We start from the raw sequence: 144,179 nt of genomic DNA, 5'->3' as shown, positions 1-144,179 counted from the left end.
CCTGTGCCTATGATTAGATTTTCAGTTTATGAGACCTGGAAGCGCTTCAGAAAATAGCCTCCCCAGACTTCATTCAGAGGAAGAATGTGAGTAAAAGTTTAGATAAGACAGAAAACAAAAGACAAGTTCAGATGCAACCTGCGAAAAAACAACCGCTAGATGGCAATCCTGTAATGCTCAAACATCAATAAGAGGTAATACACGTGAAATGTTCAAATCGTGAACTGAAAGTAAGAGAGGAATGCAGGACTTGATCCTTGATCCAGGAATGGTCTTATCTTCAGGTGGGTCCCAAGTGTCTGAGGAAGCAGGGTAGCACAAAGGGTCTGTGTAGGCACCAAACTTCGGTTCTTCAATTTCTTGGGCTCTGCCAGGTGAGATGCCTCTGAATCCTGCAGTATGACTATGCTCATCTCTGCAAGTACCCCCTCATAGGTGAGAAGAGGAGATAGGAGAGAGATTTCCAGTTCGAGTGCCTTCCTTTGGATTCATTCATCCGTTCCACAAATATTTAAGTACCTAAAACATAGTATACTAGGTAGTGCTCTATGCAATGGAGATGCATCAGTCCATAAGGCACACAAAAATTCCTGTCCTCACAAAGCTTATACTTCACTAGGGAGGCAGTAGATAGTGAATGTAATAAACTAGGAAAATGTATAATATGTTAAGGTGGTAAGTGCTAGTAATAAAATAGGACAGGGTTAGGAAGTATGCGAGTTTGAGTGGAAGGGAAGAGTTTGCTGGGTGCATTTTAAATGAGTACTCAGGTTAACCCTTAATGAGGAATCAGCTTTTGAGCAGTAAATTTTAAAAGGTGAGCTAGTTAGTCATGTCAAATTCCAAGATCCTGGGGGCTGGGAGTGGTACTGGAAAGGGCCAGGGCAGGGGAAGAGCTGGGAGCTCATCTCATGGAACCCTCTCAATATGGCCATGTTGTGCCACTTTGAAACAGGCTATATGATTTCAGGGCTGGCCCCAGGGAGATGGACAGGCAGTCAGCCCACTTGCGCATCACATGGGTTTTCCCTTTGATTTTCTCCTCTTGGACAGCAGACACCTGTTTTGAGAAGCTGGATTAAGGGAAATGCTCTCCCATGTCCATCTTCAGCCACTTAGTGAAGGTCACTTGGCGTTTTCATTTAGCCAGAAGCAGGGCCAAGTTGTTCTGGGCAGGTCTGGTCAAAGGCACATGGGATGGCGAGTCGGCCCCAGTGGTGGTCCAGGCTGAGCCTCTTTTCTCAGTCAGGGACCTGGCCCTGGATTGCTCCCTGTGTAGGAAGGACTATTGTGTTGTGCTCTCTGTATCTGCGATTACTTCTGAGGAGGAGCCTCTCTTATAGGCCATTATGGGTCTCTCTTCTCCAATTTGCCTTCCAGTTTCCCTTCTCCAATTCATTTTTGCCCTTTTTCTGCATTGGGAGAGATGTTAATATATTCTTGTCTTAGTTATCTGGTGCTGCTATAACAGAATGGCTTTACAAACAGACATGTATTTTCTCACAGTTTAGAAGGCCAGAAGTTCAAATTCAGGGTGTGGGTGCGAGGGGAAGGCTTTCTCTGTCAGCTCTAGAGGAAGGTCCTTGTCTCTTTAGCTTCTGCTTCCTGGTTCCTTAGAGATCTCCATGTGTCTTGGCATCTCTCTTCCCCCAACTCTGCTTCTGAGCTTGCTCATTTAATCTTTTTTTTAATCTCAAAAGAGACTGACTCAAGATAAAAAAAAAAAATAGCCCTACACTAATCCTGCCTCATTAACATAACAAAGACAACCATTCACAGATGGCATTATAACCAAGGCACAGAGGTTAGTATTCAACACATAATTTGGGGGACACAATTCAATCCATAACAATTTTGAATCCTATCCTAGGCAGTCGTATTTATTGCAAATGTCTCTCCTCTGTTTCTGGCTTTTTTTTTTTTTTTTCTCCTTTTTACTTTTCAGTACAAACTTTATTGGTTTAAAAAAATACTGAATTTAAAAAGTACCTTCCTTGCAGCATTTCCTAAGAAGTCACATATTTCTTCTTACACACAGAAGGGGCTTTGCAAATGAGAAACTGGTCAAGATCATTTTGAACCTCGAATAAGCAGGATTGACTAGGTGGGGTTGGGCAGAGACTCCTTGACTATCATTTTCTCCATGAGGCTTTGAAGGCTCGATCATGTCATAAGTCAAAGGCCTTTACAATCTAGTTGGGTAAGAGCAGGGAAAGGCTTTCTCCTTTGGAAACAGAAATGGGCCTAGGTGTGAGGCCTTTTCTCTTAGGTCAGATTTGTGACTTCAGGTCGTGCTGGCCCATCTGCTGCTACAACCAGGCCTTTCTAGCTTCTGCACCTCTTTCCCTCCCAGATTCCCCCAGTACCATGGGCTGTGGTTTCTGTCATTTTCGTTAGTGTTTTTCAGTAGCTTCTTGCCCCACACAAAGGAGTTAAATTTTCAGGGGAAAAAAGAAATTTTTTTTCAGGGTGCACGGCATAAATTCATAGCGCTTTTAGGTGTCCTTCAACAGAAATGCTGCTGAGGAAACACAGTGGAGTAACTGATCCTAAGACCCAGATGCAGAGATACTCTGGCAGTGCGGGGGCACTGGCTTCAGGAAGTCTCAGCAGCTTTGGGGTCAGGTCTCTGGGGTCATGTCCAATTGCTGGAAAAGTGAAGTGGCTCCAAACCACAGTGTGCTCAATGTCTAATACACAGGCTAAGGCAGCCCCTGTGGGATTCTCAGACTTTAGTATAACCAGCATTGGGGAAACTCCTCAAGGGATGAAAGCAGTGATATTCCTGGAAACTTTATTCCTAGAATCTCAAAGCACTTCATACAGTCTTGAGAGGTAGGAGATGAGAAAGCTTGGGGCCTGTAGGGTGGCAAAGGAAGAGGCTCATTTCATTTCTTTTGGGGTTATGTTTACAACTTTTTAAAGCAGTCAATTACTGCTAATATTGAATTGCCGTTTGTTAACTGAAGACTATAAAATCAAATCTAGAGTCTGTATCAAGCTCATTCTGGTAATTTCTCTTCAGTCTGAGCAGAGAACAGTTAGCTCACTGCTAGTCATGAGAGTAAAAAAAAGTCATGAGAGTGGAGGAAACAAATTCCCTAAACTCAATCAGGACAGGCTCAAAACCCTTGCAACTGCCTTCTGTCATGGTTGTTTTCTCTGCCTTTCCCTAGACCAAGCAAAGCAGAGAGACCATGGGAAACCTTTCACAGCCATGCTCAGGAAGGGGGCCTGCTCACAGCTGCCCTCTAAAATAAAGTCTTCCACTTCATCGGCACCAGAATTACCTGAACGGTTTCTTAGATGCATAGATCCCTACACCACCCCTCCCCCTCAAGCTCCTGAGCAGTTGGGAGGCCTGTCGACCACTCTCTAGCACCTTCCATGGGGCTCTTACAGGGGTGGAGTCTAGAGCAGCATAGTCACCGGGAGGGTGGGGGCAAAAGAACTGATAAATGACACAGGAGACAATAAAATGGAGGTGGGAGCAAAAGCAGTGGCGTTGCTAGGAGTGCATGGGAGGCGTGGATCATACCAGGTGACACCGTCAGAGGAGATGACACTAAAAGGACTGTCTATACAATTTTTGTGCAATGTTTCAGTAGAAATTCATTATTTCCTATAAAAATATCCATGTAGTTAAAACAACAAAAACCTTTTTCATAAGCTCAACTCATATGTATCAATGCACCTACAAGGCTAAACCTCTGTGTTAATTTACTTTTTGAACCTTCTAATGCCCTCCAGTCGGAGCTGCCATTATTATCCAATTTCAGTGACCCATGGAATCATGCGGGTTCCTCCGCCTGCACTACAAGCAATCGCTCTTGTTTTTGCTACTGCCCATGATTTTATATTCGCTGATTTTGTCAAATTTTCTGGTATTTTAGCTACAATATTGTCGTAATTAGTATTTGTGAACTTACATCAACAACTTTTTGAGAACAAAGTAGTAATTAAAGGAAAAGGAGTGATACATGAGAATTACCGTTTATGAGTGACATTAGTACAAAAAAACACTAGTAAGGATTTTGCATGATCCCCTACAGGAGGAGGTCCATGGGGGGGGCACCATGAGTTATCGCGCTGGTTGGCACCAACCCTAGTGACGCCACTGAGGAAAAGAATGAAGAAAAAGAGCTAAAAAGAAAACCTAGGAAAACATGTCATTGGAAAAAAACCACCCAATTAAAATCATGGCTCCTGGTGCTGGGCGGAGCTGCAGTGCACACAAGACCCAGGCAGGACCTCCGTGCAAAGCAGCTTATTGGTCCAGGGCTTCATGAGCCAGCTCTCCCTGCGGCGTCTGTTCCAGAATGCTAGGCTGGATTAAAAACTGTCCCCAGAATTCCAGGTTGGCAAATGGATCACACGCAGGAGGAACTGCTGCCAAGGAGGTGGCGATGCCCAGCCCTCCTGTGCGCACAGCTGCTCTAGGAATCTGGAGATCAGCATGGTGTAGTCGTGGCCCCCAAACTAGGGGTGATGCCCCTGGGAGGGCTCTTCTGAGTCAGTGCAGGTGGTGAGCCAGCCTGGAGAGAGTGGGTCCCCCAGCCAGTGTGCCCTTTGTGGCTTTGCCCTCTTCTCCAGGAAGTGCACCCCGGGGGCCTTCCAAGGTCGGACTTAGAAGCCCACGTAAGATTGCAATTCACCCACCCTAGCTGGGTCATCGTGGGGATACTGGGCAGCAGGCCGACCCCTCCACTGTCTCTTATCGCAGCAGAAGCGCTGCCAGCCAGACGGTGCATATGGAGCTCCTGAAGTCTGGATCCCTGGCGGCCATTAACCTTCCCTGCATTCAGGTTGCCCCCAGGAGGGTCTGAGCTGGGGGCGGTCAGGCCAGGAGGTACCGCGAGATCTGGTCCTCTCGCAGGAGTCTGGCGATAACTGGCTCAGGTCCTTCTGCCCGCAAGGCTTGCGATAGGGCAGGCAGAGGCCTCTGCCACCAGGTTAGGGAGGGTAAGGCTGGGCGTCCCTGCTGGCAGTTCTAGCTGTTGTCCCACAACCACGCCAGCCATTGCCTTCCCCCTTTTGCATTAGAAAAGTCTGTTCTCTTCTGACCTTCAAATGCAACTGGACAACCACACCACACACAAAAATAAATTCCAGCTAGATTAAAGACCTGAATGTGAAAATAAAAACTTCAAAACTATTAGATAGGGGAAAATATGAATAAATAAATAAATGTAAAGTGAAAGAACTGAAAGAATGTACCCTGTCGATATTCTGGACCCGAAGAGGGTGTGGACACAAAAATGTTTCCATAACCTACGTTAATTTCTTTGCAACAAATATTGAGTCAGACCAGAGACATGGTTCTAGGACTGGTTGTAAGGACTGGCCACCGTGGTGATTCTGGGGTTGATTAATTGGTCTGAACAAGGCTGAAAACAGTGAAAACCCACATCACATTTGGAGATGGGATTCCAGCAGCCTGGAGCTTACAGTGGCAACTTAATTATTACCAGAAGAGTGCTTTAATCATTCAACAAAATAAATCAGTAGTTAAAATCCTCCTAGCAAGAATATAACAGGCCAAGATTGCTTTCAGGCGGGTTTCACAAATCTGATCATTTCAGCTGAGTACAAAGTCCATAGAAGGATAGAAAAAGAGAAAACACATCCCCAGCTGCCTCTATACATATGGCTAGTTTAGAAAAGTTGCCAGTTTGGAAAAAGATGATAGAAGGAAAATGTTACAGAATAAGCATGCTAAAAAATTTAGGAGGGAGTCATTGTTTAGAGGAGGATGAGCTTGTGTTAAGGATGAACAAAAAAATTGGAAATGGGTAGTGGTGAGGGTTGCACAACAGTGAATTGTACATGCAAAAAATGTTGAAAGGAAAAATGTTTATATATATTTACCACAATAAAAAAGGAAATAGATGGAAAAACCAGCATAAAATCCTGCCAGACTGAATACAGCAAAATATAAAACATTTAATAATACATGATCAAATTTGTTTATGGTAGGTATATAAGTTCGAGTTGACATTAAAAAAGACACATAAGGTATAACTGTCATTATTCATACATGATAAGATTATCACCATTGAAACTTCTAAGAACCACAGAAAACAGAATAATAAATAGGACATTAGCATAAATATAAAACACAAAAATATATTTCATTTCTACATATCAGCACAAAACAGGCCCTGTCATAGCTCTTCGGTGGAAACAGAGGACACTGGTAGGGGAAGTGCAGGACTCAGGTGTGCTAGACCAAGGCGGGAAAGACGTTATTTTAGACTGGGCTGAATTTATCAGTATAGCTGCCCAAACGAGCTACTTTGGAACGAGTATACTACAATGAACAGCCAAGGGTGGTTCTAATCTTTTGCTTGGTTAGTGGGTCGAACGTGACTCAAGAGCTACCCATAGAAAATGTTGGAGCAATTTATAATTTTCAACCAGGTCAACCTTCCTTAACCATGTCCACTGTGTGGAAAGAGACATAGTTCCATCACTAAAGTCTTGAGAAATGCATTGATAAGGGGGAAATGGGGATTAGAACCAAGAATTGTTCCATGGCCTTGATAAAATAGCATAACTATTAGACATTCATGTGGAGATGAATACTAACAGCAAACACTTACCGAGTACATGCACTGATGCCAGGCACTCTTATAAGTGCTTCTCCTTTCTTAAGATACATGCTCTGCATGATAGTAATATAACGAACGTATTATTATTATTTTTTTTATTATTATAATGTATACTTTCCAAATGCAGACACCCAGAGAGTTAGGCCAATATTTGAAATACATGAGTCTGGACCCAGGAGGAGCTGAAATGGGTGGAGGTGGAACCTTGACTTAAATAATAAATAAGTGAATAGAAATGGAAGGATTCAATCTGTGGAGAGGCTGCCCATGAGCTCAAGATGACAGTACACTGGTATGGAAAACAGAACTGTGAAGTCTTGAAGCCTGTAGCCATATACAGCCCTCAAGGTCTTAGTAGAGCAATAAGGAAAAGACAGAGAGGCAGAGGGGAGAACACAGGAATGAGTGCCATAGGAGGCTGGGCCCTCTGCTATGTTCACATGTCATTCCTCATTTAACTCTTAGCTTGATACAGTGTGTGAGATAGATATTATTATCCACTTTTAACCTTGAAAAAGTTTTGTTTTCTCTGATTTAACAGTAATGAGTGTTTATTGAAACAAATAAGAAACTGGAGAAAAGTATACATAAAGGGGAAATCTCATCAATTGACTGCTATTATTTAGTCAGACCACTGAGGAAGCTGTTGTTGTTAGGTGCCATCCAGTCATTTGTGACTCACAGTGACCTGATACAACAGAATAGAACTGCTCCATAGGTTTTTCTAGGCTGTAATCTTTATGGAAGCAGATCGCCAGGTCTTTCTCCTGTGGAGCCACCTTGTAGGTTTGAATTACCAACCTTTCAGTTAGCAGGGAGCACTTAACCTTTGTGCCACCAGGGCTTGGGAGATATGTATGGGAAAAGAAGATAGAGGACCATTAAAAGAGTCAAGCAGAATGGTGGTGGGAGTATTTCTAATACAGGGCTTAGCTGCTACCGGTTAGGAAAGCAGACAGAAGTACACGATCTGCAAGGAAAAATAGCAGGTTACTTCTGACTCCTACCTCAGCCCTCACCCTCACCTCCCAGTGTGGCCCGCCTAGCGGGAGAGTTGGCTCATAGAATGCAATCATCCTCTACAGAGTCCTAACAGAGTAGTCCTGCTTCCACCATTGTGATCTCCAATTTGGTTGTAGAATTATGGATTCCTCATCTCCCAACAAATGTTTTCTTACAACAAGCACTTTTTCTGAAATCCCATAAGGAATTATGGAGTAAAGCCCCCTCCAGCATAAGAGACAAGTGTTTCTTAAAGTGGAGGTAGTGCTGGGATTACTAAGACAGGGTTGTGTGTATTGGTAGGAGTGTAAACCTGAGGTAAGGAATGCATAGTAACCAAGAATGAATACCCTCCTTATGAAGGCCTAACTATCGAATTTTTTAAATTAAGGACTTCTGTTGATCAAAAGACTCCAGTAAGAGAGTGAAAATGTGTTCGCCAGAGTAGGGGAAGTTATTTTTCATACACATATTTTACTAACGACTTAGTTATGGGATATAAAAAAATTCTGGAAAATCAATAAGAAAAAAAAGCAGACAACTCAGAAGAAAAACGAGGAAATACTTAAACAGACATTCTATAAAAGCGAGTATATACAAGATCAATAAACGTAAGAAAAGGGGCTAGACATCTGCAGTCATCAGGCAAATGCAAATACAAAGTGACAATACGGTACCACCCCATACCAACCAGGACTGGTAAAATGAAAAAGATACTAAATACCAAATACTGGGTAGGACATGGAGCAACTGGAACTCTAATCTACCGCCAGGGAGAGTGCAAACTGCTACAACCACTTTAAGCAATTATTTGAGACTTTTTATCTGCTAAAGCTACAAACACACATATCCTATGACCCAGCAGTTTCACTTCTAGAGAAATACTCAGAAAAAAATGAAAACATGTGTTCACCAAAATAGCTATTCTTTTTAAATATCCTCTGAGGCAATGAATACGTTCCTTATGAATGACTGCTGCTTAGGGGGTTATTCCCTGTGTATAGTAAAGTTGATATATACATTTATCTTTCTATGGAAAAGTCTAGAGCCCTTTGTAGAACAAAATGGCAAATTCCAGGGAATCATGTTCTCGTAGTTTAAGCCATCCCTGAGGCTTCTATTTACACCTCTCCTTCTTTAAGGCTGGAACATACGGGCCCAGCTATGAAATCATCCCTCACTATTAGTTTCACAAAAATCCTGCTCACCTCAAAGTTTTCATGAGCTTAGTAGAGAAAAGATCACAGACAGCTAAATATGAAAGATAATAGATTTATACTGTGACAAAGCAATATATTTAAAATGAAATGGTAAGAATGGTGGGCTTCCTCTTTCTGAAAATGATTTTCAATTTGTTTGACAATGGGGAACAGGGGAACAAGATGGTTTATTCAAGAGCTAGTTTGGTGGCAATTTGGTAACTATCCAAACAATAATCTCCAAAAATAAATATTTTGGTCTATCGACTTACAGCTTACACCTAGGTACTTCAAATGGATGGTATATTTAAATTTAAAATATGAAAAAATAAAAATTCAAGAAACTTTGGGAGTGTTGTTTAATTTCTTTACTGATAATGAGGAAATGCATTCTAAAATATGCAAAGCCATAAGATAGAAAGGTGACAAGTTATATGTAAAAAAAAATAACCATTGCCATATCAAAAGCTAAATGAGAAAAAAAAAAGAGTAAACTGAAAAAATACCTGCAGGCAAAGACTTGAATTGCAATTTCTGCAAAGAAGGTATACAGATGGCCAACAGACACATGAAAAGATACTCAACATCACTTGTCATTGTTGTTGTTAGGTGCTGTCAAGTCAGTTCTGACTCATAACGACACTATGCACAACAGAACGAAACACTGCCCAGTCCTGCACCATCCTCACAATTGTTGCTATTCTTGAGCCCATTGTTGCAGCCACTCTGTCAGTCCATCTTGTTGAGGGTCTTCCTCTGTTTCGCTGACCCTCTACTTTACCAAGCATGATGTCCTTCTCCAGGGATTGATCCCTCCCGACAGCATGTCCAAAGTATGTGAGACACATTCTGGTTGTACTTCTTCATTTGTCATTAGAGAAATAAAAATAAAACCACGAAGAGATTCTACATCTTACCCATTAAGATGGTTACAATCAAAGGGATGGACAATAAAATGTGTTGGGAACTCTGTGGAGTAATTGCAACCCTCATTCATCATTGGTGGGAATGTAAAATGGTACAGCCCATTGGGAAACAGACTGGCACTTCCTGAAAATGTTACGTGTAAAGTTGGCATCCAAACCAAACCAAACCCATTGCCATCGAGTTGATTCCGCTAACCCAGCAATTGTATTGCTAGGTATATATTCTTGAGAATTAGAAACATATGCTCATGCAAAAACTTGTACAAAATGTTCATAATAGCATATCCATAGTAGCCAAAAGGTAGAAACAATATACATATCAACTGATGAGTGGATAATCAAAATGTGGTATATCTATACAATAAATACTATTCAGCAACAAAAAGGGATAAAGTGATAGATGCCACCAGATGGATGAATCCCCAAAACATTAGTGTAACTAAAAGAAGCTAGAAAATACACTTAACTGCAGGATTCAATTCATACAAAATACCCAGATGAGGTAAACACTCAGGGGCAGAATATAGATCAGTGGTTGCTACGCACTAGGAGAAGGGGAAATAAGGAGTGACTGCTAAGGGGTATGGGACTTTTGTTTATCAAAAGATGAATGAATGTTCTGCATCCCAATTTGTAAGTGTGGTGTCTTGGGTATTAAACTCTAGCAAGCAGCCATCTAAGATGCATCAATGAGTCTCAACCCACCTGGATCAAAGGAGAATGAAGAACACCAAGGTCACAAGGTAATTATGAGCCCAAGAGACAAAAAGGGCTACATGAACTACAGACTACATCATCCTGAGACCAGAAGAACTAGATGGTGCCCAGCCACAACCAATGACTACCCTGACAGGGAGCACAACAGAGAACCCCTGAGGGAGCAGGAGAACAGTGAGATGCAGACCCCAAATTCTCATAAAAACACCAGACTTACTGGTCTGACTAAGACTAGAAGAATCCTGGTGGTCATGGTCCCCAAACCTTCTGTTGGCCCAGGACAGGAACCATTCCCAAGGCCTACTCATCAGACATGGATTGGACTGGACAATGAGTTGGAGAGAGATGCTGATGAGGAGTGAGTTACTTGCATCAGGTGGACACTTGAGACTATGTTGGCATCTCCTGTCTGGAGGGGAGATGGGAGGGTAGAGGGGGTTAGAAACTGGCAAAACAGTCACAAAAGGAGAGACTGGAAGGAAGGAGTGGGCTGACTCAGGAGGGGGAGAGTAAGTGGAAGTATGTAGTAAGGAGTACATGGGTTTTTGTGTGAGAGACTGACTTGATTTGTAAACTTCACTTAAAGCACAACTAAAATTATTTAAAAAAAAAGATGAATGGATGAACAAAATATGGTACATACATGCAATGGAATACTATTCAGCCAATAGGATAAATGAGGTCTTGATACATGCTACAACATGGATGGAACTAGAAGACGTTATGCTGAGTTAAATAAGTCAATCGCAAAAGGACAAATCTTGTATGGCCTCACTTACATAAAAAGAATAGAAAAGGCAAATACACAGAGGAACAATGTTTTATTCGTGGTTACCAGAGGTGGGAGGGAGAGGTAAAGGGGTGGGGAGGTTAATGGTAATGGAAATATTACATTGATTAAGGATAAGGTTGCACAGACAATTATTGTAATTGCTGTCAATAAGTTGTACATTTGTCAAAAGTTGAATTGGCAAAAGTGTGATAGACATATTTGCTGCTACAACAACAATAACAAAAATAGTAGCTGCTGAGGCTGTTTATGTACAACCAAAAACCTCATGGGGTTTGCTTTCTTGGTTTGGATGTTTAGGGTCATAGTTTCATGAGACATCCCAGTTAATTGGCCTAATAACATGTTTAGTGCTTCCATTTTACCTCCTAGTTCGATGCATAGTGCCTGGGGTCTTAAAAGCTTGCAAATGGTCATTCAAGCCACAACAATTGATCTCTATCAACCTGGAACCACAGAGGAAGAAGGAGAGTCAGGAATAGAAGGAAGATATGGAATATGTGGCTAAATGCCTAATAAACAACTGCTTCCTTTGCCACAAAACCAGAAGAACTGGATGGTGCCAGAGGAAAATTTTGATCAAAGATTCCATAGAAGAATCCTGACTAAAAGGGGGGAAATGCAGAACAGAATTTCAAATTCTCATGGTCTTCAGACTTCCTGGAGGCATGAAGGTTGGATGAACCTCTGAAACTACTGCCCTAAGATAATCTTTAAACCTTAAACAAAAAATCCTGTACTATCTTCTTAAAACCAAACAACAGTTTAGTTTAACTAGTAAAAAATGTTTGCCTTGAGCATTATGCTGTTTTAAGAACTATCTATATGGGACCAGATTGATAAGGGCAACATGAAAGATTAGATAGAAACCTTAGAGGCAGCGAATTTATGTTATTGGGGGAGGAACAACTCAGAAAAGGAAGATGAAAATGATTACAGAACTCAAAGAATGTAATAAATATCATTAAATGGTATATGTAGAAACTTGGTGTGCGTCTTGCTGCGTGTATTCTCAACAAAAAAATAAGTAAAAGTATATGATTTTAAAAAAGTGAATTTTACCATGTGTGGATTACATCATAAAATATTTATAACTCAGAAAAGGTTTACACACAGAAAAAACAATCTTCGATGGTTACGATGGAGGAGACAGGTGTGGAGGGGAAACCACTAACTAGATAGTAGACAAGGTTAACTTCGGTGAAGTGGAAGACAACACAATATTGGGGAATTCAGCACAATTTGACCAAGGCAAAGTCATAAAATTTCCCTAGACACATCCAAACACCTTGAGGGACCGAGTCACTGGGGCTCAGGCCTGGGGACCATGGTCTTGGGGGACATTTGGGTCAAGTGGCATAATATTGTTCGTAAAGAAAATGTTCTACATCGTACTTTGGTGAGTAGTGTCTGGGGTCTTAAAAACTTGAGAGTGGCCATCTGAGATACATCTATTGGTTTCATGATGTTCGGAGCAAAGGAGAATGAAGGAAACCAAAGAGACAAGGAAAATATTAGTCTAAAGGACTAATGGATTATGTAAACCATAGCCTCAACCAGCCTGAGCCTAGAAAAATTAGGTGGTGCCTGGCTACCGCCACCGATGGCTCGGACAGGGATCATAATAGAAGATCCAGACAGAGCAGGAGAAAATGTAGAACAAAATTCAAATTCACAAAGTGAGACCAGACTTACTGGTCTGACAGATACTGGAGGAACCCCCAAGACTATGGCCCACAGACACTCAGAACTGAAGACACTCTCAAAGTCAACTTTTCAGTCAAAAATTAGGCAGGCCTATAAAACAAAAAATAATACACATGAGGAACATGCTTCTTAGTTGAATCAAGTATATAGAACCAAATGGGCATCATCTGACTAAAGGCAAAGACGAGAAGTCAGGAAGGGACAGAATAACTGGAGAAATGGATACGGGAAACCTGAGGTGTAAAAGGAAAGTGGGAGCATGCTGCCACATAGTGGAGATTGCAACCAAAGTCAACAAAACAATTCGTGTATAAATTTTTGAATAAGAAATTAATTTGTACTGCAAACTTTTATCTAAAGCACACAAAATAAAAAACATTTATAATTCATAAAGGGCAAACTTAGAGTTAAATAAACAGAAGCTATAAATCAATAGGGGTAAAAATAAAATCCCCAATTAATAAATGGGCAAGGTAAATGATTCCACTTTAAGACAGAAGACTGAATATACATACTTACTTCATCTAATTCCTTAAAGTCCACTAAAATAGCTGTAGAAAGATTATTTTAAAAAGGAATTAATATGCAAGGATAAGAGTGGGAGAGGCAACCAAGAGCACTGATTCCTGAGCTATCAGTAGGGCACAAGACCTGATTTGTAGCATAAATATCCAAAGAAGCTCAGCAAATGGTTTCACCTCCTCCTGCTTGAAGTCAGAGTGAATGTGATGCTAAAAACTGAATACAGTTGAAAAAAACTTAATGTCATAGAAAATGGTAGAGTAGAAAGCTCTGAGTATTGGTCTCTCCAGCAAAGCAGCACAAAGCTCAGAGGAAAAAAAAAAAAAATGTCAGAACCATCTATTTCAGTGCTCTGGAGCCTAATCAGATACTTGAGGCAACCAGAGGACTGCTTGATGAAGGGAGAGGCTGCTGAACTTTAGTAAGACAGCAACATGAGGGAACCAGCTATCAACCCCCATTCCTCGACATGACCACAGACACAGGGACAGTAGCTTTTATTCCTAGAGTGGGTAACTGGTGCCAGGATGGACAGTAAGAACCTTGTCTTCCAAAAATTTGGAGTTGTGCATTCTGGTGAGTCACATGGTTACTTGAGTGACCACTGAAGGTATTTGCCCTGTTTTAGACCATTCAGGATTCAGTGTCTACCCCAGTAGCATCTATGGGAAGACTTAAAGAGATATAGCCAAAAAATCAAACCTGTTGCTATAGGGTCAGTTTTGACTCATAGTGACTGTATAGGGCAGAGTAGAACTGCGACATAGGGTTTCCAAGGAGCTGCTGGTAGATTCGAACTGCTGACCTTTTGGTTAACCACTGTTCCATCAAGGTCCCTAAAGAGATATACACACCTTAAAAAAAAACTCCATGTTTAAGGAAATACCTGTAAGGTCACAAAATGACTGCAGAGATAACGGAAAAGATACTTGAGTGACCATTCAGAGGTGAAATGCGGACTTTGCACATATAATTTGAAAAAGTCACTATGTAAATGGGAGGCTGAAGCCTTCAACAAGCAACAGCAGTGACCCCTGAAAAGGTGGAGGATGTGATTTCCAGAGTTACTGCATTTTAATAGTAAAAATTTACATTTCTCATCAAAACATTCCAAAGCATACAAACAAACAAACAAACAAACAAACAAACAAAAAAAAACCAAGAAAATATGGCTGATACACAGGAAAGAAAAATATTTGACAGAAACGATCTCTGAGGAAGTCTAGACATTGGAATCACTAGCCAAAAACATTAAATCAAAAATGTTAAATATGCTCAATGAAATAAAGAAAATCAAAGAGGTAAATCAGGAGAACAATGCATGAACAAATAGAAAATGTGAAATAAAGGTATAGAAACTACAAAAATTAACCAAATGGAACTTATGAAGTTGAAAAGCACAATAGCTGAAATAAAAACTTCACTAGAGTAGCTCAATGACAGGTTTTAGCTGACAGAACAAAGAATCAGCAAATTTGAAGACAAGGCGGTTGAAATTATGAAGCCCGAGGAGGGGGCAGGGAAGAACAAGTAAGATAAAAAGAACCTGAGGGCTCCACGAGACAACACCAAATATGCCAATAAACACATCATGGACATCCCAAAAGGAGAGGAGAGAGAGAAAGATGTAAAAAAAAAATTGGCAGGACACTTTCCAAATTTGATAAACAGCATAAATCATGTCACAGACTGGCCGTGGCTCAAACCCATGAGTTTTCAGGGTTTGAAGAACAGCCATAGGGCAAGCCCCAAAGGCCAAGTCCTCTCAGTTCTCTGCTTGTATCAGGTTTGGTATTGCCCAATGGCCAAAGCAGTCATAAGTTCGGTTGCAATTCAAGAGGTGAATAAAGGCTTCTCTATTGATGAAAGGAGCTGCCAGGTCATTTCACAAGGGATGATAAGGATCCCTGGTGGCACAATGGCTAAGAGCTTTGCTGCTTACCAAAAAGTTGGCAGTTGAAATCCACCAGCTGCTCTTTGGAAACCCTATGGGGCAATTCTACTCTGTCCTATAGGGTCGCTATGAGTCGGAATCGCCCGACGGCAATGGGTTTGGTTTTTTGGTTTGGTAAAGAAATAGGAAGACTATGTGGCCATACTGTGATCAATAACAATAAGTAAAAGCATTCAACTGTATTCTGAACTATGGCAAAGCATTTCCTGAGTACAGGAATTTCCCAGAGTAGGGAGTACGATATTCTACTAGGAATGTGTAAAGGAAGGCTTCGACCAAGAAGTGATGCTTGAAGCAAATGTGGAATACGGGTGCATGATGAGGGGGTGAAAAATGGCTCAGGTATTCAGGAAACATTAAAAGTCCACAGATACACAGACAGCAAGAATGAATGGCCATTTTTACAATCAATCACAAGAAGTAAATGCAATCAAGTGTGTTCCCAGCTATGGCAAATTGTTTCCAGAGTACAATGGACTACATAGCAGGGGATGAGAAACTCTGCCAGCAGTAGGGTCAGAGAAGAGTTTACCAGGAGGTGATGCTGAACCAAACGTGGAAATACCAGTAGGTGGTTAAGAAGTAGGAAATGGCCCAATACGTTCAGGAAACCCCAAGTATTCTCCTGAGGCCACAGTGCAAGTGATGGGTGTCATGAGTGTAAAAATTCTGAGGACGTGGGGTGAAGCCACTGGAGCATTTTTACTACATTTCCAACATGGAAGATCTTCTTTTGTCCTTTTGTGTTTAGAGATGCTTGTCCTGGTTCTACCCTCTGCAGTCACACAAAACAAGCTCCCTCTCCTTCTCATTGGAGAGTTTTCATTTTCCTCCAAGCTATCAGGTTTCCCTCTGGCCAACAACAATTTTCTAAAATCCCTTTTCAAACAGTTTCAACAATTTTACCAGTTGCTTTTCTAAATAGCCTCTGGAACAAAATCCAAGGCGCAGCGCAGCAGAGAACAGTGGGCTTTTTCCTGAAGGCTCTGCTAGGCCTCTCAGATAGGTTGACCATGAAGTTCCTGAGCCTCATTGCTTTTCTGTGAGAGCAGAAGGCCGAAGAAAAAGCATGCAAAGTGGGTAAGTATAACATATCCTGGGGCTCAGGGCCAGGAAAGTCAATGAATTGGGGTCAACAGCCTCCCCAGGAGTAATGGTGCCTTCAGGGTCCACATCAAAGAGTTCTATTCTGCACTGATTGTCTGTAAAGGATGGGTATTTTGAAGAGTCATCATTCATTCATTCATTGATCCAACTAATATATTTCGAGTACCTACAATGTGTCAGGCACTGTCCTACTTTCTGGGGCTACAAATATAAAGCAGACTTTGTGTTTACCCGCAAGATGTTTACAATCCTTTTAAAGGTGACAGATTTTTAAGTGATCATCTCCCTGGAACAGGGCAGCATGAGCGTTGCCATGTGGGGACTATAGGGCGATCTGATACATAAAACAGGGCTATAAATAAAGTAGTTTAGGTACCCTCAACAAGCTCTGACCTGAAATATAACTACGTTGTTGTTGCTATGTGCTATCGACTCAATTCTGACTCCTACTGATCCCATGTGACAGAATAAAACAGTCCCATTGAGTTTTCAAGGCTGTAATTTTTACAGGAGCAAATCACCAGGTATTTCTCCCCCAGAGCCACTAAGGTGGATTTAAACATTTTGGTTAGCACCAGCACTTAACCATTGCACCACCTGGGCTCCTCTAAAAGTGAGCATTCACACCATCTGAGTCTGTAGCAGTCACTGTTCTCAGTGGTTGCATCCTCTCAACGACCTTATGAGAAGGATAGAGTTCTCTTAATCTGACAGATGATGGAAGTGAGGCATGGAGAGGTTAAATGTATCATCCAAGGTCACACTGCCAGTATGTGGAGAAGGTGGGGCTCAGACCCAGGAATTTGGCTGGGGTCTGCTCTCTTCACAAACATGCTTCACCAGGGAGGGTGGACCAGCAGGGGGGAGGGGACAGAACACCTTCCAGTCAAAGGGAACAGCCTGTGTGAAGCCTCAGAAGCAAAGGAGACCTGAGAGTGGTTCAGGGTGGACATTGTATTTCCAGGACTACAGAGACATGGCTCAAAAAATGCCAGAGGAGAGGTTTGGGGGAAACAACTGCCATCACACTGGTATCATTTCTTGGACTCTCAAGTCACCACGATGGATGGTAACCTGTTTGAGGGCAGGGGAAAGGCTCATTTTTTCTATATTATTTCCCTTGTAACAACTTCCTAACTCCCACCACAAGAGTTGTCACATTGTTCTTGTTGCTGCATTTAGATTCAAACTGGGCCCTCAGAACTGAGTGATGTCAGTGATGAGGTCACACAAGGGTTACTGAAAGCCTTGGTGCTCACTCAGATTCCAACTGCTTTTTGTAGAGGTTGTCGATCTGAGGTCTCCTGTGAGAGAGCAACATAAGCTACCGAATCACAGAGAGTGATTCCTAAATCAGAGTCCCCAGATTGTGAGAGTTTGGGACACCATCTCTAACTGGGAGGAGGGAGAAACTTCCTGCAGAAGAACACCCTTTTTGGCTCATCTTCACCCAGCCAGGATGGAACAACAATACAGGAGAAAGAGGACTTTCTCTAAGACTCAAGGTAATGGTGGGAGGAAAATTCTCCCTTATCAATGGGAGCTGGCAATGAGGGGATGTGTTTCCTTGGAAAACTGGGCCACAAGGAGAGAAGATGAAGGCTCTGATATGTGGTGATGGGGCTCACTAAGGCTTTCTCTGGGAAAAGTACTTCCTGCCATTTAGTAGACAATTTCCCGAAGTGTGTGATGTGAATGAATAAATGAAGGCATAAATGGGTTAATCATGACATTCTACTGTGATCTGAGGGCTTTCCAGAGTAGGGAGGAGAACTCACTCAGTGGTTTAGGCCTACAATATTCTTGCCTATGTCTCTGGCACTGAAGGAGGCAAGCAGTCAGCTGGGGCTATGCGTGTAGGAAGAGGGCAAAGACTGGCTAGCTATGGAGACTTGTGCTTATTTTTAATGTGTTCTAATGAGATTGAGGAGCCTGGTGTTGAAGTGGGTAGGAGCTATTGTGAGCTACAGCTGCTAACCAAAAAGGTCAGCAGTTGGAATGTAGCACTTACTCCTTGGGAACCCTATGGGGCAGTTCTACTCTGTCCTTCAGGGTCGCTATGAGTCAGAACCAACTGAAAGGCACCTAACAGCAACTACAACAATGACATTGAATTGATAAGTCATGTGATGAATTAAAAGAAATGTATCAAGGGGGTTTAGAGTGGGTAGTGTGAGAGAACACAGTACCCCATGCTGACCCAGAGTTCCTGGTCACTGTAAGCCCCAACAATCCCCAGCCTGGACTCAGGCAGCAGAAGGTCTGGGAACGACTTGCCCCCTGAGCTCCAGGGACTTCCCTTTTCTTCCAAGTCCTAAAGTTCTCTTTAGAACTGAAGTTTTAAAATCTCACCACACTGAAGCCAAGCTTTTGCTGTAATTCCTAGTGGTGCGCCCTCACCCTATGCAGCGTCCTCTTCCACCACCCGCCCTTTTTTCTTCTCTGCTGCTCTCCTGTGTTGCCCTGCAGTGGCTGAGCCCTGCTTTCTGCTCCCTCCTTGGTCTCTCTATCTCTCTAACATACTCCTGGGAGGTTCCTCCTCTCTGTACTGTGTCTCACCTTGGAGTTTTCTGTCCATTCATCTCAACACAACCTACCTCCATCTCTTTCTTCACTCTGAACTCTCCAGTCCTTCCCTCATATTCAGAAACACCTACAGACCTTTAGGCTGACATGGACAACCCACCCAGACACACCCAGGTGGGTGGTTGTATTTGACCACTGACGTCTGTGGAATCAAGTCTCTCAGATACATGTGGTCATCTGTCTTCTGCCTAAGGACCTTGAAGGAGTTCATCTAACATGGACCCGTAGAGGGGACTTCTGTTTACAGAAAGGCAACTTAAACCTTCTACTGTTGCTTGTTTAGGAAGGGTACAAGGAAGAGGTAAACCTGTAAGACTTTTAACAAAGTATACAAATTTTTCTTTCTCTTTAAGTACCAAAACCCAAAAACAAAACCCACTGCCATTGAGTCCATTCCAACTCATAGCGACCCTATAGGACAGAGTAGAATTACCCCATAGAGTTTCCAAGGAGCTCCTGGCAGATTCGAACCACTGACCCCTTGGTTAGCAGCCATAGCACTTAACCACTACACCACCAGGGTTTCCTCCTTAAGTACAGTGCCTCTATAAAAAGTTTTCCCTTCAAAGAGAGTTAACAGAGATGAGCATTTCTTCCGTCTGAGTGTTTACTTGCTAAATATTCTAAGAAAATCACCCTTGCAGAAGAAATCTTTTGGAGAAGTCTTAGGCTACTATGCAGGTTCAGGGAAATGCGGACATTTACATGTTCCAAAAGAGCAAAATCATTTGGCATTTAATATATGAATAAAGGTCATGAAAAAACCTAACTCGAAGATTCTATATTTATACATATGAAACCCCCTAATATTGTCTTCGAAGGGCATAAGCTTTTAATATAAGTTACTGCAATCACTAGTAGGGACCTCCAGTTGCACAAACTCTTTGCGCTCTGCTAAAAAACGAAAGGTTAGTGGTTCAAACTCACACAGCTGTGACCTGAGAGGCCTTGCTTCTGCTTCCAGAATGATTGTAGCCAAGAACACCCTATGGAGCACAGCTGTACTCTGTAACACATGGGGTAGCCATGAGTCAGAATCCACTGCTTAGAAATGGCTACTGTCATTAGTAACATTTTGCAGAGATTTTATTGCTCACAGCAATGCCCCCAAAAGGATGGTAGGTTCTGTGGAAAAGAGAGAAGGGATGAGGTCTGCAGAGGTGGAGGATGGTGGTGCTGGAGAGGCCTCCAGGGATCCCTGAGACCAGAGCCTTGAGCTCATAGATAAGAACCAGGGCCCTCAATCTCATGTAAATGAACTCTATTCTCAGAGGTCTCTATCTAAGAGCAAAATGCCCAAGAGTTAACAACATCCCAAGCAAAAAGCCCAAACTCCAGACCCAGGAAGATTCCATGAGCATCAGAGAGGTCTTTTCCCTCAGCTTCCACTGAGCAGACCTCTCACTCATCCAGCTACCAGGCTGCTCCAGAGAAACGATGGGTCAGGTGTGCATATTTCACCCAGGCACACAAGGTTAAGGGGTTGGCCGTGGCCTGGCAGACGAAAACTTCCATTATCCCCATGGGCAAGATGCCCCAAGTCTTTGAGGCCGAGCTTTCAAAGCAGAGCACCATTGGCTTTACGCCCAGTCTGGCTAACACTGAGTCCCTGGTCAGTACCCTGGAGCCCTGGCAGGAGTTGCCCCAGGCCTGTACCTCAGAGCCCAGAGTCTGAGGGGAGGAGCACGGGGAGAGCCACCGCACAGCCACCCTGGAGTGGCTGGTGACCTGTGAGCATGCCTTTCTCTGCTTGGCCTGCTGCTGCATGTTCAAGTCCCTGTAGGCCCTGGTGGTCCACGCGGAGCATAGCGTGAGACAGGGCTTCAGCTGCTGAGTCTTTTCTGAAGAGCTGCTGGAGAGGTGGCTGCCACCCTCAGTCCAGCGCAGGCCCTGACATTGCCACCAGCTGGTCAGACGCTGCCTGACGGCTGCCAAGAAGAGGGAGGTGAGGGAGGAAAGAGCGGTGTGCAGGCGCCTGGAGGAGCAGCTGGAGAAGCAGAGAGAAGAGCTGAAGAGGCTGAGGCACCAGCTGGAAAGGCTGCAGAGGGTGCAAGCGGAGCACCAAGGCCAGATGGGGAAACGCCTTGAAGACCCGCTAGCACCCTCAGAGTGGGAAGAGTAGTACATTTTGCACTAGGAAATGTGGGTCCTGTCATCAGTTACTACCCACAAGATTTGTGGTTTAAACCCACCCAGTGGCCCATGGAAGAAAGGCCTGGCAATCACTGAAAACCCTATTGAGTGCAGTTCTACTGTGAAACAAGTGGTGTCTCCATAAGTTGCAATCAATCCCACACCATTCAGGTTCCTTTAACTCACCTCCCCTCTAAGAAGCCCCAGGACAGCTGACTGCAGATACCAGGTCCACTTAGAGGCTCCCCTGGCCCAGGAGAGGAGAGGAAAGGCCTCATCTGGATGGTGAGGTCTTGGAACCTGATCATGAGCACAGTGTAAGTAGGGCAAGAGAAATGGGATTTCAGTGGGACTTGGGAGGCTGAGAGGGGGCCCTGCAAAGATAGCTGTAAGGGAGGTGTGATGGTGATGGAGTGTCACTGAGTTCTTTGTAGTAGAAGGAACCAGCGAGACAGCAGGCTGTGGGGAAACCTGCCTGCAGGTGAGCAGTGGACATAAAGCCCTAAATCAAGGACTGCAGTTTCCCTTCCCAGCAGCCTCCAGGCAGAGGAGAAGGAGGGCCTTTCAGGAGGAGAGAAGGACTGGTAAAGTGAGCTCACCCATTCACTACTGGCCTCACAGGGGAATTTGGGGTTATGATTAGGATGCATTGTTGTGGCCTCTTTGGGGGAGTATAGTGGGAGACGGTTTAGAAAATTCCACTGGGTGGTCTCCTTTTCTGGATAACAGGAGATCCAGTAATTACGAGGTAATTCCTGCACAGCATCTCCCAGGAGATTAGGGGGTAGAGCTTTGGCACTCCTTCTTTTCTTTAAAACAGGTTTTACCATCTGGCTGTGAACATGTCAATGACATTTGTTTGGTTTTTCTTTTTTCTGTGGTATAACCTGACTTGTCCTAAGATCAGAGGACCAAAAGAAAAAGCCCGACTGAGACGAAAATACCAAAAGGGAGGGTGAGGCCTCCTACCCCTGGGAGAATAGCAAGAAACAGATGATCAGAGGTGAGGGTGAGAAGGGGCAGATTCAGGCCCAGACTCAATATTGAGCAGAAAAGCCCAAGTTTCAGCCACACCAGCAAGAACTAGGACCTGGGAAACCCTGGAGGTGCCAGGGGCACATCCATCCTCCTGGGTGATGAGACCTCAAGTGGCACAGGGAAGCCCTCAGAGGCAAGGAAAGGAGGGCAAGGCCTCCAGGATGGGCATCTCCATCCACAGGCTGCCCTGTTTGTATTTCTCAGAGTGACGGACTCTCCTGCAAGGGACAGGGTCAGAGACAGAAGAAGTGAGGGCTTTCAGGCGAGGTGAATTCTGTAGTATCCTGATGATCAAAACAGAAAGCCTTGGGTGCTCAGAGGTACAAGAAAGTGAGGGGACTGACATTCCCACAGTGGGATAGGCTGGCTGAGGAGGTCCTACTGTCCCTAGAGCTATTGGTCAAAATCTTTTTCCTTAAAAGCTGCATCTTCCCAGTTAACTTCCTGTATGTTCAGTCCAGGGAAAGGTCTAGCATGCAAAAGCGTAGCTTTTCCAGCAGAGCAACAAGTGGAAGACAGTGGTAATGGCATATCAGGGAAAGAGAATCTTCTAGTGGGTTACCTAGTGAACTGCACATGGTGTCCAGCCTTCTTCTTTACCTGTGGACGTGTGCTCGCAAGACAGGTTTGACGAGAAGCTTCATGGACCCTTACAAAATTCTTGTTGGCCATTTCCAGGTGTAGAGACCAGAAGAGCTCATCGTCTCCAAGAACGAGCAAGAAATCCGCTGGGTCTGACTTTTGAGCAGCGTGTGGTGTGCTCTTCTTGCAGTGATTAAAATCTTCGTGTCTGCTGTTAAAGATACTTTCCCCCTGTTTAAAAAAAATCGAACAAAAGTTTTTAAAATATGTATCTAGATGTCTATTAACTCTCAAAGCTCTAAAAGTCTTTTTTGTAACAGCTCTAAGAGGGCAGATATGTATAATTAAAAAGTTACAATCATGGTCCCACCCTCATATGTAATTTGTTCCTGCTCCCCCCAGGTGTCCAGTGTTAACAGACACATGTGTATCTTTCCCTACACTTCTCTGCTGGGACACATACACACAGTCACAGGTTCACATGTAGATCCCTTGGTTTGTTTGCTTTAATGGAAATTGGGTCATACTCTACCCACATGGCTCTGTAAATTGCTGATTCCCTGAAGGTCATCAGGTATGGCACTAACATTACCTTTTTGGGTCTTCTAAGTTTGAACACATAAAGCATTTAAATAGATGAGAACAATTACAGTACACATTATCTAGGCTCATACATAACACTGCTAAAGTGGAAATGCATTATCATCCATGCTTTTTAAGTCCACTCTTCCTGCATGTTCTAACTCTCCTCCCCCAGTCCTTTTCCACAAGTGAATCCAAGGTAATTCAGGTTAACAGTCTGGTAAGTAGTCTATCTTACCCTTGCTTAAACAAGCGCACACAGACGTACATGTATCTTCATCTGCTCATTTATACACACACATAAACACAAACAGGTATTGAAGCATATTCAAACAATTGCTATTGTTTAGACCAGATGTGCTCATTTTATATAGACCTCTCTGCACCTTGATTTCCTCCTTCAATAATACTTCACAGATATTTCTCCTATTTAACTAGTATAGTTCTTTTTCATTCTAATGGCTCCTTAATTTTATTGATGTAGCTCAACCATAATTTATCTATCATTCCACTATCCATAAGCAGTCAATTTTTTTTGCCATTATTAACAATAACCATCCTTTGTATACTACGGGACTTGTTTCCGTGGATAGATTCCAAAGGGTGAGATTTCCAGTTCAAAGAATGTACAGAGCCATGTCCATGTCTTTCCCCTAGAGGCAGTCATAATGCACCTTTCCAGCCATGGCTGAGGGCACCTTTCTCGCCACAGTCCAGCCAGCCAAAGATGGTTGTTGATTTTTAAATTGTGCCAGTTTCCCTGGGACTTTGATATTTTCTTAACTACCGGTGTTTTTGAACAGCTTTGATTATGTTTATTGGCCATTCGTATTTGCTCTGAATGGTTATTTTGAATTCATTGCTTATTTTGCAAGTCCTTAATTTTTGTCTTCCTTGTATAAAACGGAAATAGTTGTTAATCCTTATCATCTACATTTCTAATTATTTCCCAAATCCATTACTTATGTGTCACATTCTTAGAAGTTTTTTTTTTTTTTTCTGCCCAGAGTGATCAGTTGAGTCAGCACCATTTATAAGATAAACCATAATTTTCCTGAGTTGAAATACCACCTTTGTATTAACGGTTATTATGATAATCTCTGTGGATTCGCTGCTTTGTCTCACTGGTCTAGTCTTCAGCTCCTATGCTATGTAATATTTGTTCTGTTACTTGGTGAAGCAGCCTCCTTCTTTTTCGTGTTTTTTTGTCTGTTCTTTGTTATCTATTATACTCTTTGCATCTTAAGATTAAAAAACCCATGATTACTGTATACAATTCAACAAACAACTATGTAAATATTCTCATGGGAATTGCAATACATTTGTATATTGATTTTTGGGGGCTGTCATAGATTAAACAAGACTTCCCATTTGAGAAAATGTCATATTTTTTGCATTTATTAAGGTTTTACTTTATTTCCTCTTCTACATGAATTTCTTCAAATAGGTTCTTTCCTGTTCCTGTCAGAACAACGTTTTCCTAAGTATTTATGGTTCTGGACACAATTTGGTGCAATCATGCAGTAAAGAGGATGGTCTTTATTCCTCCTACCCTGAAACTTCCAATTTTGGGCACTGTGTCTAGATTGGAGAGAAGTCATTGATTTTGGTATATTTGGCTTGTCGATTTACCAAAATTTTTATCCTCATTTTCTAGGTATGCAATTATATTATCATTAAAAAAAGAAAATCTGTTTTAATATTTAATCCATTACTTAACTTTTCTAGCTGATTAATTCACCTAGAAAACTATGTTGGGTCATAAAAGTAATAACAGTATCTTTGTCTACTTCCAAATTTTATTAGCATGAATGGAGTATTTTTCCATTTATCTAACAGCTACTATGTTTTGTGATAATTTTTTATGCCCCAATAGATAACTAATACATTGACCTGCTGACCATTATGGTAATTACACATGCCTTGTTTCTGATAGTTAAGTGCTTCCGCCTGGCTTCTGCTGCTCTGGGACCCCATTATTCCCATTGCTACTAGGTAGCTGTCTCCTACCCACAACCTAAGCCTCCAGAGGACAGACATCACTAAGCTCCATGTACTGTGCATTCCTTATTATTTTGATGAGAGGAGTGTCCTTCAGAACTTCTCAAAAATGGTCTTAAGAAAACCCACTCTGGGATGTCCATATATTGGAGACCTTCCCCCCATCTTTTAACATCTGACGCAGCAGTTCTGGCATTTCCATTTCATAGAATGTGGGTCATTGCCTTTTCAAGCTTCCAAGAGCAATCCCACAGCACATTAAACCCATTTCCATAGCCCTGGATATGGGAATAAATGCTTGTTAGGAGAGAGTTCCCCCATGTCAACAAACTCCGCTTGACCCAACTTTACATTAAACTCCCCTTGACTCAGCACCTTCAGCATTCAGTCCTTAGCACAGCCCCGTCCTGCTCACACAAAGCAGCGAGATCTTGCAGCTCCTTCAGTGTACAGTCCCTCCCCCCGTTACCACAAGCAGCACTTCCCTGGATGGGCTATGCTGGTATCTGACAACTAAGTATCTGGACAAATGCATGGGATACTATCTCAGGACTCTGCAAAGGAAATTGTTGAAGGTGGCAGGGGGAGGAGGAAACCAGAACATAAAGTATGAACAATCTAGAGGCTGAAATTAAATGGGTCCCAATCCCATAACTGTACTCAAGTTGTGGACAGAAATAGTTCTAAGACAATCCTTCTCTCTTTCTCTCATCGTGGGGGGAAGATGGTCTGTAAAGGAGAGAGGTGGACAAGCAGGCAGAGGGGGCAGACACCTAATACCGTAAGTCCAAAGAGGGTAGAGCAATGTCTGTTATGTTTTCTCTATCATACCATACCATTATTTGGCCCCATAGGCAGACCCAGTCACTTAACCGCATGGCAGAATGAAGAGATTAAAGCCCCAATGTTCTTGCCAGTGGACCAGGAAGGTAGCCCCTCAGAAATCAGAGCCTCAGAGAGACAGACAGGAGGCAGCTCAGGAAAGGGACTCCATAAAGTCGTGTATGAACTCCTGGTTCACCTCCAAGTTGCGCATGCATAGATCTGATCCTAGGAAGCACTGCGAATCTCTGAGCACTGTACTATGGGTTAGAACACCATCTAGGTCCCAGACTGAGTGGCACTCACATAGATTAGAACTGAATAGTCCTCAAAGTCTCCAAAAACCCAAGTGACATTTGAGCCACAGCATACAGGAGATGGGACAGAACCTGCAGCCTGAACATAACTGGCTCTATTTCTTGCTAAAAGAAACAAACAAAAATGACATTTTCCATAAGATTAAAGCAAGACTCATAGTCTTGGAATCATAAGAGAAAAAGTGTAAAAAGCTATTGTAACCATAGCTCGAAGAAGTAACAGGAACAGTTCTTTTTAACAAATGGCAAAGTAAATATTATCACCAAAGAAACAGAAGCTATTTGCAAATGATAATTTTTGATGTGAGAAAAATTTAGGTATGAATACACCAATAGAAATTAAAAATTCACTTGTTGGGCTCAATAGCAGCATGTAGATGACATTCTGTGTAGGTGCAGAAAGAAGTATTTGAAAAAAATTGGGCTGAACACTTCCCAATTTTGGTGAAAGACATAAACTTATGGATTTAAGAAGCTCAGGACATGCCAAGAAGTTAAATTCAAAGAACTTTATGCCCAAATAAGTCATAATCAACTGCAGAATAGCAAAGACAATGAAAATGACTTGGAAGAAGTTGGAGAGAAAACAACGTATTTCACAAAGGGGAAAACATTTTGGATTACTCTATAGTTATCATCAGAAATCATGGAGGTCAAAAGACTGCAACAACATTTTTTCAATGCTGAAAGAAAAGAATCATTAACTCAGAATTCTATATCCAGTGAAAATATTCATCAGGAATAAAGGAAAAATAATGACATTCTCAGCTGAAGGAACTCTAAAGAGAATTCATAACCACCAGACTTAGTCTAAGCACTAAAGGAAGTTCTTCAGGAGGTGGACTTGGAAATTCAGGAATTATGGAAAGTAAAAAGTGGTAAGTATCTGGGTAAATATACTATGCCAACCCTGCTGTCACTGCACAACATGGTGCCAGGACTCCCCTCTTTAGAAAGTCTTTCCAGTCTATTGGAAACACTTTGGAATACACTCTTCATGGCAAATCAGTATTAGAGAATGAAATTAACTTTGAAAATACATGAGAGATGTCTGTAGTCACATCTGGTGAAAAACTGGATAATAACATTTTGGACACCAATTGAAAGATAGTAGCAAACAAACAAAGAAATGAATCTGAATTCCCATGTGCCCACTAGCCAGCTCTGAAGGCCTTCCCCAGGGAGGCATTTCAAATATATCTGAAGCAATGGCAGCACTAGGGAATGTAGGATATAAACCCCTCCTCGGGCCTTCTCTGAGGTGTAACCACTCGCTTAACTACCAAGCTTAGTTGTTAACAAGTAGTCATTCTGTAGACCGTCTAGCTAAGAATTAGAATGCTTCCTTGAGAGGAAAACATTTTATATGTATGATATAAACAAGTGCCTCAAAGACAAAGTTTAATAGTAAACCAAGACATTTCCCAACAGTCTTTACCTGAGAGGGTCTTTGTAAGGATTTCCTGCGGCTCAGAAAAAAGAACAGAGTAAACTCTATCTTCTTTTACCTTTTTCCTCCTCAGGAAACAGGAACCGGTGCTAAGATGTCAGGCGTCAAGCCCCAAACTCCTCTCCTGGTCCTGTATCTAAGTCGTGTAATAAAACCAGACAATCAGCTGTGAGAAGATGAGCCCAAAAAGTATTTCCAGTTTGTGACATGTTTGTGTTCCAATGAAATCCTGTTACAAATCGCTAGACCAGCGGAGGAGCTCAGGTCCTCTGACCTGAGGGAAGGACAGGGTGGGGTTGGCAAAGCCTCCTTAACCATCATTTGCCCCAAAAGGCTTTGGAGGCTCATTCATGTCATAACTCAAAGGCCATTACTGCCCATTTTCATAAGGGCAGAAAAAGACTTTCTCCTTTGAAGGAGAAAAGGGCCTAGGAGTGGCAGGTGTGAGGCTTTTCCCCTTAGGTCAGCTTTGTGGCTTCAGGACACTGGCCCCCGGCCACCTTCACAACCAGCCTTTCAAACTCATCCTCCTCTCTCCCTCCCAATTCCCCCAGCACCCTGGGCTGTGGCTTCTGCCGGTTTCAATGGCGTCCTTTCAGTAGCTCCTTGCTCCCTGCTGAAGGAGCAAACCCACAGCGCCCTTAAGTGTCCTTGGGTAGGAACATTGCTGAGGGTACACAATGGTCTGACTGATCCTTAGACCCAGATGGGCAGAACTTTGTTAGGGGGAGTCATTGTCCAGAAGTCCTTCCTCTAAGTGGCTCCAAACCTCAGTGTGTTGACTGTCTGATACACAGGTGGGGGAAGCCTATGGAAGATTCTCAGTCCTTAGTCTAACCCAGCACTGGGGGAACCCTCAGGGGTGAGAGCAGTGATATTCCTGGGGATCTTTATTCTACAATTCTCAAAGCAGTTGATACAGTCTTGGGACGTGGGAGATGAGAAAGCTTGGGACCATGGGAGGGTGGCAAAAGAAGGAGCCTCCTATAACTCCCTCTGCGGTCTTCAGTAGTCGTCCTTCCTTCCTTCCTTCCTTCCTTCCTTCCTTCCTTCCTTCCTTCCTTCCTTCCTTCCTTCCTTCCTTCCTTCCTTCCTTCCCTCCCTCCCTCCCTCCCTCCTTCCCTCCCTCCCTCCCTCCCTCCTTCCCTCCTTCCCTCCTTCCCTCCCTCCCTTCTGTCCTTTCTTCCTCCCTTCTGTCCTTCCTTCCTCCCTTCCTCCCTCCCCTCCCCTCCCTCCTCTCCTCCCCCCTACCTCCCTCCTTCCTCCTGCCCTTCTCCCTTCCTCCCTCCCTTCTTCCCTCCCTCCCTCCATCCCTTCCTTCCTTCCATCCCTCCATGCCTCCCTTTCTCCCCCCTTCTCCTTCTTTTTTTTTTTCTTAATGCATCTTGGGCTCCAAGCAGGCGTTTATTGCTAAAATCGTATTCCTTTGCGCTAATTTATGATCCTTAACTCAAATCTGGAGTACGAAGCTCATTTTGATAATTCCTTTTCTGTCTGTGCAGAGAAGAGTCTGCTCACAGCCAATGATGAGGGGGAGGAAACAAATTCCCTAGCCCTGACCAGGGCGAGCTCTGCTGCTCCCCATACTACGGGTGACGCCCCTGGGGAGCCTTGCCGGGGGCAGCGGCACAGACAAGTGAGTCCAGCCTGGGGCAGCGGCCAAGCAGTGTCGCCTCTGTGGCTTTGCTTTCTCCTCCTGGAAGGGCGCCCTGTGGGCTTCCCATGGGCTGACCCTGAGTCTGTCGGTGACCGCAACTCACCCACCCTTCCTGTCCTCCCCTGGACCCACGTCCTGATGGGCCTCCTGCCCTCCTTCCCAGCATATGCGTTGTGATCAAGCATGGCAGAAAAGTCCTCAGAGCCGGACCCTGGGCCTTGCCCTCCGTGGCCTTAGGCTTCCCCTAGTTCTGGTGGGACCTGCAGCCTGGCAGGAGTCTGGGGCCTTGAAATGCTGGACCGGCTGGGACCTCACGCCAGCCTCGCGCCCCTCTCTGCGCAGCCCCGCCCCGCCAACTGCCCAACCGCCGCCCTCCCCACCTTCTGGTTCCAGAAGTACATTCTCCTGCTGCATAGATGCAACTGGGCACCGCACTGCACACAGAGTCAGTCCCACCTGGGTTAAAGACCTGAACATAAAACCTACAACTTTAAAACTACCAGATGGGGGAGGAGGGAAAGGAAGAAAAAAGGAAAGTAAAGAAAAAAAAATTAGAAAAAGAACAATTAGAAGATTGTATCCTCACATTATGGACTTACGGAGCCTACCTTTCTTTGGAAATAAGACTTAGATAAGGGGATTGGTGTCAGGAATAGTTGCAGAGACTGACTTTGGGAAAAAGGGGAAAAATCTGGCATTGATTTGTTGGCCTGAATGAGGCTGAAAACCATGAAAACCAAGATAATATTTAAAGATGGAATTCTAGCAGCCTACAACATGCAGCAGAAATTTTTCTAAGTAAATTAGTACCAGAAGAGCCTTTAACCACTAAACAACATGGATCAGTAGTTTCAGATCTCTGTTCAAAGAAAATAATAGGCTTAGATAATTTTCAGTCAGGTTATCATCAAACATGCAAGGAACAGGTAATTTTAAACTTGTACATAGGCAACAAAGAGTAGAAAACCATGAGACCCTCACCAACTGGATCTTAAGGCTAGTTTAATAATGATAACCAATTAGAGAAGGATGGAAGAAGAAGAGTTACAGGACAAGCACGCTAAGTAACCGAGATGCAAAAACCTATGTAAAATGCTGGCAAAGGAAACCCAGCAAAGAATAAAACATATAATATGTGATGATCAAGATGGTTTATTGAAGGCATGCACGTTTGAGAGAACATTGAAGATTTAATGATTTAGTTCACCACATGTATAGGTGAACTATAAAGAAAAGACATAGGCTCACCTGAAGAGATGGGACAAAGCACTTGATAAGGTCCAGTCGCTGTGAGAGATAAGAACTCTGAGCAAACATGGGACAGAAGAAGAGTTGCCTGACCTGGAAAACTACAATTAATATGGTATTTATGGGAAATGTTGGACATTTCCTTTAAAATTAGCAGCAAAATAAGAATGCTTTGTGTTATTTCTATTAAACATTTAAAATGGAGATCTAAATTCATACAGTAAGACACAAAAAAGAAAGAAAAGGCATAACATTTATCAGGCATAGATTACAGAGCAGTCTCAGTCATAGATACGAGGAGCCCTAGTAGCACAGTAGCTAAGTGTTCGGCTGCTAAGCAAAAGATGGGCGGTTCAAACCCACCAGCCGCTCCTCAGGAGAAAGATGTGGCAGTTGGCTTCCGTAAAAATTTACAGCCTTGGAAACCATATGGGGCAGTTCTACTCTGTCCTACTGGGTCATTATGAGTTGAATTGACTGGAAAGCAATAGGTAATCATAAAATAAGAAAATGTATTTTCACCACAATTAAAAAACAACCAATAAAATTTCTATCCGTCAGCATGAAGCTGACCCTGTCATAGCTCTTGGGTGAAAGCAGTGGACACTGATGAGGAAAGAGCAGGACTCTGGTGGGCCATACCAAGGAGGAAGAGGGCAGTGGTGGTTCAGTGGTCTAATTCTTGCCTTCCATGAAGGAGACGACAGTCAATTCCAGGCCAATTCACCTCAAGCACAGTTACCACCCACCTGTCAGTGGAGGCTTGCTTGTTGCTGTGATGCTGAACAGGTTTCAGCAGAGCTTCCAGACTAAGATGGATGAGGAAGAAAGGGCTGGCCATCTATTTCTGAAAATCAGGCAGTGAACACCCTATGGATCACAACGGTCCCATCCCATTATGTATAGGGTCACCATGAGTCAGGGTGTGACTAAACAGCAGCTAACACCAACAACGAATATCAAGCAGGAAAGAACGTTATTTTACATTGGGCTGAATTTATCATCTCGGTACATGTACGAGTTACCATAACAAACAACACGACACTTGGGTGGCTTTAAAAGAGAAATGTATTTGCTCACAGTTCAGGAGGCTAGAAGTCTGAGTTCAGAGTATAGCTCCAAGAGGAGGTCCTTCCCCCTCTATTTCAGCTTCTAGAAACTGCCAGCAATCCTTAGAGTTCCTGCACTGTAGATGCATTTGTGTCCACCGTCTGTCTGCCTTCCTTTCCCCTGTGTGTGTCTCTGCATCTATTCTACATATTTTAATAACTCAGAAGTGACTAGGTTTAATATCAACCATTCAGTGGTATGGCCTCATTAACATAAAAAAGGGAGCCCCCTATTTCCGAACAGGGTCATATTTACAATTGCAGGAGTTAGAATTTCAACACATATTTTTGTGGGACACTATTCAATCCACAACACTACTCTTACCAGATATTCTGGATTGAGGGTCCTAGCATGAACAGCCAAGGATGATTCTTATTCTTTGCTACATTAGTTGGCTAAAATTTGTAGCAAAGTTTGCCCACTCAAATGTCTGAGCAATTCATTAGGTAGGACCCAGTCAAACTTTCCTAAACATATCCATTGTGTGCAAGAAAACACATACTGCCATCATGGAAGTCTTGAGAAATGCATTAATAGGAGTGGAATAAGGGTTGGGACTAAGAATTGTTTCATGGCCTTGATAACATGGCATAGCTGTTAGACATCCACCTGGAGATGTCAGGTAATAATACTAATAGCTAACACTTACTGAGTATATGCACTGGTGACAGGGCTCTTGTAAGTGCTTCTCCTTCCTTAAGATATATGCTCTGCATGATAGTAATAAGAGGAACATACTGTTATAATGCACACTTTCCAAATGCAGACACCCAGAGAGTTAGGCCAATATTTTTGAAATACATGAGTCTGGACCCAAGAAATGAGTGGAGGTGGAACCTTGACTTAAATAATAAGTGAATAGAAATGGAAGGATTAAATCTATAGAGAGGCTGCCCATGAGCTCAAGATTACAGTACACTGGTATGGAAAACAGAACTGTGAAGTCTTGAAGCCTGTAGCCATATACAGCCCTCAAGGTCTTAGTAGAGCAATAAGGGAAAGACAGAGAGGCAGAGGGGAGAACACGTTTCCTGAGTGCCATAGGAGGCTGGGCCCTCTGCTATGCTCACATGTCATTCCTCATTTAACCCTTAGCTTGATACAGTGTGTGAGATAGATATTATTATCCACTTTTTACCTTGAAAAAGTTTTGTTTTCTCTGATTTAACAGTAATGAGTGTTTATTGAAAGAAACGAGAAACTGGAGAAAAGTATACTTAAAGGGGAAATCTCATCAATTGACTGCTATTATTTAGTCACACCACTGAGGAAGCTGTTGTTGTTAGGTGTCATCCAGTCATTTTTGGCTCACAGTGACCTGATACGACAGAATAGAACTGCCCCACAGGTTTTTCTAGGCTGTAATCTTTATGGAAGCAGATCGCGAGGTCTTTCTCCTGTGGAGCCACCTTGTAGGTTTGAATTACCAACCTTTCAGTTAGCAGGGAGCACTTAACCTTTGTGTCACCAGGGCTTGGGAGATATGTATGGGAAAAGAAGATAGAGCACCATTAAAAGAGTCAAGCAGAATGGTGGTGGGAGTATTTCTAATACAGGGCTTAGCCACTACCTAATCAGATACTTAGGACAACCAGGGGACTATTTGATGAAGAGAGTGGCTGCTGAGTTTTAGTAAGAGAAAAACATGGGGGAACCAGCTACCAACACCCATTCCTCAGCCTAACCGCACACATATGGGCAGTAGCTTTTGTTCTGAGAGAGGCTAACTGGTACCAGCATGGACTATAAGAACCTTGTCCTCTAAAAATTTGGAGTTGTACATTTTGGCAGGTCAGGTGTTTACTTGAGGGACCACTGAGGATGTTTGCCCTGTTTTAGCCCCTTCAGGATCCAGTGGCTAAAAGAGATATAACCAAAAAACCCAAACCCATTGCTATAGAGTCATTTCCAACCAACAGCAACCCTATAGGACAGAGTAGAACTGCCTCATAGGATTTCTGAGGAGCAGCTGTTGGATTTGAACTGCTGACCTTTTGGTTAGCAGCCAAGCTCTTAACCACTGTGCTAACAGGGCTTCTAGAAAGATATACACACCTTAAAAAATTTCCATATTTAAGGAAATATCTGTAAGGCCACAAACTGACCATGGAGATAATGGAACAGATGCTTGAGTGACCACTCACAGGTGAAATACAGACTTTACATATATAATTTTAAGAAGTCACTATGTAAATGGATGGCTGAACCCCTCAACAAGCAACAGCAGTAACCATGAAGAAGGTGGGAATATAATTTCCAGAACTGCCACTTTTTTTTTGTTGCCACATTTTAATAGTCAAAATTTTCATTTCTCAACAAAAAATTCCAGAGCATACAAAAAAACAGAAAAATATGGCTCATATACAGTAAAGAAAAAAAAAAAACTGACAGAAACAATCCCTGAGGAAGTCTAGACATTGGAATTACTAGTCAACGACATTAAATCAAATATCTTAAATATGCTCAATGAAATAAAGAAAACCATTAATAAAGAGGTAAATCATGAGAACAACGTATGAACAAATAGAAAATGTCCACAACGGTAAAAATCAAACCTGTTGCCATTCAGTTGAATCTGACTTATTGTGACCCTATAGGACAGAGTAGAACTGCCCCATACAGTGTCCCAGGAGAAGCTGGTGGATTCTAGCTGCCAACCTTTTAGTTGGCAGCCAAACTCTTAACCACTGCACCACCAGGGCTCTAATAAAGTTATAGAAACTATTTTTTTCCAGCTATTATGCTTTTCTTCTTCATAATTTCCATTTGGTTCATTTTTATAGTTTCTATAATAAAGGTATTTAAAAAAAACTATAAAAATGAACCAAATGGAAATTATGAAGCTGAAAAGCACAACAGCTGAGATAAAAAATTCACTAGAGTGGCTCAATGACAGATTTGAGCAGGCAGAACAGAGTCAGCAAATTTGAAGACAAGGCATTTGGAATTTTCCAGTCTGAAAGAGGAAAAAAAGAATAAGAAAAATTAACAGAACCTGAGGTTCCCGTGGGACATCAAACACGCCAATAAACATATCACACCAAAACCAAACCCATTGCTTTTGAGTCGATCCCAACTCCTAGCAATCTTGTAGGACAAAGTAGAACCACCCTCATAGGGTTTCCAAGGCAGTAAATCTTTATGGGAACAGACTGCCGCATTTTTCTCCTGCAAACACGTCACTGACATCCCAAAAAGAGAGGAGAGAAAGGTGCAGAAGAAAGAATAACAGCAGAACACTTTCCAAATTTGATGAGAGACATAAATCATGTAGCACACTGGCCTTGGCTCAAACCCATGAGTTTTCAGGGTTTGCAGAGCAGCTATAGGGCAAGCCCCAAAGCCCAAGTCCTCTCAGTTCTCTGCTTCTATCAGGTTTGGTACTGCCCGATGGCCAAAGCAGTCATAAATTCAGTTGCAGTTCAAGAGGTGAATAAAGACTTCCGCTCCTGATGAAAACAGCTTCCAGGTCATTTTCCAAAGGCGTGGAAAAGAAACAGGAAAAATACGTGGCCATACTGTATTCAGGTTCAATAAATAAAAGCACTCGAGTGTTTCCTGAACTATGGCAAGGCTTTCTTGAGCCCAAGATTCTTACAGATTAGGAAGTAGTTCCGTTGTACATAGGGTCTCTATGAGTCGGAATTGACTCAATGGCACCTAAAGACAACGGCAAAAGGGAGTAGGATATTCCACCAGGAATAATGTCAAGGAACGCTTCAACCAAGAAGTGATGCTTGAAACATTAAAAGGGCATGGGTACAGAGACAGCAAGAACAGGTCACCAATTTTACACTCAATCACAAGAAATAAATACAATCAAGCGTGTTCTGAGCTGTGGCAAATTGTTTCTAGAGTACAATGGACTACCCAGCAGGGAGTGAGAAATTCTACACAGTAGGGTCAGAGAAGAGTTTACCAGGAAATGATACTGAACCAAATGTGGAAATATCAGCAGGTGGTAAAGAAGTAGGAAACGCCCCAACATATTCAGGAAACCCCAAGTATTCTCCTGAGGCCACAGTGCAAGGTGATAGGTATCATGAGTGTAGAAAATGGGGCATTTTTACTACATTTCTGAACAAGGAAGATCTTCTTTTGTCCTTTTGTGTTTAGAGATGCTTGTCCCTGTTCTACCCTCTGCAGTCACACAAAACAAGCCCCCTCTCCTCCTCATCTGAGAGCTTTCGTTTTCCTCCAAGTTATCAGATTCCCCTCTGTCCACCAACAAAACTTTCTAAAACCCATTCTCAAATGGTTTTAACAATTTTCCTGGTTACTTTTCTAAAAAGCCCCCTAGAACAAAATCAAAGGTGCAGCCCAGCAGAGAACAGTGGGCTTTTCCTGAGGGCTCTGCTGGGCCTCCCATGTAGGCTGACCATGGGGGTCCTTAACCTCATGGCTTTTCTGTGAGGCCACAATCCTAACTCTTTTCCAGAAGGTACAAGAGAAAGCATAGGAAGGGGGTAATTGTACCATATTCTGGGGCTCAGAGCCAGGAAGGTCAATGAATTTGGGTCAACAGTCTACCCATGAGTGATGGCACCTTTAGGCATCACTTCAAAGGGTTCTATTCTTCACTGATTGTCTATAAAGGATGGGTCTTTCGGGGGACTCATCATTCATCATTCATTGATCCAACTAATATATGTCAAGTATCTACTATGTGTCAGGTACTATCCTACTTTCTAGGACTACAGATATAAGGCAGACCTTGTGTTTGCCCCCAAATTGCTTATAATCCTTTTAAAGGAGACAGATTTTTAAATGAGGATCTTGCATGAACAGTTGGTTTGTGGGGAGTGTTATCATGTAGGGATTATAGAGTGATCTGATACTTAGAGCAGGAATATCAAGTAGTTTAGGCACGATCAGCAAGCTGTGATATGAAGTATACAATGTTGTTGTTGTTGCTATATGCTATTAACTCAGTTTCAACTCCTACTGACCCCATGTGACAGAGTAGAACAGCCCCATAGAATTTCCAAGGCTGTAATCTAAAAAAAAAAAAAAAAATTTTTTTCTTTTAATCTTTAAGGGAGCGGATAGCCAGCTCTTTCTCTCCCGAAGCTACTAGGTGGGTTTGAACTGACACCCTTTTGGTTAGTAGCCAACACTTAAAAATTGCAACACCAGGGCTCTTCTAACGGTAAGCATTCACACAATCTTAGTCTGTTGCAGTCACTGTTGTTAATGATAGCATCCTCTCAACAACCCTATGAGTAGGATAGAGTTCTTTTAATCTCACAGATGATGGGTGTGAGGCATAGAGAGGTTAAATGCCTCATCCAAGGTCATATGACCAGTAGGTGGAGATGCTGGGACTAAAGCCCAGGAGTTTGGCTGGAGTCTGCTGTCTTCACCACCATGCTTCATCGAGGAGAAGACGGGAGGGGAGAGAACATCTTCCAGCCAAAGGGAACAGCCTATGTGAAGCTTCAGCTGCAAAGGAGGCCTGAGAGGGCTTCAGAGTGGACACGTGTTCCTAGGACTGCAGCAACGTGGTTCAAACAGTGTCAGAGGAGTGGCTTGGCGGAAACAACAGACATTACACTATTATCATTCCCTGGACTCTCAAGTCACCCCAACGGATGCTAACCTGTTTAAGGGCAGGTGAAAGGTTCAATTCACTCTTTCTATAGTATTTCCCCTATAACAACTTCCTCACCCCTGCCAGAAGAGTTGCCACATTTTTCTTGTTGCCGTGTATGGATTCAAAATGGGCCCTCGGAACTGAGAGGTGTCAACAATGATGTCACACAAAGGTTACTGGAAGCCTTGGTGTTCACTCAGATCCCAATGGCTCTTTGGAGAGGTTGTTGATCTGAGGTCTTCTGCGGGAGAGTTACTTAAGCTACCAGCGCACAGAAAGTGATTCCTAAATCAGAGTTCCCAACTAGTGAGAGTTTGGGACACCATCTCTAACTGGGAGGAGGGAGAAACCTCTTTCAGGGATCCATCCTTTTTGGCTCATCTTCACCCAGCCACGTTGGAGCAGCGGTATGCAAGGAAGAGACCTTTCTCTAAGAATCGAGGTAAGGATGGGAGGAAAATTCTTCCGGATCAATTAGAGCTGGCAGTGAGGGGTTGTGTTTCCCTGGAAAAGAGGGCCACAAGGAGAGAAGAAGAAGCCTTTGATGTGGGATGACTGGGCTCACTAAGGGTTTTGCTGAGAAAGTACTTCCTGCCATTTAGTAGACAAGCAAAGTAGGTGATATGAAGGAATAAATGGGTTAATTATAAAATTCTCCTGTAACCTGAGGGCTTTTCAGAGTAGGGAGGAGAAGACACTCAATATTTTAGGCCTACAGTATTCCTGCTTATATCTCTGGGATTGAAGGAGGCAAGTGGTCACCTGGGGCAGTGGGTGAAGGACCAGGAAGAAGGGTTGTTATGGAGGCTTGTACTTATTTTTAATATGTTCTAATGAGATTTAATTGATAAGTCATGTGATGAATTAAAAGAAATAAAATTATTTGAGGAGTTTTGGGAGTGGGTAGTGTGAGCAAACACAGTACCCCACGCTGACCCAGAGTTCCTGGTCACTGTGAGTTCCAGCAGTCCTCAGCCTGGACTCAGGCAGCAGAAGGTCTGGGAACGACTTGCCCCCTAAGCTCCAGGGACTTCCCTTTTTCCTCCAAGCTCTAAAGTTCTCTTTAGAATCGAAGTTTTAAAATTTTGCCACACTGAACCTGAGCTTATGCTATAACTCCTAGTGGCACACCCTCACCCTATGCAGCGTCCTCTTCCACCACCCGCCCCTTTTTCTTCTCTGCTGCTCTCCTGTGCTGCTCTGCAGTGGCTGAGCCCTGCTTTCTGCTCCCTCCTTGGTCTCTCTATCTCTCCAACATACTCCTGGGAGGTTCCTCCTCTCCATACTGTGTCTCTCCTTGGAGTTTTCTGTCCATCCAACTCATACAACCTACCTCCATCTCTTTCTTCACTCTGAACTCTCCAGTTAACCTTCCCTCCTATTCAGAAATGCCTACAGACCTTTAGGCTGACATGGACAACCCGCCCAGACATACCCAGGTGAGTGGTTGTATTTGACGACTGACATCTGTGGAATCAAGTCTCTCAGATACATATGGTCATCTGTTTTCTGCCTAAGGACCTTGAAGGAGTTCATCTAACATGGACCTGTAGAGGGGACTTCTGTTTACAGAAAGACAACTTTAAGCCTCTACTATTGCTTGTTTAGGAAGGGTACAAGGAAGAGGTATACCTGTAAGACTTTTAACAACGTATACAAATTTTTCTTTCACTTTAAGTACAGTGCCTCTATAAAAAGCCTTCCCTTCAAAGACAGTTAAAAGAGATGAGTATTTCTCCTGCTTGAGTGTTTATGTGCTAAATATACTAAGAAAATCGCTCTTGTAGAAGAAATCTTTTGGAGAAGTTTCAAACTATTAAGAAGGTTCAGGGAAATGAAGACATTTACATGTTCCAAAGGAGGGAATTCACTTGGCATTCAACATATAAATGCTGCGAAGAAATTAACTTGAAGAATCTTGATTTACAAATATGAAACCCCACAATATTATCTTCAAAGCACATAAGCTTTTGTTACAAGGTACTACTATCACTAGTAGGAGTCTTTCGGTGGCGCAAAGCATTTGCGCTCCACAACTAACTGAAAGGTTTGTGGTTCCAACTCACACAGGTGTGTCCTGAAAGAGAGGTCTTGCTTCTGCTTTCATAACGATTACAGCCAAGAACACCCTATGGAGCGCAGCTGTACTCTATAACACATGGGGTAGCCATGAGTCAGAATCCACTGCTTGGAAATGGCTACTATCATTAGTACCATTTTGCAGAGATTTTATTGCTTACAGCAATGCCTCCAAAAGGATGGTAGGTTCTGTGGAAAAGAGAGAAGGGATGAGGTCTGCAGAGATGGAGGATGGTGGTGCTGGAGAGGCCTCCAGGGATCCCTGAGACCAGAGCCTTCGGTTCATATATGGAGATCAGGGCCGTGAGAGCTCATGTAAATGAACTCTCTATTCTCAGAGGTCTCTATCCAAGAGCAAATAGTCCAAGAGTCGACAATATCCCAAGCAAAAAGCCCAAGCTCCAGGCCCAGGAATATTCCACCAGCATCAGAGAGGTCTTTTCCCTCATCTTCCACTGAGCAGACCTCTCACTCATCCAGCTATTGCGCTGCTCCAGAGAAGCGATGGGTCAGGTGTGGATATTTCACCCAGGTGCACACAGGTCAAGGGGGTGGCCGTGGCCTGGCAGACAAAAACCTCCTTTGCCACCATGGGCAAGATGCCCCATGTCTTTGAGGCCAAGCTCTCTGAGGAGGGCACCATCGGCTCTGCCTCTAGTCTGGCTAACACTGAGTCCCTGGTCAGCGTCCTGGAGCCCTGGCAGGAGGGGCCTCAGGCCTGTACCACAGAGCCCAGCGTCTGAGGGGAGGAGCACGGGGAGAGGTCCTGTGCCTCCGCCCCGGAGTGGCTGGTGACCCGCGATTGTGCCTTCCGCTGTGTGGCCTGCTGCCGCGTGTTCAAGTCCTGGGAGGCCCTGGTGGCGCAGGGCGAGCATGGCTTGAGCCAGGACTTCAGCTGCCAGGTCTTCTATGAATAGCTGCTGGAGAGGCAACTGCTACCCTCCGCCCAGCGCAGGCTCCAATGCTGCCACCAGCTAGCCAGGCGCCACCTAATGGCCGCCAAGAAGAGGGAGGTGAGGGAGAAGAGAGCAGCCTGGAGGCGCCTGGAGGAGCAGCTGGAGAAACAGAGAGAGGAGCTAAAGAGGCTGAAGCACTAGCTGGCGGGGTTGCAGAGGCAGGAGGCCAGGCTGCAGAGGGCGCAGGCAGAGCACCAAGGCCAGAGGGGGAAGAGCCTGAAGACCTGCTAGCACCCTGGGACTGGGAGGAGCAGGGCATTTGCACTGGGAAATGTGGGTCCTGTCATTAGCTGCTACCCAAAAGATAATGTGGTTTGAATCCACCCAGTGGTCCACGGAAGAAAGGCCTGGCAATCTTCTTCTGTATTATTATAGTCATTGAAAACTGTGTGGAGTACAGTTCTACTCTGAAACAACTGGGTTCACCATGCATTGAAATCAACAACAAGACGGTAGGTTTTTGTTCTGTTAAAGCCTCTCTTCAGGCTCTTTTAACCCACCTGCCCTGTAAGAACCTCTCCTCCCAGCCCTGTGCCCCCACCCACCTACTCCAAGTGCATGGAGAGCTGCAATCCTAGGGGGACCTGGATGGAAGAAGCCCCAGGACAGCTGACTGCAGACACCAGGCCTGCTCCAAGGTTCCCCTGGCCCAGGAGAGGAGAGGACAGGCCTCATCTGGATGGTGAAGTCTCAGGACACTGAGAATGAGCACAGCATAAGTAGGGGGAGAGAAATGGGATTTCAGTGGCACTCGGGAGGCTGAAGGAGGCCCTGCAAAGGCAGCTCTAAGACAGGTGTGATGATGAAGGGGGTGTCACTGAGTTCTTTGTGTAGAAGGAACCAGAGAGACGGAAGGCTGTGGGGAAACCTGCCTGCGGGTGAGCAGTGGGCATAAAGCCCTAACCAAGGACTCTGGGTCCCTTCCCATCATCCTCCAAGCAGAGAAAGGAGGAGGTCCTGGTTGGGAAAAGAGGAGGAGGTGGTGAAATAAAGAGCTCACCCCATTCAAGCCTACTGCCCTCACTGGGGGAATTTGGGTTTATTGCTGTGATTTAGTGTTGTCGACTCTTTGGAGGAGTGGAAGATGGTTTAGAAAAATTCTCCTGGGTGTCACCCTTTTCTGTATAACAGTAGATCCAGTAGTGTCTGCAAAACCCATGCAAAGGATTTCCTAGGATGTAAGAACTTTTCCTTTCTTTTTCTGTTTGATTTTGGACATCTCAATGACACTAGCTTGTTCTTTCTTTTTTTCTGGTATAATTCGGCCTATCCTGAGGTCAGAGAACTGGAAGGAAAAGACTGGCTTGGAACTATAGGAACAAAGGTAAACGAGGTCTTCTAACCCTGGGAGAATACAGATGATCAGAGGTGAGGCCGGGAAGGGGCAGATTCAGGCCCAGACTCTATAATGAGCAGAAAAGCCCAAGTCATAGACACATCGAGTCCCAGGCCCTGGGAAGCCCTGGAGATGCCAGAGGCATGTTGATCCTCCTGAGAGATAAGACCCCAAATGGCACAGGGAAGTCTTCAGGGGCAGGAAAGGGAGGGCAGGGCCTCCAGGATGGGCACCTCCATCCACAGGCTGCCCTGTGTATATTTCTCAGTGACAGTAATGTCTCCTGCAAGGGACAGGGTCAGAGGCAGGCAGAAGCGAGAGTCCCAAGGTGGAGTTAATTCTGCCAGTACCGGATGATGAAAAAGGAAATCCTGTGATTCTCAGAGGTACAGAACTGCGAGGGGCCTGACGTATACAAGGTGGGCAGAGGTGTCTGGGGAGGTCCATCTGTTCAAAGACTTATGGCCATAGTCTTCATTATCCTAAAAGCAGCAGTTTCCCAGTTAACTTCCTCTATGTTTAAACCAAAGCCAAACCCGTTGCCATTCAGTCCTGATAAAAGGCCTGGAGTGCATAAGGGTGGGTTTTCCAGTAGGGTAATGAGGGGAGGAAGGTGCGCCTTGTGTTACCTAGTGAATTGCACATGGTGTCCAGCCGTCATCTTTGCATATACACATGTACATGCATTAGGAATAACTATATTGAGCCTCACAGAAGTCTTTTTGGTCCTTTCTAGGGATACAGACCAGAAGAGGTCATTGGCTCCATATACCAAACATGAAATCTGCAGAGTCCGACTTTTGTACAGTCTGTGTTTGTGTTCTCTCCAGGGATTAAAATCTTTGATTTGACATTAAAGATTGTTTTTCCCATATAAGAAAAAGAGGAAGACCCTGGAGGCCCTGCCCTCCAGGATTGACACAGTGGCTGCAACAATGGGATCAAACATAGCAACAATTGTGAGGATGGCACAGGATGGGGTAGTATCTCCTACTGTTGTACATAAGGTCGTTATGAGTTGGAACCAACTGGATGGCACCTAACAACAGCAACAACATAAAAAAAGTTTTAAAAACATATCTGTGATATTTTACAACTTGCAAAGATCTTATAATCTTGTTATGACTTACGTAACAGTACAGATTTGTAAAGAAGTTATAATACAAGCCATCCCTACGTATGTATTTTGCTCCTGCTCCCCCAATGTGTCCAGTGTTCAAAGACACACGTGTGTCCTTCCTTATATTTGTCTTTTCTGGGACACATGTTACAGTCGTATGTATCCATGTAGATCTATTTGCATGTTTGCTTTTACAGAACCTTCAACACAGTCTACCCACATTCCTCCTTGCCCCTTTATTCACTTGACATTCAATGAAGTTTCCCCTGTAAGTTAGTAGATACGGTGCTAATACTATCTTCTTGGTTCTTCTAAATTTTTTAACTCATACACAAAGAATGTAAATAAATGGGAACAATTACATTGTGCAACCTATACACTTTCATATAATTCTACAGAAATGCAAACACATGTCATCTATGCTGGATAAGCACAGTCTTTTCAGCATGTTCTAGCTCCCCTCCCCTTGTCCCTTCCCATAATTGAATCCAAGGTAGTTCATATCAACAATCAGGTAAGTGTTCTATCTTATTATTCTTACTTAAACCATCATACTCACACATGCAAATAAGCACATCTACTCATTTATGCACATATATATATACTTGTATTCAAATATATTCAGTTATTTGTTGTTTTACCCACATGGGCTCATTTTATATACATACTTCTCTGTATCTTGCTTTTTTCAATGATACTTCACAGTGATCTCACTTACTCATCTTCTATAGCTCTATTTCATTCTAACGACTACCATGTATTATTATCTGATATGGTTCTTATTATATTATTATTCTAATATTATTAGAATATTTGATTATATATTACAATTTTATTATAATATCACATCATCAATGGGCAGTAATTTTATTTTTCCTTTTTTTGTCATTAACAATAACAGTCCTTTGTATATACTACACGGAGCCCTGGTGGCACAGTGGTTAAGAGCCCGGCTGCTAACCAAGAGGTTGGCAGTTCGAATCTACCAGCTGCTCCTTGGACACTGTATGAGGCAGGTCTGCTCTGTCCTGTAGGGTTGCTATATACTACAGGATTTCTTTCTGTGGGGTAGATTCTAATGAGTGAGATTTCCAGTTCAAAAAATGTTTTAAAAGTATAGAGCTGTGTCTATGTCTTTCCCCTAAAAGGCTGTAATAACGCACCTGTCTTAGTCATCTAGTGCTGCTATAACAGAAATACCACAAGTGGATAGCTTTAACAAAGAGAAATTTATTTTTTCACTATCTAATAGGCTACAAGTCCAAATTCAGGGTGGCTTTCTATCTCTGTTAGCTTTGGAGGAAGGTCCTTGTCATCAGTCTTTCCTTGGTCTAGGAGCTTCTCAGTGCAGGAACCTCAGGTCCAGTTGCTTCCCTTTCCTTTTATCTCTTGTAAGGTAAAAAGTGGTGCCGGCCACACCCCAGGGAAATTCGCTTTACACTGGATCATAGTGAGGGTGTTATGATCCCACCCTAATCCTCTTTAACATAAAATTATAATTACAAATGGAGGACAATCACACAGTACTGGGAATCATGGCCTAGACAAATTGATATACACGTTTTTGAGGGGACATAATTCAGTCCATGACAGCACCTTTCCACCCATGTCTGAGGGCATCCTTCTCCCACAGCCCAGCCAGCCATAGGTGGTGTTGATTTTCAAATTGTGCCAGTTTCACTCGGATTTTGATTGATATTTTTTTAACTATCAGTGTTTTTGAAACTTCGATTATGTTTATTGGGCATTTGGATTTTTTCTGAATGGTCGGTAATTGCTCATTACCGATAATTCTGATCAGGGACACAATAGATAGACGCTGAAAAAATGGGAGAAAAACAAAAACAGAACTCAGATTATTAAAAAGTCCAGACTTACTGGACCAGTTGAGACTAGAGGGCTCCTTGAGATTATCGCCCTGAGATACTCTTTAAACCTTGAACTGAAACCATCCCCTTAGGTCATCTTTTAGTGAAATAGCAGATTGGCACACAAAATAAAGGGTATTATCCATAAGTATGGCACTCCATTAAAAAACCATTATATGAGACCAAAAGGTCGACAATTACTCTAAGCAGAGATGAGAAGAGGGCAGAGAAACTAGAGTACTGGAAACAGACCACAATTAAGGCAATGTTGACACATTGTGAAAAATCTGAACGATTTTTGTAGAAAAAAAAGTTTCACTAAAAACACAATAAAATATTATTTAAACAAATCATTGCTCATTTTCCAAGTGCCAAATTTTTGTGTCTCCTTCATTTAAAGTAGGAATAGTTGTTTGTCCTTTGTCATCTACATTTCAAATTTCTAAATCTTTTGCTTGTCTATCTTTTTTTTTTTTTTTTTTGCAAGCTATTTTCCCCTCTTCAATAATTGAAATGTTTTATGCTCAATTACATCTATCGACCTTTTCCCTTATAATTTCTGGATCTCCTATATAGGTTAAGAAAATCTTACACGTAACTTCCTAATTTTCTATTAAGATTGTTGTTGATTTGTATTTTAAATCTATGTGGTATTTTGGTATACTTTTCCAGAAGGACAATCAGTTGAGTCAGCACCATTTATTAAATAAATCATAATTTTCCCTAGTTGAAATATGGTTATTAAGATCTCCCTATGAATTTTCTGTTGTGTTCCATTGGTTTATTTCTCAGTCCCTAGTATAAACCCTGGTGGCACAGTGGTTAAGAGCTACGGCTGCTAACCAAAAGGTTGACCATTCGAATCCACCAGGCGCTCCTTGGAAACTCTATGCGGTAGTTCTACTCTGTCCTATAGGGTCACTACGGGTCGGAATCGACTCAACAGCAGAAGATAGGGTTTTTTGGCTTTGTATAACATATTAATTTGATCTACTATTCAATGAAACAAGGCTGCACTTACTATCCTTTCTCATATTTTGATTGTCTATTATTTGGTACTGGATTTTTATTACTTGGTATAAGGAGCCCTGGTGGTGCAATGGTTAAGCACTTGGCTGCTAAACGAAAGGTTGGCGATTTGAACTTACCCAGCAGCTCTACAGGAGAAAGACCTGGAGATCTGCTTCTGTGAAGATTACAGCCCCCTTCTCTCCCCGCCCCCCCCCAAAAAGAAAAAAAAAAACCCTAGGGGGCAGTTCTACTCTGTATACAATTCAACAGACAACTATATTGAGATTCTAATGGGAATCGCATTATATATATATCTTAGTTTTGAAACACTTGACTTTTGTTTGACAAGTCTTCCCATTTGGGAACAGGCATATTTTTTGCATTCAATCAGGTTTTATTTTATTTACTTCAATAGATTATTTTCTTCATATAGGTCCCTTACTGTTTCTATCAAAACATTTCCCTAAGTATCTTACTGTTTTTGACTCTATTTGGTACAATCAAATAACAGAGGAAAGAGAATGGTCTATCCTTCCCATTTCCATTTTTTGGGTGCTTATTTCTTGTTGGAAATATACCACTGATTTTGGTATATTTGTCCTATATCCTGCCACTTTATCAGCAATTTTATATTAGTTTTCTAGGTTTGCAATTATATCAGCATTAAAAAAAAGTTTTTGAATCTTTTAATATTTACTCTTGTTATTTAAAATTTCTGGCTTATTCATTCACCGTCAAAACTATATTCTGGGATAGAAGTAATACAGCTATCTTTGTTAAGTTACAAATTTTATCAAAATAAACTGAACATTTTATAGTTTATCCCACATCTGCTAAGTTTTGGGATAATTTGTTGTGCACCGATAGATAATACACTGACCTTGGTGACCATCGTCATATTTAGATTAGTGGGCAAGTTGGGGAGTGTTTCATCTTCGTCTATTCTTTGATGAATCCTTTCTAAGACCAAAATTATCTATTCTTTGCATGTTTCATGAAATCTGTTGAAAGCCATCCAGGCCTGTTATTTTCTTTGCAGGAAGATTTTTAACTACTAATCCATTTTCAACTCAATGGCAACTAGCAACAACAACAATCCATTTTGCTTAATGGAATCTTCTGGCAATAATTTATTAGAGAAGTTTCTAATATGTGCTCTAGGCTGCTAGAAACCCATCTTTGAAGATTATGTGGCTATTCACTCTTTTCAGCCTTACCCAAACCCATTAATCAATCCCAGATTTTCCCCATTTCCACAAAGGTCCTTTCCTGCATCCACTCCTGTACCAGTTCCCTCATCTCAGACTTTGTATTTTCTGAAAAGAAATGAACAGTATGCTCTCCAAGCAATGTTGTGTCCACAGCCTCCTGGAGTCCAAAATAGGGAGGATACAGTCTTCGAATATTTTCTTATTTTCTATTTTTGTCTGTACTTACTAATTTTTCATATCTTATCCTAATTGTTTTAAAGCTGTGCTTTTCCTGTCTGAGTTTGAAACCCAGCTGGGATTGCCTTTGTGTGTGGTGTGGGGTCCAGTTGCATGTGGGCGTCAAAAGAACACATTTTTCACCAGGGTGGGGATGGGGAGGGTGCTGACACATTGCGGGGATTGCAACCAATGTCAGGGAACAACTTGTGCATGAATTGCTGAACGGTAAACTAATTTACTATGTAAATTTGCACCTAAAGCACAAAAATGTTACACACACACACAGAGACATATTTTGGAACTAAAAGGCAGGGAGAGGCAGTTGGAGCAGTTGGGGCGGCCACACCGGGCGCTGTGCGCACGCGGGGAGAGGAGCGCTCTAGGGCTTCAAGGGGTCCTGGGCCCAGCCCGGCTGGCAGAGGACCAGAACCTGGGTCGCGTGCCTCTGGCGAAGGGTCAGCTCGCCTCATACCCGCCAGCTGGCCGCCAGCCCCCGCCCTCATCCCTCTGGGTCTCCCCAGCCAGTCACCTCATTGCTACCACTAAAATTCCGGGGGAACCCAACGCCACGGAGGGGGCGCCCCAGGACCTGGACTTGAGGAGCTGCAGGCACACTGCACAGCCCGCAGCACTTCCGCTGCGAAAGGTGGGTCAGCTGTCCGGTATCCCTACGAAAGCCGGGCAAGGGTGAATGAGTCGCAATCGCATGTGGCCTTCTAAATCCACCCATAAGGGGCCCCGGGGGTGCACTTTCGGGAGGAAAAGGCAGTGCCCCAGAGGCCACACTGCCAGGTGGACCCTCTCTCTCCAGGCTGGACTCTGTGCCTGCACTGCACTGGGAAGAGTCCTCTCAAGGGCTCACCCCTGGATTGAGGGCCACGACCAGACCTTGCCGACCCCCAGGCTCGCAGAGCTGCAGCACCGCAAGGGGGGAGTGAGGTAGTGCTTAGGGAGCCACGCCCTGGCAGCAGTTCCTCCTGCATGTGACCCATTTGCCAACCTGAATTTTTTGCACTGCTTTCTCACCGTCGTGGCATTCTGCAACCGACGCTGCAGGGGGAGTTGGTTCATGAAGCCGCTTTGCACTGACGTCCTGGGCCTGTGCACTCCCAGCATGAGGTCCCACGATTTTAGTTGGATGGTTTCTTTCCAATGACATGTTTTCCTAGATTTTCTTCTCAGCCCTGTCTATTTCTTTGTTCTTTTCCTCCCACCTCCATTTTATTGGCTCCTGTGACATCTGTCAGTTCTTTTGCCCCCACCCTCCCATGACTCTGCCACGGTAGACCCTACCCTGTAAAAGCCCCATGGAAGGTGCTAGAGAGTGGTCCACAGGCCTCCAGCTGTTCAGGAACTTGGGGACGGGGTATCTAGGGATCTACACTTCTAAGAAGCTCTTCAGGTAATTCTGGTCCTGATGAAATGGAAGGCTTTATTTTAGAGGTCAGCTGTGAGCAGACCCCTTCTGAGCATGGCTGTGGCAGGTTTCCCACACACCCCTCTGCTTTGCTCAGTCTGGGGGGAGACAGAGAAGAAGATGGTGGAGCTAAGCTGCAAGGATTTCCTGCAGCAAAGCCTGCCCTGATCTGGGCTAGGGAATTTTTTTTCCCCAATTCTCATCACTAGCTGTGGGCAGAATGTACTCTGCTCAGACTAAAGAGAAATTAACAAAATGAGCTCGAAACAATAAATGCCTGCTTGGAGCCCTAGTTGCTTAAAAACGGGGAAGGGGAGGTGGAACAGGAACCCAAATGATATGAAATGAGCCTCCTCTTTTGCCACCCTCCCTGGTCCCAAACTTTCTCATCTTCTACCTCCCAGGACTGTACGAACTGATTTCAGATCCTGGAATAAAGATCCCCAGGAATATTGCTGCTTTCGCCCCATGATGGTTTCCCCAGTGCTGGTTGGAATAAGGTCTGAGAATACTCCAGGGGCTGTCCAGGCCTGTGTACTGGACGTTCAACACACCGAGGTTCAGAACCACTTCTGTTTCCCAACACTTGGACTTGACTCCAGGAACTGACCAAAGGATGCTGAGACTTTCTGAAGTCAATACTCCCACCCTACTCCTCAGGTTCGCCCCATCTGAGCCTCAGGATTAGTCAGGCACCATGTCCTCTCAGCAGCATCTCTGTTACAGGACACCTAAAAGTACTGTAAGGAGCCCTCATAGTGCAGTGGTTAAAGTGCTCAGAGGCTAACCAAAAGTTTGGTGGTTCAAACCTACCTGCCACTGCACAGGAGAAGATGTGGCAGTCTGCTTCTGTGAAGATTTACAGCCTTGGAAACCCTATGGGGCATTCTACTGTGTCTGGTAAGGTCACTATGAGTTGGAATCGACTTGATGGCAGTGGGTTTGGGTTTTTAAGGGCACTGTGGGTTTGTGCTCTACACCCTGAGAACCTGCCCCCTCTGAAAGGTGCACCGAGCTACTGAAAGGACACCATTGTAACTGGCAGAAGCCACAGCCCACGGTGCTGGGGGAGAGCTGGGAGGGAGAGAGAGGTGGATGAGTTAGAAAAGCCCGGTTCTGTAGGCAGCCAGGGGCCAGGGTGACCTGAAGCCACAAAGCTGACCCAAGATGAAAAGCTTCAAACCTGCAGCTCCTGAGCCCATTTCTTCTTTCAAAGAAGGAAGTCTTTCCCTGCTGTTATTGGCTGGGCCTGAAAGGCCTTTGTTTTAACTTGAAGGAGCCTCCAAAGCCTCTTGGGGCAAAGGATGGCCCAGGAGACTCTGCCAACCACACTGCATGCTTCCCTCAGGTCAGAGGGCCAGGAATTTCAGGCCTCCAGCTCCTCCACTGATCTGGTGACTTGGAACAGGTTTTCACTGAAGCTCAAACATGATGCGGACAGGAAATACTCTTGGGCTCTCTTCTCACAGCTGATCACCTGGTACCTAGTTTTATTACAAAGCTTAGATACAGGACAAGAAGAGGAGATTGTGGAATGCCTGGCATCTTAGCACCAGTGTTTTTTCTTAAGGAGAGAAGAGGTGAAAAGAAGGCAGCCTTTACTGTGTCCTTTTCCGTGAGTCTTACGAAATTCTCACAAAGACTCTCTCAGGTAAGGACTAGTGGGAAGGATCTTGCTTTTCTTTTAAACTTTTTCCTGAGGCACTTTGATTATGGAGCACATATGAAATATTTTCCACTCAGGGAAGCATTCTAATTCTTACCTAGACTGTAGGCAGAATGACAGCACATTAAGCACTAAGCTTGGTACTTAAGGGAGTGGCGACCCTCAGAGCAGGCCTGTGGAGAGGTTCATTCATGCATTCTGTGGGAGGTGCTCCCGTTGCTCCAGAAGTCTTCGAAATGCCTCCCTGGGTTAGGCCTTCAGGGCTGGTTCCTGGACATGTGGGAATTCAGCCCCATTTTTCTGTTAACACCACTCGTTTGGGGTCCAAAATGATATTAACCAGTGTCGCGTTTCCAAGGCCTCTGCTGTGAGTGTGACTAAGAGAAAACACGTGAATTCTTAGAAAATCCTGCAGAAAAGGCACTTTTTAAATTCAGTATTTTTTAAACCAATAAACTTCTCATTTTTGCTGAAAAAGGAGGGGAAAAAAGCCATAAACTCGGGGGAGGGGGACAGATATTTGCAATGAGCATAACTACCTGAGGATAGGTATTCAGAATATCTTAAGATCTCTCTCAGTGAATAGAAAAAAGGCAAAAACCCAATGGAGAAGAGTCACTAGAAGGCAGATTATCGAAGAGGCACCTAAAATGGCCTATGAACACAGACTCTTCAGAAGTAATCAGGGATCGGCACAGAGACCACACAAGAATAGTCCTTCCCACACAGGGAGCAGTCCAGGGCCTGAATGAATGTGACTTATGAAGCTATAACTGAGAAAAGAGGATCAGTCTATATCATCACTGTGGCCCACTAGGCGTCCTCATGCCTTTAATCAGAGCTGCCCAGAGCACCTTGGTTCTGCTTCCGGTTAAATGAAAAAAACAGGTGACCTTATGGAGTGTGGTTTGGAGATCATTTCCCTTAGTCCAGCTTCTTGAAACAGGTGTGCTGCCCCAGAGGAGAAATCAGAGGGAAAACCCATGTAGTGCACAGATGGGCAGAACACCTGTCTATCTCCCTGGGGCCAGCCCTGAAATTCTATAGCCTATTTCAGGGTGGCACAGCATGGCCATATTGAGAGGGGAATCTCCATGGTTCCCTGAAATGAGCTCACAGCTCTGCCTATGCCCTGGCCCATTCCAGCACCACCTCTGGCCTCCAGAATCTAGGATTTAGATGTGACTAATTAGCTCACTATTTAAAACTCATTGCTCAAAATCCATATCCTTATTAAGGGTTAACCTGAGCACCCATTTAAAATTACAACCAGCAAACTCTTCCCTCCCGTTCACACTCACATGCTCCCTATCCCTGCCCTATTTTATTACTAGCACTTATCACCTTTAACTGTATTAGTCATCTAGTGCTGCTGTAACAGAAATACCACAAGTGGATGGCTTTAACAAGGAGAAATTTATTTTCTCACAGTCTAGTAGGCTAAAAGTCCAAATTCAGGGCATCAGCTCCAGTGGAAATCTTTCTCTATCATCTCTGGAGGAAGGTCTTTGTCATCAGTCTTCCCCTGGACTAGGAGCTTCTCTGTGCAGGAACCCTGGCACTGCTTTCTTGGTGGTATGAGGTCTCCAACTCTCTGCTTACTTCTCTTTCATTTTAGCTCTTGAAAATAAAAGGTGGTGTAGGCCACGCCCCAGAGAAACTCCCTTTACATTGGATCAGGTATGTGACCTTAGTAAGCGGGTTACAATCCCAACCTAATCCTCTTTGACATAAAATTACAATCATAAAATGAAGGGCAACCACAAAATAATAGGAATCATGGCCTAACCAAATTGACATATATTTTGGGGAGACACAGTTTGATCCATGACGTTCCACACTTTGACCCCCCAAATTCATGTCCTTGCTACATGTAAGACACATTTACCCCATCATATCACAGCAAAAGTCTTAAATCAACTCCTAGTCCAAAATCCAAAAATTCCTCTTCATCTGTGAAATCTAGAATATAAGTTATCTGCTTCCAAGTACAATGGCAGAGCAGGCACAAGCTAGACATGTCCGTTACAAATGGAAGAAACTGGAAGGATAGAAGGGATAACAAGCACCAAGCAAGTTAACAGAACACATTACATTAGCCCTCAAGGCTTTGCAACTAATCCTCTGTTCTCTGAGACCATTTACACAATGGCCCTGCCCTCTAGACTCTAGGTATTGGCCACACTCTCTGGATTCTGAGTAGAGGCTCCTCAGCCCTGGGCTTCAGCTTTGCCTTCTGGATGCACTGGGGTGGCAACTCTGCTCCCTCGGCTTTTGGACATACCATTCTCCTGGTCCTTCTGAGTGGTGACTCTGCCCTTAGAAACACCAGAAGCCATGGCTCCACCCTTTGAAACCCCAGAGGTTGAGGCCATACCTTTTGAGACTAAGGCAGCTTGACTTCCTGTGTTCCTTGTCTCTTCAACCTCTGCTTTCTGGTTTCTTGGCCTCTCGGCCCTCTGGCCTCATGCCCACATCTGTCCTACTGAGACAAGTGTTCCAAAGCTCAGAAGCTCCACCGATAAGTGCCTGGAGGCACCCCACTCCACCAGGAAGCCTTCCGCGCACAGGCACTCAGCTCTCTTGCCCCATGGGTGGACTCCAGAGCTGTCTGGCACTGGTTTCCTGGATCTGCTGCTGCCGGCTCCCTGCTGCTGCTAGTCCTCTGCTGCCATTTCTCACCATGTGTACCTTCTCTGGTGTTTTTACCAGTTCTCCTCACTGTCTTCTGAGTCTTCTGTCCATTCACAGTTCAAAAACCACTTCTACATTTTAGGTATCTGTTAGAGCAGCACTCCACTCTCTCAGTACCAAATTCTGTCTTAGTCATCTGGTGCTGCTATAACAGAAATACCACAAGTGGATGGCTTTAACAAAGAGAAATTTATTTCTCACAGTTTAGTAGGCTGATGGTCCAAACTCAGGGTGTCAGCTCCAGGGGAAGGCTTTCTCTATCAGCTCTGGAGGAAGTCTTTGTCACCTTCTCTAAGTGTGCCCTATTTTATTACTAGCACTTATCACCTTTAACATATTTAATATTTCCTAGTTTATTACATATATTATCTATTGTCTCTCCACTGGAATATAAGCTTAGTGAGGACAGGAATTTTTGTGTGCTTTTTTTTTTATGCACTGATATATCCCCAGGTCATAGAGCACTTCCCAGTGTTGTATGTTTTAGGTAGTTAAATATTCGTGGCATGGATGCATGAATCCAAAGAAAGACAACTCAAACTGGGAAACTCTCTCCTATCTCTTTTCTCCAATAATGGAGGCACAACTGTTACATCTCTGGTGTCTCCAGGGCTTTCCACGCCTCTCACTTGAAGCCGAAGCTGTAGATCAGGATTTCCTGACTACTCTTTAAGCTGGAGACATGCAAGTGAAATGCTGCATGTCCCTCTCCCACCACTGAGATTCAAGCTGACACCCCTTACCCAGGCCCAATCAACATCCCCTCTTTTTTGCTCCTTTGGGCATTCTCTGCATCTGATCTTCTGCTGTCAGCAAGGGTCAGAGAGCCCCATGGAAAGAAAGAAAGACCCCCCTGTGTCAAATCTGTGCCCCAGAACAGACACCAAACCCATCAGAAAATCCCAAGCCCACAGATCTTCTCATTAAATATGTCTCAGAGGTGTCCCCGAAAGAAGAACTCCGTGCTGACCATAGGTCATGGAGCCTCACCAGGTCTCAGAGGAGGGATTCACAAGTTGGGCCTGCACAGACCGAGGTCAGCACTCACACCTATGCTTAAGATAGAAGTAGACTCGGCCACTTTTGACATCACCAATCCCTGTTACTCTCCTTTGTGCCTTGATGGGCTGGGCACAGTAAGGAGCTTCTGGGAACCAAGCCATAGCTCTGGCTACTACCCTGATGTCCTGGTTGCAGTAGGGAATGAAGGATGGTTGCTGTAGGCACCTCTGATCCCCACCCCTCTCAGAGATCTGACCAGAAGAATTGATGTAGATGCTTCCTCTTTATTCCCTGAATCTTCTTGAACCTGAATCCTTCATTTGGATATTCTAAGACCTCTCTCCTCAGACTGGGATCCACAGACCCGCAGCACTGGCAGCACCTGGAACTTTGATAGAAATGTAGACTCTTGGGCCTCAACCCAGACCTCCTGACTCAGACTCTGCATTTTAACAGGATCCTTAGGTGATTTGGGTGCACATTGAAGTTCAGGAAGCACCATGACTGATCTGGTCTCTCCTCTTGCTGAGATCTCAGAGAAACAAAACATAATCCATGTAAGTTCTTGGGCCCATTATGAGACTGACTCCCATCCCTGAGGTCTGCTTTGGTCCCATCGTTCTGTCAGGAAATGAAATCTCTTTGGTTCTTTCCCAGGAGATAAGCCTTCCCAGCCTTTTAGTTTAGGTCTTAGAGAGAAGTACTTAGTACCAAAGGACACAAAAAATAAACTTGAAAGAAAAATGTGTTCATTTCAGGAAGAAAAACTCAGTGCAACATGTTGCATTTAAACTTGTTACATTTTCAGTCTTAGAGGAATTCACAGTTTAAATAATTTTGTTAAAACATTTTTTGTTAATTGGCTGCTGAATTAATGTCTACCACTGCGACAGGGAAGCGACACTGATTTGCTCAACCTTGATAATGTGAATTTAATGTATTATTTCAGGAAGAAAATACGCATTTCTTCATGAACGTGTTATTTAAATAGGGAATCTGCAGAGTTGTATATGTGTGTATGATGGCTTAAGCAAGGATAATGAGATAGACCACTTAACAGATTGTTAGTGTGAATTCCCTTGGATTCATCTGTCGGAAAAGACAGGCAGGGGAGAGTTAAAACATGTAGACACAGTATGTTCCGAAAGCATTGATGATACGTGTTTTCATTTCTGTAGTTATATGTGACTGTTTATAGTGTGGTATTGCCCTAGTGGCGGAAACCGTGGTGGTGTAGTGGTTAAGTGCTATGGCTGCTAACCAAAGGGTCGGCAGTTTGAATCCACCAGGCACTCCTTGGAAACTCTACGGGGGCAGTTCTACTCTGTCCTATAGGGTCGCTATGAGTCGGAACCGACTAGATGGCACTGGGTTGGTTTTTTTGGTTATTGCCCTGGTGGCACAGTAGCTAAGAACTCACCTACTAACCAAAAGGGTGGTGGTTCAAATCCACCAGCTGCTCCTTGGAAATCCCATAGGGCAGCTGTACTCTGTCCTGTAGGGTTGCTATGAGTTGGAATCGACTCAACGGCAGTGAGTATGGGTTTTTCGTTTTTTTGGTGTGTTCCCATTTATTTAAATTCTTTATGTGTATATATATGAGTTAAAAATTAGAAGAACCAAAAAGATAGTGTTACTGCCATGCCTACTGACTTACAGGAACCAAGAGAAATTGTCAAGAGAAGAATGGTGCAGACAAACATGTGGGTAGAGTGTAACCTAATCTCCAGAAAAGCAAACAAACCATAGGGCTACGTGTGTACCTGTGACTCTACATACGTGTCCCAGCAAACAGGAATGTTTGAAGAGGTACACATGTGTCTTTGAACATGGACACCTTGGAGAAGCATGTAAAATTTACATAGGTGGGGATGGCTCTTATTATAACTTTTATAAAAATCTGTATTGTTAAATGTGTTATAATAAGAATACAAGACCTTTCAAAGTTAAAAAACATCACAGAAATGTACATATAGGTATATATTTAAAACATTTATCCTGCCTCCCCCCTAAAAAAAATTTTTTTTTTTTTTTATTTTACATAGGGAAAAAACTGTCTTCAGTACTGGATTCAGAGACTTTCATCACTGGATGAAGAGCAAACCCAGAGACAGAACAAAAGTCCCAGTGAATCTCTTGCTTATTCTTGGAGCTAATGACCTCTTCCTGTCTCTATACCTGGAAATGGCCAAAAAAAGTTCTGCCAGGATTAATGCAGTCATTGCTCAAACAGCTACCGCATGTACATGTCTACAGGGTAAGGAGGAATGCTGGACACCATGTGCAATTCATTAAGTAACACGTGGACCATTAGACGGTTCTTTCTCTGATGTGCCACAACCACATTCCTCCCCTAGTTGCTCCACTGGAAAACCCATGGTGTGCATTGTAGGCATTTTTTCAGGACTGAACATAGAGGAAGTTAACTGGAAAGATATCTTTTAAAGATAATGAAGATTTCGTCCACAAGGTCTTTAAACAGGTGGACCTCCCAGCCAGGCTCTGCATGGGATGGGAGTGCAAGACCCCTCCCACTCAGTAACTCTAAGCATTACAGGCTTTCTGTTTCATTATCAGGAGACTGTAGAATTTACCCACTTCAGTACCCTTGCTGCCATCAACCCCAACCAGTCCCTTATAGGATGCCTCACTTCCACTCTGAGAAATAAAGTAGGACAGCCTATGGGTAGAGGTGTCTGCCCTGGAGGCCATGTCTATCCTTTCTTGCCCCTGAGGGCTTCCCTGTGCCAACTGGGGGTTTCATCTCCCAGGGTGGACATACCTCTGGCACCTCCAGGGCTTCCCAGGCCCTGGAACTTGATGTTGTGGATGAGACTTGGGCTTTTCTGCCCCTATGGAGTCTGGGTCTCAATCTGCCCCTTCCTATTCTTGCCTTTGGTTATCTGTGTTCTGGCTGTCTTCACCAGATTCAGGAGGTCTTGCCTTCTCTTTTGCTCCTTTCATCTCAGTCAGGCTTTTCTATTCCAGTTCTCTGATCTCAGGACAGTTCAGGTTAGACCACAGAAAAGAGAAAGACCAAGCAAGTGTCGTTGATTATGTGTGGAGGCTGCTGGGAAAGGAATTGACTGTCATTGGTTTAGGGCTTTATGCCCACTGCTCACCTGCAGGCAGGTTTCCCCGCAGTCTACTGTCTCTCTGTTTCCTTCTGCCACAAAGAACTTGGTGACGCCTCCTTCCCTTCACCGTCACACTTCCGTTAGAGCTGTCTTTGCAGAGGCTCCCTCTCAGCCTCCCAAGTCCCACTGAAATCCCATTTCACTTTCCCTACTAATGCTGTGCTCATCCTCAAGGCCTCAAGACCTCACCATCCAGATGAGGCCTGTCCTTTCCTCTCCTAGACAGCCTCTGAGCAGACCTGGTGTCTATGGTCAGCTGTCCTGAGGCTTTTTCCATTTGGGTCCCCATAGGGCTGGAGCTCTCCATGCAGCTAAGAGAGTGGGGTGGGGACAAGGGCACATGTGAGGATCTTACAGATGCAGTGAGTAAAAGGAGCCTGAAAGGAGGTCTTTCCAGAAGGCCAACATTTTGAGGCCATGCCTGCACCCTCTGCAGCCAGGCCTTCCACATCTGCAGCAGCACCAGTAGGTGCTATAGCTTCTCCAGGCCCTGTCTCTGCTCCTCTAGATGCTCCTGGAGGTGCCCAGCCCTTCTTGCCAGGACTTCAGGATGCCGACCAGAGATTAGGTATCGTTTAGACTGGGAGCAGAGCTGTTGGGGCTCTCTTTGAGAACTTGGCCTCAAGACTGGGAGCATCTTGCCCACAGAAGCATGGAATGTTTTGGTCTGCCAGACCATGGCTACCCCCTTAGCTGTACACACGTGGCTGAAATACACATACTTGACTCGTTGCTTCTCTGGAGTAGCTCATTGACTGAGACACCTTTTCAGTGGAAGCTGAGGAAAAAGACCTCCCTGATTCTTAAGGAATCAACTTGACGACACTGGGTTTGGTTTTTTGGTGGATTCTTAAGGAGTCTTCCTGGGCCTGAAGCTTAGGCTTTTTTGCTTCCGATGTTCTAGCTTGAGTGGCACTTTCCTCTTGGGTTGAGACTTCTGATAATAGAGAGTTAGTTTACATGAACCCTCTGGGCCCTGGGTCCTCAACTTGACCTAAGACTCTGGTTTCAGGTGTCCCTGGAGGCCTGTCAATCATCACTATCTTCCACCTCTGCAGGACCTGTGGTTTCTTCCTTTTTCCCTAGAGACCTACCATCCTTGGGGAACATCACTGTAGGACACAAAGTCTCCTCTGGAGAATTTTTTGTGATATTGGTACTTTATAACAGAAGTCTATAGTCTTTCAAAGAACTATAATACGTTGACCATTTCCATTGCAAATAGAGGGTCTTCACATTAATTTTTTTTGGCATTTGTTGAATGCCAAATGAAATTGCTCCTTTGGAACATGAAAGTGACCTCATTTCCCTGAACCTTCATAATCACACATGACTTCTCTGAGAGACATTTTCCATGAAAGTGATTTTCATAACAAATTTAGAGTGTAAACAGTGAAACAGGAGGAATTGTCACCACTTTTTAAACTCTTTTCAGCCTCCTTTTCAGGGAAGGGTTTTTATAGGAAGACGAGTACTTAGAATAATTTGTATTTTATACATACATAAAATATATATATAAAATCTAAAGTAGAAGATTAAAAATGCCTTTTTCTGAATAGAAGGCCCTTACCATGTTGTTATGAGAAGTACTCCTTCAGGGTGAGGTAGAAACAGGTATCCATTTCTGAGAGTTTTCATGCCACAAACCTCAGATGGGCAACACACGAGAACCTCACCTGAGTGTGTCTGGATGTGTTGTATATCTCAGCCTAAGGGTCTGTGTACATTTCTGAATATGGAGGAAGGATTGGTGAGTTAACAAAGAAACGAATGGAAGCGGTTTGGGAGGGGAGCGAAAGCTCCAGGGACCGACAGAAGATGCGGTGGGGGACTTGTCAAGAGGGTGTTAGAAAACCAGGAAGGAGCAGAAAGCAGGGCCAGTGGAGGGCAGCATAGGGTGGGGTACCGCAGAGATAATGGTAGTGGGGAGAGCAACAAAACTGGCCTGTGACACTGTGGGAAATTAGTAATCCTAGATGAAGCTCAGGTTAAGTACAGTAGGAATGTAAAAAATTCTATCCTGTAGCTGTCTTTGCTGTGAGGGGTTGTTAGACCCTTGGGGAGAGGTGGAAAGGAGACACAGGAGGAGAAGGGAGTTCCTGGGTCTAGGGAAGGAGTCTGAAAGACCTTCTTCTGCCCTAACAGGTTGGGCTGTACAGCTCACAATGATGTGGGCCCTGTGCGCCTTCACACCACCCTCTCCTAGAACCTCCTGAAAAATTTCTTAGTTCTTCACATGGTATATTAATTCCATCTCATTAGAAAATATAATGATGAAATACACTTCTCCCTAACCACCCTTTCCTCAGTCCTACATTCTCTGTCCCAGTTGTCCACTGGCTTCCTTCCTTTCCATCAGTTTTGGAGGCCAGAACAATTGAGTATTGTTTCTGCACTTATTCCAGAAATTTCTGAGAATCACTATGGAATTCTTTAGTTTGATCACTGATTTATTCCTACATTTCTTACTGACATTACAAACTTTGGTTAATTATCTACTAAATGACAGGAAATGCTTTCTTAGGACAATCCTCCTTATGACCTTATCGGTTCACCTCAAATCCTTCATCTTGTCCTGTCATGGCTCCCTTTTCTGTGGAAGTCAGACCCCTAGTTCCCTAGCTCTCATCAATCTGGGAGAATGTTCCTCCCACCCTTATTTAAAGTCTTAGAGAAAGGCCTCTTCCTCCTGTATCACTGATTCATCCTGTCTGGGTGAAGATGTCCAAAAATAATGGTCTTCTGAAGGATCTTTATCCCTCCTCCCAGTTACTGATGATATCTGAATCTTTCATGACTTGGGGACTCTGATGTAGTCCTGAATTTCCATGATTTTCTATCTAAAGACACTCCCCTGCAGGAGACCTCAGATCGACACCCTCTCCAAAGAGCAGTTGAGATCTGAGTGAGCACCAAGGCTTCCATAACCCTTGTGTGACATCATTGATGACACTGCTCAGTTCTATGGGCCAAGTTTGAAGCGAAACTGGGCAACAAGAAAAATACGGCAACTGTTGAAGGAGGGGCTTGGGGACTGGGAGGAGGGAGATTACATATTAAAAATGACTTAAAACTTTTCCCTGCACTCCAAGAGGTTACCATCCCTTGGCAGGGAGAGAAAGCATACAGGGAATGAAAGTGTATGATGCACAGTTGCTTTCACCAAATCCTCTCATTTAACTCAGTTTGAATAGTTTCTCCAGCCCTGGTCATACAGTGTCCACTCTGCACCCTTCTCAGGTCTCCTTGGTCTCGAGGCTTCACACAGGCTCTTCCCTCTGACTAGAAGACGTTCTCTCCCTTCCCATCTGCTGGCCTACTCTGCCTGGTGAAGCGTGTGGTGAGGCGAACTGACCCTGTTGGAACAGGTTAGGCTTATGACCTCACCAAAAAGCACTAAGACTCAGGACTTTTATGGTCAGCCAGAATGGGAGGTTTAGGAGTGGACTTGGGAAAACCCGTGACCTCTATTTCTTCCAGACTCGTTTTGTTCTGGATGCCATTTAGAAAAAGATCCAGAAAATGGGGAGATCTATTATGGAAGAAATTAGGAAAGTTGGGGTGGTGATGAGAGAGGGGCTGGCTTTTCAGTGGAAAATAGAAATTTCAACACGAAGATACTAGGGGCTCGTTTTGTGTGACTCCAAGCTGTGTAAGAGGGAGGACTGGTTGGAAAACAGAACAAAAGATGATCTATGCCTGTTCACAGATGCCCCAGCGGCTTCACCCTGCCTCCTCAGACTTTTCTTATCAAGCCATCCCTCACCTTGTGCTGAAGCCTCTGGAGAATTCTTGGGGTTTCCTGGATTCTGGGTCTTTGTCACCTCTTAACTATCCAACCATATTCCCAACTTGGTTCAGGCCTCACTTCCTAGTTGTAGTCTTCCCTGACTCTTCTCCTGGTAGATTTGTCTACTTCTTGCTCTGTACTCCTTTGTATTCAAGATAGCCTTTACCACTGCATAAAACACAATTACATTTACTTGCTGCAGATGATTTTAGAAATGTCTACGCATTCTTCCTCCCTGTGTGCCCATGCCTTCTATGAGACTACAGAGCCTTTCATCAGCAACAGGAGTCTTTCTCCACCCCTTAGTTGGGGCTGACCTTACGGTTGCTTTGGCCATTGGGATAGTAGCAAACCTGATACAAGGAGAGAGTTGAAAGGGCTTTGCATTGAGACTTGCCCTTTTGTTGCTCTTAAACCCTGAGAACCCATGGGAATGGACCCAGGCCAGCCTGCCGGATGAGAGACCACTGGAGAGAGGATCCAGCAGTTTCACTGAGTTTGATTTTAGATGAAATGGCTCCTAGCTGACCTGGAAGCAAATTGTAGACACATGAGGAAGCCCTGCTGCGAGCCACTGTGCCTGGCCCAGATAGGAAGAACCCCAACTTGACAACCGGAATAACTATGGGCTTAATAAATGGTTATTCTTTTAAGATACTACATTTTGGGGTCATTTGTTACAAAGAATATGTAACTGATACAACTGTTAACTTGGCTCTTTCTCTGACCAAGCAATGAAGGACCTTCCCTGAGTTATTTTATCATCAAGAGTACGTGGCATGGGGTCTGACATGGGGTAAATCTTTGTTGACTTAATGGATAAATGAATAATACGAATTGTAAGTGTGAATCTGCACAAAATTATGTGTGGAAAAAAGCATGTCTGCTTATAAAATTGGGGCAGGGAGGTGGATTTTAAGCTTACTTATTTTTAAGTTTCCACCTCACCCAAATATCCAGTAATTCCTGGGGTCTAATGAAGGACCAGTGCTTGGAGATGAGCCTCAAAACACCCATTGCCCCAGCCTACATGGGTGACTTCTCTAGAAGCGTTGGCCCTGCTGCTTCCATTCCCAGCTGGAGCATGAGAACTTTGGCAGGACTGGGAACGCCATGATGGGGTTTGTGTACCTATGTGCCTGCATTATCCTTTGAGGTGCTGCCATCTACCTCAGGGCACTCTCGAGAAGCAGGGCTCACACCCCTTCCCAACATCTAGGACTCTCCTATCTGACTCTCACTCCTCCCCTGGGCTTCAGTTCACACAGTGTGATTACTCCAGTGACCTGAGGCTTTTACCACAGACTCTTCAGAGTCTCAGAGTTCCAGAGGTTCAACTCTGTGAGTCCAACCAAAAAAAAAAAAACCCGATACTACCTCCTTGAAATGAGGGAGGGAAGGAAGAAAAATATAGGAAGATTTTATTTTGAATTTAATGTTTCAATAAATTTTCTTGCCATGTGTTTTGAAAGCATCCTGCCTAAAAATTTCCTCCGTTCTCTTACAATTTGCAAGACAATGAAAAGGGAATGTTTGATTGTGTCATAATCTGCAGAAGGATGTAAAGTACACATGGGGTGCATTCCTCCTGATGCTCACACCAGAGCACCCCACCCACTTGGAAATTTCTGCAAGTATTGCTGAGTCCTTCACACATCCATAATGAACAGCTTTCAAATTCTCATAAGCAGGAATTATTACTGTCACGGCCCAATGACCCAATAAGCAAGGTTATGCACAGGTCCAATTGTGCCTTCCCACTATTCTACAGTACACAATTTCACCTGTCCCCCACCACGTCAAAGATGTGGTGAAAGCCTTGTGAAATTGCTCACCACAGATTGTTGCCGTTGTGTTGTTGTTGTTAGGTGCATCTAATCAGTTCTGACTCATACTGACCTTATGTACCACAGATGGAAACACTGCCCAGTCCTGTACCATCCTCACAGTTGTCACCATGTTTGAGCCCACTGTTGCAGACACTGTGTCAATTCATCTCATTCAGGATCTTTCTCTTTTTTGCTGACCCTCTACTTTATCAAGCATGATGCCTTTCTCCAGGGACTGGTCCCTCCTGATAACATGTCCAAAGTACGTGAGACGAAGTCTTGCCGTTCTTGCTTCCAAGGAGCACTCTGGTCGTACTTTTTCCAAAATAGATTTGTTCCTACTTCTGGCAGTCCATGGTATATTCAATATTTTTTGCCAATACCCTAATTCAAAGGTGTCAACACTTCTTTGGCCTTCCTTATTCATTGTCCCAGCTTTTTGCATGCATATGAGGCAACTGAAAATACCATGGCTTGGGTCAGGCCTGCCTTTGTCCTCAGAGTGACGTCTTGCTTTTGAACACTTTAAAGAAGTCTTTTGCAGCCAATTTGCCCAATACAAAAGGTCATTTGATTTTTTTGACAGCTGCTTTCCTGAGTGTTGATTGTGGATCCAAGGAAAATGAAATCCTCTACAACCTCAGTCTTTTCTCCATTTATCATGACGTTGTTTACTGGTTCAGTTATGAGGATTTTTGTTTTCTTTATGTTGAGGTGCAATCTGTACTTAAGGCTGTAGTCTTTGATCTCATCAGTAAATGTTTCAAGTCCTGTTCTCTTTCAGCAAGCAAGGCTGTGTCATCTGAGTATTGCAGGTTGTTAATGACTCTTCCCCCAATCCTGATGCCCTGTTCTTCTTCATATAGTCCAGCTTTTTTGGATTATTTGCTCGGCATACAGATTGAATGAGTATGGTGAAAAGATACAACCCAGACACACACTTTTCCTGACTTTAAACCAAGTAATATCTCTTTGAGTGCCTCTTGGTCTATGTAGAGGTTCCTCATGAGCACAATTAAGTGTTCTGGAATACCCATTCTTAGCAATGTTACTCATAATTTGTCATGATCCACACAGTCAAATGGATTTGCATAGTCACTAAAACACAGGTCTTTCTGATATTCTCTGCTTTTGACCATGATCTATCTGACATCAGCAATGATATCCCTGGTTTCACATCCTCTTCTGAAACTGGCTTGAATTTCTGGCAGTTCCCTGTTGTACTGCTGCAACTGTTTTTGAATGACTTTCAGCAAAATTTTACTTGCGTGTGATATTAATGATATTGTTTGATAATTTTTGCATTCTGTTGGGTCATCTTTCTTCGGAATGGGCACAAATATGGATCTCCTCCAGTCGGTTAGCCAGGAAGCTGTCTTCCAAATTTCTTGACATAGATGAGTGAGCACCTACACCTCAATTGGTATTCTGTCAATCCCTGACGCCTTGTTTTTTGCCAGTACCTTCAATACAGCTTGTACTTCTTCCTTCTGTACCATCAGTTCTTGATCATATGCTACCTTCTGAAATGGTTAAACATTGACCAATTCTTTTCGGTACAGTGACTCTGTGTATTCCTTCCTTCTTCTTTGGAAGCTTCTGGTGTCATTCAATATACTGCTCAGAGAATCCTTCAGCATTGCAAGCCGAGGCTTGAATTTTTTCTTCATTTCTTTCAGCTTCAGAAATGCTGAGCATGTTCTTCCTTTTTGGTTTTCGAACTCCAAGTCTTTGCACGTGTCATTAAAATACTTTACTCTGTGTTCTCATGCTGCATTTTGAAATCTTCTGTTCAGCTCTTTTACTTCATCATTTCTTCCTTTTGGTTTAGCTGCTTTTAGTTCAAGAGTAAGTTTCAGAGCCTCTTTTAACATCCATTTTCATCTTCTCTTTCTTCACTTTCTTTTTAATGATCTTTTGCTCTCTTCATGTATGACACCCTCAATGTCATTCCACAATTCATCTGGTCTTCAGTCATTAGTGTTCAATGAGTCAAATCTATTCTTGAGATAGTCCCTAAATTCAGATGGGATATACTGAAGGTCATTTTTTGGCTCTCGTGGCCTTATTCTAATTTTCTATAGCTTCAACTTGAACTTATAGATAAGCAATTGATGGTCTGTTCCACAGTTGGCCCCTGGCCTTGTTCTGAGTCAGTTTGATTCTTGTGTATTCCATTTGCCAAAGTCCACGTGTATAGTCTCCATTTATGTTGTTGAAAAAAGATATTTGCAATGAAGAAGTCAATGGTCTTGCATAATTTTATCATGGGGTCTCTGGCATTGTTTCTATCACCACAGCCGTATTTTCCAGCTACTGATCCTTCCTCTTTGTTTCCAACTTTCACATTCCAAGCACCAGTAATTATCAATGCATCTTAATTGCATGTTTGATCAATTTCAGACTGCCGATGTTGGTAAAAATCTTCAATTTTTTCACCTTCAGCATTCCTGCTTGGTGGGCAAATTTGAATAATAGTCTCATTAGCTGTTCTTCCTTGTTGGCATATGGATATTATCCTGTCACTGACAGCATTGTACTTCAGGACAGATCTTGAAGTGTTCTTTTTCATGATGAATTTGACTCCATTACTCTCCAGTCTGTCATTCCCAGCATAGTAGAGCATGTGATTTTCAGATTCAGAATGGCCAATACCATTCCATTTCAGCTCACTAATGTCTAGGATATCAATCTGTATGCATTCTATTTCATTTTTGACAATGTACAATCTTCCTAGATTCATACTTTGTACATTCCATGTCCTGATTTTTAATGGATGTTTGCAGCTGTTTCTTCTCATTTTGAGTCATGCCACATCAGCAAATGAAGGTCCAGAAAGCTTTACTCAATATGTACATCATTAAGGTCACCCTACTTTGAAGAGGCAGTTCTTCCTCAGTCAAATTTTAAGTGCCTTCCAGACTGAGGGGCTCATCTTCTGGCACTCTTTCAGACAGTGTTCCACTGCTACACATAAGGTTTTCAATGGCCAATTTTTTTTTTTTTACAAGTAGACCACCAGGTCCTTCTTCCTAGTCTGTCTTAATCTGGAAGCTCTGTGGAAACCTGTGCACCATGGGTGTGATGGTTAGGGTTGTGTGTCAACTTGGCTGGACCATGATTCTCTGTGATTTGATAGTTATATGATGCTGTTGATCACTCTCATGATAGGATTTGGTACGATGTAATCACCTCCGTGATGGGATCTGCTGTGAGTAGCCAAATAGTTGAAAGGGAGTTTCCTTGGGCATGTAGCCTACATTGAATATAAGTGGTTATGCTGGCAGGGCTTGTGGGAATTTTCTCATTCAGAATCCTGCAGCTGGCTCCTGTTTGTCTGACCTCTGGTTCTTGAGAGTTGAGCTAGCAGCTTACCTGCAGCCTTGCCTGCCAATCTTGGGATTCCTCAATCCTCACAGCCTGCACTCCAGCCTGCCGATCTTGGGTTGGCCAGCCCCTTCAGCTACATGAATCAGGAGAATCTTCTATCCTAAACCATGGACGTGGGACATTCCACCCTCTATAACAATGTTAGCCATTTCCTCAATATAAATCTCTCTCTACATATATATATGTTTACTGGTTTTGCTTCTCTAGAGAACCCATCCTAAGACAATGGGTAACCCTGCTGATATTTGAAAATCAATAGAGTAGCTTCCAGCATCACAACAACATGCAAGCCACCACTGTACAACAAACTGACAAACAAATGGAGGCACCACAGATTAGCAAGTAAATACAATTAAGCCCCTGCATACCTTTCTCCAACAACACAGTTTGTTGTATTGTGGGGACTTACATGTTGCTGTGATGCTGGACGCTATGGCAGTGGTATTCAAATACCAGCAGGGTCACCCATGGCGGATAGGTTTAAGTGGAGTTTCCAGACTAAGGCAGACTAGGAAGAAGGACCAGGTGGTCTACATCTGAAAAAAAAATTAGCCAGTGAAAACCTTATGAATAGCAGCAGGACATTGTCTGAGATAGTGCCAGAAGATGACCCCTTCAGATTGGAAGGCACTCAAAATATGACTGGGGAAGAGCTATCTCCTCAAAGTGGAGTCAACCTTAACGACGTGGATGGAATCAAGCTTTCAGGACCTTCACTTGCTGATGTGGCATGACACAAAATGAGAAGAAACAGCTGCAAACATCCATTAATAATTGGAACATGGAATGTATGAAGTATGAATCTAGGAAAATTGGAAATCATCAAAAATGAAATAGAACGTGTAAAGGTCAATATCCCAGGCATTAGCTGAAACGGACTGGTATTGGCCATTTTGAATCCGAAAATCATACGGTTGACTATGCCAGGAATGACAAATTGAAGGGGAATGGCATTGCATTCATCATCAAAAAGAACATTAAACTTCTATCCTGAAGTACAATGCTGACGGTGATAAGGATAATATCCATATGCCAACAAGGAAGACCAGTTAATGCGACTATTACTCAGATTTATGCCCAATGTTACAGCCACTGTATCAATCCATCTCATTCGTTGAGGGTCTTCCTCTTTTTTGCTGAACGCTACTTTACCAAACATGATATCCTTCTTCAGGGACTGGTTCTTCCTGCTGACATGTCCAAAGCATGTGAAATGAATTCTCGCCATCCTTGCTTCTGAGGAGCATTCTGGCTGTACTTATTCCAAGACAGATTTGTTAGATCTTCTGGCAGTCCATGGTACACTCAATAATTCTTTTCCAACACCATAATTCAATTGCATTGATTCTTCTTATTTATTGTCCAGCTTTCACATGCATATGAGGTGATTGAAAATACAGAGATCTCTAGACTTTTCTATACACACATATCAATATATATGGACTTCACCCTACAACACACTAGGAATAATGCCTCAAAAGTTGGGCGTTCATAAGGAGGGTGTTTGTTCCTTGGAGGATGCTTACAAGTATATGTATTTGGTGAGCATAAGTATCCATTTATAATGGATATGTACCTAGAAGTAGTATTACTGGTTCATAGAATATATGTATGCTCACAGCTTTAGTAAATATGGTCAATTAGTTTTTAAAGTGGTGGTACCAATTTACACTCCCACCAGCAGTACATTAGAGTTCCAATTGCTTTATATTCTACCCCATAGTTTGCATTATCCATCTTTTTTCATTTTAGCCATTCTGGTATGTGTGGGTATCACCTTATGACATTTTATTAGAATTTCTCTTATAACTAATGAAGTTTAGTCCCTTTTCATATATTTGTTGGCCATACAGTTATCTTCCATTATAGAGTGTTTAAAGAGTGTTTAAGTATTTGCTTATTTCTTTCTTGATCTGTCTCCTTTTTTTGTATCAATTTTCCATTGTTCTTTATATATTATGAAACCAAGCCCTCAGTAGGATATATGTATTGCAAATAACTTTAACCACTCTCCATTGAGTTGATTCTGACTTGTGGCGACCTCATATATTGCAGAGTAGAATTGCTCTCCATAGCGTTTTGAAGGCTGTGAACTTTCAGAAGCAGATCACCTGACCTTTCTTCCGAGGCTATCCTGAGTGAGCTCAAACTATCAACCTTTTGGTTAGTAGTCAATTACTTAACCATTTGCACCATGCAAGGACTCCTACTCTGGGGTCACATTTTCCTTTTCTTATTGATGTCTTTTGATGAATTTGTTGTTGTTGTTGAGTTGGCTTCAACTCATGGTGATGCCAAGCACAACAGAACTAAATGTTACCTTGTCCTGAGTCATCTTCACGATCCTTGGTATACTCTAGTCCATTATTGTGGGCACTGTGTATTTTGAGTGCTTTCCAACCTAGGGGCTTATCCTAGGCTGGGTTCTCTAGAGAAACAAAACCAGTGAAGTGTATAAATACATATGTAGACAGATTCAGATCAAGGAATTGGCTCATGCAGTTGTACAGGCTAGAAAGTCCCAAGTCTGTGGGTCCAGCTGGAAGGGGCTGGCAAACCCAGAATCGGCAGGCCAGACAGCAGGCCTCTGGCTCACAAGCTGTGGAGGCTGACAGATCCCAAGATATGTAGGTAAGCTGCTAGCTCAAGTCCCAAAAACTGAAGGTCAGATGAATGGGAGCCAGCTGCAGGATCCAGAGTGCACAAAAGCCCATAAGCCTGCCAGAAAGTCCACCTATATTGGATGCAAGCCACACCCATAAGGAAACTCCTTTTCCACTGATGGGCTGCTCATAACAGATCTCATCATGGAAGCGATTACATTATATAACATCCCATTATGGAGGTATTACATCACTACATAGCTGCCAAACTACATCTCGACCGCCAAACCACTGAGAGTCCTAGCTCAGCCAAGTTGACACACAACCTTAACTATCACAGGGTTCATCTTAGAGTACTACATCACACAATATTTTGTTGTGATCCATAGGGTTTTCATTGACTAACTTTCAGAAGTAGATTGCCAGGCCTTACTTCTTAGTCTGTTTTAATCAAAAAGCTTCATTGAAACCTGTCCACCATGGGTAAGCAAGCTGGTATTTGGAATATCAGTGGCATAGAAGGTGAATAGAAGTCCTAACTTTTAATAGTCTAATGGCCCTTCATAAGAATTATGACTCACACTTGGTTTGGCTTTCAAGTTTACATTCCTGTACACATGCAATCCTCCTTTTAGTAATCTCACACCCACCCACTGCTTCCTAAAGAGACTGTACCTTCCACAAGAGAGGGTTTTACTCCATAGTTCCTTAGGGTATTCTGTAAAAACTGTTTGCTGCAAGACAGTGTTTAAAAGAACTAGGAGGAAGCCGTAATTCTACAGCCAAATTGGAGATCACAGTGGTGGAAGCAGGATGACCATGCTAGGACCCTGTAGAGGGTGACGGTCATCTTTGACCCCACACTTCCACTGGGCATGGCAAAGTGGGAGGTGAGGGTGAGAGCTGGGGTTGTTGTTGTTGTTAGGTGCTGTCCGGTCAGTTCCAACTCATAGTGGCCCTCTGCAGACAGAACGAAACACTGCTTGATCATGGGCCATCCTCACAATCATTGTTAGGTTTGAGCCAATTGTTGCAGCCACTGTGTCAATCCACCTCATCGAGGGTCTTCCTCTTTTTTGATGACCTGCTACTTTACCAAGTATGATGTCCTTCTCCAGGAACTGATCTCTCCTGACAACATGTCCAAAGTATGTGGGGCAAAGTCTTTCCACTCTTGCTTCTAAGGAGTATTCTGGCTGTACTTCTTTCAAGACAGATTTGTCCATTCTTTTGGCAGTCCATGGTATATTCAATATTCTTTGCCAACACCATAATTCAATGGCTTCAATTCTTCTCTGGTCTTCCTTATTCATTGCCCCCTTTCGCGTGCATATGAGGCGACTGAAAACACCATGGCTCGAGTCAGGTGCACTTTAGTTTTCAAGGTGACATCTTTGCTTTCGAACACTTTAAAGAGGTCTCTTGCAGCAGATTTGCCCAATGCAATGTGTCGTTTGATTTCTTGACTGCTGCTTCTGTGGGTGTTTATTGTGGATCCAAGTAAAATGAAGCCCTTGATGACTTCAATATCTTCTCTGTTTATCATGATGTTGCTTATTGGTCTAGTTGTTAGGATTTTTGTTTTCTTTATGTTGAGGTGTAATCCATACTGAAGGCTGTAGTCTTTGATCTTCATCAGTAAATGCTTTAAGGCCTCTTCGCTTTCAGCAAGCAAGGTTGTGTCATCTGCATATCTCAGGTTATTAATGAGTCTTCCTCCAATCCTGATGCCTCATTCTTCATACAGTCCAGCTTCTTGGATTATTTGCTCAGCATACAGATTAAATAGGTATGGTGAAAGGGTACAACCGACACACACTTTTCTTGACTTTAAACAATGCAGTATTCCTTGTTCTGTTTAGGTGACTGCGTTTTGTTCTATGTATAGGTTCTTTATGAGCACAATCAAGTGTTCTGGAATTCTCGTTCTTCCCAATGTTATCCATAGTTTGTTATTGAGCTGGGGTAGGTCTCAGAAATAATGTGCCATTTCTTCTGGTAGCTCATGCATGGCTGCCTACTTTCCTAGCTGGTAGCAGCTAAGGCCTGTCTCAGAAACCCTCCCCTCCCCATTTAGCATGAGTCCTGACACTGCTCCATCTTCTTTCTCATGTGTGTCTCCTGCCTTCCTCAGTGGCCTGGGAAAATGATAGTAGTCTACCGATGGGATTTATTTTTTTATTATACTTTATTTTATCATTTGTTTTTATAACATAGTACTATTAAAATCAAGGATAATAAAAACATTTGTATTATGAAAGTGGATAATCCCACCCATTGTGTCCATCTAAACTTTAATGAGGAAACTGTACCAACAACAGAGGCCTCCCACTCCTCTGGCTCACTGTATTTTCTCCTTGTTTATTTGCTCTTTCCTGTTCCCTGTTGGATGCAGGTGACCACTGGGCTTTAGGGCTCCCCAATTCTGCTTTCCATACCAGTGTTACTGTAATCTTGGGTTCATAGGCTGCCTTGCCACAGATTTACTCATTCTGTTTCTGTTAATTATTTTATTACTTAAAAATCTCTCATTAATTTTTCCTGCTTGTAGAAGAAGTACATTCTATTCCTGAAAAACTTGGAAACAATGGGAAAGTATGCAATAGATAACAACAAAACATACCTTATGCCTACAATAAATTATTAACATTCTGGTATGCCTATTACCTTGCATATGTTGGCATGTATATATATTAGAGTCCCTGGTTGGTGCAAACGGTTAATATGTTGAGCTGCTGACAGAAAGTCAGAGTTCAAGTCCACGCAGAGGTGCTATGAAAGAAAGCCCTGGCAATCTATTTCTGAAAAATCAGACATTGAAAACCCTGTGGAGTACAGTTATACTCTGGCACAATTGGTGTCACCATGAATCAGAATTGACTCAATGGTAACTGGTTTTATATGTGTATTAGCACACACATTTATGTATATTAACACAGATATTATATCCTGATGTTTCCATTCAACATTAGCCTTTTCCCATGATAAGGTTTTTTTTTAATGAAGGCATTAAATTACTTTATAATATTCTGCTGTGTGCAGGTAGTATATGTTTTTTAGAAATTTGACTACAGTTGCAATAATAAATGTGCATGTTTCTAGTAATCTTCAACCTATACTTACATCTTTTTTACATCTCTGCCATTGAATTTTTTTGTTTAATTATTGTTTAACACTCTTTATGCCTAAGAGATGGTCTCAGAATCAGCCCTGATAAAGTTTTCTCCCTCTTACTCATGAAGCCTCTTGAAGTATTCCAAGGTATCAACTATGATTTCGTGCAGTTACCCTTTGTTTATTTTTCATTCAGTCAATGTATTCCATGTGCCAGAAATAGTCTACATTATGCAGATACAGTAGTGAAAGGTACACACTATCCCTGCCATCGTGAAGGGGACAACCCAGTGCAGGTGGGAAGGGCACTGGGGAAATGCAGCCTAGAGAAAGGACAGACCACCCTCCAGGAACCACAGTGGACTTCAGAGAGCTTTGTTGGTTGCCATTCACCCGGCAGGCTTCTAGATACCAGAGTGCCCTCGGGCTCGGTGCATACTCCTCTCTCTCTCTAGGATGCCTCAGTGAGTCCACTGCTGTCTATTTGTAGCTAAGGACGCGAGGTTTATGGCTCCATCCATTCAAACGCCTCCTGGGCCCAGACTCATATACTCAAATGTCAGCCTAACTCTCTGTATTGACCTCTTTATGCATTGTAATGATACATTCCTCATACAGCCATCACGAAAAGCAAATATGAAAGAAAAAGCACAGGAGTGCCTGGCACCAGTGTAGGTACTCAATGAGCATTAGCTGTTCATATTATACTTGACATCTCCATGTGGAGTGACGTTTTGTTACCTGACATCTCCATGTGGATGTCTAACAGCTACACCGTGTTACCCAGACCATGAAATAATTCTTGGTTCCAACTACCATTCCATTCTTATTGATGAATTTCTCAAGGTTTCAGTGATGGGAGCGTGTGTTTTTCCACACAATGGACATGATTAGGAAGGGTTGGCCAAGTCCTACACAATAAATACTCCAGCATTCCTACAGGTGAGCACTGAGACAAGTTTCAGCAAACAAATGTAGCAAAGAATTAGAACCACTCTCAGCTGTTCATGTGAGTACTCTCAATCCAGAATATCTGGTAAAGCTACCGTTAGGGATTGAATTGTGTCCCTCCAAAATGTATATGGAAATCCTAACCCCTGTACTTGTAAATCTGACCTTGTTTGGAAATAGGGGGGGTCTCCTTTTATTATGTGAATGCGGTCATACCAATGTAGGGTGGGTCCTAAGCCTAACTCTTCTTAGTTATAAAAGGAGCAGAATACACACAGACACAAACAGGCCAAGAGGAAGATAGATAAAGAAGACAGACGCATTCACAAGGCCGGGAACATAAATGATTGCTGGCATCTACTAGAAGCTGGGGTAGACAAGGAAGGATCTCCCACTACAGCCATGCCCTGAATTCGAACTACTACCTGCTGAACTGTGAGAAAATAAATTTCTGTTCTTTAAAGCCATCCAGTTGTGTTATTTTTTGTTGTGGAGGCACTAGGCAACTAACATACAGCCTAGTGCAAAATGATTTTCTTTCCTCCTTGGTCTAGCTGACCCAAACCTACTCTTTCTCTATCAGTGTCCTTTGCTTTTACCTAAGAGCTATGACATAGTCAGTTTGATGCTGATGCATTGAAATTTCAATTTATTTTATATTTATGATTACTGTTAATTCCAATATTTTCTACAGTTTTCAAAATTTTCTGTGGAGACAGTCCTATAATCTATGAATAATAGCAGTTATACTTTTTCTTTCTTTTTGTAGTAGCTTACACTTCCAGTGTTAAATGTTTAACAAAAATAATGATAGAAAGCATCCTTATTTTAATGCTAATTAATTTTAAAGAGAATGTCCCACATTTCACCATAAACTATCATGCTAGTTGTAGTTTTCCAATTTAGGGAACTCCTTTTGTGTTCCATGTTTGCTCAGAGTCCTTATCTCTCAGTGTGACTGGATTTTATCAACTGCTTTGTCCCCATCTCTTCAGGTGAGCATATGTCTTTTCTTCTTTCACCTATGCAATTGTGAATTAACTTATTCAATCTTTAATGTGCACTCAAATTTGTATGCCTACAATGAACCCCCTTGATCATGGCATGTTACTTGGTTTCTACTTTGCTGGATTTCCTCTGCTGGCATCTTACCTAGGGTTTTGCATCTCAGTTACTTAGTGTGCTTGTCCTGTAACTCTTCTTCTACCATCCTTCTCTAATTTGTTATCATTATTAAACTAGCCTTAAGGATCAAGTTAGGGGAGTATCATGGTTTTCTAATCTCTGTTGACTATGCACAAGATTAAAATGACTGTTTCTTGCATGTTTGCTGGAACTGGACTGAAAACGATCTAGGTCTACCATTTTCTTGGTAGGGAGATCTTGAACTACTGACCCGTTTTATTTAGTGGTTAAAGGCGTCTTCTGGTACTAATTTACTTAGAAAAAATACTGATGCACGTTCTAGGTTGCTCGAATCTCATCTTTAAATACTGATTATCATGGCTTGCAGCCTCATGCAGGACAATGAATCAATTCCAGATTTCCCCCTAGTCAGCCTCTGCAACTATTCCCATACCAATTCCCTCATCTAAGACTTATTTGCAAAGAAAGATACAACAGTATGCTCTCCAAGCAGTTGTGTATCCACAGCCTCCTTGAGTCCATAATGTGAGGATACAGTCTTCTAATACTTTTTTTGTAATTGTTCTTTTTCTTAAAATTTTTTCCTTTTTTTCACTGCCAACTCCTCTCCCCCCCCCCCCCCCCCATCTAGAAGTTTTAAAGTTGTGCGTTTCAGGTTCAAGTCTGTAACCCAGCTGGGATTCTGAGTGTGCTCCACCTATGCATTAAGAGAACATGCTTCTAAACCAGAATGCAGAGAGGGCGGCGGTTGGGCGGTTGAGGGGCGGGGCTGCGCAGAGAGGGGCGCCAAGGGAGGCAAGAGATTCCCAGCTGCCCACCGCGAGCCCCCGGGCTCCAGGACGGCGGAACGTGCGTGCGCCATGAGCCTTTTGAGACAGGCCCAAGCCCTCCTACTCCAGTGCTGAGCTCAGACCCACCAGGATTGCGAGTCCCACCCGGAGTAGGGGAAGCCTAAGGCCATGGAGGGGAGCAAGGCCCAGGGTCTGGAACTGAGAACTGGTTCTGCCACGCGGGATCACAGCGCTTATGCTGGGAAGGAGGGCAGGAGGCATATCGCGATGTGGGTCCGGACGATGACCCAAAAGTGCGGGAATTGTGGTCACCCATCAACTCTGGGTCCGCATTTGGAGGCCCCCAGGGTGCAATTCCAGGAGCAGAAGGCACAGCCACAGAGGCCACAGTGTGCCCCCCCACCCCAAGCTGGACTCACCGCCTGCGCTGTCCTCAGAAGGGCTTGCCCGGGGCGTCGTCCCAAATTTGGGGAGCAGCAAAGCCCGCCCTGCTCTGGGCTAGGGACTTTGTTTCCCCCACTGTCATCACTGACTGGGAGCAGACTCTTGTCTAGGCAGACTAATGAGGAACTATCAAAATGAGCTCGAAACTTTAGATTTAAGGATCACAAATCAACACACAGAGAAATACGACTTCAGCCATAAGTGCCTGCTTGAAGCCCAAGTTGCCTTAAAACAAGGAATTTCAGTCTTTCAGCTCCTCTGCTGATCTAGTGACTAGGAACAGGATCTCACTGGAACTCAAAGGTGTGGGGCACTGGGAATACTCCTGGGTCTGTCTGCTCACAGCGGATTGTCTGATTCCCAGTTTTATTACACAACTTACATACAGACCAGAAGAGGAGTTTGGGGCTTGTCACCTGACAACACCAGTTCGTATTTCTTGAAGAAGGAACAGATAAAATAAGTCAGCGTTTACTGTGTCCTTCCCAGTCTCCGGAAATCCTCATGAAGACCCTCTCAGGTAAGGACTGACAAGGAGTGGCTTGGTTTATTATTCAGCTTTGTCTTTGAGTCACTTTGTTTATGTCGTGCATGTAAAATATTGTGCACTGGCGGAAGCATTCTAATCCTTGTGCAGAACGACTAGACATCATGCCGAATGACTATCTCGTGCTTCCCTCGGGCGCCCCGTCTCTGCAGAACCTGCCCCCCCCACCCCGCCCCGCAACTGCCCAGCCACCTCTCTCCCAGCATCCTGCTTCTAGAAGCATGTTCTTTTGATGCGCAGATGCAGCACACACAGAATCCCAGCTGGATTACAGACTTGAACCTGAAGACCTTATGCAGAATGACTATTTATGAACCACTAGGCTTTTTTTTTTTTTTTAGGCTTAGTACTAAGGCAAGTACTTACCCCTCCGAGAAGGCCCTCCGGGAGGTTGATACATGCATTCCCCCGTGCTCCTGCTGCTCTAGACATGCGTGAAATGCCTCTCTGGGGAGGGCCTTCAGAGCAGGCTCACGGCCCACGTGGGAATTCAGGCCTATTTTTTTGTTAGCACACCTCATTTAGCTTTCAAAACATTATTACCTAGTTTATTCCCCAGACATGAGTACAGACATCTCAGATATTCTCAAAATTAATCCCATTCTCTAATACTAATTTGCCACCAAGAGTATATTCCAGAGTGTTTCCAGTAGGCTAGAAAGTCTTTCCAAAGAGGCGAGCCCTGCGCCATGTTGTGCAGTGACGGCAGGGTTGGCATAGTATGTTTACCCGGATACTCAGCACTTTTTTTTTTAATTGTGCTTTACTTGAAACTTTACAGAGCAAATTAGTTTCTCATTCAACAATTTATACACAATTGTTTTGTGACATTGGTTGCAATCCTCATGATGTGTCAACACTCTCCTCTTCTATGCTGCAGTTCCCGGGTTCCATCCGCCATTATTCCTGTCCTGTCCTGCCCTCTCCTCTGTGCTTTTGGGCAGGTTTCACACTTTTGGTCTCATACACATGATTGAGCTAAGAAACACTTTCCTCACGTGTGTTATTGTGTGTTTTATAGACCTGTCTAATCTTTGGCTGAAGGGGGAACTTCAGGAGACACTTTCCACTTTGTTGCTTTCCATAATTCCTGAAAAACTTCCTGTAGTGTTTCATTTAGAACAAGTCTGGTGGTGATAAATTCTCTTAATTTTCCTTCACCTGAGAATGTCAATATTTTTCCTTTGCTCATGAAGAAAATAACAGGATATAGAACTCTGGGTTAATGTTAATTTTCTTTCAGTGTTGAAAAAATGTTGTTTTCACAGCCTTTTGGCCTCCATGGCTTCTGATGATGAATACAGAGTCATTCATATTGTTTTTCCTGTGTGAAAGGAGTTGTTTTCTCTCTAGCTTCTTTCAAGGTATTTTCTTGGTTCTTGTTATTCCACTATTGAGAATGAGGCATTTGGGCATAGAATTATTTGAGTTTAACTTGTTGGGGTTTGCTGAGCTTCTTGAATCTGTAAGTTTATGTCTTTCAACAAATTGGGAAAGTGTTGAGCCAGTATTTCTTCAAATACTTTTTTCTACACCACATATTTTCTCCACTCCTTATGGAATTCCAATAAATAAATGATAGATATTTTTGGATTGTTTTTGAGGCTCTGTTCATTTTTTTTCAATTTTTTTTTCTGTTTTCAGATTGGATATTTTCTACTGAACTATTTTTAACTCATTGATTGTTTTGTCTATCAACAACATCCTGCTGTTGAGACGATCAAGTGAATTTTTTCTATTACTGTATTTTTCAGGTCTAAAATTTTCATTTGTGAATAATTTCTATTTATTTTTCCATTTATCTAAAGTGTACCTGTTACTTCTTGAGCGTGGTTAAGATACTTTTTTAAAGTTTTTGTCTATGATTCCAAGACTGTGCGTCTTACTTAAATCTTACAGAAAATGTTGATTTTGACCCAGTTATGTTCAGGCTGCAAGTTCTGTCCCAACTTCTGTATGCTGTGGCTCAGATGTCAGTCTAGATTTGGAAGATTTGCAGTGATGTTTGGATCTAATCTATGAGAGTGTCACTCAGTCTGGGACCTTGATGGTGTTCTAACCCATAATGCAGTTCTCAAAGGACTGATATTCTTCTTAGGGTCCGAGCAAAGCATATGCAACTGTGGGATTGGGGGGGGGGGCATGAAAAACAACTTCATGGTATCCCTCTCTTGAGCTGCCTGGTCTCTGTCTCTCTGAGGCTCTCTGACGTCTGAGCAGCTACCTTCCTGGTCCACTGGCAAGAATGTTAGGGCCTTAGTCTCTTCATTCTGCCATGCAGTTAAATGACTGGGTCTGCCTATGAGGCCAAATGATGGTAGGATAGAGAAAACATAAAGGAGATTCCTCTACATTATTTGGACCTTATATACTCTGGTCAGACAGAAGGCACACTGTTTCTGGTGATACTTCGAAACAGGTATGGAGAAAAAGGCACTAACCAGATCAATAGCTGCATACTAGGTGTTATGGATTAAATTCTGTTTTCCAAAAATGTAAATCAACTTGACTAGGCCATGCTTCCCAGTACTGCGCGATTAACCACCATTTTGTCAGCTGATGTGATTTTCCTGTGTATTATAAATCCTACCTCTATGATATTAATGAGCGAGGATTAGAAGCAGTTGTGTTAATGAGGCAGGACTCAATCTACCATATTAAGTTGTGTTTTATGTCAATCTCTTTTGAGATATAAAAGAGAGAAAAGAGCAGAGAGACAGGGGGACCTCAGTACCACCAAGAAAGAAGTGCCAGGAGCAGTGCATCCTTTGGACCCAGGATCCCTGTGCTGAGAAGTTTCTTGTCCAGGGGAAGATTGATGACAAAGACCTTCCCCTAGGACTGACAGAGAGAAAAAGCCCTCCCCTGGAGCTGACACCCTGAATTTGGATTTATAGCCTCCTGGACAGTGAGGGAATAATTTTCTCTTTGTTAAAGTCACTCACTTGTGATATTTCTGTTATAGCAGCACTAGATATCTAAGACACTAGGTACCGGGAGATGTAGATTTCACAGCTATTTCAGTCCTAGGGACACTATGACTAAGTAGCCAATGCCATAAATCCATGTGAGCAGACTATTCTGATTACTGCTTTGACTCTGCTGTCCATTGTGGTAACCACACCCACCTTGTCTTTGTTGATTGAGTACTGCCACTCGGCTCCTACTACCACAGGGTCCAGTCAGCTGCATTGTACTTAGGTGTCTTAATTCAGTTAGGGCAGTTCTCACTGTTGACCCTGACTTACATAAAATAGCAATCACAAAAATCTTCAATAACACTGGGGCTCCCTACACAAATTTGTACCTCACCGCTATAGTAAAAAGTGAGTCCTCTGGGCACTCCATGTGCCGGTCTGTGGGTCCAGCCTAATAAATCCATTCTAACATGCCAATTTCCCTCAGCCTTTGGATACCTTCTCCTACAATATACCATGGCAGATCTGCCATTTCCACTTGATTGATTGTAGCCCACCACTTAATCCATGCTTCAGTAAACCAACCAAGTAAACCATTAGATCCTTTTCTAACCTCTCAAGCTGAAACACTGAGTGAAGAATCTGTGCTTTCTGGGCCTGTATTAATAAACTCAGACTAACCCACTTTTATTTTGTTTGTACCATTATCCCACACCCATAATAGCCATTCCCACAAATATTCACCAGGTTTCTGAATATATATATATATTAGAAAAATCAAGCAGTTCTTTTGGAGTTTAGCATACCTTCTCCTGGGTGATACTTTGTAGTTCACCTTTTGGGGTTAATAGGGACTGAAGTCTAGGTATAGGTCTAGAAGCAAAAATGGGTGGTGGTGGTGGTCCTGGGGATGTTCAGCCATGTCTTGTAAGGCATCTGCTAAGGTGATGGCCCAAACAATGCCCCAGACACCACCCCAGCAGATAACTCAAACAAGACATTTCATGGACAGCTGGGGTAATCTCATCAGATGGAGGTGGAAGGGATAATTGTTTTACTGGGAAGGGTGGCTTAGCAGACAAAGATAGAAAATCTCTTCAGATGGGAGTAAGCGGTCTGGTTCTGTTAGGAAGGGTGATTCAACAGAAGCTGGAGGTTCATTGTCCCCAGCTTCCTGACTATCTGCCCATATATCCCCATCCTGAGTTTCAGGATCCCATTTCTTCTCAGTCAACGCCCTCACTTTAACTTCAGACACCATTCAAGGTTGGATGTTCAATCGGCACTGTAATTCAGTCACTCTTATGATAAGACTCTGAGTTTATTTTTGGCAGCATTAGCCTTGTTATTACGAGAAATATGGCTTTCTTTCAGGGCACAAGTGGCAACTTTCAGATCTTGTGTGTGGTGCTTGAGCTTTGAGCCCATTTCTTTCTTTCACCAGTGTGGCTAGCAAAAGCAGGACCAACCAAGCAACTTCCGTATTATTCTTCTTCTGACAAAATTACAGAAAAGTGTCACATATGTAATCATCCAGAGCCTTGTCTCTCACAAATATTTGACCCAGTGGCAGTGGTCTTTTGCGCATTTCTGTTGCCACCTCATGCCATGGATTAGCAATAGCCTGTTTACGACTGGAAACAGTCATTAGAGCCTTTAAGACTAGCCAGACTTGATAATTTAGAAAACTCATCCTTAAGATTTTGTTCCTCTAGAACCACTGTAGGTACGAAATGTCTTAGCCTGGGATCTCTAGAGAAGCAAAACTAGTGAATCATGTATTTATAAATATATATATATATATTTATATATATATATATACCAAGCATGATGAGCCTCTCCTGGGACTGGTCCCTCCTGAAAATACGTCCAAGGTATGTGAGACGAAGTCTCGCCATCCTTGCTTCTAAGGTGCATTCTGGCTGTACTTCTTCTAAAATGGATTTATTTTTCTGGCAGTCCGTGGTATATTCAGTATTCTTTGCCAACACCATATTTTAAATGAATCAGTACCGCTTTGGTTTTCCTTATTCATTGTCCAACTTTCTCAAGCATGTGAGGTGATAGAAAATATCATGGCTTTGTTCAGGCACACCTTAGTCCTCAAAGTGACATCTTTCCTTCTCAACACTTTAAGAAGGTCTTTTGCAACAGATTTGCCCAGTGCAATACATTGTTTGAATTCTTGACTGCTACTTCTGGGGGCATTGATCGTGGATTCAAGTAAAATGAAATGTTTGACAACTTCAGTATTTTCTGTTTATCACAGTGTTCCTTATCGGTCCAGTTGTGAGGATTTTTGTATTCTTTATGTTGAGGTGTAATCCATCCTGAAGGCTGTAGTCTTTGATTTTCATCAGTAAGTGCTTCAAGTCCTCTTCAGTTTCAACAAGCAAGGTTGTATCATCTGCTTATCACAGGTTGTTAATGAATCTTTCTCCAAAACTGATGCCATGTTCTTCATACAGACCAGCTTCTCAGATTATTTGCTCAGCATACAGATTGAGTAAGTATGATGAAAGGATACCACCATGACATACAACTTTCCTGATTTTAAACCACACAGTATCCCCTTGTTCTGCTCAAATGACTGCCTCTTGGTCTATGTAGAGATTCCCCACGAGTACAATTAAGTGTTCTGGAATTCTCATTCTTTGCTAAACTATCCATAATTTGTCATGAGCCACACAGTCGAGTGTGCTTGCATAGTAAACAAAAAGAGGTAAACGTCTTTCTAATATTCTCTACTTTCAGCCAAGATCCATCAGACATCAGAAGTGGTATCCCACGTTCCATGTCTTCCTCTGAATCCAGCTTGAATTTCTGGTAGTTCCCTGTCTACGTACTGCTGCAACTGTTTTTAAATTATATTCAGCAAAATTTTTCTTGTGTGTGATATTAATGACATTACTAGATAATTTCTGCATTGTGTTGAACCACCTCTCTTTGTAATAGGCACACATATAGATCTCTTCCAGTCTGTTGGCCAGGTAGCTGTCTTCCAAATATATTGGCGTAGACAAGTGAGCGCCTCCAGCACTGCATCCATGTGTTGAAAGATCTCATTTGGTACTCCATCAATTCCTGGAACCTTGTTTTTTCACCAATGCCTTCAGTGCAGCTTGGAGTTCTTCCTTCAGTACTGTCAGCTCTTGATCATATGCTACCTCCTGAAATGATCGAACGTCATCCAATTGTTTTTGGTATATAGAGTCTGTGTATTCCTTCCATCTTCTTTTGATGCTTCGTGTGTTGTTCAATATTTTGCCCATAGAATCCTTCAGTGTTGCAACTAGGGGCTTGAATATTTCCTTCAGTTCTTTCAGCTTGAGAAATGCCAAGTGTTTTTCTCTCTTTTGGTTTTCTAACTCCAGATCTTTGCACATTTCATTATCATACTTTACTTTGTCTTCTCCACCTGCCCTGTCAAGCCTTCTGTTTACCTCTTTTACTTCATCATTCCTTCCATTTTCTTAAGCTACTCTACATTCAAGAGCAAGATTCAGTCTCTTGTGACATCCTTGTTGGTCTTTTCTTTCTTTCCTGTCTTTTTAATGACTTTTTGTTTTTTAATATATGATGTCCTTGCTGTCGTCCCATAACTAATCTGGTCTTTGATCATTAGCGTTCAGTGCATCAAATCTATTCTTGAGATGGTCTCCAAATTCAGATTTGATATATTCAAGGGCATACTTTGACTCATGGACTTGTTTTAATTTTCTTCAGCTTCAACTTGAATGTGAATATGAGCAATTGATCATCTGTTCTGCAGTCAGGCCCTGGCCTGATTCTGACTCATGATGTTGACCTTCTCCATCATCTCTTTCCGTAAATTTAATTCCTGTCTATTCTATGTGGAATGGTTCACGAGTATAGTCACTGTTTATATTGTTGATGAAAGGTATTTGCCGTAAGTAAGTCGTTGGTCTTGCCATATTCTATCATGTGTGCTTCAGTGTCATTTCTGTCACCAATGCCTTATTTTCCAACTGCTGATTCGTCTGCTTCACATTCCAATCACGTAATTATCAGTACATCTTGATTAATCAATGCATCACGTTTGATCAATTTCAAACTGCAGAACTTGGTAAAAACCTTCAACTTCCTCATCTTTCACATTCATGGTTGGTGCGTAAACTTGAATAACAGTCTTATTAACTGGTCTTCCTGGTAGGCGTAAGGATATTATCCTATCACTGACAGTGTTGTACTTCAGGATTGATCTTGAATTGTTCTTTTTATCGGCGAATATGGTGCCATTCTCTTCAATATCTCAATCCTGGCATAGTAGAACATATGATCGTCAAGTTCAAAATGTCCAAAACCAAGCTATTTCAGCTCACTAATGCCTAGAATATTGACCTTTATGCATTCCATTTCTTTTGTGACGACTTCCAATTTCCCTAGATTCATACTTCTTCATTCCACATTCTGATTATTAATGTATCTTTGCAGCAGTTTCTTCTCATTTTGAGTTGTGCCACATCAGCAAATGAAGGTCCCAAAAGCTTTACTTCCTCTGTGTCATTAAGGTTGAATCTACTTTGAGGAGATAGCTCTTCCCCACTTGTATTTTGAGTGCCTTCCAACCAAAGGGGTTATCCTCTGGCATTCAATCAGACAGTGTTGCGCTACTGTTCGTAAGGTTTCACTGGCCAATTTTTTTAGAAATAGATTGCTAGGTCCTTTTTCCTAGTCTGTCCAAATCCAAAGCTCCACTCAAACCTGTCCACCATGGGTGAGCCTGCTGGTATTTGAAATACTGGTGGCATAGCTTTTTACATCAGAGCAACATGCAAGCCAGCACCGTACAACAAACTGGCAGAAGAGTGGTGGGAGTTAGAAATTAGAAGAACCAAAAAGATAGTGCTACATCCATGGCTGCTGATTTAGAGGAACCATGACAAATTGCCAAGTGAAGAATGATTCAGAGAAAAACATGGGTAGAGTGTGACCTAATTTCCATAAAATCTAACCAACCAACATATTTACATGTGTACCCGGGACTGTGTATATGTGTTCCAGCAAAAAGAAATGTACAAAAGGGTACATATGTGTCTTTGCACATTGGACACTTTGGGGGAGCAGGTACAGTATACATATGTGGGGATGGCTCTGATTATAACTTCTATATACAAATCTCTATTGTTAAATGTGTTATAAGAATGTAAAACCTTTTACAGTTGAGTAACATCTTGTGTGTGTGTGTATTTAAAACATTTTTTTTGACTATCTTTTTATATATGTGTTTTAGTTGTCTTTTTTTTTTTTAGTGCAGCTATAGCAGAGATACCACAAGTGGACGGCTTTAATAAACAGAAATTTATTCTCTCACAGTTTAAGAAGCAAGAAGTTTGAATTCAGGGCACCAGCTCTAGGAGAAAGCTTTCTGTCTTTGTAGCTCTGGGGGAAGGTCCTTGTCATCAATCTTCCCCTGGTCTAGGAACTTCTTAGCATGCGGACGCCGAGTCCAAAGGACACGCTCCACTCCAGGCATTCTTCCTTGGTGGTATGAGGTCCCTCTCCTTTCTGCTCACTTTTCTCTTTCTATCTCAAAAGAGACCGACTCAAGATTCACCCTAATCCTGTAGATTATATCCTTCCTCATTAACATAACTGTCTCTAATCCTGCCTCATTAACATCATAGAAGTTAGAATTTACAACACATAGGTAGTCACATTAGATCACAAAATGGAGGACAACCACACAATACTGGGCATCATGGCCTGGCCAAGTTGACACACATTTTGGGGGACACTATTCAATCCATAACAATAGAGAAAACACTGTCTTCAATGCCATATTCAGAGACTTTCATCAACCGATGAAGAGCAAACACAGAGGTTGAACAAAAGTCAGACCAGCTAATTATTTGTTGCTCTTGGAACTAATGACTTCTTCTGGTCTCTATACCTGGAAATGGCCAAAAAGAATTCTGTGAGGATTAATTCAGTCATTACTCAAACATTTACTGCATGTACATGTCTACAGATAAGGAAGAATGCTGGATTCACCAAGTAACACAGGGACCATTAGACTACTATTCTCTTTCTCTGATATGCCACTATCACCTTCTCCCCTTGTTGCTCTACTGCAAAACCCATGCTTGTATATTCTAGGCCTTTTTCCAGGATTGAATTTGCAGGAGGTTAACAGGGAAGATATATCTTTTATAGGTAAAGAAGACTTTGGCCACATGGCCTTTAGACAGTTGAACCTCCCAGCTAGCCTCTATGCAGGATGGGAATTCACAATCCCTCCCACTCAGTACCTCTGAGCAGGACGGGATTTCTGTTTCATTATCAGGAGACTGCAGAATTCACCCCTCTTCAGGAAATTAACTTTCCTTTGCTTCAAACCGTCCCTCTCAGGATCTGTCACGGTCACTCTGAGAAATTCACAGGGTTAGCCTGTGTATGGAAGTGCCCATCCTAGAGGCCCTGCCCTCCCTTCCTTGCTCCATAGGGCTTCCTCTGACACTTGCGGTCTCGCCTCCCAGGGAGTACATACCTCTGGCACTTCCAGGGATTCCCAGGCCCTGGGATACTGTGGATGGGACTTGGAACTCAATGTGCCTCTTCCCATGCTCACCTTTGGTTATCTGTGTTCTGTCTTCATCAGATTTAGGAGGCCTTGTCCTCTCTTTGCTCATTTCATCTCAGTCAGGCTTTTCTATTCCAATTCTCTGATCTCAGGACAGATCAGATTAGACCACAGAAAAGAGAAAGACCAAACAAGTATCACTGATCTGTGTGGAAGCTGCTGGGAAGGGACTCGATTCTCATTGGTTTAGGGTTTTATGCTCAGTGCTCAAGTGCAGGCTGGTTCCTCCCAGAGTCTGGCTTCTGTCTGGTTCCTTGTACTACAAATAACTCAGTGACACCCCACCTTCACAGTCACACCTCCCCTAGAGCTATCTTTGCAGAGGCCCTCTCTCAGACTTTCATGTCCCACTGAAATCCCATTTCTCTTTCCTTACAAACATTGTGCTCATTCTCAGGGTCTCTAGACCTCATCTCCAGATGAGGCTTGTTGTCTCCTCTCTTTGGCCGGGGGAGCTTTTGAGTGGACCTCATGTCTTCAGTCAGCTATCCTGGGGCTTCTTTCATCCTGGTGCTCTTGGGCTGGATCTCTCCATGTACTAGAGGGGGTGTGGAAGGGCCACAGGGCTAAAAGGATGGATCCTCCAGGTGAGGTGGGTTTAAGAGGCCTGAATGGAGTTCTTTCCTGAAGGGTGCATATTTTGCAGCCCAAACACCCTGCTCCACTCAGTCTGAGAGTCCTAGTGCGTCTTCAAGTGCGTTATCCTTTCACCTTGAGGCCATGCCTGCACCCTCTGCAGCCAGGCCTCCCACATCTGTAGCAGCACCAGTAGGTGCGGTACCCTCTTCAGACCTTGTCTGTTCTCCTCCAGATGCTCCTGGAGGTGCCTGGCTCTTCTTGCCAGGACTCCAGGATGCTGACCAGGGACTCAGCATTGGTTAGACAGAGGGCAGACCTGATGGCACTCACTTTCTTCAAAAACTCAGCCTCAAGACCAGGGGGCTTTTGCCGACAAAGGCATGAGATGTTTTGGTCAGCCAGACCATGGCTAACCCCTTGACTTTACACACTTGGGTAAAATACTCACACTTGACCCATTGCTTCTCTGGAATAACTTGATGAGTGAGAATTCTGCCTAGTGGAAGCTGATGAAAAAGACCTCACTGATTGTTGAGGAATCTTCCTAGGCTTGGAGCTTGGGCTTTTTGTTCTCATGTTTTAGCCTGAGTGACACTTCCTCTTGGGTTGAGATCTGCAATAACGGAAAGTTAATTTACATGAGCCCTCTGGGCCCTGGTTTCTCAACTGTGACCTAAGTCTCTGGTCTCAGGGATCCCTGGAGGCCTCTCCATCACCACCATCCTCCACCTCCACAGACCCCATGCTTTCTTTCTTCTTCCCCAGGCACTGACCATACTCTAGAACAATAAAGTCTACTCCAGAAAATTTCAGTGATAGTACTACCTTGTAGCAAATTCTATAGTTTTTCAAAGAATGATAATACATTGATTAAAAAAAAAAAAAAAAATTTCTTTTAGTAGGTTCCAATTCATAGCAACCCTATAGAACAGAGTAGAACTCCCCCATAGGGTTTCCAAGGAGCAGCTGGTGGATTCCAACTACTGGCCTTTTGGTTAGCAGCCAAAGGTTTATCCAGTGATAGTTTATAATATAAACAGAGGATCGCCACATTAAATTTTTTTTTTTTTTTTTTGCATTTTTTGAAAGGGCAAATGAATTTGCTCCTGTGGAACATGGAAATTACCTCATTTTCTGCACCTTCATAATAATACATGACTTCTCTAAAAGCTATTTTCTATGAAAGTGATTTTTTTTTTTTTTTTTTTAGCAAATTCAGAATGTAAACATTGAAACAGGAGAATTGGTGACCTCTTTGTAACTTCTTTTCAAATTCCTTTTAAGGAAAGGCTTTTCATAGAAGGAATTATACTTAAAGAGACAGCATAATTGGTATATTTATGTATAATTTAAAGCTTCTCCTTGTACCCTTAACCAGTCTACACCAGGAGATTAAAATTGCCTTTTTTTTCTCTGAACAGAAGCCTATTACAGTGTCATTATGAGAAGTACTCCTTCAGGGTGAGGCAGAAACAGATGTCCATATTTGAGAGTCTGATGGCACAAACCTTAGTAGCCAAGACACAACCACCCCACCTGTGTGTGTGTTGGGGGACGGGGGTTGTATATGTCAACATAAGGGTCAGTATTTTTCTAAGTGTGAGGGGAGGATTGGTGAGTTAAAGAAGAAAGAGACGGAAGCAGTTTGGGAGGGGAGTGCAAGCTCCAGTGACAGAAGATGGGGTGGAGGACCTTTCAAGAGAGTGTAGAGGCCAGTTCAGCGGCCAGTCAGAAAAGCAGGAAGCAGGGCCAGTGGAGGGCAGCACTGGGTGGAGGAGGACAGCAGAGGTAATGGTAGTGGGGAGGGCAACAAAACTGGCCTGAAAAGAGTGATAAATTAGCGATCCTAGATGAATCTCAGGTTAAGAAACGTAGGAATATATAAAATTCTATCCTGTAGCTATCTTTGCAGTGAGGGGCTGTTAGGCCCTTGGGGGAGGTGGGGAGGAGACACAGGAGAGGAAGGGGAGTTCCTGGATCTAAGGAGGAGTCTGCAAGCCCTTCTTCTGCCCTCAGTGATGTGGGCTCTGGGCTCTTCAACCTCCCACTCCCAGAACCTCCTGAGAAATTTCCTTAATTCTTCACGTGGTATATTAATTCCATCTCATTAGAAAATACAATAAGTACACTTCTTCCTACCCACCCTTTCCCCCATCCTACATTCTCTGCCCCAGTTGTCCACTGGCTTCCTTACTTTCCATCATGTTCAGATCCTGAACAATAGAGTGCCTTGTCTGCACCTGTTCTGGAAAGCTCTCAAACTTACAGTCAGATTTATTTATTTATTCCTACATTTTTTATTGACAAAATAAACTTTGGTTAATTAGCTACTAAATGACAGGAAGTGCTGTCTCAGGAGAATCTTCCTTATGACCTTATCCATTCACCCCAAATCCTTCATCTTGTCCTACCACAGCTCTCTTTTCTGATGGAAATCAGACCTTTTGTTCTGTAGCACACATCAGTCTGGGACAGTTTTTCCTCTCACCTTTATCTAGAGTCTTAGAGAAAGGCCTCTTCCTTGTGTATCACCATTTCATCCTGTCTGGGTGAAGATGTCTAAAAATAATGGTCTACTGAAGGATCTTTATCCCTTCTCCCAGCATGAACTTTTGATAACTTGGGGACTCTGGCTTGCTCCTGAATTTCCATGATTCAGTAGCTAAGGTTTCTCTCCCACAAGGCCCCAGGTTGACACCCTTTCCAAAAAGCAAGTGAGATCTGAGTTAGCACCAAGGCTTCCATAATCCTGTGTGACATCATTGCTGACACTGCTCAGTTCCATGGGCCCAGTTTGAAGCTAAACATGGCAACAAGAAAAACGTGAAACTGTTCAGGTAGGGGCATGAGGAGTGCTAGTATCAAACTGGGAAGAAGGAGATGAGATACTAAAAATGAATTGTAACTTTTCCCTGCCCTGTAAGGGGTTACTATCTCTTGGTGGGTAAAGAGAGCACAGGGAATGATAACAGTGTGATGGGCAGTTGCTTTCTCCAGTCCTCTCAACTGACTCTGTTGGAATCACGTCTCTCCAGCCCTGGTCGTAAAATGTCCTCTCTGAACCTCTCTCAGGTCTCCTTTGTCTCTAAGGCTTCACATAGGCTCTTCCCTCTGACTAGAAGATGTTCTCTCCCTTCCCGTCTGCTGGCCTACTCTCCCTCGTGAAGCATGTGGTGAAGAGAACTGACCTCACTGGAACATACTAGGCTTATGACTTCACCAAAAAGTGCTAAAACTCAGGATTTTGTGGTCAGCCAGAATGGGAGGTTTGGGAGTTGACTTGGGGAAAGCCCGTGACAGACTCTGCTTTTGTTTAGGATGCCATTTAGAAAAGAAACCAGCAAATGGGGCAACCATTTGAGGAAGAAATTAAGGAAGTTGGGGTGGTGATGAGGAAGGAGCAGACTTCCCCAGGGAAAATAAAAGTTTCACCGTGAGGATGGTAGGGCTTGTTTTGTGTGACCCCAAAGGACAGAACAGGCAGGAATGGTAGGGAAACAATAGAACAAAAGATGCTCTGTGCCTGTTCACAAATGTAACAAATGCCCCAGTGTTTTCACCCTGTCTCCTCAGAGTTTTCTCATTAAGCCATCCCTCACCTTGTATTGAATACTCTGGAGAATACTTGGGGCTTCCTGGATCCTCGGCCTTTTTTCACCCCTTAACTATTCAATCATGTTCCGAACTTGGTTGAGGTATCACTTCCTGGTTGTAGTCTTCCCTGACTCTCCTCCTGGTAGATGAGTCCACTTCTTGCTCTGTACTCCATTGTACCTGAGAAACCCTTCACCACAGCATAAAACACAAGTGCGTTTACTACGTGTTCTTCCTCTCTCTGTGCCCGTGCCTTCTATGAGACTCCGGAGCGCCTTTCATTAGCAGTAGGAGTCTTTTTCCACCTGTTAGTTGGAAGCTGACCTTATGGTTGTGTCGGCCATTGGGATAGTAGCAAGGATAGCACAAGGAAAGAAATGAAAGGATTTTGCATTGAGTCTTGCCCTTTGGTTACTCTTAACCCCTGAGAGCCCATGAGAACAAACCCGGGTCAACCTGGTGAATGATGAGGGTCCATTGGAAAGAGGATCCAGTGGTTTCACTGAGTTGATTTTACACAAACTGGCTCCCAGCTGACCTGGAAGCGAATTGTAGACACAGAAGGAAGCCCTGCTGTAAGCCACTGTGCCTGGCCCAGATAGAAGAACCCCAAATTGTCAACCTGAAAAATCATGGGCTTAGTAAATGGTTGTTCTTTTAAGACACTACATTTTGGGGTCATTTGTTACACAGCAATCCATGACTGATACACCCGTTAACTTGGCCGTTTCTCTCACCAGGCAGTGAGGGACCTTCTCTGAGTCATTTCATCATCAAGTGCATCTGGCATAGGGTCTGACGTGTAGCTGTTATGCAGTAAATCTTTGTTGACTTAATGCATAAACAAAGTAATTTGACTTGTGTGAGTCTGCACAAAATCATGTGAAAAAAAGGATGATTTTTTAAAAAATAAAATGAATTGGGGGGGCCAAGATGGCGGACTAGGTAGACACTACCTCGGATCCCTCTTGCAACAAAGACTCGGAAAAACAAGTGAGTCGATCACATGCATAACAATCTACGAATCCTGAACAATAAACACAGATTTAGAGACGGAAAACGAACAAATACGGGGAAGCAGCGACTGTTTTCAGAGCCTGGAGCCAGCGTCCCAGTCAGGTAACCTTGGCGCCGGGCTTCTGGGCCCAGGGGAGCTGAACTCATAAACCTTGTGACGGCGCAAACAAGGGGCGCGGCCCTACCCCCCTGAACTGAACCTGGGAGGGGGCCCAGCCGGTTCCCGCGGGCGGCGTGGCTACACGGCTGGTGGGAGAAGTCCCCGGGAGACAGCAACTGATTTTGGAGGCGGGAGGGCAGCATCCTAGCCGGGGAACTTTGGCGCCGGGCTTTTGACTGGGCGCTGTCACGGTGCAAGTACGGGGCGCAGCTCTACTCACCTGAACTAACCCCGGGAGGGGGCCCAGCCAGTCCGCGGAGGCGGCGCGGTGACGCGGCTGGCGGGACGAGAAGTCCCCGGGAGGCAGTGACTGATTTTGGAGCCGGGAGTGCAGCATCCCAGCAGGGGAACCTTGACACTGGGCTTTGGATTGGCAGCGGAGGATCTGACTGTGGCTTCAGCGGGCCAGACCCCCGGGGGCAATCTCCACACAGCCAGCACACATAGTCAACATGCCCCTTGGGAATCTCAGATGAAACAGTCATGCCAAGCAAGACAAGCAACTCTGGCTATATTCCGAGGTGCTACTCTCCTATCTCTCTGGTCCCTCCCCCACCCTCCCCAGGCGGCTTCATTAACATTGGAATTTCCTGAGCCAGAGAGAGAACGGCTCCGGCTCCACGGCGGCTTTGCTTCCCCCCCCCCCCTTTTTTTTTCTTTTGGTCTTTCCCTAACCCACTCTTCCGGCCTGAGAGAAAAAAAAAAGAGAGAAGGAACCACAAAAAACCCAGGGACCAAAAATCCATCCCTAATTGGACTAAAAACACAGAACCAGCTACAGCCAAGCATATATGATCCAAATCTCAGACTTTCATCCTTACAGGGAACAAGGTGACGGTTATAATCCAAAGGCAGTTCTGATAGGGATCTGACTGCATTTTTTTTTTTTTAGCGGATTTTCTGGAAAAACAAGTTTCCCAGTGATGGCTCGGAGACAGCAGTCGATATCAAACCACATAAAGAAGCAGACCACGACAGCTTCTACAACCCCCCCCCCCAAACAAAAGAATCAAAATCTTTCCCAAATGAAGATACAATTCTGGAATTATCAGATACAGAATATAAAAAACTAATTTACAGAATGCTTCAAGACATCACAAACGAAATAAGGCAAACTGCAGAAAAAGCCAAGGAATGCACTGATAAAACAGTTGAAGAACTCAAAAAGATTATTCAAGAACATAGTGGAAAAATTAATAAGTTTCAAGAATCCATAGAGAGACAGCATGTAGAAATCCAAAAGATTAACAATAAAATTACAGAATTAGACAACGCAATAGGAAGTCAGAGGAGCAGACTCGAGCAATTAGAATGCAGACTGGGACATCTGGAGGACCAGGGAATTAACACCAACAGAGCTGAAAAAAAATCAGATAAAAGAATTAAAAAAAATGAAGAAACCCTAAGAATCATGTGGGACTCTATCAAGAAGGATAACTTGCATGTGATTGGAGTCCCAGAACAGGGAGGGAGGACAGAAAACACAGAGAAAATAGTTGAAGAACTCCTGACAGAAAACTTCCCTGACATCATGAAAGACGAAAGGATATCTATCCAAGATGCTCATCGAACCCCATTTAAGATTGATCCAAAAAGAAAAACACCAAGACATATTATCATCAAACTTGCCAAAACCAAAGATAAAGAGAAAATTTTAAAAGCAGCCAGGGAGAAAAGAAAGGTCTCCTTCAAGGGAGAATCAATAAGAATAAGTTCAGAGTACTCAGCAGAAACCATGCAGGCGAGAAGGCAATGGGATGACATATACAGAGCGCTGAAGGAGAAAAACTGCCAGCCAAGGATCATATATCCAGCAAAACTCTCTCTGAAATATGAAGGTGAAATTTAAGATATTTACAGATAAACACAAGTTTAGAGAATTTGCAAAAACCAAACCAAAGCTACAAGAAATACTAAAGGATATTTTTTGGTCAGAAAACCAATAATATCAGATACCAGCACAACACAAAGTCACAAAACAGAACATCCTGATATCAATTCAAATAGGGAAATCACAAAAACAAATGAAGATTAATTACAAAAAAAAAGGCTCATAACAGGGAATCACTGAAGTCAATATGTAAAAGATCACAATAATCAAAAAGAGGGACTAAATATAGGTGGCATAGAACTACCATATGGAGAGTGATACAAGGCGATATAGAACAATACAAGTTAGGTTTTTACTTAGAAAAATAGGGGTAAATATTAAGGTAACCACAAAGAGGTATAACAACTCCAGAACTCAAGATAAAAGCCAAGAAAAACGTAACGACTCAACAAACATAAAGTCAAACACTACGAAAATGAGGATCTCACAATTTACTAAGAAAACCATCTCAGCACAAAAAAGTATGCGGAAAAATGAAATTGTCAACAACACACATAAAAAGGCATCAAAATGACAACACTAAACACTTATTTATCTATAATTACGCTGAATGTAAATGGACTAAATGCACCAATAAAGAGACAGAAAGTCTCAGACTGGATAAAGAAACACGATCCGTCTATATGCTGCCTACAAGAGACACACCTTAGACTTAGAGACACGAACAAACTAAAACTCAAAGGATGGAAAAAAATATATCAAGCAAACAATAAGCAGAAAAGAAGAGGAGTAGCAATATTAATTTCTGACAAAATAGACTTTAGACTTAAATCCACCACAAAGGATAAAGAAGGACACTACATAATGATAAAAGGGACAATTGATCAGGAAGACATAACCATACTAAATATTTATGCACCCAGTGACAGGGCTGCAAGATACATAAATCAAATTTTAACAGAACTGAAAAGTGAGATAGACACCTCCACAATTATAGTAGGAGACTTCAACACACGACTTTCGGAGAAGGACAGGACATCCAGTAAGAAGCTCAATAGAGACACGGAAGACCTAATTACAACCATCAACCAACTTGACCTCATTGACTTATACAGAACTCTCCACCCAACTGCTGCAAAGTATACTTTTTTTTCTAGCGCACAGGGAACATTTTCTAGAATAGACCACATATTAGGTCATAAAACAAACCTTTCCAGAATCCAAAACATCGAAATATTACAAAGCATCTTCTCAGACCACAAGGCAATAAAACTAGAAATCGATAACAGAAAAACTAGGGAAAAGAAATCAAATACTTGGAAACTGAACAATACCCTCCTGAAAAAAGACCGGGTTATAGAAGACATCAAGGAGGGAATAAGGAAATTCATAGAAAGCAACGAGAATGAAAATACTTCCTATCAAAACCTCTGGGACACAGCAAAAGCAGTGCTCAGAGGCCAATTTATATCGATAAATGCACACATACAAAAAGAAGAAAGAGCCAAAAGCAGAGAACTGTCCCTACAACTTGAACAAATAGAAAGTGAGCAACAAACGAATCCATCAGGCACCAGAAGAAAACAAATAATAAAAATTAGAGCTGAACTAAATGAATTAGAGAACAGAAAAACAATTGAAAGAATTAACAAAGCCAAAAGCTGGTTCTTTGAAAAAATTAACAAAATTGATAAACCATTGGCTAGACTGACTAAAGAAATACAGGAAAGGAAACAAATAACCCGAATAGGAAACGAGAAGGGCCACATCACAACAGACCCAACTGAAATTAAAAGAATCATATCAGATTATTACGAAAAATTGTACTCTAACAAATTTGCAAACCTAGAAGAAATGGATGAATTCGTGGAAAAACACTACCTACCTAAACTAACACATTCAGAAGTAGAACAACTAAATAGACCCATAACAAAAAAAGAGATTGAAATGGTAATCAAAAAACTCCCAACAAAAAAAAGCCCTGGCCCGGACGGCTTCACTGCAGAGTTCTACCAAACTTTCAGAGAAGGGTTGACACCACTACTACTAAAGGTATTTCAAAGCATAGAAAATGATGGAAGACTACCCAACTCATTCCATGAATCCACCATCTCCCTGATATCAAAACCAGATAAAGACATTACAAAAAAAGAAAATTATAGACCTATATCCCTCATGAACATAGATGCAAAAATCCTCAACAATATTCTAGCCAATAGAATTCAACAACATATCAAAAAAATAATTCACCACGATCAAGTGGGATTTATACCAGGTATGCAAGGCTGTTTTAATATCAGAAAAACCATTAATGTAATCCACCACATAAATAAAACAAAAGAAAAAAACCACATGATCTTATCAATTGATGCAGAAAAGGCATTTGACAAAGTCCAACACCCTTTTATGATAAAAACTCTCACCAAAATAGGAATTGAAGGAAAATTCCTCAACATAATAAAGGGGAAAAAAAAAAATTTTTTTTTTTTTTTTTATGCAAAGCCAACAGCCAACATCACTCTAAATGGAGAGAACCTGAAAGCATTTCCCTTGAAAACGGGAACCAGACAAGGATGCCCTTTATCACCGCTCTTATTCAACATCGTGCTAGAAGTCCTAGCCAGGGCAATTAGGCTAGACAAAGAAATAAAGGGCATCCGGATTGGCAAGGAGGAAGTAAAATGATCTCTATTTGCAGATGACATGATCTTATACACAGAAAACCCTAAGGAATCCTCCAGAAAACCACTGAAACTAATAGAAGAGTTTGGCAGAGTCTCAGGTTATAAGAGAAACATACAAAAATCACTTGGATTCCTCTACATCAACAAAAAGAACATCGAAGAGGAAATAACCAAATCAATACCATTCACAGTAGCCCTCAAGAAGATAAAATACTTAGGAATAAATCTTACCAAGGATGTAAAAGACCTATACAAAGAAAAGTACAAAGCTCTACTACAAGAAATTCAAAAGGACCTACTTAAGTGGAAAAACATACCTTGCTCATGGATAGGAAGACTTAACATAGTAAAAATGTCTATTCTACCAAAAGCCATCTATACATACAATGCACTTCCGATCCAAATTCCAATGTCATTTTTTAAGGGGATAGAGAAACAAATCACCAATTTCATATGGAAGGGAAAGAAGCCTCGGATAAGCAAAGCATTACTGAAAAAGAAGAAGAAAGTGGGAGGCCTCACTCTACCTGATTTCAGAACCTATTATACAGCCACAGTAGTCAAAACAGCCTGGTATTGGTACAACAACAGGCACATAGACCAGTGGAATAGAATTGAGAACCCAGATATAGATCCATCCACGTATGAGCAGCTGATATTTGACAAAGGCCCAGTGTCAGTTAATTGGGGAAAAGATAGTCTTTTTAACAAATGGTGCTGGCATAATTGGATATCCATTTGCAAAAAAATGAAACAGGTCCCATACCTCACACCAAGCACAAAAACTAACTCCAAGTGGATCAAAGACCTAAACATAAAGATTAAAACGATAAAGATCATGGAAGAAAAAATAGGGACAACCCTAGGAGCCCGAATACAAGGCATAAACAGAATACAAACAATTACCAAAAATGACGAAGAGAAACCAGATAACTGGGAGCTCCTAAAAATCAAACACCTATGCTCATCTAAAGACTTCACCAAAAGAGTAAAAAGACCACCTACAGACTGGGAAAGAATTTTCAGCTATGACATCTCCGACCAGCGCCTGATCTCTAAAATCTACATGATTCTGTCAAAACTCAACCACAAAAAGACAAACAACCCAATCAAGAAGTGGGCAAAGGATATGAACACACACTTCACTAAAGAAGATATTCAGGCAGCCAACAGATGCATGAGAAAATGCTCTCGATCATTAGCCATTAGAGAAATGCAAATTAAAACTACGATGAGATTCCATCTCACTCCAACAACAACAACAAAAAAAAGGCTGGCATTAATCCAAAAAACACAAAATAATAAATGTTGGAGAGGGTGCGGAGAGATTGGAACTCTTATACACTGCTGGTGGGAATGTGAAATGGTACAACCACTTTGGAAATCTATCTGGCGTTATCTTAAACAGTTAGAAATAGAACTACCATACAACCCAGAAATCCCACTCCTCAGAATATACCCTAGAGAAACAAGAGCCTTCACAGAAACAGATATGTGCACACCCATGTTTATTGCAGCTCTGTTTACAATAGCAAAAAGCTGGAAGCAACCAAGGTGTCCATCAACGGATGAATGGGTAAATAAATTGTGGTATATTCACACAATGGAATGCTACGCATCGATAAAGAACAGTGACGAATCTCTGAAACATTTCATAACATGGAGGAACCTGGAAGGCATTATGCTGAGTGAAATCAGTCAGAGGCAAAAGGACAAATATTGTATAAGACCACTATTATAAGATCTTGAGAAATAGTAAAAACTGAGAAGAACACATACTTTTGTGGTTACGAGGGGGGGAGGGAGGGAGGGAGGGAGAGGGTTTTTTACTGATTAATTAGTAGATAAGAACTGCTTTAGGTGAAGGGAAGGACAACACTCAATACATGGAAGGTCAGCTCAACTGGACTGGACCAAAAGCAAAGAAGTTTCCGGTATAAAATGAATGCTTCAAAGGTCAGCAGAGCAAGGGCGGGGGTTTGGGAACCATGCTCTAAGGGGACTTCTAAGTCAATTGGCAAAATAATTCTATTATGAAAACATTCTGCATCCCACTTTGAAATGTGGCGTCTGGGGTCTTAAATGCTAACAAGAGGCCATCTAAGATGCATCAATTGGTCTCAACCCACCTGGAGCAAAGGAGAATGAAGAACACCAATGTCACACGACAACTAAGAGCCCAAGAGACAGAAAGGGCCACATGAACCAGAGACTTACATCATTCTGAGACCAGAAGAACTAGTTGGTGCCCGACCACAATCGATGACTGCCCTGACAGGGAGCACAACAGAGAACCCCTGAGGGAACAGGAGATCAGTGGGATGCAGACCCCAAATTCTCATAAAAAGACCATACTTAATGGTCTGACTGAGACTAGAGGAATCCCGGCGGTCATGGTCCCCAAACCTTCTGTTGGCACAGGACAGGAACCATCCCTGAAGACAACTCATCAGACATGAAAGGGACTGGACAGTGGGTAGGAGAGAGATGCTGATGAAGAGTGAGCTAATTATACCAGGTGGACACTTGAGACTGTGTTGGCATCTCCTGTCTGGAGGGGGGATGGGAGGATAGAGAGAGTTGGAAGCTGGCAAAATTGTCATGAAAGGAGAGACTGGAAGGGCTGACTCATTAGGGGGAGATCAAGTGGGAGTAAGGAGTAAGATGTATATAAACTTATATGTGACAGACTGACTTGATTTGTACACGTTCACTTGAAGCTCAATAAAAGTTAATAAAAAAAAAATGAATTGAGGCTCAGAGCTCCCTGCTTACAAAATTGAGGGGAGTTTTTAACCTCATTTACTTTTAGGGTACTCCCCCATCCAGATATGCAGTAATCCCTGGGGTCTAATGACGTTCCAGTGCTCGGAGAAGACCTTCAGCATACCCATTGCCTGAGCCTATGTGGGTGATCTCTCTTAGAAGCATTCATTCCGCTGTTTCCATTCTCAGCTGGAGCACGAGAACCTTGGCGGGGCTGTGAACAGCATAACAGGTTTCATCTACTTACGTGCCCGCATTAGCCTTTGAGGTGATGTGACCTTCTCCAGGGCACTATCAGGAAGTAGGTCCTACCCCTTCCCAATGTCTAGGACTCTGCTATTCAACTCTCACTCTTCCCCTGGGCTCTTCAGAGTCTTGAAGTTTCAGGGCTTCGACACTGTGATTCCAGCTATCTGCTTGAAATGAGGTAGGGAAGAAAGAAGAATGTAGGAAGATTTTATTTTGAATTTAATGTTATGGTAAGATTTCTTGCCATGCGTTTTCAAAGCGTCCTCCCTAATTTCACTCTGTTCTCTTACAAGATGCAGGATGATGAAGAGGGAATGTTTGTTGTGTCCTAATCTGCAGAAGGATGCAAAGTGCACAAGGGGTCCGTTCCCCCTAATGCTCACACTAGAGCACCCCACCCACGTGGAAATCTCTGCAAGTGTTACTGAGTCCCTCACACATCCACAGTGAACAGCTTTCAGATTCTTGTAAGAGGGAATTATTTGTGTCCTAACACCAGCTGCTCCTTGGAAACCCTATGGGGCCGTTCTAGTCTGCCCTATAGGGTCTCTGAGTCAGAACTGACTTGATGGCTATGGGTTTGGGTTTTTTGTTTTTTCTTTAGGTGGGTGGTGGGAGTTTGATGTCCTCTCCATAATCGTGTTATAAAAATATAATGACAGGGTAGCAGGTGAAACCAACAAAACAAAACTGAAATGAAATGTCTTTTTCACAATTATTGACTCCACAGGGTTCCTTCGAAGTGTTTACTTTTCACTAGGTTCAGAGGAAAGAGAAATCTTTGTGAGAGAGACACAGCTTGAGATAGCTCCAAAATTACACGTTTCCCTCCCTGATGTTAGGTAACGTTACATGCTGTTTGGCTGATTTATCATCTGCCTGCTCCAAAAAATAGAAGGCCCATGCAGGCAGGACCTTGTCTCTTGTGTTTGTCAGAGTATCCTGGTACCTGACACCTAAGAAGTGCTAAAAAATGATTTGAGTGAATGTGGGTGGGTTTTTATAAAAAACACTGTGTTGCTGTCTTTATTTAGTAACAGTAGTGAGAACAAGGAAAATGGGGACAATTATTCGTATAGTTTAGAGTTACATAAAATGAGACTAGAGCTTGAATAATGAAGAGAGAAAAAAAATAAGATGTACAAATTGAATGTTCCCCCTTCACTTTGCTTTGGAGGGAGACATTTTAAAATTGGATATTTTTTCCCTACTGATTTATAGGTTTTATACATTAATTGAAAAGATAATCTTTTAGGAGTCACAAAGATTTCTATTGAGATACAATTCACCTGCCATAACACTGCCTTTTAAAATATGCACAATACCATGGCTTTTACTATATGGACAGACTTGTGCAACAATCGCCACTGTCTAGCTTCAGGATATTTTCAGTACCGCATAAACAGAGGCACTTCCTAATAAAGGCATATTAGCAGTCACCCTCATTACTCCTTTCCTCCAAGCCATTAAAAAAAAACCCACTAATCTTCTCTCTGTCTGTGGTGGTTTGCCTGTTCTGGACATTTCATGGAAATGGAATCATACACTATGCAGTCATTTCTGTTTGGCTTCTTCCACTTAGCACAGTGTTCTCCAGGTTCGTCCATACTGTGCCATGTATCAGTACCTGATGCCTTTTAATGGCTGAGTAATATTCCAGACTTTGAATATACCACAGCTTGTCTATCAGTTCATGACATTTGGGTTCTCTCCACATTTTGGCTCTTAACGAATAATGCTACTGTGAATTTTCTGTGTAAGTTTGTATGTGAACATGCTTTTGATTCTCCTGGGTACAGACCTGGGAGTGGAATTGCTATGTTGTATGGTAATGTGGTAATTCTGTTTAACTTTCTTAGGAACTGCCAAACCGTTTTCCAAAACAATTGGATCATTTTACACTTCCAGCCACAAGTTCCAGTTTCTCCACATCCTCACCACTTGTTGTTGTCCACCCTGTTGATTTTAGCGGTCTTAGTGGTTTTGAAGTAATAGTGCAGTTTAGTTTTGATTTGCATTTCCCTAATGACAAATGAGCTTGAGCTTCTTTTCATGTGCTTATTGGCCATTTCTACATCTTCTTTGGAGAAATCTCTATTCAAATCCTTAGCCTGCAAACTTTTTTTCAGCTTTTTACCTGTATTTTTACTATCTTCATATACTTTTTGATATGCCAAAGATCTATATATCTTAACAGTTTTAGCCTTCATATTTTGGGATTTTTAGAAAGTCTTTTATCAATAAAAAGAAAACAAAAGCTTCTAAAATTTTTATGGTTGCATATTTTAATTTTAAATATTTGATCCATCTGAAATATTGTTTTGTGTAAGATATGAGAAAAAGGATGAAAGTACTTTTTACAGGTGGTCTGAGTGATTACCAAATTGCTGCAAACACTCATTTTTTCATGACCCATATCTTAACAGCATTTTCCCATAGTCCATATCCAGTTCCCATAGAGGAGCATTTTTACAAAGGGAGGCCCGCCATTCCCAGCCATTTCATTTTAAGATTTTTCTATAAGTAGGACCCTTGTGAATGTAAGATGGGGTTGACTTTTATAACTGGTTCCATGTGACACAGCCCAGCAGATGGACAGACAGAAGCAGTAGCTCCAGAGGCAACAGAAGCTATGAGAACATGAGCCTCTAGAGATTTGCTGCTGAATGTCACAGAAAGCTCTAGACGTTTTTATACAAACATATCGTTGTATCTGGGTATCACCATACAAGAAACAGAGAATAACGCTTTAAAAGTTAGGCATTCCTAAGGAAGGTGTTCATTCCTTAGCAGATACTGAGAAGTGTATGTGTTTTGGCGAAGATATGTACCCATTTCTATTGGGTATGTATCTAGAAGTAAAATTGCTGGGTCATAGGATATATGTATGTTCACAGCTTTAGTAGACATGGCCAAAACATTTTTAAAGTGGTTGTACCAAATTATACTTCCACTAGCAGTAGCTTAGAGTTCCAGGTGCTCCGTGTTCTACCCAGTAGTTGGTATTTTCCATTTTAGCCATTCTGGCATGTGGGGGATAGTATCACATTGTGACTTTTTATGAGAATTTCTCTGATAATGAAGTTTTGTCAGTTTCCATATGTCTCTTGGCCATATAGGAATCTTTTATAGAGTGTTCAAGTATTTGCTCATTTTTCTATTCAACTGTCTACTTTTTTTTTTCCCTTTTTCTTTTTGGATTGTTCTTTATGTATTCTAGAACCAAGTCACTCATAGGATATATGTATTGCAAATAACTTCTGCTACCGCGTGAATTCACCCCTGTGGCTTGTCGTGAACTTTCAGATTCAGAAACGGGTCTTTTACAGGAACAAGCAAATGTATAGAGGCAAAAGTTTATTAGGGGTTACCAGGGGCAGGAGGGAAGAAATAAAGGGGCGTTCCTGCATATGGAGACCGAGTTCCGGTAAACAGTGTTGGAAAAATCACATCGATGAAAGGCAGGGTTGCACAACCGATTAATGTAATTGCTGTCAGTTGTTCATTCGGCAAAAGTTGTGGGGTATATTTACAACAACAAAAAGGAGCAGCTGCTAAGGCAAAAATAGTAGTAGTCAATGGATGAGGTGTATTCTTTTACTATACTTTTCTCTATTTTCTCATTTGTTTTTATAACACGTTACTGTTAAAATCAGTGAAATGTTTGCATGATGAAAGTGGATAACAGTGTCTACCCCAGCCATTGCGTCCATCTAAGGTTTAAATGAGGAACTGCATGCCATCAGCAGAGGCCCAGCCTTACTTGGCAATAGGAAAATATTTCACTTCTCCCACTCCTCTGGCTCACTGTCTTCTCCCCTTGTTTATTTGCTTTTCTCTTTCCAGCTGGAAGCATGTGACCACCAGGCTTCCTGACTCCATCATTCTGCTTTCCATACCAATGTTATTGTAATCTTGGGTTCCTGGGCAGCCTCCCCACAGATTTAATTCTTTCATTCGTATTGATTAATTTATTATTTAAATATATTCCTTTAATTTTTTCCTGCTTATAGAAGAAGTATATTCTAGTCATTGAAAATTTGGAGACTACCCTGACACACATGGGAATGCCATGAGTCAGAACCGACTCCCCAGCAATGGGTTTTGTATGTGTATTATCACACACATTTATGTATATTCGCATAAATATTATGTCCTGCTCTTTTCACTCAATATTAGCCTTTTCCATGGTAATGTTTTATTTCACAGACAACATCAAATTGCATTATTATATTCAGCTGTGTGCATGGACTATATAATTTTAGCAATTTGACTATAGTTGAAATATTAAATGTGCATGTTTCCAGTAATCTTCAATCTATACTTACATCCTTCAACACTAAGAGATAGTCTCAGGATCAGCTCAGGTCGTATTTTCTCCCTCTTACACAGGAAGGCCCTTAAAGTATTCAAAGGTAGCAACTATGATTTCATCCATTATTTCCCTTTTTCATTTTTCATTCAATCAATATTTATAGAGATTCCACGTGCCAGAAGAGTCTATGTTATGCAGACACAGTTCTGAAAGGCCCATACTGTCCCTGTCATCATGAAAAGGACACCCAGTGCGGGTGGGAGGGGCAGTGGTAAAATGCAGCCAAGAGAAAGGACAGACCACCCTCCAGGAACCACACTGGACTTCAGAGAGCTTTGTTGGCTTCTGTTCACCTGGCCGGCTTCTAGATATCAGAGTGCCCCCAGCTCAGTGCTTGTTCCTCTCTCTCTGTTGACACCCTCTCTCTAGGATGTGTCAGTGAGTCCATGGCTATCTGTCTGTAGCTAAGGATCTGATGTTTATACCTCCACCCATTTCAGCTCCTCCTGGGTCCCAACTCATTCAAATGTCAACCTAACTCTCTGTACTGACTTCTTCATCTGTAAAGTGTACGTTATAATGATACATTCCTCACAGGGCTATCATGCAGAGCAAGTATCTTAAGAAAGGAGAAGCCCTTACAAGAGTCCTGGCACCAGTGCATGTGCTCAGTAAGTGTTGGCTGTTAGTATTATTACCTGTCATCTCCACGTGAATGTCTAACAGCTATGCCATGTTACCAAGGCCATGAAACAATTCTTGGTCTCAACCCCATACCACCCTTATCAATGAATTTCTTGAGGCTTCAGTGATGGGAGTGTGTGTGTTTTTCCATTTAATGGACGTGATTAGGAAAGGTTGGCCAGGTCTTTCATAATAAGTTGCTCCACAGTTCATATGGGTGACCATTGAGAGAAGTTATAGCCAACTAATACAGAAAAAAAATAGAACCATTCTCAGCTGCTTACGCTAGTACTCTCAGTCCAGAATATCTGGTGAGGGCTCTATTATGGACTGAATTGTGTAACCCCAAAGGTATGTTGAAATCTTAACCACTGTACCTATAAATGTGACCTGATTTGGAAATAGGGGATTTAAAAAATTATGTTAATGAGGCCATACCAGTGTAGGGTGGGTCCTAAACCTAGTCCCTTCTGAGTTATAGAAAGAGCAGAATAGACACAGACACAAATGAGGAGAGGAAGACAGGTGCATCTGCAAGGCCAGGAAAACAAAGGTGGCTGGAAGGTGCTAGAAGCTGAAGTAGACATGAGCCATGCCCTGAATTAATACTTCTAGCCTTCTGAACTGTGAGAATATAAATTTCTGTTCTTTAAAGCCATCTAATTGTGTTATTTTTTTTCTTGTGGCAGCACTGGGTGACTAACACATACCCGTGCTTATAAATCCAGCCTGGTGTAAAATACTGCTCTCCCCTCCTTTGTCTAGCCCGCCTGAATCCTGCTATTTCCCTATCAGTGTCCTCTGCTTTCACTAAGAGCTACGACAGAGTCAGCTTGATGCTGATGCATAAAAATGCAGGTTATTTTTTAGTTTATACTAATGAATGACTAGTATCAATTTCAATGCTTCCAATGGTTTGTAAATTCTTCTGTGAAGGCATTTCTGTGATCTATATGAATGCTAACAGTTGCAGCTTTTCTTTTTCTTGCCATTTTGTTCTAGCTTGGACCTCCAGTGTCAAATACTTAATAGAAATAATGGTAGAAAGCGTCCTTATTTTAGTGCTAATTAATTTTAAAGAGAATGTCCCACATTTCACCACGAACTATCATGTTAGTTGTATTTTTCCAATTTAGGGAACTCCTTTTGTCTGTTTTGTTTTTTTTTGTCTGCCATGTTTGCCCAGAGTCCTTATCTCTCAGCGTGACTAGATTTTATCAACTGCTTTGTCCCCATGTCTTGCGGTGAGCATGACTTTTCTTCTTCCACCTACACATTTGGTGAATTATGTTATTCAATCTCTAATGTTCACTCAAGCTTGTATGCTGATGATAACCCCCTTGATCGTGGCGTGTTACATGGTTTACACTTTGCTGGATTCCTTTGCCAGCGTTTTATGGAGGTTTTTGCATCTCAGTTACTTAGTGTGCTTGTCCTGTAACTCTTCTTCTGCCAAAAAAAAAACCAAACCAAACCCACTGCCATCGAGTCGATTCCGACTCATAGCAACCCTATACCATCCTTGTCTAATTTGGTGTCAATATTAAAGTAGCTTTAGGGATGAAGTAGGGGAGCATCTCATAGTTTTCTCTTCTTTGTTGACTTTGCACGAATTAAAATGCTCAGTTTCTTGCCTGTTTGCTGCAACCTGACTGAAAGTGGTCTTGGCCTCTTATTTTCTTCGTAGGGAGATTTTGAACTACTGACCCATTTTTGTGTAGTGATTAAAGGCCTTTTCTGGTGCTGATCAGAAAAATTTCCACTGCATGTTCTAGGCTGCTAAGATTTCATCTTTAAATGTTATGTGGTTATCACTGTCTTCAGTCTCATCCGGGCCGATTAATCAATCCCTGATTTTCCCCCGTTTTCCCAAAGTCAGACCCTACATCTATTCCTGGTACCAATTCCCTTATCTAAGGCTTATTTGCAAAGAAAAATACAACCCAGCCTGTTTGAGTCCATGATGTCAGAATACAGTCTCACATATTGTAACTTTTTTGTAATTGCTCTTTTTGTTAAGTGTTTCTCAATTACTTTTGTTGTTGTTGTTGTTGTTGTTCATTTCCCACCTATCTAGCAGTTTTCAACTTGTGCATTTCAGATTCACGTCATTAGCTAGATTGACTCTGGGTGCGGTGCAGTGCGGTGCGGTGCCCAGTTGCATCTGTGCATCAAGAGAACGCGCCTCTAGAACTAGGAGGGGCGCGGCGGTTGGGCGGTTGGCGGGGCGGGGCAGGCCTGCGCGGAGAGGGGCGCCCGGGGGAGGCGCGAGATCCCGGGCTGCCCCAGCATACACCAGTGGGCAGCGGGACAGAGCTGGCTTCGTGAGCCTCTTGCGACAGTCCCACCGCACTTAGCCTCCTGGACCACAGACCTGGCAGGTTCACAGATTCCACCAGAACTAGAGGAAGCCTAAGGCCACAGAGGGCGAGACCCAGGGTACAAACCTGAATCTGATCACAGCGCTTATGGTGGGATAGGACGGCAGAGGAGGCATGTGGGGACTTGCGTCCCGACGATGACCCAGGAAGGGTGGGAGGCCCCCAGGTTGTACTTCTGGGAGGAGAAGGCAAAGCCACAGAGGCCACACTGCACACACACAACCACCACAGCCCCCCCCCCCAACCCTTGCTCCAGGCTGGACTTGCCACCTGTGCTGCCCTCAGAAGGGCTCCCCAGAGACATCACCCCTAGTTTGGGGAGCAGCAGAGCCTGCCCCAGTCTGGACTAGGGACTTTGTTTCCTCCACTCTCACCACTGGCTGAAGGCCGGCTCCTGTCTCCAAAGACTAAAGAGGAATTATCAAAATGAGCTTGAAACTCCAGATTTGAGTTAAGGATCATAAATTAATATAGAGAAATACAACTTTAAGAATAAAGGCCTGCTTGGAGCCCAAGTCGCAATTAAAAAAAAAAAATCCTGAACAAGGCTCCAGAGGGAGTGAAAGGAGGCTCCTTCTTTTGCCATCCTCCCGTGTCCCAAGCTTTCTCACCTCCCACCTCCCAAGACTGTATCAACTGCTTTGAGATTGTTAGAATAAAGATCCCCAGGAATATCACTGCCCCCACCCTGTGAGGATTTCCCCAGTGCTGGGTTAGACTGAGAATCCTCCAGAAGCTTCCAGGGCCTGTGTACTGGAAGGTCAACACACTGAGCTTCAGAGCCACTTCATTTTTCCTGCAATTGGGCATGACCCCAGGGACATGACCCTGAGAGTGCTGACACTTCCAGAAGCCAATAACCTTCCCTCCCCCTGGGTTTCTCTCTATCTGGGTCTCAGGATCAGTCAGGCCAGCTTGTCCCCTCAGGAGTGTTTCTGTTGAAGGACACCTAAGCGGCACTATGGGTTTGTCCCTCACACCCTGCAAACCTGCCTCCTCTGAGTGGGGCAAGGAGCTACTGAAACACTGAAATCTTGAAACTAGCAGAAGCCACAGCCCATGGTGCTAGGAGAAAACTGGGAGGGAGAGAGAGGTGGAGAGGCTTTAAAGGCCCAGTTGTGAATATGACCAAGAGCCAGGATGTCCCGAGTCCAAAAATCTCACCGAAGCTGAATGGCCTCAAACCTGCCACTCCTGAGCCCATCTCTTCTCTCAATGCAGAAAGTCCTTCCCTGCTCTTATGTGCCTGGGCTGGAAGGGCCTTTGACTTATAACATGAAGCAGCCTCCAGAGCCTCTTGGGGCAAGTGATGGTCAAGGAGGCTCTGCCCAACTCCACCTTGCCCTTCCCACTTGTTAGAGGACCAGGAGTTTCAGTCTTCCAGCTCCTGCACTGATATAGTGACTTGTAACAGGATTTCACTGGAACTGGAAACTTTGGAAGATGGGAAATACTCCTGGGCTCTCTTCACACAGCTCAATGCCCGGTTCCTGGTCTTATTATACAGCTTACATACAGGACGAGAAGAGGAGTTTGGGGCTTGACACCTGACATCTTAGCAGCGGTTTCTGTTCATTTAGGAGGGAAGAGGTAAAAAGAAGGCAGTGTCTACACGTCCTCTTCCATGAGTCTCAGGAAATCCTCAAGAAGACCCTCCCAGGTAAGGACGGATGGGAAATGCCTTGGTTTACTATTGAACTTTGCCCTTGAGGCATTTTGGTTATGGAGTGCATGTAAAATATTGTCCACTCAAGGAAGCACTCTAATTCTTATTTAGACTTTGTGCACAGTGACTATATATGAAAACTAAACTTGGTCCTTAAGCAAGTGGTTACCTCTCACAGAAGGCCCATGGGGAGGTTTCTACCAAATTCTGTGGTGCTGCCGTTGCTCCAAGGAGCCCAGGTGGTGCAAAGTTTGAGCACTCAGCTGCTAACCGAAAGGTTAGTGGTTTGAACCCACTGAAAGGCTCTAAGGAGAAAGATCGGGTGAACTGCTCCTGTTAAGATTACAAACCAGGAAACCCTATCGGAACAGTTCTACTTTCACACTGGGCCCCAATGACTCAGAAACCCACTTCGATGGCACCTAGCAATAACAACAGGAAGCCTTTGCTCCCGATGTGCCTGAAATGCCTCTCTGGGGAAGGCCTTCAGAGCTGGCTCATGGCCACATGGGAATTGAGACTCATTTTTTTGTTACCACACCTTAGTTTCAGTCCAGAAAATTTATTTTCCTGTTTATTCACGAGACTTGACTGCAGACATCTCTCAGATATTGTCAAAATTAATTCCATTCTCTAATAATGATTTGCCAAGAGTGTGATCTGCCAGGATACTGGAAAAACTTTCCAAAGAGGCATGTCCAGCGCCATGTTGTGCAGTAACTACAGTGTTGACATGGTGTATTTACCCACATAGTTCTCATGTTTTCTGCTTTCCTTAAATACGACTGAAATTCCAAGTCTACCACCAGAAGCACTTCCTTTAGTGTTTCATTTAGGAGAAGTCTGGTGGTAATGAATTCTCTCGGTTTTCCTTCCCCTAAGAATGGCATTATTTCTGCTTTACTCCTGAAGGTTAATGATTGGATATAGAATTCTGGGTTAATATTTCCATCTTTCAGTGTTGAAAAAATGTTGTTTTACAATCTTTTTTTTGGCTTCCATGGCTTCCGATAGTGAATACAGAGTCATTCAAATTATTTTTCTCAGGTGAAATGTGTTGTTTTCTCTCCAGCTTCTTCCTGAGTATTTTCTTGATCTTTGTTATTCTGCAGTTGATTATGATGTACGGTATTTTTATGCAAATAACACATTTTATATACATATATATACATATTTTGTCAACTATGCCTTCCCCCTCCCGGGTATTTCCATAAGCACAGTCACTTTTTTTTTTTTTACATGCTGCTGTAAAAAAATTACCGTAGTGTGCTTACAAATATACGTGGGGTGTGGGGGAAGGCCCACTTGGTTGGCAAAAAATCCATAACCTGCACAATACTTTCATGCAAATATGGTATTGGGGCATAGAATTCTTTAACTTGTTGTGGTTTGCTGAACTTCTTGAATCTGTAAGTTTATGTCTTTCACCACATTTGGAAAGTGTTCAGCTAGTATTTTCTTCAAATACTTTTTTCTACATCACACATTTTCTCCACTTCTTTTGGAGTTCCAATAAATAAATAGGCTTCTTGTCTAATTCTTGAGGCATTGGCCATATTTTTCCTCTCTGTTTGCAGAGTGGATATTTTCTACTGATCTATGTTAAAGCATTTAGTTTTTTTCTCTATCGTCACCATTCTGCTGTTGAAACTATCAACTGAAATTTTATTCTACCATTGTATTTTTAACATGTAAAATTTTTGTTTGCAAATAGCATCTATTTATCTTGTCATTTATTTAAAAAGTATCCCTGTTATTTCTTGGAGCATTTAGTTTTTTTAATTAGAATAGCATTTTAAAATTTGCGTCTTATGATTTCAAGGCTATAAGTCTTGCTTAAATTTTATAGAAACTGTTGATTTGTTTTTGTTTTAGCATTCAATTGACCCAGCTAAGTTCAAGCTCCAAGATCTCTCATCTTCTGTATTCTATGGCTGAAATGTTAGTTCCATTTTTGAGGCCTTTGCAGTGATATTCAGTTGTAATCTACGTGAGTGCCACTCAGTCTGGAACCTTGATGGTGTTCTAACCCACGGTGTAGCTCTTAAAGGACTTGATACGCTTCTTAGGGTCAGGGCAACTCATATGCACCTGCGGGGTGAACCAGGAGTTCATAACAAGTTTATAGAGTCTTTTTCTTGTGCCGCCTCCTCTCTTTATTTCTCTGTTGCTCTCTGAGTCTGAAGGAGTGCTTTCCTAGCCCACTGGCAGGAATACTGGGACTTTAATCTCTTCATTCTGTCCTGCACATAAGTGACTGGTTCTGCCTATGGGGCCAAAGCACTCCACAACCAGCCAAAAGGCTGGCAGTTTGAACCCACCAAGAAGCACCTGGGAAGACAAGCCTGGAGATCTGCTTTCAAAACGTCTCACCCGTTGAGGCTGAACTCACTAGGTGCCAATTAACAGCACAGACAGAGAGAAAATGTAATGGCGATCCCGCTACACTCTTTGGCCCTTACATTCTCTGGTCAGAGAGAAGGATTCTCCTCTTTCAGAGTTTCAGGTGTCAGCCCACCTGCCTACCTGCCCACCTGCCCACCTCTCTTCTTTCCGGACCCTCTTTCCCATATAATAGGAGTGAGGGCTTCTCTTGGAGCTGTTTCTGTCCACAGCAGGTGTGCAGCTCTGGGATTTGGGCTGATTGAATTTGAGCCTCCGGAAAGTTCATACTTTATGTTTTGATTTCCACTCCCCCCCGCCATCCACCTTCAACCATTTCCTTTGCGGAGTCCTGAGATAGCATCCCATGCATTGTCCAAACACGTAGTTGTCAGATACCAGCATAGCCCACCCGGGGGAAGTGCTGGTTGTGGTAAGAGGGGGAGGGACTGTACACTGAAGGAGCTGGAGGTTCTGGCTGCCTTGTGTGAGCAGGAAGGGGGTGCTGAGGACTGAATGCTGAAGGTGCTGAGTCAAGGGGAGTTTAAAGCAAAGCTGGGTCAAGGAGAGTTTGTTGATGAGGATTTATTGCCGTAGCAAGAGTTCTGGAAATGGGTTTCATATGCTGTGGGATTGCTCTTGGAAGCTTGGGAAAGGCAATGGCCCACATTCTGTGAAACAGAAATGGCAGACCTGCTGGGTCAGATGGTGGCACACACACACACAGATGGTGGCAGAGGGGATAAAATCTCCAACATGTGGGCATGCCAGAGTTAGTTTTCTATATGACTATTTCTTGGAGATCCTGAAAGACACCCATTTCATCAAAACAATAAGGAATGAGGCGATGAGGGGAGCACCAGCAACATGGAGCTTAGTAATATCTATCCTTTGTATGGGTCCCCAGGTGCCACAAACAGTTAAGTGCTCAACCACTAGCTGAAAGTTTGGCAGTTTGAACCTACCCAAAGGCATCTTGGAAGACAGGCCTGGCAATCTACTTCTAAAGGATCACAGCCTTGAAAACCCTATTGAACACTTCTACTGTGCCCACATGGGGTTGTCATGAGTCAGAAATGGCTGGATGACAACTAACAACAACAATTCTCTATAAACTCAGGTTGTTAGTGGGAGCTGGGCTGCCTAGTAGCAATGCAAATCATGGGATCCCACCTCAACAGAGTCCAGGTGGAAGTACTTAATGGTCAGAAACAAGTTGTGTGTCATTACAATAATGGTCAGTAGGTCAAGTATCAGTTATCTATTGGGGCATAACAGATTATCCCCAAACTTAGCAGGTATGAGATAAATGGAAAAATATTCAACTCATTCTGATAAATTTGGAACTAGACAAAAATTTTCGTGTCACTCCACATAGTTTTAATGTGAAGGAATAAACTAGAAAATTTAAATAACTAGTATAAGTATTAAAAGATTTTTAAAATAATGATGATATAATTGCATACCTGAATAAAAGACAAATACATCAAGATCAATAGTTTCTCTCCTATGTAAACGTAAGGCTTTAAACTTGGCAAGGGTGGGAAAGGCTGACTGTTCTCTTTTCCCTATTACTTGACTGTACCAAACTGTGTCCAAAACTATAAAATATTTAGGAAAACATTGTTTTGACCAGAGCAGCAAAGGACGTATATGAAGAAAACTAATGTATTAAAGTACATAAAATGAAACCTGAATATATGCAAAAAAAATGCCATGTTTTCAAATGGGAAGTCTTGTCAATTAAATGGAGATCCTTAAATTAATATATAAGTGGAACGCATTTCCAGTCAGAATATTAAGGTAGTTGTTTTGAGTTGTATTCAGCAATCATAAGATACAAATAGTACAGTAGATAGGAAAGAATGTTGCTCTCAGGAGATTTGGAGTCGATTTTTGACTGATAGTGATCCCATTTGACTGCCCCATAGGGTTTTCTAGGCTGTAATTTTCATGGGAGCAGACGGCCAGTTCTTTCTCCCTTGGAGCCACCTGGTGAGTTCGACCTGCCAAACTTTCATTCGATTAGCAGTTGAGCACTTAATCACTGCAACACCACGGCTGCTTTACCAAAGTTTAGAGAAGAAAAACATGAAATAGCAGGATAGTAACAGGTGTCTACCGCATCAAGTAACAGATCAAATTGATATTACATAGCATGGAAACTGACAAGTAGACCAATGAAACAGAAAATCTGCTAAGAAATCACAATAACCATTCATACAAAGGTGGTATTTCAAGAAAATTATATTTATTTAATACATGGTGCTGACTCAACTGATTGTTTTGGGGGACAATGCTTGCAAAAATGTGATACACAAATCAAAGATTTGGAAAATCATTTGAAATGTAGATGACAAGGCTTAATAACAATTTCCATTTTACACAAGAAGGATAAAAGTGAAGCACTTGAAAAATGAGCAGTGAATTCAAACAGACCATTCAGAGCAAATCCACATGCCCAGTAAACATAGTCCAAGTTGTTCAGAAACACTGATAGTTAAGAAAATATCAAAGTCCCAGTGAAACTGGCACAATTTAAAACTCAACACCATCTATAGCTGGCTGGGCTGTGGGGAGAAGGATACCCTGAGACATAGCTGGAAAGGTGCATTATGACAGCCTTTAGGGGAAAGACATGGTCATGGCTCTGTCATTTTAAAGTATTCTTTGAACTGGAAATCTCACTCTGTGGAGTCTACTCCACAGAAAGAAATCCTGTAGTATACAAAGGATAGTTATTACTAACAATGACAAAACATTGACTGTCCATTGATGGTGGAATAATAGATAACTTATGGTAAAGCTATATCATCAATAACTTAGGGAGTCATTAGAATGAAAAAGAGTTGTAGTAGTTGAGTAGGAGAAATCTCTGTGAAGTATTATTGAACTATTACTGAAAAAATCAAGGTGCAGAGAAGTCTACATAAAATGAATGCATCTGGGTTAAACAATAACAATTGTTTGAATATGCTTGAATACTTGTTTATGTTTATGTGTGTGTATAAATGAGCAGACGAGGATACGTGTATGTCTGTGTGTGCTTGTTTAAGCAAGGATAAGGGAGACTACTTACCACATTGTTAACCTGAAATACCTTGGATTCACTTGTGGGAAAGAACAGGGAGGAGGGCTAGAACATGCAGGAAGAGTGAACTTAAAAAGCATGAGTGATAATGTGTTTCCATTTTAGTAGTGTTATGTATGGATGAACAAATCTGTCTTGATAGAAGAAAGCCAGAATGTTCCTTAGAAGTGAGGATGGCTTTGAACATGTTATCAAGAGGGACCAGTCAGTCCCTGGAAAAGGATATCATGCTTGGTAAAGCAGAGGTTCAGTGAAAAAGGGAGGACCCTCAATGAGATTGACTGATACAGTGGCTGCAAGAGTGTGCTCAAATATAGCAATGATTATTAGGATTGCACATGACCAGGCAGTGTTTTGTTCTGTCATGCACAGGGTTGCTCTGAGTCCGAACTGATTTGATGGCTCCTGCCAACAACATGTATAACTCCAGATAAAGTGTACTGAATTGATGTCCTCTGTTTAAGTTATTCATGTAAGTTAGAAGACCCAAAAATATAGTGTTAGTGCCGTATCTAATGACTTACAGAGAATCAAGGTAGAATGTCAAGTGAAAGAAGGGGCAACAGCAATGTGGGTAGAGTGTGACCAAGTTTCCATAAAAGCAAACACCCCAGCAGATGTACTTGTGTACCTGTGACTGTGTATATGTGTCCCTGCAGAGAAATGTAGGGAAGGATACACATGTGTCTATTAACATTGTATACCTTGGGGGAGCAGGAGCAAATTACATATGAGGGTGGGACCCTTACATAACTTTTTTGTCATACAAATCTGTAATCTTGAAGATGTAATAAAAAACAATTTTAGAGCTTTGGAAATGGATAAACATCATAGATATATGTATATTTTAAAGTGTTTTGTTAGATATTTTTAAATAGGTGAAAATTCTCTATAATGACAGACAAAAGGATTTTAATCACTGGAAGGAGAGCACACCACAGACAGTAATAATCAGATCCAGTGGATTTCTTGTTGTTCTTGGAGCCAGTGAGCTCTTCTGGTCTCTTTAACTGGAAATGACCAAAAATAATTTTGGGAAGTCGGTAGAGTTACCCTCAAACACCTCTTGCAAGCACACATCTACAGCTAAATGTAGAAGGCTGGACACCATGTGCAATTCACTGGGTAACTCATGCGCCTCTAGAAGATTCTCTTTTCCAGATATGCTGCTACCACCTCCTCCCCACCTTGACACACTGGATAACCCACCTTTGTGCATTCTAGGCCCTTTTCAGGTCTGAGCATAGAGCATAGAGGGCATGAACTGGGAAGATAGCTTTTAGGAAGAAAGATGTTGATCAAAACATTTCAGAAAGCATTACCTCCCCAGCCAGCCTCTTCTGAACCTGGAAATGCCAACCCCTCCCACTCTGATACCTCTGAGAATCTCTGATATTTCATTTTGGATCCTTAGGAGACTGCAGAATTTACCTGGCCTGAACACCTTGGCTCTTCTCTACCTGTGACCCTCTCCCTCGCAGGAGCCGTCTCTGTCACTCTGAGGAATACACAGAGGACAGACTGTGGATGGAGGTGCCCATCCTAAAGGCCCTGCCCTCCCTTCCTGTGCCCCTGGAGGCTTCCCTGTGACACTTGCAGTCTCATCTCCGAGGGAGATGGATACACCCCTGTCATGTCCAGGGCTTCCCCAGACCTGGGGTTTGATGTTGTGACTGAGACTTCTGCTTTTTTGTCCAGGGTTGAGTCTGGGCCTGAATCTGCCCCTTCCCACCTTTACCTCTGATCACCTGTGCTCTCGCTGCTCTCCCTGGGTTTAGAAGCCTGTCCTCCCTTTTGCTTCTTTCACCTCAGACGGCCTTTTTCTTCCAGTTCTTTGACCTCGGGACAGGTCAGATTTGACCACATAAAAAAGAAAAAAAAAAAAAGAATTAACAACTTTGATTGACATGTCAAGAACCGGAAAGTACAGCTTGATTTAAAAGAGAGGAAAAAGTTCCAAAGCTCTACCCCTTACCCTAGGAGATGCTGTACAGGAAATATCCTGCAAGCACTGGATCAACCCTTATCCAGAAATAGATAACACCCAGGGGGATTTTTCTGTACCAGATCCCACTTACATTCCCCTCGTGAGGCAACAATGATGCATCCTAACCATAAACCCAAATTCACCCTAGGAGGCCAGAAGACATGGCTGGGGTTTGTTCATTTTCCTTCACCCCGCCCTCCTCTTCTCCTGCCAAGCCCTGCCTCTTTCTCTCCCTGCAGGCTGCTGGGAAGGGACCCAGAGTCCTTGGTTTAGGGCTTTATGCCCACTGATCACCTGCAGGCAGGTTTCCCCACATCATGTCATCTCTTGGGTTCCTCCTACTACAAATAACTCAGTGACTCCCCCTTCACCATCACACCTCCCTTACAGCTATCCTTGCAGGGTCCCCCTCAGCCTCTCAAGTTCTACTGAAATCCCGTTTCCCTTTCCCTACTTAGGCTGTGCTCATCCTCAGGGTCCCGAGACCTCACCATCCAGATGAGGCCTGTCCTGTCCTCTCCTGGGCCAGAGGAGCCTCTGAGGGGACCTGGTGTCCATGGTCAGCTAATTGGGGCTTCTTCATCCAGATTCCCCTAGGGCTGGAGCTCTCTGTGCACTTGGGGTGAGAGGGTGAGGGTCAAAGGGGAAGGAGGCAAGGATCTTTCAAGGGAGCTGGGTTAAACTAACCTGAACGGAGGTCTCTCCTGAAGGGCCCACATTTCCAGCCCAAAGGCCCTTCTCCTCCTAGTCTGGGGGTGCGAGCGGATCTTTAGGCACTTCCCCCTCTGGCCTTGGTGCTCCGCCTGTGCCCTCTGCAGCCTGGCCTCCTGCCTCTGCAGCCTCTCCAGCTGGTGCCTCAGCCAATTCAGCTCCTCTCTCTGCTTCTCCAGCTGCTCCTCTAGGCGCCTGCACACCGCTGTCTTCTCCCTCACCTCCCTCTTCTTGGCCGCCATCAGGCAACGCCTGGCCAGCTGGTGGCAGCTTTGGGGCCTGCGCTGGACTGAGGGTGGCAGCCGCCTCTCCAGCAGCTCTTCAAAGAAGACCCGGCAGCTGAAGCCCTGGCTCACACCATGTCCTGCGTGGGCCACCAGGGCCTCTCGAGACTCAAACACACGGCAGCAAGCCATGCAGCGGAAGCCGCGCTCACAGGTCATCAGCCACTCCGGGGTGGCTGCGCGGGGGCTCTCCCCAAGATCCTCCCCTGGGACACTGGGCTCCAGAGTACAGGTCTGGGCCCCTTCCTGGCAGGGCTCCAGGGTGCTGACCAGGGACTCAGTGTTGGCCAGACTGGGGACAGAGCCGATGGTGCTCTCCTCAGAAAGCTCGACCTCAAAGACCTGGGGTATCTTGCCCATGGGGGCAAAGGAGGTTTTTGTCTGCCAGGCAACCGCCACCGCTTTGACCATGCACACCTTGGTGAAATATGCGCACCTGACCCATCGCTTCTCTGGAGCAGCCCCGTAGCTGGAGAACTGAGAGGTCTGCTCAGTGGAAGATGAGGGGAAAGACCTCTGGGATGGTCGTGGAATCTTCCTAGGCCTGGAGCCTGGGCTCTTTGCTTGGGATGTTGTTGACTCTTGGGCATTTTCCTCTTGGATAGAGACCTCTGAGAATAGAGAGTTAATTTACTTGAGCTTTCAGGGTCCTTATCCTCATCTATGGGCCCAAGGATTTGGTGATAGGGACCCCTGGAGGCCTCTCCATCACCACAGCCTCCATCTCTGCAGACCCCATGGTTTCTTTCTTCTTCCCCAGAGACCCACCATCCTTTGGGGGCACTGCTGTGGAAGACAAAGTCTCCATTGGAAAGTGGCTTTATGTTTCTTTTATTTTTTAAAAAAGTTATTTTTGTTTAATTCCACATATGTTGAATTCCAATGAATTTGTCCTTTTGGAACTTAGAAGTGACCTCATTCCCCTGAATCTTCATAATAAACTTCATTGAAAGTTTTCTATGAGGATGATTTTCTTAGTAAATTTGATGTGTAAATACTCAAAGAGGAGCAGTGCTCACTTCTTTTCAACCTCTTTTTACTGCAAAGCTTTATACTGAGAAGTTATATTTAAAGAGAAGAATATGTATATTTAGTTAAGACTCTTACATGTATACCTCTTCCTTGTACCCTTCTTAGCCAAGCCACAGTGGAAGATGAAAATTGCTTTTCTCGGAATAGAAGCCCGTGTCCTTAGTAGATGAGGTGAGGCAGAAGGAGATGTCCATATCTCAGAACATTGATGCCAGAAACCTCAGATGGCCAATACACAGCCACCTCTCCTGGGTGTGTCTGGGTGGGTTGTACATGTGTACCTAAAGGTCTGTGCATATTTCTGAATATGTGGGAAGGACTGGAGAGTTCAGGATACAGACAAAGATGGAGCTAGGTCGTGTGTGTTGGATGCAGGGAAAGCTCCAGAGAGTGACAAGACGGAGAGGAGGAAGGTGCCAGGAGTGTTTTAGAGGGATACAGAGAGCAAAGAGGGAGCAGAAAGTAGGGTTCAGCCACCAAAGGGTAGAATGGGGCAGCAAAAGAAAAGACAAAGGGGGGTGGGGCACACAAGTTGGAGAAAGGATGGAGAACTAGGAATGATAGGAGGAACTGAGGTTAGCTATAGTTGGAATTTTATAATTCTTTCCTGCTGGACTTTGAAAACATCATGCTGAATGAAGTAAGTCAGTCACAAAAGGACAAATACTATATGATCTTACTTAATGAAATAAGCAAATACATAGACACCAAGGATTATTGGTCATTGCCAGCGGTGGAAGGGCGGGGGGAAGGGCAAGTTTTTCCTTTAGGGGCATTGAGGTTGTGTTAATGGTTGTAGAATGGTTTGGAAAAGGATAGTGAGAATGGTCACATGACTTGAAGAATGTAATGAGTATCAGTGACTCATACATTAGAAATTATTCAGTTAGCATCACAATTAAAAAAAAAGTTTAAGATTAAAAAGAAATCTACCCTATAGCTGTCTTTGCTTTGGAGAATTATTAAGTCCTTGGGAAAATATGGACAGGAGACCTTGGAGGAGAAGGGAAATCCCTAGAGCTAGAGGGGCAGGGCCTTCCCAGACCTTCTTCTGCCTGAGTCCAGGCTGAGGGCTGTGGCAGCTCACAGTGACTGGGAACTCTGGATGACTGTGCAGTGCTGTGCTCCATCACAGCACCCACTCCCAAAACCTCTTGATATTTTATATATTTTTTAAATTCACATAGTATGTTAATTCATTAAAAAATTAGATACAAGAGTCTGTAACCACCCTTCTCCCGGGTCCTGTACCCACTGCCCCAGTTGCCCACCTCCTTCCTTTTCATTAACAAAGCAGGAAAGTTCACACATCTGACTTGTCTGCTACTGTTCTGGAAAGCCCCTCAGATCACAGTAGAATTCTATGCTTCACTCAGGTATTTACTCCTTCATTTATTTATTCACATTACAAATTCTTATTGTCTACTAATTGACAGGAAGTTTTTTCAAGTGAAAGCCTTAATGATCCCTTGTGGTCCTTGTTCCCAGGGAATATCAAACCCCTTGCTGCACAGCAACCATCACAGAGACTGAATTTTCCTCCCCCCCTTACCTCGGGCCTTAGAGAAAGTCCTCTTCCTTACGTATTGCCGCTCCATCCTGGCTGGGTGAAGATAAACCACAAAGGATGGTCACTGGCAAGATGTTTCTCCTCCTGCCCCATAGAGATGATGTCCCAAACTCTCACAAGTTGGGGACCTTGATTTAGGATGAACCGTTTGTAATTTGGTATCCAAAGTCGCTCTCCCACAGGAGACCTCAAACCGACAACCTCTCCAAAGAGCAGTTGGGATCTGAGTGAGCACCAAGGCTTCTAGTAACCCTTGTGTGACATCATTGCTGACGTCGCTCAGTTCCGAGGGCCCAGTTTGAACCAAAACACGGCGAAAAGAAAAAATACAGCAACTGTTGTGGCAGGAGTTAGGAGATTGGGAGGAGGAAAATCATGTCTTAAAAATGAATTGAAACTTTTGCTCAAAGAGGTTCTCATCCCTAGGGAAGGGAACTGTGAGTTGAGGGAATAGCAGAGTGTGATGAGCCGTTGTTTCTACCAAACCTCTCCTCTGTCCCTGAATCACATCTCTCCAGCCCTGGAAACACAACGTCCACTCTGAACACCTCTCAGGTCTCTTTTGCCTCTTAGGCTTCACACAGGCTGTTCCCTCTGACTACTAGATGTTCTCTCCCTTCCTGTTGAGTGGGTCCTCCTCCATGGTTCCCAGTCTGTGCTCCTGCTTTATGTATTCAGAGCACCTAGTAATCCTCCATCATAGCACTGGGTCATGGGAGATGCTCATTTTCAAATTCGTGTCTTTCAAATGGATTGTAAATAACTTGGGGACAAAGATGGGGTCTGCCTCATATTTGGCAATCCCAGAAAGCAAGACAGTACCTAACCCATAGGAGACACTTAATGTACATGTGTTGATTAAATGAATGAAAACTCCCCCAAAAGACTCACCCTTTGTAGGCATCCAGCGCAGAATGGAGTTTTTGGTCTGTTGCCTGAAGGTACCATCACTCAGTGGTGAAGTCTATCCTACTCTCTCTTGACCTCCTGACTCTAAGCCCCAGGAAATGTTACTGTGAAGCTCCTTGGCCTGTCCACATGCTTCTCCCTTGGAGCCACTAAAAAGGGTAGGATTATAGCATCACAGAAAAGCACTGAGACTCAGGACCTCCATGGCCATCTTGCCTGGGAGGCTTAGGAGAGCCCTCAGGGAAAGGTCCACTGTCTTCTGCTTGATCTGGATCTCTGCTTTTGTCCGGGAGTCATTTAGAAAAGGAACAAGCAAATTGTTGAAACATTTTAAGGCAGAGCTTGGGAAGTTATGGTTGGTAGGCAGAGGATAGCCTGAGCATTTGAAGGAAAACGAAAGCTGTCAACATGGGAGCAGAGAGCGCTCGTTTTGTGGGACTACAGAGAGTAGACAAGTGGTTGGAAACATAAAAAAAAAAAAAATCTCCTAACCATCAGCTCATATTTCCAAATTTAGGTCAAGCATCACTTCCTGATGGAAGCCTTTCCAACCCTACACGTGGTAGAATTTCCCACCCCCTGCTCTGTACCCTGTTGTCCTTAGGAAACACTTCTGCCACAACTCAAAACAGACTTGATTGCAGTTGTGAGGGTTCCAAAAATGGCCACACGTTCTCCTCTCTCTGTATCCTTGCATTCTTATATGACTTTGCATCTCCCATCGTCAAGAGCAAGAGTCTTCCCCCAGTCCTTGAATTGGGACTGATCTGTGATTGCTTTGGTCTTTGGGACAGTACCAAGACTAATAGAAGCAGAGACTTCAAATGAGCAGACACACTGTGGCTTGTCGTCTTACCATAAACCAAGCCTATCGCCATCGAGTATATTCTAACTCATAGTGACCCTGAAGGACAGAGTAGAACTGCCCCATAGGGTTTCCAAGGCTGTGATCTTTACAGAAGGACACTGCCACGTCTTTCTTCCTCAGAGTGGCTGGTGAATCTGAACTAATGACCTTTCCTTTAGCAACTGAGCCCTTAACCACTGCACCACCAGGGCTCCTCCTTGCCCTCTGGCTGCTCTTCAAACCCTGAGAACCCATGGGAACAGCCCAGGCCAGCCTGCTGAATGACAAGAGACCATTAGAGAGAAAATCCAGCTGACAAGATTTCAGACCCCCTGTCTGCCAGCTGACATGGTGGCTGATTCCAGATACATGAGGGAGCCCAGCCGAGAGCGGCTGAGTCCGCCCCAGACCCGAAGAACCCCAAACTGCCAACCCGCAAAACTGTGAGCTAAGTAACTGGTTGTTGTTTTAAGGCACTTCGTTTTTGGGTCATTTGTTATACAGCAATCGATAACTGATGGATTTGTTAAGTGGACTGTTTCTCTCACCAGACTGCAAGGAATCTTTTCTTAATTATTTATGTATCAACAGTATCTGGCATAGGGTCCTTCATATAGCCACTAGACAGTAGACATTTCTTCATTTACATAATTTAAAACTTTCTGTCATTGTATTTTAATTTTGTTTTATAAACAAGATATGGCTGGATTTGAAAGTCTGAGCAGAGCGTACGTGTTTTTTCCTAAGGTATTAATCCTTTTTACTTGTACATGTAGGCATAATTCCAGTATTATACTTCATATTCACTGTTTATATTTTTTATTATTCTACCTTTCCTGTTTCTTTTTTTTATTGGAATGATCAAATTTTTCTTTCTTTTTCCTTCTAGCGATTTGAAAGGTGTATTTTCAATTCTCATTCCTTACTAGTAATCATGAGATCTTTTAACGTGTATTTGGTAGATTGGATAAAGTTCATATGTCAGTTCTCATCTCACACACTATGTTGTTGCTAGCTGCCGTCAAGTTGACCCCGAGTAATGGTGAACTTACATACAACAGAGCTGAACGTTGCCAGGTCCTGTGTCATCCTCACAACTGCCGGCAATTTGATTCCGTCATTATGGCTTATGTGCCAGTCCGTCTCACCAAGCGTCTTCCACACCATTGCTGGTCTTCTGCTTCACCAGTTGATCCCCCCTGATGACATGTCCAAAGCAAGTGAATTAAACAGTATTCACTTGTGATCTGTAAGGCTTTAATTGGCTAATTTTCAGAAGTAGATCTCCAGGCCTTTCTTCCTAGTCTGTCTTAGTCTGGAAGCTCCACTGAAACCTGTCCACCATGGATAACCCTGCTGGTATTTAAAATACTGGTGGCCTAGCTTCCAGCATCATAGCAACCTGCAAACCACCACAGTACAGCAAACTGATAGACCGGTGGTGAACCAAACAGGATGTTGTTGTTGTTAGGTGTCATCAGGTCAGTTTCAATTTATAGCAACCCTATACAGAGCAGAACAAAACACTGCCCAGTCCTGTGCCATCCTCACAGTCGTTATTATGCTAGAGCCCATTGTTGCAGCCACTGCGTCAATCCATCTCATTGAGGGTCTCCCTCTTTCATTTTCTCCTTTACCAAGCATAATGCCCTTCTCCAGGGATTGGTCTCTCCTTATAACATGTCCAAAGTACGTGAGACAAAGACTCCCCATCTGTGCTTCTAAGGAATATTCTGGTTGTACTTCTGCCAAGACAGATTTGTTTGTTCTTCTGGCAGTCCATGGTGTATTCAATATTGTCCACCAACACCATAATTCAAAGGCAGCAATTCTTCCTTGGTTTTTCTTACGCATTGTCCAGCTTTCACATGCCTATGAAGTGATTGAAAATGTCATGGCTTGGTACAGGCACACCTTAGCCTTCAAAGTGATACCTTTGCTGGTCAACACCTTAAACAATTCTTTTGCGGCAGTTTTGCAATACATCATTTGATTTCTTCATTGCTGCTTTCATGGGTGTTGATTGTGGAACCAAGTAAAATGAAATCCTTGATAATTTCAATCTCTTCTCCATTTATCATGATGTTGCTAATTGGTCCAGTTGGAAGATTTTTGTCTTCCTTATGTTGCAATCCATATGAAGGCTGTGGTCTTTGATCTTCATCAGTAAGTGCTTCAAGTCCTCTTCACTTTCAGCAAGATTGTGTTATCTGTATATCATAGGTAGTTACTGAATCTTCCTCTAAACCTAACGCCACGCTCTTCTTCATATAGTGCAGCCTTTTGGATTATTTGCTCAGCATACAGATTGAATAAATGTGATGAAAGGATACAACCCTGACACACACTTTTCCTGATTTTAAACCACACAGTATCCCCTTGTTCTGTCTGAAAAACTGCCCCTTGTTCTATGTACAGGTTTCGCATGAGCGCAATTAAATGTTCTAGAATTTCCATTCCTTGAAGTGTTATCCATAATTTGTTATGATTCACACAGTTGAATGCCTTTTCGTAGGCAATAAAACACAGGCAAACATCTTTCTGGTATTCTCTGCTTTCAGCCAAGATCCATCAGACCTCAGCAATGATATTCCTGGTTCTATATCGTCTTCTTAATCCAACTTGAATTTCTGGCAGTTCCCTGTCGATGTACTGTTGCAACTGCTTTTTAATGATCTCCAGCAACATTTTACTTGCTTTTAAAATAAGTGATATTGTTTGATAATTTCCACATTTTGTTGAATCACCTTTCTTTGGAATGGGTACAAATATGGATCTCTTCTAGTCGCTTGGCCAAATTTCTCGGCATAGACGACTGAGCACCTCCAGCGCTGCATCTGTTTGTTGAAGCATCTCAATTGGTGTTCGGTCAATTCCTGGAGCCTTGTTTTTTGCCAATGCCTTCAGTGCAGCTTGGACTTCTTCCTTCAATACCATCACTTCTTGTTCATATGCTACCTCCTGAAATGGTTAAATATCGACGCTTTTTTTTTTTTTTTGTACAGTGACTGTGTGTATTCTTTCCAACTTATTTTGATGCTTCCTGTGTTGCTCAATATTTTGCCCATACAATCCTTCACTATTGCAACTTGAGGCTTGAATTCTTCAGTTCTTTTAGCTTGAGAAATGCCCAGCGTGTTCTTCCCTTTTGTTTTTCTAACTCCAGGTCTTTCCACATATCATTATCATACTTTGTCTTCACTAGCTGCCCTTTGAAATCTTCTGTTCAGCTCTTCTACTTCATCATTTGTTGCATTTCCTTTAGCCACTTTATGTTCAAGAGCAAGTTTCAGAGTATCTCTGACATGCATATTGGTCTTTTCTTTCAGTATAATGGCTGTATTTGAGGATACCATCATTTTTAAAACTCCCAAGTGTTCTCTGTCAGGGTGGTCATTGATGGTAGCTGGGCACCATCTAGTTCTTCTGGTCTCAGGTTGATAAAGTCTCTGGTTTATGTCGCCCTTAAGGGAAGGCCTTTTATACAAGGAGTTATACTTAGAGAGCACAATTTGCATATTTATGTATAATTTAAACCTTCTCCTTATACCCTTAATCAGTTCACAGCAGGATATTAAAATTGCCTTTCTCTGAACAGAAAGCTCTTACCATGTCATTAGGAGAAATATTCCTTCAGTGTGAGGCAGAAAGAGATGTCCATATTTGAAAGTCTGGTGGCATAAACCTCAATAGCCAAGACACAACCAAATCAACTGAGTGTGTGGGTGTTCAGAGTGGACATCTTATGACCAGGTCTGGAGAGACATGATTCCAACAGAGTCGAATGAGAAGTTTTGGAGAAAGCAACTGCTTATCACACTCTAATGATTCCCTGTACTCTCTTTCTCCCCACCAAGGGGTAGTAACCCCATGGAGTACAGGGAAAAGTTGCCGTATATCAACATAAGGGTCTGTATTTTTCTGAGTATGAAGGTAGGATTGGCGAGTTAAGGAAGAAAGAGATGGAAGCAGCTTGGGACGGGAGTGCAAGCTCAGTGACAGACAGAAGATGCCGTGGGGGATCTCTAAAAAGGGTTTTAGAAGCCAGTCAGAAAACTAGGAAGCAGGAGGAAGTAGGGCCAGTGGAGGGCAGCACTGGAGTAGTGGTGGGGGGCAGCAAAGATAATGGTAATGGGGAAGGCAACAAAACTGGCCTGAAAAGAGTGGGAAATTGGAGATCCTAGACAAAATTCAGGTTAATCATTGTAGAAATGTAGAAAATTCTATCGTGTGGGTATCTTTGCTGTGACGGGTTGTTAGGCCCTGGCGGAGAGGTGGGGAGGAGACATAGGAGGAGAAGGGGAGTTTCTGGATCTAGCAGAGGAGTCTGCTAGCCCTTCTTCTGCCCTCAATGATGTGGGCTCTGGGCTCTTCAACCTCCCACTCCCAGAACCTCCTGAGACATTTTCTTAATTCTTCATATAGTATATTAATATCATGTCATTAGAAAATATAATAAATAAGTACACTTTTCTCTAACCACCCTTTCCCCCATCCTACACTCTCTGCCCCAGTTGTCCACTGGCTTCCTTCCTTTCCACCAGGTACAGATCCTAAACAATAGAGTGCCTTTTCTGCACCTGTTCTGGAAAGCTCTCAAACTCACAAGGAATTCTTTAGTTTGATCCCTCATTTATTCCCACATTTCTTGTTGATGTAAGACTTTGGTTAATTATCTACCAAATGACAGGAAGTGCTTTCTCAGGACAATCCTCCTTATGACCTTATCCATTCATCTCAATTCTTTCATCTTGTCCTATCATGGCTCTCTTTTCTGGTGGAAACCAAACCCTTTGTTCCGTAGCACACATCAATCTGGGACAATTTTTCCTCTCACCCTTATCTACAGTCTTAGAGAAAGGCCTCTTCCTCGTGTGTCACTGTGGATGATCCTGACTGGGTGAAGATGTCCAAACATAATGATCTTCTGAGGGATCTTTATCCCTTCTACCAGTTCTTCATGATGCGTGACCTTTTGATGACTTGGGGACTCTGGTTTAGTCCTGAATTTCCATGATATAGTAGCTCCAGGTACTCTCCCACAGGACCTCAGATTGACACCGTCTCCAAACAGCAGGTGAGAGCTGCATGAGCACCATGGCTTCCAAAGTGGTGTGTGACACCATTGCTGACATCGCTTAGTTCCATGGACCAACTTTAAAATGAAACAGGGCAAAAGGAAAAACATGACATTGTTCAAATAGGGGCTTGAAGACTGCCAGTTGCAGACTGGGAAAAGGGAGATTAGATAATAAAAGTGAATTGCAACTTTTCCTGTACTCCATGGGGTTACTACCCCTTGGTGGGGAGAGAGAGAGTACAGGGAATCATTACAGTGTGATGAGCAGTTGCTTTCTCCAAAACTTCTCATTTGACTCTGTTGGAATCATGTCTTTCCAGACCTGGTCATAGAATGTCCACTCTGAAATCCTCTCAGGTCTCCTTACCCTCTGAGGCTTCACACAGGCTCTTCCCTGTGACTAGAATATTTTCTCTCCCCTCCCATCTGCTGGATTTCTCTCTGGTGAAGCATGGTGGTTAAGAGAACTGACCCCGTTAGAACAGATTAGGCTTATGACCTCAGCTAAAAATGCTAAGACTCAGGACTTTTGTGGTTAGCCAGAATGGGAGGGTTCAGGAGTATACTTGGGGAAAGTCCAGGACCTCTGCGTCTTCCAGACTCTGTGTTCATTTTGGAGGCCATTTAGAAAAGGAACTAGCAAATGAAGAGAGCATTTGAGGAAGAAATTAAGAAAGTTGGGGTGGTGATGAGGAAGAAGCTGACTTCTCAAAGGAAAATAAAAGTTTCAACATGGAAATACTACGGGCTCGTTTTGTGTGACTCCAAAGTATAGAACAGGGAGGAGTGGTTGGAAAACAAAATGAAGGATGATCTGTACCTGTTCACGAATGTATCAAATGCCTCCATGGCTTCACCCTATCTCCTCAAACTTCTCTCTGGAGAATACTTGGAGTTTCCTGGACCTGGGCCTTTTGTCACCCCTTAACTATCCAATCATATTCCCAACTTGGTTCAAGCATCACTTCCTGGTTGTGTTCTTCCGTAAATATTCTTTTGGTAGATTTGTTCACTTCTTGCTCTGTACTCCATTGTACCTTCAAAACACTTTAACAAAGCATAAAACAGAATTGCATTTACTAGTTGTGGTTGATTTAACAAATGTCTACACATTCGTCATGTCTCTGTGCCCATGCTTTCTATGAGACTCTGGAGCACCTTTCATTAGTGGTAGGAGTCTTTCTACACCCCTTTGTTGGAGTTGACGTTATGATTGTTTTGGACATTGGAATAGTAAGGAACCTGATACAAGGAGAGTGTTGAAAGACTTTGCATTGAGACTCGCACTTTCGGTGCTCTTAAACCTTGAGAACCCATGGGAACAAACCCAGGCCAGTCTGCTGGATGATGAGAGACCACTGGTTTCACTGAGTTGATTTTAGAGAAACTGGCCCCCAGCTGACTTGGACGCAAATTGGCTGCCCCAGTTCAGAAGAACCCCAAATTGACAACTTGAAAAATTGTGAACTTAGTAAATGCTTGCTCTTTTTTTTTTTTTTTTTTGCGTGAGGCCAGATTTCTTTATGTACTTCAAACAAAAGGACACGATGCAACAGATTGAATTCAGAAGCAGAAATGAGAGCCCAACACTCTTCTGTTAAGACAATTAAAGAGATTTTCAAATAACGTAATGTTATTCTCCTCACTAAATTTTCTTGTTTTGAAAAATTGTTATTCTTCATGAAAAATACTTTACATTAACATACAATGGATTTATCATTTTTTTTAGTGTTTTTTGCTGGTTGTGTTATTTTGCTGTGTGCTTTTTTTTTTATTAACTTTTATTGAGCTTCAAGTGAACGCTTACAAATCAAGTCAGATTGTTACATATAAGTTTATATACATCTTACTCCGTACTCCCACTTGCTCTCCCCCTAATGAGTCAGCCCTTCCAATCTCTCCTTTTGTGACAGTTTTGCCAGCTTCCAACTCTCTCTATCCTCCCATCCCCCCTCCAGACAGGAGATGCCAACACAGTCTCAAGTGTCCACCTGGTATAATTAGCTCACTCTTCATCAGCATCTCTCTCCTACCCACTGTCCAGTCCCTTTCATGTCTGATGAGTTGTCTTCTGGAATGGTTCCTGTCCTGGGCCAACAGAAGGTTTGGGGACCATGACCGCCGGAATTCCTCTAGTCTCAGTCAGACCATTAAGTATGGTCTCTTTATGAGAATTTGGGGTCTGCATCCCACTGATCTCCTGCTCCCTCAGGGGTTCTCTGTTGTGCTCCCTGTCAGGGCAGTCATTGATTGTGGCCGGGCACCAACTAGTTCTTCTGGTCTCAGAATGATGTAAGTCTCTGATTCATGTGGCCCTTTCTGTCTCTTGGGCTCTTAGTTGTCGCGCGACCTTGGTGTTCTTCATCCTCCTTTCCTCCAGCTGGGTTGAGACCAATTGATGCATCTTAGATGGCTGCTTGTTAGCATTTAAGACCCCAGATGCCACATTTCAAAAAGGGATGCAGAATGTTTTCATAATAGAATTATTTTGCCAATTGACTTAGAAGTCCCCTTAAACCATGGTCCCAAAACCCCCGCCCTTGCTCTGCTGACCTTTGAAGCATTCATTTTATCCTGGAAACTTCTTTGCTTTTGGTCCAGTCCAGTTGAGCTGACCTTCCATGTATTGAGCATTGTCCTTCCCTTCACCTAAAGCAGTTCTTATCTACTAATTAATCAGTAAAAAACCCTCTCCCACCCTCCCTCCCTCCCCTCCTGGTAACCACAAAAGTATGTGTTCTTCTCAGTTTATACTGTTTCTCAAGATCTTATAATAGTGGTCTTATACAATATTTGTCCTTTTGCCTCTGACTAATTTTGCTCAGCATAATACCTTCCAGGTTCCTCCATGTCATGAAATGTTTCACAGATTCGTCACTGTTCTTTATCGATGTGTAGTATTCCATTGTGTGAATATACCACAATTTATTTACCCATTCATCCGTTGATGGACACCTTGGTTGCTTCCAGCTTTTTGCTATTGTAAACAGAGCTGCAATAAACATGGGTGTGCATATATCTGTTTGTGTGAAGGCTCTTATTTCTCTAGGGTATATTCCGAGGAGTGAGATTTCTGGGTTGTATGGTAGTTCTATTTCTAACTGTTTAAGATAACGCCAGATAGATTTCCAAAGAGGTTGTACGATTTTACATTCCCACCAGCAGTGTATAGGAGATGCAATGTCTCCGCAGCCTCTCCAACATTTATTATTTTGTGTTTTTGGATTAATGCCAGCCTTGTTGGAGTGAGATGGAATCTCATCGTAGTTTTAATTTGCATTTCTCTAATGGCTAATGATCGAGAGCATTTTCTCATGTATCTGTTAGCTGCCTGAATATCTTCTTTAGTGAAGTGTGTGTTCATATCCTTTGCCCACTTCTTGATTGGGTTGTTTGTCTTTTTGTGGTTGAGTTTTGACAGAATCATGTAGATTTTAGAGATCAGGCGCTGGTCTGAGATGTCATAGCTGAAAATTCTTTCCCAGTCTGTAGGTGGTCTTTTTACTCTTTTGGTGAAGTCTTTAGATGAGCATAGGTGTTTGATTTTTAGGAGCTCCCAGTTATCTGGTTTCTCTGCGTCATTTTTGGTAATGTTTTGTATTCTGTTTATGCCTTGTATTAGGGTTCCTAAGGTTGTCCCTATTTTTTCTTCCATGATCTTTATCGTTTTAGTCTTTATGTTTAGGTCTTTGATCCACTTGGAGTTAGTTTTTGTGCTTGGTGTGAGGTATGGGTCCTGTTCCATTTTTTTGCAAATGGATATCCAGTTATGCCAGCATCATTTGTTAAAAAGACTATCTTTTCCCCAATTAACTGACACTGGGCCTTTGTCAAATATCAGCTGCTCATATGTGGATGGATTTATATCTGGGTTCTCAATTCTCTTCCACTGGTCTATGTGCCTGTTGTTGTACCAGTACCAGGCTGTTTTGACTACTGTGGCTGTATAATAGGTTCTGAAATCAGGTAGAGTGAGGCCTCCCACTTTCTTCTTCTTTTTCAGTAATGCTTTGCTTATCCGAGGCTTCTTTCCCTTCCATATGAAGTTGGTGATTTGTTTCTCTATCCCCTTAAAAAATGACATTGGAATTTGGATTGGAAGTGCATTATATGTATAGATGGCTTTTGGTAGAATAGACATTTTTACTATGTTAAGTCTTCCTATCCATGAGCAAGGTATGTTTTTCCACTTAAGTAGGTCCTTTTTAATTTCTTGTAGTAGAGCTTTGTAGTTTTCTTTGTATAGGTCTTTTACATCCTTGGTAAGATTTATTCCTAAGTATTTTATCTTATAACCTGAGACTCTGCCAAACTCTTCTATTAGTTTCAGTGGTTTTCTGGAGGATTCCTTAGGGTTTTCTGTGTATAAGATCATGTCATCTGCAAATAGAGATAATTTTACTTCCTCCTTGCCAATCCGGATGCCCTTTATTTCTTTGTCTAGCCTAACTGCCCTGGCTAGGACTTCTAGCACAATGTTGAATAAGAGCGGTGATAAAGGGCATCCTTGTCTGGTTCCTGTTCTCAAGGGAAATGCTTTCAGGCTCTCTCCATTTAGAGTGATGTTGGCTGTTGGCTTTGTAGGCTTTGTATAGATGCCCTTTATTATGTTGAGGAATTTTCCTTCAATTCCTCTTTTGGTGAGAGTTTTTATCAAAAATGGGTGTTGGACTTTGTCAAATGCCTTTTCTGCATCAATTGATAAGATCATGTGGTTTTTGTCTTTTGTTTTATTTATTTGGTAGATTACATTAATGGTTTTTCTAGTATTAAACCAGCCTTGCATACCTGGTATAAATCCCACTTGGTTGGGGTGAATTATTTTTTTGATATGTTGTTGAATTGTATCGGCTAGAATTTTGTTGAGGATTTTTGCATCTATGTTCATGAGGGATATAGGTCTATAATTTTCTTTTTTTGTAATGTCTTTACCTGGTTTTGGTATCAGGGAGATGGTGGCTTCATAGAATGAGTTAGGTAGTATTCCGTCATTTTCTCTGCTTTGAAATACCTTTAGTAGTAGTGGTGTTAACTCTTCTCTGAAAGTTTGGTAGAACTCTGCAGTGAAGCCGTCCGGGCCAGGGCTTTTTTTTGTTGGGAGTTTTTTGATTACCGTTTCAATGTCTTTTTTTGTTATGGGTCTATTTAGTTGTTCTACTTCTGAAAGTGGTAGTTTAGGTAGGTAGTGTTTTTCCAGGAATTCATCCATTTCTTCTAGGTTTACAAATTTGTTAGAGTACAATTTTTCGTAATAATCTGATATGATTCTTTTAATTTCAGTTGGGTCTGTTGTGATGTGGCCCTTCTCGTTTCTTATTCGGGTTATTTGTTTCCTTTCATGTATTGCTTTAGTCAGTCTAGCCAATGGTTTATCAATTTTATTGATTTTTTCAAAGAACCAGCTTTTGACTTTGTTAATTCTTTCAATTGTTTTTCTGTTCTTTAACTCATTTAGTTCGGCTCTAATTTTTATTATTTGTTTTCTTCTGGTGCCTGATGGATTCTTTTGTTTCTCACTTTCTATTTGTTCAAGTTGTAGGGACAGTTCTCTGATTTTGGCTCTTTCTTCTTTTTGTATGTGTGCTTTTGTCGATATAAATTGGCTTCTGAGCACTGCTTTTGCTGTGTCCCAGAGGTTTTGATAGGAAGTATTTTCATTCTCGTTGCATTCTATGAATTTCCTTACTCCCTCCTTAATGTCTTCTATAACCCAGTCTTTTTTCAGGAGGGTATTGTTCAGTTTCCAAGTATTTGATTTCTTTTCCCTAATTTTTCCGTTATTGATTTCCACTTTTATGGCCTTGTGGTCTGAGAAGATGCTTTGTAATATTTTGATGTTTTGGATTCTGCAAAGGTTTGTTTTATGACCTAATATGTGGTCTATTCTAGAGAATGTTCCATGTGCGCTAGAAAAAAAAGTATACTTTGCAGCAGTTGGGTGGAGAGTTCTGTATAAGTCAATGAGGTCAAGTTGGTTGATGGTTGTAATTAGGTCTTCCGTGTCTCTGTTGAGCTTCTTACTGGATGTCCTGTCCTTCTCCGAAAGTGGTGTGTTGAAGTCTTCTACTATAATTGTGGAGGTGTCTATCTCACTTTTCAGTTCTGTTAAATTTTGATTTATGTATCTTGCAGCTCTGTCATTGGGTGCATAAATATTTAATATGGTTATGTCTTCCTGATCAGTTGTCCCTTTTATCATTATGTAGTGTCCTTCTTTATCCTTTGTGGTGGATTTAAGTCTAAAGTCTATTTTGTCAGAGATTAATATTGCTACTCCTCTTCTTTTTTGCTTATTGTTTGCTTGATATATTTTTTTCCATCCTTTGAGTTTTAGTTTGTTTGTGTCTCTAAGCCTAAGGTGTGTCTCTTGTAGGCAGCATATAGACGGATCGTGTTTCTTTATCCAGTCTGAGACTCTCTGTCTCTTTATTGGTGCATTTAGTCCATTTACATTCAGCGTAATTATAGATAAATAAGTGTTTAGTGTTGTCATTTTGATGCCTTTTTATGTGTGTTGTTGACAATTTCATTTTTCGACTTACTTTTTTGTGCTGAGACATTTTTCTTAGTAAATTGTGAGATCCTCTTTTTCGTAGTGTTTGACTTTATGTTTGTTGAGTCGTTACGTTTTTCTTGGCTTTTATCTTGAGTTCTGGAGTTGTTATACCTCTTTGTGGTTACCTTCATATTTACCCCTATTTTTCTAAGTAAAAACCTAACTTGTGTTGTTCTATATAGCCTTGTACCACTCTCCATATGGCAGTTCTATGCCACCTGTATTTAGTCCCTCTTTTTGATTATTGTGATCTTTTACATATTGACTCCAATGATTCCCTGTTTTGAGCATTTTTTTTTAATTAATCTTAATTTGTTTTTGCGATTTCCCTATTTGAATTGATATCAGGATGTTCTGTTTTGTGACTTTGTGTTGTGCTGGTATCTGATATTATTGGTTTTCTGACCAAACAATATCTTTTAGTATTTCTTGTAGCTTTGGTTTGGTTTTTGCAAATTCTCTAAGCTTGTGTTTATCTGTAAATATCTTAATTTCGCCTTCATATTTCAGAGAGAGTTTTGCTGGATATATGATCCTTGGCTGGCAGTTTTTCTCCTTCAGCGCTCTGTATATGTCATCCCATTGCCTTCTCGGCTGCATGGTTTCTGCTGAGTAGTCTGAACTTATTCTTATTGATTCTCCCTTGAAGGAGACCTTTCTTTTCTCCCTGGCTGCTTTTAAAATTTTCTCTTTATCTTTGGTTTTGGCAAGTATGATGATAATATGTCTTGGTGTTTTTCTTTTTGGATCAATCTTAAATGGGGTTCGATGAGCATCTTGGATAGATATCCTTTCGTCTTTCATGATGTCAGGGAAGTTTTCTGTCAGCAGGTCTTCAACTACTCTCTCTGTGTTTTCTGTCCTCCCTCCCTGTTCTGGGACTCCAATCACATGCAAGTTATCCTTCTTGATAGAGTCCCACATGATTCTTAGGGTTTCTTCATTTTTTTTAATTCTTTTATCTGATTTTTTTTCAGCTATGTTGGTGTTAATTCCCTGGTCCTCCAGATGTCCCAGTCTGCATTCTAATTGCTCGAGTCTGCTCCTCTGACTTCCTATTGCGTTGTCTAATTCTGTAATTTTATTGTTAATCTTTTGGATTTCTACATGCTGTCTCTCTATGGATTCTTGCAACTTATTAATTTTTCCACTATGTTCTTGAATAATCTTTTGGAGTTCTTCAACTGTTTTATCAGTGTGTTCCTTGCCTTTTTCTGCAGTTTGCCTTATTTCGTTTCTGATGTCTTGAAGCATTCTGTAAATTAGTTTTTTATATTCTGTATCTGATAATTCCAGGATTGTATCTTCATTTGGGAAAGATTTTGATTCATTTGTTTGGGGGGGTTGTAGAAGCTGTCATGGTCTGCTTCTTTATGTGGTTTAATATCAACTGCTGTCTCCGAGCCATCACTAAGATATAAAAAGATATAGTAGTGGTTTATTCTATATTTGCTCACTGAGTCTTATCTTGTTTTGTTTTCTTTCAATATACGTGGATGGGCTACTAGATTGTGCTGTCTTGTTTGTTGTAGCCCTTGACTTACTTATGACCTATTACCAGCTGGTTTGGGCTGTTGCCAGATATATATGCCTGAGTCTATTCACTATTCTTGAGTAGAATCTGATTTTGGGTCATCAAGTGTGTGCTGCACCCTAACACCTATCCAGCTCGATAAGTAGTGGTGATAGTTGTGTGCACCAGATTCTATTAGCAGCTGGGGTTCACCCTCCAGGGTTGGCAGGATGCTGACAGGCTTCCCCCAAGTGTCAGTGAGGTAGGTGTGTCTCTATTCCTATAGCACCTTGGTGGGAGGGCACTGCAGCTGTACTTTAGGCCCCCAATGCAAGTACCTCTACTGATTGGTAGATGTCACCCTCCTTAGACCTCTAAGGCAAGAGGCTAGGTGGTCTGGGGGGAGCTTCAGTCCTCAGTTCCCCGTTGTGGGTCAGTAAGGGCTCTGTTGAATAAGCAGAGATATCAGACCAGGGTAACGTGTTTTTCCAGAAAATCCACTAAAAAAAATGCAGTCAGATCCCTATGAGAACTGCCTTTGGATTATAACCACCACCTTGTTCCCTGTAAGGATGAAAGTCTGAGATTTGGATCATATATGCTTGGCTGTAGCTGGTTCTGTGTTTTTAGTCCCATTAGGGATGGATTTTTGGTCCCTGGGTTTTTTGTGGTTGCTTCTCTCAGGCCAGAAGAATGGGTTAGGAAAAGACCAAAAAAAAAGGTGGGGGGCGGAAGCAAAGCTGCCGCGGAGCCGGAGCTGTTCTCCCTCTGGCTCAGGAAATTCCAGTGTTAATGAAGCCACCTGGGAGGGGTGGGGGAGGGTTCAGAGAAATAGGAGAGCAGCACTTTGGAATATAGCCAAAGTTACTTATCTTGCTTGGAATGACTATTTTATCTGAGATTCCCGAGGGGCGTGTCGCCTATGTGTGCTGGCTGCGTGGAGATTGCCCCTGAGGGTCTGGCCCGCTGAAGCCGCAGTCAGATCCTCCGCTGCCAGTCCAAAGCCAAGTGTCAAGATTCCCCTGCTGGGACGCTGCACTCCCGGCTCCAAAACCAGTCACTGCCTCCCGGGAACTTCTTCCACCAGCCGCGTCGCCCCACCGCCCGCACGGACCGGCTGGGCCAACTCCCAGGGTGAGTTCAGGGGGGTAGGGCCGCTCCCCTTGTTTGCGCTGTCATAAGATTTTGCGTCCATCTCCCCTGGGCCCAGACCTAAGCCCGGCGCCAAGGTTACCTGACTGGGACGCTGGCTCTAGGCTCCGAAAACAGTCGCTGCTTCCCCGTATTTGTTCGTTCTCCGTCTCTAAATCTGTGTTTGTTGTTCAGGGTTCATAGATTGTTATGTATGTGATCGATTCACTTGTTTTTCCAAGTTGTTGTTGCAAGAGGGATCCGAGGTAGCGTCTACCTAGTCCGCCATCTTGGCCCCGCCTCCAATGCTTGGTTTTTTAAGATACTACATTTTGGAGTCATTTGTTACATAGCAATATGTGACTGGTATAACTGTTAATTTGGCTGTTTCTCTCACCAGGCAGTGAGAGGACTTCTCTAAGTCATTTCATCATCAAGAGCAACTGGTGTAGAGTCTCACATGTAGCTGTTATACAGTAAATCTTTATTGACTTAATGGATGAATGGGTAATATGAATTGTACGTGTGAATCTGCACAAATTCATGTGTGCAAAAAAGCATGATATTTCTTAAACCGAATTCCATCTTAGAGCTCTCTGCTTAGAAAATTTGGGTGAAATTTTAACCTTACTTATTTTTAGGGTTTTTTTTTTTTTGGTGTCGGTTTATTTTAGGGTGCCCCTCACCCAGATATGCAGTAATTCCTGGGGTCTAATGAAGGACCAAGGTTTGGAGAAAAGCTTGAACACACCCATTGCCCAGCCCTATGTGGGCGATCTCTCTAGAAACATTGGCTCTGCTGCTTCCATTCCCAGCTGGAGCATGAGAGCCTCGGCAGGGCTGCAAAAACCATAACGGGCTTTATCAACTTATGTGCCTGCATTACCTTTTGAGGTGCTGCCACCTACCCCAGGGCACTATGAAGAGCCAGGGCCCACCCCTTTGCAATGTTTAGGACTCTGCTATCCAACCCTCACTCTTCCCCTGGGCTCCAGTTCACTCAGTGTGATTACTCCAGTGAGCTGAGGCTTTTACAACAGATACTTCAGAGTCTCGAAGTTTCAGGGCTTCAACTCTGTGAGTCCAACTACCTCTTTGAACTGAGGTAGGGAAAGAAGAAAAATATAGGAAGATTTTATTTTGAATTTAATGTTTCAATAAAATTTCTTGCCATGCGTTTTCAAAGGGTCCTGCCTAACAATTCCCTCTGTTCTCTTACAAGATGCAGGACGATGAAGAGGGAATGTTTGTTGTGTCATAATCTGCAGAAGGGTGCAAAGTGCACATGGAGTCCATTCCTCCTGATGCTCACACTACAGCACCCCACCCATTTGGAAATCTCTGCAAGTGTTACTGAGTCCCTCACACATCCATAATGAACAGCTTTCAGATTCTCATAAGTAGGAATTATTTGTGTCCTGACACCAGCTGCTCCATGGAAGCCCTATAGGGCAGTTCTACTCTCCCCTAATGGACTGCACAGCAGTGGGTGTTTTGTTTTTGTTTTTGTTTTACGGGGGTAGGGTTGATGTCAGCTGCAGAATCATGTTTTAAAAAGTGTTAACAGGATAGCAGGTAAACCAACAAAATGAAACTGAAATGAAGTGTCTTTTCCACACTTATTGACCACACAGTTCTTTCGAGGTGTTTACTTTTCACTGAGTTCAGAGGAAAGAGAGAACTCTTCATGAGAGAGACACAGCTTGGGACACCTTCAAAATTACACGTCTCACCCCTGATGTTAGGTAACATTACGTGCTGTTTGGCTGGTTTATCACCTGCCTGCTCCACAAAAATAGAAGGCCCATGCAGGCAGGACTTTGACTGCTGTGTGGGTCAGAGTATCCTGGTTCCTGGCACCTAGGAAGCACTCAAAAATGATTTGAGCGAGGAGGAGGCGGAGCCAAGATGGCAGAGTAGACAGACGCTTCCGTCAAGCCCTCTTTACAACAAAGACCTGAAAAAAAGGAGTGAAACGAGTACATTTGTGACAAGCTGGGAGCCCTGAGCATCAAAGGCAAGCTTAAAAAGCGAACTGAGGGGCAGGGGAAGGAGGAGACCGTTCAGAAGCAGAGAGGAGTTACCAGACCTGAATCACGGGGACCCGTCAGGCACCATTCCTGGAGCGGCAGCAGCGGGCTGGCACTAGCCTTCGGCCGCAGTTTCCTCAGGGAGAAGCAGCCAGCCACACAGCCCACTCACACCTCCGGGACCTGAGGAGAATGCAGTTTCCTCAGGGAGAAGCAGCAGCCACACAGCCCGCTCACACCTCCGGGACCTGAGGAGAATGCAGTTTCCTCAGGGAGAAGCAGCAGCCACACAGCCCGCTCACACCTCCGGGACCTGAGGAGAACGCAGTTTCCTCAGGGAGAAGCAGCAGCCACACAGCCCACTCACACCTCCGGGACCTGAGGAGAATGCAGTTTCCTCAGGGAGGAGCAGCAGCCACACAGCCCGCTCACACCTCCGGGACCTGCGGAGAACGCAGTTTCCTCAGGGAGGAGCAGCAGCCACACAGCCCGCTCACACCTCCGGGACCTGAGGAGAACGCAGTTTCCTCAGGGAGGAGCAGCAGCCACACAGCGCGCTCACACCTCCGGGACCTGAGGAGAACGCAGTTTCCTCAGGGAGAAGCAGCAGCCACACAGCGTGCTCACACCTCCGGGACCTGAGGAGAACGCAGTTACCTCAAGGAGAAGCAACAGCCACACAGCCCGCTCACACCTCCGGGACCTGAGGAGAACGCAGTTTCCTCAGGGAGAAGCAGCAGCCACACAACCCGCTCACACCTCCGGGACCTGAGGAGAACGCAGTTTCCTCAGGGAGGAGCAGCAGCCACACAGTGCGCTCACACCTCCGGGACCTGAGGATAATGCAGTTTCCTCAGGGAGAAGCAGCAGCCACACAGCCCGCTCACACCTCCGGGACCTGAGGAGAACGCAGTTTCCTCAGGGAGAAGCAGCAGCCACACAGCCCGCTCACACCTCCGGGACCTGAGGAGAACGGTGCTCTTGGCCAAAGCTAAGTACTTGCATATACTTTACCGTGCCCCCCGACACCCCCAAGCCAGCCTCAGTGGCTGAATCCCTAGGCCTGAGATAGACCCTGGTGAGCACCTAGAGCCATCCTCCCAGACTTAAAAAAAAAATCTGCAACTGAGGGGAAAAGATAATTTGCTAGCTCCATTAACTGGGGGAGCTCAGGACAGAAGCGGCTCCTGTCCAGGCATAAACTGTCCGTGGACCCTGAGCACTTTTCCTTCTGCATGGACCTGTGTGGGCCTATTTCGGCAGGATAGGACCTTGTTGGCAAACTCAAACCATTTCAGCTGTGTGGTGGAGAGATGGCTGTTTGACATTTGACATTGCTTTGCCAATTAAACAAGGTCCTCACCTACCCACATCAGGGACTGAAGGACTGGAAGCTCCGCTCAGGTCACCCAGCCACCCATGACAGGGGTCCAAAGATAACTGGTACCTCCTAGTCCTTACAACCAAAAACTTTGGGTGCCCATGGTCCGTCTGCAGAGCCCACCCACCAGCATGCTCCAGGGAACAGAGATGCGTTTTCTTCAGAGACACTTGGGGGTCAGTTCTCAGGCCCCTGCCTTGTTCAGAGCATGACCCCCTGCTGCAATCAGATACCAGTATATACGCCAAACACCCCTGCCCCTCTAAGACTGTAGGACAGAGCCTGTACCACACACTTGATGATCAGCTACTTGGAAACCTGAGCTGAATTCATACAAGAAAACTGAATGGACCCCTAGACTGATACACTTGATAACAGCTCTAGCCAGCTGGGGACAGGACGCCAGAGCTCCAAAGGTGAAAATAATCAAGCTAGCTTCCTCAAGCAACCCATAGGGGTATACTAAAACAAAACAAAGCAAGCAGCTATGACACAGTAAGCAAGCATAAACTAATACAATAACTTATAGATGGCTTGGAGACAACAGTCAATATCAAGTCACATAAAGTAGCAGACCATGATCACTTCAACAGGCTTTCAAAGCAAAGAACCCATGGATCTTCTAGATGAAAGTGCATTTCTGGAAATACCAGATGCAGAATACAAAAGTTTAATATACAGAACCCTTCAAGACATCAGGAAGGAAATGAGGCAATACACAGAACAAGCCAAGGAACACACAGATAAAGCAACTGAAGAAATTAGATTATTCAGGAACATAATGAAAAGTTCAATAAGCTGTGGAAAAATCCATAGACAGACAGCAATCGGAAATTCAGAAGATTAACAACAAAATTACAGAATTAGACAACTAAATAGAAAGTCAGAGGAGCAGAATTCAGCAAGTAGAAACTAGAATTTCTGAGCCCAAAGATAAATCACTTGGCACTAATATATTTGAAGAAAAATCAGATAAAAGAATTAGAAAAAATGAAGAAACCTTAAAAATCACGTGGGACTCTATCAGGAGAAATAACCTACGAGTCATTGGAGTACCAGAACAGGGAGGGATAACAGAAAATACAAAGAAAATTGTTGAAGATTTGTTGGCAGAAAACTTCCCTGCTACTGTGAAAGATGAGAAGATATCTATGCAAGATGCTCATCAAACTCCACATAAGGTAGATGTTAAAAGAAAGTCACCAAGATATATTATAATCAAACTTGCCAAAACCAAAGATAAAGAGACAATTATAAGAGCAGTGAGGGATAAACAAAAAGTCACCTACAAAGGAGAGCCAAAAAGAATAAGCTCTGACTACTCAGCAGAAACCATGTGGGCAAGAAGGCAATGGGATGACATATTTAAAAAATTGAAGGAAAAGAATTGCCTGCCAAGAATCATGTATCCAGCAAAACTGTCTCTTAAATATGAAGATGAAATTAAGACATTTCCAGATAAACACAAGTTGAGGGAATTCGTAAAAACCGAACCAAAACTACAAGAAATACTAAAGGGAGTTCTTTGGTTAGAAAATCAATAATATCAGGTATCAACCCAAGACTAGAAAACTGGGCAGAGCAACCAGAAGTCAACCCAGGCAGAGAAATCCAAAAAAAAAAAAGGCCCCAAATGGGGTAACAGCGATGTTATTATATAAAAGAAGACAACATCAAAATAATAAAGAGGGACTAAGAAATGTAATCATACACCTTCCATATGGAGAGGAAGATAGGGCAATAAAAAGAAATAAAAGTTAGTTTTAAATTTAGAAAAATAGGGGTAAATAATAAGGTAACCACAAAGGAGACAAACTATCCTATTCATCAAAATAAAATACAAGGGAAAAATACAGACTCAGCAGAAACAAAATGAACAACAACAAATATGAGGAAAGGACAATATATAAAGAAAATCTACTCAGCACATAAAATCAAGTGGGAAAAAGAAACTGCCAACACACAAAAAAGATCAAAATGACAGCACTAAATTCATACCTATCCATAACTACCCTGAATGTAAATGGACTAAATGCAGCAATAAAGAGACAGGGAGTGGCAAAATGGATTAAAAAACTAGACACCTCTATATGCTGCCTACAAGAGACACACCTTAGACTTAGAGACAAAAACAAACTAAAACTCAAAGGATGGAAAAAAAATATATCAAGCAAACAACAATCAAAAGAGAGCAGGAGTGGCAATATTAATTTCTGATAAAATAGACTTTAAAGTTAAATCCATCAGAAAGGATAAGGAAGGACACTATATAATGATTAAAGGGACAATACACCAAGAAGATATAACCATATTAAATATTTATGCACCCAATGAAAGGGCTGCAAGAAACATAAACTCTATCGGCATTGAAAAGTGAGATAGATAGCTCCACAATAATAGTAGGAGACTTCAACACACCACTTTCAGTGAAGGACAGGACATCCAGAAAGAAGCTCAATAAAGACATGGAAGATCTAAATGCCGCAATCAACCAACTTGACCTTGTAGACATATACAGAATACTCCACCCAACAGCAACCAACTATACTTTCTTTTCTAGGGCACATGGAGCATTCTCTAGAATAGATCACATATTAGGTCATAAAGCAAGCCTTAGCAGAATCCAAAATATTGAAATATTACAAAGCATATTCTCTGACCATAAGGCCATAAAAGTGGAAATCAATAACAGGAAAAGCAGGGAAAAGAAATCAAACACTTGGAAACTGAACAATACCCTGCTCAAAAACACTGGATTATACAAGACATTAAGGATGGAATAAAGAAATTCATAGAATCCAATGAGAATGAAAACACTTCCAATCAGAACTTTTGGGACACAGCAAAAGCAGTTCTCAGAGGCCAATTTATATCAATAAATGCACACATCCAAAAAGAAGGGCCAAAATCAAAGAATTATCCCTACAACTTGAACATATAGAAAGAGAGCAACAAAAGAGACCCACAGGCACCAGGAGAAAACAAATAATAAAAATTAGAGTTGAACTAAATGAAATAGAAAACAGAAAAACAATTGAAAGAATTAACAAGACCAAAAGCTGGTTTTTTGAAAAAATCAGCAAAATCGATAAACCACTGGCCAAACTGACAAAAGAAAAACAGGAGAGGAAGCCAATAACCCAAATAAGAAATGAGAGGGGCGATATTACAACAGACCCAACTGAAATTAAAAGAATCATATCAGATTACTATGAAAAACTATACTCCAATAAATTTGAAAACCTAGAAGAAATGGATGAATTCCTAGAAACACACTACCTACCTAAACTAACACAAACAGGGATAGAACAACTAAATAGACCCATAACAAAAGAAGAGATTGAAAAGGTAATCAAAAACTCCCAACAAAAAAAAAAGTCCTGGTCCGGATGGCTTCACTGCAGAGTTCTACCAAACTTTCAGAGAAGAGTTAGTTAACACCACTACTACTAAAGGTATTTCAGAGCATAGAAAAGGACAGACTACTACCAAACTCATTCTATGAAGCCAGCATATCCCTGATACCAAAACCAGGTAAAGATGCCACAAGAAAAGAAAATTATAGACCTATATCCCTCATGAATGTAGATACAAAAATCCTCAACAAAATTCTAGCCAATACAATTCAACAACATATCAAAAAAATAATTCACGGGGAGGGGGCCAAGATGGCTGACTAGGTAGACGCTACCTCGAATCCCTCTTGCAACAAAGACTCGGAAAAACAGGTGAATCGATCACATACATGACAATCTACGAACCCTGAACAACAAACACAGATTGAAAGAGTTGACCTGAGTGACAGAGACGTAGAAGGAACAACTACAGGGAAGCAGCGACTGTTTTTGGAGCCTGGAGCCAGCGTCCCAGTCACGTAACCTTGGCGCCGGGCTTAGGACTGGGTGCAGGAAGCTGAACACAACATCTTGTGATGGCGCAAAGACGGGGCGCAGCCCTACCCCCCTGAACTGACCTTGGAGGGGGCCCAGCCAGTCTGCGCGAGTGGCACGGCCACGCGGCTCGTGGGAGGAGAAGTTCCCAGGAGACAGTGACTGGTTTTGGAGCCAGGAGTGCAGCGTCCCAGCCGGGGAACCTTGGCGCCGGCTTTGGACTGGGCACACGGGAGCTGAGCACGGCATCCTGTCACGGCGCAAACACGGGGCACAGCCCTACCCCCCTGAACTGACCCCGGGAGGGGGCCCAGCCAGTCCACGCTGGCGGCGGGAGGAGAAGTCCCTGGGAGGCAGCGGCTGATTTTGGAGCTGGGAGTGCAGCGTCCCAGCCGGGGAACCTTGACAATGGGCTTTGGACTGGCAGCGGAGAAACTGACCCCAGCTTCTGCAGGCCTGACCCTCGGGGGCAATCTCTACACAGCCAGCACACATAAGCGACACGCCCCTCGGGAATCTCAGATAAAATAGTCGTCCCAAGCAAGATAAGCAACTTTGGCTATATTCCGGGGTGCTACTCTCTCCTGTTTTTCTGAACCCTCCCCTCCCCTTCCCAGGCGGCTTCATTAACATTGGAATTTCCTGAGCCAGAGGCAGAACAGCTCCGCGGCTTTTCTTCCCCCCCCCCCCTTTTTTTTTGGTCCTTTCCTAACCCATTCTTCCGGCCTGAGAGAAGCAACCACAAAAAACCCAGGGACCAAAAATCCTTCCCTAATTGGACTAAAAACACAGAACCAGCTCCAGCCAAGCATATACGATCCATATCTCGGGCTTTCATCCCGACAGGGAACAAGGTGGCTATTATAATGCAAAGGCATTTCAGATAGGGATCTCACTGCATTTTTTTTTAGCAGATTTACTGGAAAAACAAGTTACCCTGGTCTGATATATCTGCTTATTCAACAGAGCCCTAACTGACCCACAACAGGGAACTGAGGACTGAAGCTCCCCCCAGACCACCTAGCCTCTTGCCTTAGGGGTCTAAGGAGGGTGACACCTACCAATCTGTAGAGGTACTTATATTGGGGGCCTAAGGTACAGCTGCAGAGCCGACCCACCAAGGTGCTTTAGGAATAGAGACACACCTACCTCACTGACACTTGGGGGAAGCCTGTCAGCATCCTGCCCCCACCAGAGTGTGAACCCCAGCTGCTAATAGAATCTGGTGCACACAACTATCACCGCTACTTCTCAAGGTGAATAGGTGTTAGGGTGCAGCACACACTTGATGACCCAAAATCAGATTCTACTCAAGAATAGTGAATAGACTCAGGCATATATATCTGGCAACAGCCCAAACCAGCTGGTAATAGGTCATAAGTAAGTCAAGGGCTACAACAAACAAGACAGCACAATCTAGTAGCCCATCCACGTATACTGAAAGAAAACAAAACAAGATAAGACTCAGTGAGCAAATATAGAATAAATCACTACAATATCTTAGTGATGGCTCGGAGACAGCAGTCGATATCAAACCACATAAAGAAGCAGACCATGACAGCTTCTACAACCCCCCAAACAAATGAATCAAAATCTTTCCCAAATGAAGATACAATCCTGGAATTATCAGATACAGAATATAAAAAACTAATTTACAGAATGCTTCAAGACATCAGAAACGAAATAAGGCAAACTGCAGAAAAAGGCAAGGAACACACTGATAAAACAGTTGAAGAACTCCAAAAGATTATTCAAGAACATAGTGGAAAAATTAATAAGTTGCAAGAATCCATAGAGAGACAGCATGTAGAAATCCAAAAGATTAACAATAAAATTACAGAATTAGACAACGCAATAGGAAGTCAGAGGAGCAGACTCGAGCAATTAGAATGCAGACTGGGACATCTGGAGGACCAGGGAATTAACACCAACATAGCTGAAAAAAAATCAGATAAAAGAATTAAAAAAAATGAAGAAACCCTAAGAATCATGTGGGACTCTATCAAGAAGGATAACTTGCATGTGATTGGAGTCCCAGAACAGGGAGGGAGGACAGAAAACACAGAGAGAGTAGTTGAAGACCTGCTGACAGAAAACTTCCCTGACATCATGAAAGACGAAAGGATATCTATCCAAGATGCTCATCGAACCCCATTTAAGATTGATCCAAAAAGAAAAACACCAAGACATATTATCATCATACTTGCCAAAACCAAAGATAAAGAGAAAATTTTAAAAGCAGCCAGAGAGAAAAGAAAGGTCTCCTTCAAGGGAGAATCAATAAGAATAAGTTCAGACTACTCAGCAGAAACCATGCAGGCGAGAAGGCAATGGGATGACATATACAGAGCGCTGAAGGAGA

The sequence above is a fragment of the Loxodonta africana genome, chromosome 13 (assembly GCF_030014295.1).
Source record: "Loxodonta africana isolate mLoxAfr1 chromosome 13, mLoxAfr1.hap2, whole genome shotgun sequence".
In the NCBI taxonomy this organism is placed as follows: Eukaryota; Metazoa; Chordata; class Mammalia; order Proboscidea; family Elephantidae; genus Loxodonta; species Loxodonta africana.
This window is presented reverse-complemented; position numbering follows the sequence as displayed.